We start from the raw sequence: 121,896 nt of genomic DNA on the forward strand, positions 1-121,896 counted from the left end.
CGCTCACGCCTGATGTGCGACGGATGGACACCCGAATTATAGGGACAGCGAGGGAAGCGCAGGGAAGGCAGCGCCTCAAGCCGCAGTGGGGTCGCAAGGGATCAGCAACAGCTCCGATAACATGCGAGTTGGCTCGCTGCAGGGCGCACTTTAACGTCGTTTGAACACCAGCTGCTGCTCGTGTTTTGCGATCGGCCGCGCCCGCACTTGCCTCCAGCCCCGGTTGAGGGCAGCTGGCCGGGCGGCCAGGTCGGGGCGCAGGGGCTGCGCTGGGCTGGCGGCTCGGAAGCGGGAGAAGGGAGGACGGGGAAGGCGAGCTGCAGCGGCCGAGCGGGAGGCTGGCTGGGGAGGGACGGGCGCGGGTGGGAGACAGGACACGGTGAGTCCTTCCCGGCCGCCGCAGCGAGGCGCGAACAGCAATCGGGCTGCTCCGAGCCGCGGTGGCTGCAGGGGGCCTCCAGCAGCCCGGGGAGGTGCCTCTGCAGGCGCCGCCCCCTCGCCCGCAGTCACTAGGCGATGGTGCGGCCAAGATGGCGGCGGCAGCGTGAGCGGAGGCGGCTCCGCTCGCTCATCGCGGGGGGAGGCGGCGCGGGGATGAGCCGCGCTCCCGGGCCCTTTGGGTTCCCGTGAGGCTCGCCGGGAGGGAGCAGGCGGGCGGCGCCGGCCATGGCGGGGCTGATCAAGAAGCAGATCCTCAAGCACCTCTCCAGGTGAGGGCGGGGCAGGGGGCGCTCCCCTCCCGCGGGATCCGGGGCGTGCGAGGCCCGCCGGGCCCCCCGCTTCGCTGGGACCAGCAGTTCCTGCTGGCGGTGGGGCCCCGTCAGCGGCCGCGCGGGGCTGGCGGCTCTCGCGTAGGGCCGTGTCGGAAGTTCGGGTGTAAGCAGAACCCCCTGGGTTGGTGCCAAGCTGCGGGCTGCTCGGAAAGCCCCGGGAGCCGCCAGATCCGTCCGCCCCGAGGGGCAGAGGGTCTCGCTTCGGCCGGCCGAGGAGAGTCGGGGATGAGTCACAGCGGCGGGGCTGGTTCCCCTGCAGCCACCCCCGGGTCCCTGAAGCGTGAGCGTCTCCCCTGAGTGCTGCCGGGTACGGAGCAGCCTGGCCACTGATGGGGCTGCGCTGTGGCAGAGGACAAAGCTCGGGCTGTGCCCCTCTGCTCCAGCCTCCGTGTGGAGTTGGAAAGGGAGGCAGTGGGTGAGGTAATCGCTTTAATTGGACCAACTTCTTGTGGTGACTGGTCGCAGGGAGTGAGCCTGGTTTCTGTCCCGCGGGGGCTCATCTCCCAGTAAATTGTTAGTCGTTAAAGCGTTACAGGACTGGGCTTTTCTTCTGGTTAGCTACCAGTGGACTGGGCAGTGACCTCAGTGTCCCAGTTAAGACAAGGTGGGGCAGATTGTTACGCACAGATAGTTATCGCTGTTGCAAGGGACTAGTCGAGGCGAAGGAGTTGGGAAGGTGACTGGCAGGAGTGAGAGAGGGAAAACTGAGTTAGTCACCGGCCAGAAGAAGAGGGAGCAGTTCGGGTGTTGTAAATCCTACTTGACACGTTGTATGTGGGAGGAGCAAGCAACAGCATGGCTGATGTCATCCAGCCCGGTGTCCACAGTCTTCGCTGCCTATTCCCAGAGTTGCAGCACGTTTGTCTGGGATGACAAGGAATCCAGGACAGTAGTGAAATTCAAGCAGGGGCAGCATTTTACGGGGCAACTGAGTAGTTTGGGATTAAAAAAAAAATCCATGACTGTTGACTGTAGTAGAGATCTGGTTGGGTGACCAAAAGTGTTTTGAAATCCCATGCAGTTATGATGCAGAACAGCGTTGCTCATCTGTTGAGACCCTTGACATACCAGAATCAAAGCAATACATGTGTAGCCCCATGTGGATGTGAAATGTGAATTCTTTTGCACATACGCACGGTGCTGGCAGATGTGAAACAGTTTGTGCTCTCTGCATCTGACAGTTAAAAGATTACAATTTGTGTCCCTCTCTGTGACACTTAATTCATATTAAAGGTCAACTCTATTGTAAATATGCACTCAGTCTTGGGTGTGAACATGCATATGCAAACAAATGTGTGAAACATTAAGAACTATAACTAGCAATTCTGGCTGTTACAGACTGTAGTGAGGTGACCTGATTAATGAAAGGGTTTTTAAAATTCAATTCAGTTGTTTGATTTCACTGTTTTAAAAGGAGGATCCAAGAAACCACTGAATAGTCAGAATTTGTGGTGACATCATGACATTGGCAACTTTTCAGAGTTTGTGTTTGTGATTAGTAAAACTGCTCTGGAAAGCTACCCCTATTACTCCTCTTGGCTGTTCTGTATGCATCTTTCAACTCATTTATGATTTACAGAATATGCTTTTACTGCTGCCAGTAGTAATAAATAACAAATAAAAAGATGACCAAATGTACATCTGTGATGTATGTCTGTACCCACGCTTCATCCAGTGCTGCAAACCATAATCACTTCAAGAGAATTCAGCAGAAAATCAAAGCAACTTCTAAATCCTACATGGGGGTGGGGAACACTTCACTATGTCCTCCTACAGTTCCTCTGAAGCGTTGTTGCTCGAGCCCTAAAGTAGTACAGTTTTCACTCAAGAAGGTGAAATTCTGCTTTTTTGGAAGGTGACAATTTAAAAATATGAATCTACAGAAGTATTGCTGTTTTGACATGTTAACATCTGCTGGGGCATTGCAGCTTTTAGCTCAGAGGTTTTTTTCATATTAGATTAACATTTGAACCGTGCAATGCACAATACTTAACACAGAATATTTATTTCTCCTGTGACTTTAACAGGCAACCTATAATTTGCCTTAACACTGGGGGCATTTTTTTTAAAGTAAAGCTGCGTTTATGTTTTATCTGTTTTGGGGGATGTTTTTGTTAAATTAAAATGAAGTTCTTTTAAAATTACCGCTGTTCTTGTGTGTTAATATGGAGACCTATAAAAGTTATCAGCAGTTAATAAAAATGGAATCATGTAAATTGTTAGAAATTCAGTGTTAGAAGATTTGGGTCCAATGCCTCACTTATCAAAGCAAAACTCTCACAGTAGCCATTAGTGGTGTACAATTGAGAACATCATCATAATACAAAAAGATCTGCTTTATTTTGGCAGAGTTCAGTATCATAGCTGTTGAAGATAGCTGAATTATCTTCTGCCGTGTACATCAACAACAGATTTGTTACCTAAAATCTGATGCAAAACCTTGGCTCTCTCTACTTGTTAGTTGTGATGTATGAAGCAGAAATGATACTTTTTTTCTGATTTTTACGCTTGCATTGATGATTGAGAAATTGTGTTATGACATGAAGATAGTAGAACACTTTGAGAACAAAATTGGAATATCATGATGCCATTTGCACAGAATTACTTTGTTAATCGTGAGCATACATGGAATTGCAGGGCTTCATTTAGGGCTTGAGCCTCTATGGTAGTTGTTTATTCAACTTCTGGTGAAGTCAGTGGGAGTTGGTGGAGTTCAATACATGGCAAGATCAACTACATAATTTCCTCAGAAAGTGGTCGTTCCATATCTAAAGACCAAGAAGTTTCTAGTTCAAAGGTTCTAAGTTCCTGCATACAGTAGAGGTGTATTCTTTTCATAACACAACTTTATATCTCCTGGTTAAGAAGTGTCTCAATAAACGGTAGGCACCATGAAAAGAGAGAGAACCACAATCTTTATATTTTACATTAAGGTTGCATTTGGTACATGGGCTGCCTAAACATCAGCTATGTACTCAGTAGTTGGTTTTATAATATACACCCACAGCTACATACGTTAGGTCAGAACTGAGGCCTGAGATTATTTTTTGCTGTTATAGTATGTTCACTTTAGGGATGTAAAATCCTGTTTAATGAGATAACCAGTTAAATGTTAGGTTTAACTGGTTAACCATTAAACAGGTTGGGTGGGGTTGGGGAGGAGGTAGGTGGGGGCATTCCATCCCATCCAGATAGCACCTGTCCACAGGGATGCTCCAGCCCATTTGGAACTGGCTGGGCTGGAACAGCCTCCCCAGTGGCCACCCCCCGCCCCCCAGGCCATTGCAGACAGAGGTTATGTGGGCCACGCTGAAGTGCCCCCCAACTGCAAAGGCCTTGTGGGTCTGGAGCAACCCCTGCCCATGCCATGTGAGGGGCTGCTCCAGACCCTACCCATTAACCGTAACTGGTTAAGCCTCATCCAGTGGATGAGGTTTACTGGTTAACCAGTTACTCATTAACCTCACTAGTTCACATCCATTCCAATCAGGTGTGCACATGCAGCATGCATGATCATTGGAGAGGTTTTCCCTTAGCAGCACCCTTTGGGTCAGCTGTGGAGCCCTGTGGAGTGGCATCTCCATAGTACTCAATAGATGACCCTGCTGACCTTTTCCCCTTCTGTTCCTGCCAGCTACCCCAACAGAGGAGAAGGAGGATTGGCATTGGAATGGATGTGAACAGCATCTCTTGAAGAAAAAAAAATTACTTGTCTTCTCATAACTGTTATTCTTCAAGTATTTGTTCAGGTTGATTCCAGTTGTGTAACTCCTAAGCTCTCCCCTGGAGGCGGTATTGGAGAAGGCATCTCCAGTAATTGGAGAACTGCTCTGCCAAAAGTAGCATTGTTGCTGGCATGCTGGATAATGGTGTAGTGGGAAGTGAATGAGTGCACTGATTATTAGGTTGCAGCTCTGCAAATTTCCTGAATTGGAATCTGATCTAGGAAGTCTGTTGAGGAGGCTTAGGCTGTTGTTGAATCTGCTGCAATTGTGGGAGTTCGGATCTTGGCCAGTTCACAGCATGTTTGGATGTAGTCCCTAATCCACGAGGAGATATGCTCAGAGGAGGCCTGGTGCCCTTTCAGCCTCTCTGCTGACCCAGGCCCCTTCTTTTTCTGTTATGTGGTCCTATTAGTGCTTGCAAGAGCCACACACCGTTCAGTGGAGTAAGTTTTAATTGAAAATAGAAGTTCTAGCATTTAAAAGTATGAAGGAAAAACTTTACAAATTTAAGTCAGTGCTGTTTTGTTCGAAGTAGCCCTGTATGTAGTGAACCCTCCCATTTATCATAATGCTTAACAATGGCAATTTAAAAATCACATTTCTATCTGAATCTTATCTGCTGCTTTTACAAATAACATCTAAGTGGGTTTACTGCTTCCCATAGCTAGCTTGACAAGCCATTTTCATCTTCTGGTGTCAAAAGCCCCATTTTTATATTAAATGACTTTCATAGAAATCTCCAGTTGTACCTTTCTCATTCTTGTCTATGACAAACAGCTGATAAAATGCATATATTGTTGATACAGAATTCTGTAGAATACTTAAAATGAAAAAAAAATTGGTGGCATAATTTGAAAAGCTTTCTGCATCAGATTTATAGTACATTTAATCGAACAAGTAGTACAGGTAATAAAATACTATTATCTTTTTTCATATTTATTTCAATAACTGCTTCTGTTTTAGAAATTGCTCACAGCTGATGGAGTGTCATTTGCTCCAGAAATCAGGGAGAATGTAGGCCAAGTTTATCAGAAAGGACGTGAGGCACTGATCTAATCCTGTTAAGTGTCCTACAGAAATACGTGAATTGCACATCACTGTGTTTTAATGCCAGTGAAGTATCTCTGTTGTGTGACATTCATCCCATCAAGTAGCTGGCCCATTAGAAGATACTATTTCACTCACCTGGGATCAATATGATTACAACAAAAGCCATTGCATACTTTGAAAGAGTTGAGATAACTCACTTGGGGAGTGCTTCAAGATTGCATGGATAGACAAGGATCACCTTGTAATTGCTTCTCTGGATTCTATGGGTGCTTTAGTTTAGTCGCATCCAATCTTTATTCTCAAGATCACTTATTTGATACTAAGGGCATTCTATCCTGCCTTTTCCCCAAAGCCCTCTCCTGATCACTCCAGTCCCCCGACCCCCATCACTCACTCTGCCCAGCCCTCACTCACTTTCACCAGGCTGTGGCAGGGGATTGGATTTCAGGACAGGTGCTGGCTCCGGGCTGAGGCTGAGGCTGAGGCAGAGTGTTGGGGTTCAGGAGGACATGTAAGGTGTTTGGGTATGAAGGGGTAGGGATCAGGGCTTGGACAGGTGTTTAGGGAGTAAGATGGGGCTTGGTGCTGCTGGCTTTGGCAGGAGGTTGGTGTGTGATCTGTTGTGGGGTACTCACAACTGGTGGTTCTTCTTCAAGTGGTCCCCGTGGGTGCTCCACCGTAGGTGTCGGGCTCGCCCTGGCGCCGCAGATCGGAAAATCTCCAGCAGTCTCTGTCAGGTTGCGCATGCGCCGATGCGCGTCGGTCGTTCGCGCACTTTCGGTTACGTGCACGATCCAGTCCCCGCCAGTTCCGTCTCAACTGCCAACGGCTGCAGACGGAATCCGCTCCGGCTCCAACACCTGAGACAGATAAACTCTGTTTTACTTATTGATAATAGTTATAGTTATAGTTAATTGTTATTTAGTTGTTATAGTAAGTTAGTTTTACCATGTACATAGTTTTTAAAGGAAAAGGGAGCGAGAAAAAGGACCGAGGCGGCTGCCTTCGGGCGGGCCCGCTGTCTGAAAGCCTTCAACATTGTTTATTTAACTGTTAACGGTTATCGGTTGCTGCTTTGATTCACTGCTAAGTGCCCTGTTAGCACTTAAGAACCTTAAAGACTTAAAGCTTAAACAATGTCCTCACCGGGCTTTAAAAAGTGTGAATCATGCCGGGAGGCCATGCCTGCCTCAGACGGGCACAGTAAATGTATTCGGTGCCTCGGGGAAGCCCATGTCCCCCAAAAGTGCCCTCATTGCTCTAAGCTAACAACTAGAGCTCGAAAGGACAGAGATGAGACTCAGAATGTTCCTTTTTGACAAGGCCCTTCAGCCTGCGACATCGGAAAAGCCCCATAAGGAGGGCTCTTCAGGTTTGCACAAGAGGAAGGCGGCCTCTCTGACCTCCTCTGTGCAGAAGAAGAAAAAGACTTCACCAACTCGATCCCTGCCAGTTACCTCTATGAGCGGGATGAGTGGAACACGGGGCCCGGGCCCGCTGGCCTCTTCTGCTGAGAAGGCCGCGGTGCACGTGTCCATGCAGGGGCCTCCAGCTCTTAAGGAGGCGGCACCGAGGGCTGTGCAGGCACCGGAAAGGTCAGCACTGGCTGCTGCGGCACCGAGCCTTGCGGCACCGGAGCAAGAGCACCCGGCACAGAGCCCAACGGTGCTGGACGAGACTTCCCGAGCGGCACCGAGGACAGTGGCACCGAGCGCGGCACCGGGGGCAATGGAACCCAGCACGGCACCGACTACGGTGCTGAGCCCCCCGGCACCGATCAGAACACCTGCGGCGCCCGAGCAGGGGAAAGCGAAAGCAAAGACCCGGCACCACAGCCCCTCCCCTGAGGTCATTACGTTGCCATTATCACCTCGCTCTCCCCCAAAGATTCAGCAGGCAGCAACTCCATCAGCCTGCCGCAGGCTTCCATCCCCATTTCTTCAACCTCCATCTCTTGGACTTGGACATTTTTCACCAACTTCAAGCAGGGATCCCTGTGAATACTATCACAGGGGATCCCTGCCTATGTCAGTGTCATCTCGACGGTCACGCGATTCTTCACATCACCTCTACGCTTTCAGGTCGTGGTCCAGGTCCCCATCACCGGGCCCTTGCCCTTGTTGCTATGGCCGTCATTACTATACAGGACATTGAGACAGGAGCTCTGGGTCTCGGCGTAGATCCCCGTCAACACCTTGTCAACATCACAGCACACAGCCTCAACCTGGGGGAACACCACAAGTTTCCCAGTCAGAGACTGGTTCAAAGGATCTGGAACCCCACCTGGAAACCTTAAAAGTGCAACCATGTGAACAGAGTCAGGAACCCGAGGACTTGGAGGAGATGTATCACAGCGATGCCTCCTCGTCCTCCCCAGACGAAGCTGTTGTTCATGGAGATATCTCTCCCCCAGATGACCTAAAGCAATTTCAAGAGCTGTTCAAAAGGGTGGCTCAATCACAAGACATTCAAGTGGCGGAGGTGCAGGAGAAACACCATAAGCTCCTCAAAAACCTCAGACCTCTGGCTTCATCTAAGACAGCCATACCACTGGATGATGCGATTATGGAGTCAGCCACTAACATATGGCAGACTCCAGCCTCCATCCCTCCTACTAACAAGAGGGTGGATAAGAAGTACTTTGTCCCTGCCAAGGGCATGGAATTTCTGTTCAGTCACCCACAGCCTAATTCACTAGTGGTTGAATCCTCGCAACACAGAGCCAAAACGTCCCAGTATAAATCCGGGGAATCAGACAAGGATATAAGGAAATTAGACCTCCTCGGCAGAAAGGTTTATTCATCATCTACCTTACTGCTACGGATGGCGAATTACGCCGCTCATTTGTCAAACCACAATTTCGACAACTATTCTAAACTTACCTCCCTCATGGACTTCCTCCCAGAGGATAAAAAGCCGGTCCTCAAAGCAATCGTCCAAGAAGGCTACGCAGCTTCACGAGCAGGAGTCCAGATTGCCTTGGACGTAGCGGACACAGTGGCTTGTTCCGCAGCCACTGCGGTGGTAATGCACAGGGAATTGTGGCTCCAGATGTCTGGCATTCCCAAGGATCTGCAAGTAAAAATCTCAGATCTTCCTTTTGACAGGCAGAAATTATTTGCGGAATCAACTGACTCAGTTCTACACTCTAGTAAGGACTCGAGAGCTACACGTAGGACCCTGGGTATATATACCCCGCCGTACAGGAGAAAGAAGTTCTACCCTCAGCAACGGCGTTATAGTTATCAACCACAGCGCACTCATTTTCAACGGGGGTATGATCAGGGGTGCCAACAACAGCCACAACAGTACAAGGCTCCTTGACGTCGGCCACAGCAGGGCCGCTCCCCCTCCGGACAAAACATAAGACAGCCGGTTTGACGGGTATGTTGGGGACTGCAAAACCAAGACTGTCTCCCAGTGCCAATCTCAACATATGTTTCACCATCGACTCAAGCCATTCTACTCTCAATGGCAAAGCATCACCACAGACAAATGGGTATTGGAGATTATAGGCATGGGGTACACAATCCCTTTTCAATCATTGCCACCACCGAATCCTCCCGCCAGGCCCCTTCTCAGGGATCCCTCTCACCACATAAAATTAAAACAGGAGGTGGACCACCTCTTGTTCATAGGGGCGGTGGAGAGAGTACCGGAACAATTCCAAGGCAAAGGTTTCTACTCCCGGTACTTCCTGACAGAGAAGACGACAGGAGGTTGGAGGCCCATCCTGGATTTACGGGCCCTCAACCGGTATCTGCGCAAACAGTGCTTCAAAATGACTACAATGGCTTCCATAATCACGGCACTGGACGATGGAGACTGGTTTGCAGCCCTCGACTTACAGGATGCATATTTCCATATCACAATTCATCTGGTGCACAGACGTTTTCTCCGGTTCACAGTAGGCAAAGAACATTTCCAGTACAGAGTCCTTCCATTCGGTCTCTCTTCGGCGCCCAGAGTTTTCACCAAAACCCTGGTGGTCGTGTCAGCGTACCTACACAGACAGGGCATCTTCATTTTTCCGTACTTGGACGACTGCCTGCTGAAAGAAACTTCCAAAGTGGAGGTCTTACAGATGATACGCATCACCACAAGCACATTTACCTCACTGGGCCTCATCATCAACCTCTCAAAGTCAAAAACTGAGCCCACACAAAATATAGAATTTATAGGAGCCCGAATAGACTCTGTTACATCAAGGGTATACTTGCCCGATGCCCATTTTCGCGCCATCGAATCTCTGGTACAAGTAATAACATACAGCCCCACTGTTCCAATCCTAACATGTCTACAATTGCTGGGGCACATGGCGACCACCACGTTTGTGGTACAAAACGCCAGACTACACATGCAAGGCTTGCAGCATTGGTTGGCGACCATGTACAAACCATCAGCCCATACCGTTCACAGGATGGTATCACCCACAATGGAGGTGCGAAGGTCACTGGCATGGTGGGCAAGCTCCAAGAACCTACTAGTAGGAGTACCTTTCCGCCAACCGCAAATTACTGTTTTTCTCACAACAGATGCATCCCATATGGGATGGGGGGCGCACAGGGACAACAAAGCCACTCAAGGTTTATGGTCCCCTGTGGAGAAGACACTGCATATAAACATACTAGAGCTCAGAGCAGTGTTCAATGCATGCAGACATTTTCGGAATTACCTGCATGGGAAAGTAGTCGGGATAAATACTGACAACACCTCCACCATGTTTTATATAAACCGACAAGGAGGGGCCAGATCTTGTGCACTCTGTGTGGAGGCTGTCTGGTTGTGGAACTGGTGCATTGCCAACAACATAACCCTAAGAGCCTCATACTTGCCCGGTGTCCACGATGTAAAGGCGGACCAACTCAGCAGACACTTTTGCACCCATGCATGAGTGGCAGATCCATTCCAACCTGCTCCACCGAGTGTTTCACAAATGGGGGTTTCCCCAAATTGATTTGTTCGCCACTCACAACAAGAAGAAATGTCTCCAGTACTGCTCCAGAGCGGGCATAGGACAGGGATCCTTGGGGGACGCCTTCATGATCCCATGGAAGGGCCCTCTACTCTATGCGTTCCCTCCCACAACACTCATACACGAGGTTTTGGAGAAAGCCAAAAGGGAGAGAGCACGCATGATACTCATAGTTCCAACCTGGGATCGACAACAATGGTTCCCACTGGTTCTACGCATGGCACGTCGCCGGCCGTTTCCCCTACCGGCAGTACTGGACCTTCTCACACAGGCTCGAGGGTCAATACTGCATCCGCACCCGCAGGGACTCCGCCTACAGGCATGGCTAATCCATGGCTCAGCGCCCTAGAGACTACATGTTCAGAGGGAGTGAAGCAAGTCCTGGAGTGTAGTTGGAGGACTTCCACCAGAAGGACTTACGAGCACAAGTGGACGCATTTTACCTCCTGGTGCTCTTCCAAGCAGTTGACACCTCTGGACGCCCCTATAACCACAATTCTGGACTACCTGCTAGAACTCAAACAAAAGGGGCTCTCTCTATCCTCGATAAAGGTTCATCTCGCGGCCATATCAGCTTTTCGACACGAAGAGGAGGGAGCAACCTTATTCGCCCATCCTGTTGTCACACGCTTCTTAAAGGGGTTGGCAAATCTGTATCCCCCTCGGAAACCGATACCGCCGTCATGGAGTTGGGACTTGGTCCTCCACATGCTTTCGGGACTGCCCTTTGAGCCGTTGGCTACAGTTCCCCTTCGGTTACTTACAATGAAGACAACCTTCCTTCTTGCAATTACATCAGCTCGCCGGGTGAGCGAGCTTGCAGCAATAATGGCCACACCGCCCTGCACAGTGTTCTCAAAGGAAGCGGTGGTCTTGCGATTACACCCAGCCTTCGTTCCAAAGGTCTCTTCAGACTTCCACATTAATGAATCGATATTACCCTCGTTTTATCCTAAGCCTCACAACTCAAGCAAAGAGGCACGGCTGCACTTATTAGATGTGAGAAGGGCGTTGGCCTTTTACATAGATAGAACTAAGCCTTTCCGGAAAACGGACAGACTCCTGGTGTCCCTCGCACCCAGGTCGAAAGGGGAAGGCCTGTCTTCACAGAGGATTTCAAACCACATTGTGTCATGCATAAGAGTGTGCCATGAGCTTCGCAAGACTCCTCTGCCAGTTCCGCCCAGGGCTCACTCCACTAGAGCGATGGCGGTGTCGATGGCCTTCTTCAAGGGAATCGCGCTGAGAGACATGTGCAGAGTGGCGACTTGGTCATCCTACAACACTTTTTTGCCAAGCACTACGCTATCCACCGGATGTTTGATGAGGATACACGCCTGTCGACAGCAGTCCTTTCAAGGGCAAGCTGCTCATAAATCGGGTACCCACCTCCTTTTTGGGGGGGGGGGGGGTTACTGCTGGGTAGTAACCTACGGTGGAGCACCCACGAGGACCACTCGAAGAAGAAAGAGAAGTTACTCACCTGTGTAGTAACGATGGTTCTTCGAGATGTGTCCCCATGGGTGCTCCACTACCCACCCATTCCTCCCCACTTCGGAGCTCTGTTTCATATTTTTCAGGGACATCCGGAGTGGTTGATCAGGAACTGGCGGGGACCGGATCGTGCACGTAACCGAAAGCGTGCGAAGGACCGACGTGCATCGGCGCATACGCGACCCAATGGAGACTGCTGGAGATTTTCTGATCTGCGGCGCCGGGGCGAGCCTGACACCTACGGTGGAGCACCCATGGGGACAGATCTCGAAGAACCATCGTTACTACACAGGTGAGTAACTTCTCTTTTCTGGTGGATGACACGGTGAGACTAAGGCAGGCTTCCAGCCTTCCCTGGACCCATGCCACTGCCAGATGGTGGCAACTTGCTCTTTGGGGTGAGGGACACATGGCTCTGTACTGCCTCTCTCTGCTGGTATTGCTCCCTCAGCTCCCATTAGCCACAGTTACCTGTTCCTACGCAATAGGAGCTGGTGTTCCATGCAGGCAGGAGCAGCATGCTGAGATCCCTGACTCCAAACATGCCCTTTCCTTGGGGACATGACCATGCTGTCCACTTCACAAAAAATCACAGAACTGGAAGGAACCTTGCGAGGTCACTGAGTCCAGTCCCCTGCCCTCTGTGCTGATACAGTAGTGCTAAGAATTATGATGTAAATATTTTTTCCATTGTTTACAGCCTAGTGATCACTGATGGGGCATGAGTACAGTAAACCCTGGAGTTACATGGGGGTTGTGTTCCTGCAACCCCCACATAACTCAGAGTTTTGTGCAAGTCAAGGGGAGATGAGAACCAGGCTGCAGCCTAGTGGTCTGGTCAGTTTCCTGGCTCCCTGAGTGGCGAGCTAAGAACTAGGGTACAGCTGGTTCCCATCTCCCTGCCACTTGCAGGATCTGGGAAACTGACCAGCCATGTGCTGGTCAGTTTCCTGGGTTTCGCAAACAGTGGGGAGATGGGAACCAGGCTGCCACTTGGTTCCCAGCCTCCCCCGCCCCGCTACTTAGGGGACAGGGGAAACTGACCAGCCATGAGCTGGTGAGTTTCCCAGGTTCCACAGGTGGCAGGGACTTGGTCAGTTTCCTGGCTCTAGCCAGTGGTTCCACAGGTGGCAGGGCCTTGATCAGTTTCCTGGCTCCAGCCAGTGGAGGGGAGCCGGGATCCAAGGACAGCCTGGCTCCCCTCCACTCCTTGGAAGCTGCTGCCTGGTTCCCAGCTCCATGCCACTCTGGAGACCAGGAAACCGCACCTGTCAGAAGCAGCAGTTGTCAGGCTGCTGCCCCTTACAGAGCAGTTTCCCGCTTCTGTCAGGGGTGGGAGTCACATTAACCCATATCTCAAGGGTTTACTGCAGTTTGTGTTAATGTCCACTAGTCCTTCAGCACATTAACAAGACTTCTAACATTGAAGATACATACATTTGTACCAAAAGCCATTGGGGTTAAGAGTAGTTCAATGAAAACTGTGATTAATCATAATTTTAAAGTCAAATTAACTCAAGTCTACTTTACCTAAGTCCTATTGTCCTTGAAATGGAGACCATGGGTACATCTAATTTCCCATATAACTCAAAGTCAGTGTTCACTTTGACTCTCATTTTCCCTATCTGTAATGGATTGTTTGTGTTCTCTTAGCTCATATTCTTGGATTGCCTTTGGTGAGCTCTGTAATGAGTTGAGCCAGGCCATTAAAGCAAATGGCATTTGCGTTGTGCTTCAGGTATTGTCTGCAAAGGGTATCTAGATCCATTTTCCCCATTCCAGAGTGTGTGTGCTGGAAATCCTCCTGTTACATTAACTCAGTGTGTGCTTGTGGTTACATCACAATGGCTATGTCTACACTAGCCCCAAATTGATGCGGCTCGTCCCGACAGGGCTCCTTTTCGAAAGGACCCCGCCTACTTCGAAGTCCCCTTATTCTCAATGAATAGGGTCCTTTCGAAAAGGAGCCCTGTTGGGACGAGCCACGCGGCGGCAAGCCGCGTCAATTTCGAAGTGCTGCGGCTGCCTGCATGCTAATGAAGCTCTGAATATGCATTTCAGCGCTTCATTAGTAAACTTCGAAATGGCCATTTGCGTGGCCATTTTGAAGTTTGGGGCTAGTGTAGACACGGCCAATAACTCAGTGAATTCATGATATTAATAAATTATTATAGGTAACTCCACATATGATGTAGTTCTCTATTTCTATCTTTTCGTTTTTTGTTCTTCACAACTGTATTTTTATTTGGAATTATTTCCTGTAAGTAAACCTAATATTAGATGATTTTGCAAGGAGTTTTAAAGGGTCTTTTATAAAATTACATTAAATTAGAGCTTTCTGTTTTTAATAACATTTGATGTTACTATGGGAGCTTGATGTGAAACCTGGATTTGCCAGTATTCCTTTATTTTGAAAGGAATGGAACTAAAATGGAAGGAGTTTGCTCCTCTGCTACTTTACATGTTAAATTTACCAGCTATATAATGTATGGTAAAATTCACCTGTTACAGTAAGGACTAAATCTCTGTACCTATGTAAGTTAAGATAATTGTGTATGATACTTCAGAATGTAAACTTATCGCCTGTGGAATGGAAGTCTATCCAGAAAGATTTCACCCTTCCATGACTTGTATTGAATTGTCTGTTTTCGTTTTTCTCAGATATAGGTAGAAGAGATGGCCTGGTTTGATTTGTCTTAAAAATTCTTTGTACTAAGTGCCTACCTCAGTTAATTTATTCACATAGGGAGAGGCCAGAAGGAGCCCAGGAACAATTTTGTTTTCCTCTCCTCTCTGTATTTATTACAATTAAAAATAGCTTCAATCAATTTTTACAGTATTTTATTAGGAGAAAAAATATCCTCAGCTGAAAAATTAAATTAATCGTACAGAGCCTTAATTACAACATTGTGGTTGTGTGATTCATATAGCCCAGTGGTGGTATTTTGCAGGTCATTGGGATTTTTAGAGGTACATAAAATCCAGAAATTCTGGTTGTAGAGAATTTGGGCTTTACTATAATTTGGTTTGGAAATATTTGGAGTTTTTTAATAGAATCTCAAGTTACAAATTCTTTGGAGATGGAGATTGTTTACAACTTTGAACAAAACATAACAGTTGTTTCAAAATTTTAAAGATGAGCAGTGACTTAATACAGTTTGGCTACGTCTACACGGGGATGCTACATCGAAATAGCTTATTTCGATGTAGCGAAATCGAAATAAGCTATTTTGATGAATAGCGTCTACACGTCCTCCAGGGCTGGTGCCGTTGACATTCAACGTCAATGTTGGGCAGCACCACATAGAAGTAGGCGCTGCAGGGGAGCGTCTACACACCAAAGCGGCCCACATCGAAATAAGGGTGCCAGGAACAGCTTCAGACAGGGTCACTGGGCGGACTAGCACTTCCGGGGCAACAGCAGTCCGCTCTCTTAAAGGGCCCTTCCCAGACACACGCAGCCTGCACAGCACGCGGTCTGCAGAGCCACAAGCACGCATACCCCGTGGAAGCAGCATGGACCCCCAGCAGCCAGAGGTCCACACAGCCGCCCCTGCAGGAGCAGTGCTTGCCCTGCTTAGTGCCATGCAGGAGGCAGCTGACCATCTTTTATTTGAGGAAGATGAGCTGCCCCCAGGGGATGAGGAAGCAGCCCCAGACCTTGCTGCCCTCCCAGGCCCCCCCCGCACATGCCACCGGCTGTGGAGCTACCCCACGAGCACGAACTGGTGGGAGCGGCTGGTGCTTGGTGAGTGGGACAACGACCGCTGCCTCCAGAATTTCCGGATGAGCCGGCAGACATTCCTGGAGCTCTGCCAGTGGCTCACCCCTGCCTTACGGCACCAGGACACCTCCATGTGACGTGCCCTCAGCGTCGAGAAACGGGTCGGCATTGCTGTCTGGAACCTGGCCACTTCAGACACCTACAGATCCATGGGGCAGCAGTTCGGCATGGGCAAGGCCACCGTTGGGGCTGTCCTCATGGAGGGGGGGGGAGCCCTTGGGGGGGGGCCAGGGGTGGAGGGCCAGACACACCCTGCACACCCCTCACCAGTGCTCTCTCATGTCCTACCCCTGCAGGTTGTCTGCGCAATCAATGCTTTGCTCCTCCACAGGCTCGTGCGGCTTGGGGACCCGGATGCTGCCATCGCGGGGTTTGCCAGCCTGGGCTTCCCAAATTGCTGTGGGACTCTGGATGGGACCCATATCCCCATCCGTGCCTCGGAGCACAACGGAGGACGCTTCCTCAATAGGAAGGGATACCATTTCGTGGTCCTCCAGGCCTTGGTGGACAGCTGAGGCCGCTTCCTGGACATTTATGTTGGCTGGCCTGCCAGCACCCACGACGCCCGTGTGTTCAGAAATTCGGGCCTGGGCCGCCGGCTGGAGGCGGGGACCTACATTCCCCAGCGGGAGATCCCTGTGGGGGACACCACCATGCCCCTCTGTGTCGTCGCAGAGGTGGCATACCCCCTGCGGCCCTGGCTCATGCACTCCTACACGGGCCATGTCACAGCCAGCTAGGAGCGGTTCAACACGCGCTTGAACCATGCGCACCAGGTGGTCGAGTGCACTTTTGGCCACCTCAAAGGGCGCTGGAGGTGTCTCCTCACCCCCCTGGATGCAGGCCTCACCAACATCCCCCAGGTTGTGGGCATGTGCAGCACACTCCACAACCTGGTGGAGAGCAAGGGAGAGGCCTTCTTCCAGGGCTGGGCTGTGCAGGCTGGCAGGGCTGACGTCCAGCCACCCGCTGCCCCCAGTCGCTAGGTCGACCCTGAGGGGATCCGGGTCTGGGAGGCCCTGTGGACCCATTTTGACCAGGCTGCGGGGTGAACGCTGGCAGGACCAGCTGCGGGTGAGCCACCCACTGCAACCCCCCATTCTCCACAACACTCCCTGCCCCCATGCCCACGCCACAGAGCGCCCGAGAGCACACCCCCGCAACTTTTCTTTGAAATAAATGGAAATGTTGTTTCAAACAAAACAGTGCAACCTTATTATTAACAGAAGAAAAGGGGGGGAACTATGTACATGGGGGGGCAGCTACTAAAACGGGTCCAACAAAAATTATTTACAAATGGGGGAATATGTACAAAGGGGAGGGGGGTGGCACGTGCTCGGCCCCGCACCCTAATGTCCAGCGCCCGGTGTTGGAGGGCGCGACCCACCTCTCGGCCGGAGCCCTGGTCGAGGCTGGGTGGGGACCAGGAGAACTGGCAAATACGGCCGGCCGGTGTCCTCAGGCCCATGGTCCCCCTTGGCGGCAGGCCCCAGGTCCCCCTTGGCGGCAGGCCCCAGGGTGGCAGACTGTGGAGGGACGGCGGGTGGCGCGGCGGGCAGAGTGGTGGTGGGGGGGGGCCAGGTGCTGCGCAATGCGGTCAAAAGTGCGCATGAAGGCCCCCCAAGCCTCCTGGCGCCAGGCCAGCGCTCGCTCCTGGAACTCTAGCCGCCGCTCCAACACCTCCAGCTGACGGCGGAGGGTCGCGAGCAGCTGGGGGTCCGTGGCTGTCCACGGGTGGCTCCTCCGTCGGCCTCGTCTTGGGGCTGGTCTGTGCTCTGCCGAGGGGCTGGCCTGCTGGGATGGCCCCAGTGGGCTCTCTGGGACCACGGACACCTCGCCGGCGCTCTCCGGGCCCTCCAATGGTGCAGCTGTGGAACACGGGGGAACAAGAGTGGAGACAGGCATTAGTGTGGGCCCTGACCCGTGGCCCTTGTCTCCCCACCCCTTTGCTGCTGGTTCCCCATCCCCATCCCCCAGAGATGCTGCTGCTGCTGCTGATGGGTGTCCCCCCGCTGGGGGACCCTAGGTTCCACTCCCCCCATCCCCAGGGATGGGGCATGGCACTGTCTTGCTGGGGGGCAGGGGCTGATGCACTCTTCTGAGGGACATGCCACTGCTGTCCTTGGGGCCATGGTCATCTGGGCGTGTGGAGGGCCCTGGTCATGTCTCTTGTCCCCGCCCCTTAACCCCGGGGGTGTGCACCTGGGGGGTACATTCCTGACGGTCCACTCCCACATTCGGGGGACACCCATTGGGCAGACGCCCTGCTGGAGCTGCGGGACGGGAGGGCGATGCGGAGCCCCCCGTTGCTGGAGGACTCCCCCCTTCCTCTTCCAGCGTCCTGAGGTGGGCTCCTGGGGGAGCCCCTGGGCTGCAGGGCTTGCCTCCGGGGTGGACTCCGTCTCTGGGGCCTGCTGGGGCTCGTCAGCTGAGATGTCAAGAGTGGCCGGGGGGGAGGAGGTGTACCGGGGTCCCAGGATGGTCCTGAGCTCCCTGTAAAAGGGGCAAGTGGCGGGGGCGGCCCCAGATCGGCTGGCCGTGTCCCGGGCCCCGGGAGTAACCCTGCCGCAGCTCCTTAACCTTACTCCTGATGTGGTCAGGAGTGCGGGCAGGGTGACTCCGGGCAGCCAGGCCCTCGGCCAGCCGAGCGAACACTTCCACGTTCCGCCTCTTGCTCCCCATTACCTGCAGCACCTCCTCCTCGCCCCAGAGCCCCAGCAGGTCCCGGATCTCGGCTTCCGTCCAGGAGGGGCCCTGCTGCCTCTTCCCTGGCTGGCTGCCAGCCTGGGAGCCCTGGCTCCCCTTGGGGGGAGTGCCCTGGGGGCGCTTGGGGGGCTGGTTGGCTGCCATGGGGTGCAGGATGGTGGCTTGGGACTGCAGAGAGACGTGCAGGCTGGGCACATAGCCGTGCTGCTGCCTGCACGAGCTCTCAGGTTCCTGCACAGGAAGTAAGGGGGTGGGGAGCTTTAAGGGGCTGCTGCACGCGGCGACCGTAGAGCTCAGGGGCTGGAGAGAGCATCTCTCAACCCCTCAGCTGATGGCCACCATGGAGGACACCGATATTTCGAGGTTGCGGGACGCGGATCGTCTACATGTTCCCTACTTCAACGTTCAACGTCGAAGTAGGGCGCTATTCCCATCTCCTGATGGGGATAGCGACTTTGACGTCTTGCCGCCTTACGTTGATTTCAACTTCAAAATAGCGCTAGCCATGTTTAGACGTGGCGGGCACTATTTCGAAGTTGGTATGGCTACTTCGAAGTAGCCGGCTCGTGTAGACGCGGCTTTTGTGTGTTTGCTAAGTGGGAGAAAACTTCTGCTTTTAATCATATAAATATAAATGAAGGAAGAACAGAAATTGTTTCCTTAATTTGCCAATTCTTTTTTTAGTCATTTACTTTTATAGTATTGTACTGTATTTGCTTCTTTTTTGTGTTTGCCTCTCTCTGGGCTTGTCTACACATTCCCCCAGCTTCGAAGGGAACATGTTAATCAGGGTGATGGGAGATTACTGATGAAGTGCTTCCATGACTATGCAGCACTTCATTAGGCTAATTCTCCCCTGCAGCAACTTCAAAGTAGCGCAGACACTTGGAAGTACCGGTGGCTACATGCATGCTGGCACTTCGAAGGTTGACATTTCAAAGTTGCTGTGAGTGAGAATTAGCCTGATGAAGTGCTGCATATTTATCACAGCACTTCATTAGTAATCTGCCATCACCCTGATTAACTTGTCTCCTGCAAAGCTGGAGGCAAGTGTAGACCCAGCTTCTGCTGTGTGCTTCTGGTTCTGAAGTAGGCATGTGGTGCAGTCAGTTTGTAATTCTGGTGTTCATAGCTCTGAATGCTATAACTCAATACTATAAATATATTGAGCAATTTACATATTTTCAGGCTATTATTGAAGTGAAATAGCAAGAATTATTCATTGGTAAAGGAATTCTTAACTAGTAACTACATTTCTAGTAGTAATTTTTAAACTAGCTATAGATATTTTTGTGTACTTAAAAGGGAAAAAGCTGTTCAATTTTTAAATGGTATTTTGATTGATTTAAAAAAAAAATCCTAGAAAGCAGCTAATGATTTCAGTTTGACATGTTACTTGTTACTTTTCTAATATAGTAATCCCTCTAAATATGCTATTTCAAGTTGCGCTTAACTCAAACATCCTGCTCCCCCCCGGCCCTGGCTTAACCCTCCCTTCCCAATTCCCCACAGCCGGGCTTACCACCCGCCCACTGCTCCGGCTCACTACCCAGCCCCAGTTGAAACACCCCCAGCCACCACCACCCTGGTTCAAACCCCTGCGCGCCATTCGAGCTCACCACCTCCGCCCCGTTTCATCCCCCCCCAGCCTGGCTCACTCCCCCCCCCATGGTTTCAGCTCAACTCCACCCCCTGCCCCCCCCCACAGCCCTAACCCACTGCCAGGCTTAAGCCCCCAGCCCCGCTCCTGCGGCCCCAACCTATTGTCAGGCTTAACCCTCCTCAACTGCCCCCCTCTTTCCCCAACCCTAGGACTTACCTTTCAAAAGGAGTTGCACATGCTCATGCTGCTTCCCTGGCTGCAGAACATGCATTCCGTTGGGGAAAAAAGCCACCCCTGACTTACGTGAAATTAGAGTTACGTGAGAATGAGTGGAACAGAACCCTCACGTAACTTAAGGGACTACTGTATTCTAAACCTGAGTACAAATTCTGCAAATGCTTAACCATGCACTTTTGCTCACGCAAGCAATGCCATTGAAGGTAATAGGATTACTCATACTTACGTTAACCATGGGCATAAATGGTTGCAGAATAATGGCCTGGATTGATGATACTCTTCTAGCTGTCTGATGATGCTGTCTTTGAAGCAATTCCTAGAGAAGTTGTAACAGTAATTGGAATAACTGCCAATGCTAGAAATCATATCATGTGCTATGTTTAAATCATTACATCTTTTTGGATTTTCATACAGCAGACTTTGTCAGCAAGTATACTAAAAAAGGAAGGGTTTTGACATTGTGTCCAACCCACACACATGCTTCTGTATTGCAAGGAAACATAGAATTGTATGTTGTATACCTAATTATAAAGGTATTCAGCATGCTTTTAATTTAAAACATTTTTATTTTAGTTTTAATTTGCAGATCCGGTGACACTCAGGACCATCCTGGATGTTTTGTCTTTCGCTCTAGTAGCCCAGCATGCTCTCAGCTGGTGGCATTACGTAAGCCACAGAACTTTACAGCAGCCCAAATGAATAAAGAATGTTCTAGGCCTGATTTCCATTTACATCTAAAGTGTACGTTTAAAGTGAGCATAAGTTATAAAACACTCGGATTAAGGTCCCTTCACGAGAACAGTGTGAAGTGGATTTTGTGTATATGAGAATCAGGCTCCTTTTGTACTGTTTTAAGGTTTGAAATAACTTTTAATATCCTGGTTGTATATCCTATACAATGGAAATGTCTAAAAAGTTGCAAATCTATGCAGCAGTACCAAAATTAATAACTTCCAGAATTTAGCTTTATCCTTTCCTATTTATGTACTCTTCAGGCTCTGGAGTATCACATGGACTGTTAAATATAAATGGATATACATCAGACATCAGGAATGGCAGCATACTTAAACCTGTAGGAGGGCACTTCAATCTCCTTGGATACTCAGTTACAGATTTAGAAGTAGCAGTCTTACAACAACAACAAAAAATTCAAAAATAAAATGGAGAGAGAAATCTCTGAGCTGCAATACATTTGCAAATTTGAGTCCATCAACCAAGGATTAAATAGAGGCTGGAGGTGGCTGGCCCCTTACAAAAGCAGTTTCTCTGTGCTGGAAGTTCACATCTCCACATTAGAATCTGACAATGGGCCACATTCTATTCCTCCCGCAACTGATCTGACTTGTTTTTTCTCCTCTCTTGATGTACACTACTGATAATAGGCCATTTTCACCCTGACTGAATAGACCAAGTCAACTCTGGCCCTCCCTTTTACTGAGACCTGCCTCTTTAAATAAAATACTCTTCTGAAACCCTCCTTCCCCCCCACTCATGTGTCTGATGAAGCGGGTCTTTGCCCATGAAAGCTGATGCTCCAAAATATCTGTTAGTCCATAAGGTGCCATAGGACTTCTTGATCTCGAAAATGTGAGCAACAGATTAACATTCTGACAAATGTCTAGATTGAGAACTTCCAGCTTTGCTGTTGCCATAATCCCAGGTGGAGATGATTCTTGAACAAGAGAAATGCTATAAAACAGGAAGCAAGTGACTCAGATTACCTCTTCCCTCTCATCTCTACTCACCAAATCAATACCAGTTAAAAGACAAAGGTGGCATCTTTGAACGGAAGTGGTTATGTATGACGCAGCCGGATTGCTGTAAGCACGTGGCAAGAGAAACCTTTTTGCTTTAAATTCATTTAACTTGTTAAGTTACCTTTTAATTTGTTTTACTTTTTACTTTCTGTAACCAATTCTGATTTTTCTGACTCTGTAGTTAATGGTAGGATTGCATTAACTATACTGAAAGATGAATCAACACTGGATCTGTTTATGTTGGTGGAGATTTGATGCAAAAAGTTAATTTTGTTAAATTTAAAGTCAAGTCTTAACGAAAAAGTGTAAATGTTTTGTTCAAGAGAATTCTTGCATTAACAAGTTAGCATCGATCAGATATCTATGTCATAGCTGGAGAGCCTGACTCTCCACTTCCTCCAAAAGACAACTTATTTGAAATTGTCATGCTTTAAAGACCTAAAGAGAATGTATAATGAAAACAATAGTGAAATCAATAGTTCTAGTTTCATTACAGTGGAAAAAATGGCACCAGTTTAGACAGAACACGGAGCCATACTCAAAATCATTCCTTTTATTTTTCAATCTAAAACACAAGAAACTAGAATTTTTCATGAATGAAAGAGAAGAAGAGATGTGTCTGGAACTCAGCTGGTCATTTATTTATTTACCCAAATAGTTCAATCATTGAAAAATGCAGCATTGGAGCCATCAAAACTATTTGTGAATTTGACACAAATTTGTTTCATATTTTCAGCACACGTCTCTTTTACCCCTCTATCCGCAACCAAATAAAACAAGGCTAGACTTATTACAAGTTTACATAGGTGCCTTCCTAAAAATTGGAGGAGGTGATGGTGCCCTAATATATCCTGGAAACCAAAGGTTATGTATTCAGGATGTGGGAGTCATGGGTTCCAGTCCACAACATGCCTGATTTAGATTAGGTTTTGGAGTTGGGTGAGGAGGGAGGTCCCATGTTGGTGGTGAATGCACTAATCACTGTGCTTTGGAGGGTTAGGGGTCTCTGTTCTGTTGAAGATGTTCCACTTTGTATAAATAAAATATGCATAGGAGTAGGGTTGGACACCAGGGGCCTCGTCTCCAGCTGAGTGCTAACTGCCAGACTACAGAGTCGTTTTTTTTCTGTCTGTCTCAATGTATGGTTATTTATACAGAATGGAACAGTTTTAGCCAGAGAGCTTGAGAGTGATTCTCTAGGATACCCTGTAGCCTAGTATTTGGGGCAGTGACCTACAACATGGGAGACTGTAACAGTTAGTCCTCCTCTCATCCTGGCATCACCTCTTTTTTCCATTTTCAGGACTCAGACTCCTCCATTCCTGAGTCCTTAAAATAATTTTCTTGGCCTAATTTATTTATATATAATTCAAAATAACACTCAGACCTAGAGCTTCTCTCTACAAAAATGCTCATCTCCCTTGGCTACTCCCAGGCCTCCCCACTTGGAGGCATTTGTCCCTTGTACTTCATAGTTAGTCCCGGAATACTTCCTCTTCTCCCTCGAGGTGATCTGAGCCTTCCAGCTTCACTTTTGATTCTCTCCTGCCTTTTGCAGGATGGTCTTAGCCCACCCCAGTGGTTCTGGAGCAGTTTTTAAAATGGAGTGCTGAGAGTCCTTGAACCGAATTCAACAAGATGTCCCGTGGCACCATATAGACTAACAGATATTTTGGAACGTAAGTTTTCGTGGGCAAAGATCTGGTTTTTCAGATGCATTGGATGAAGCAGGTCTTCGCCCCGAAAGCTAGTGGTCCAAAAATCTGTTAGTCTATAAGGTGCAACAGGACTTCTTGTTTTTGCAGATACAGACTAATATGGCTACCCCCTGACACTTGAACCAAAGTGTAAATCTTGTATATAATAGAAACCATTTCAATTTGGGGTGCTGCATCATCCTCCACATCGCTAGTTCCAGCACCTATGTCCCAACCTTGTTGGAGTCTCTTTGCTCTAGCATCTCAGATGCCCCTGCATCTTTCTGGCTTGCTGCAGCTTCACTCTGTGTACACCTGTGAGGCAAGACACAGCCCGTGGGCCAGATGCAGCCCACCAAGCCTTTTAATCTGGCCCATGGCAGCTCCTGTGGGAGTGGGGTGTGGGGGGAGACACAGCGTTGGATGCTGCCCCCTATCCTACCAAAATTTCTCAGCTCCCATTAGCCAGTTTCAAGTGCTGCCTGTGTCAGCAGCAAAATCTCTCGGGTCTTATTGGCTGGAAACTGGCTAATGGGAGCTGAGAGATTTTGCTGGGGGCAGGGCAGCTCATAAAGCTCTACCCCTCCCCAGCGCAGAGAACCACGTGGAATAGCTAGTGGGCTGGGGCTGCTGGCAGGAAGAGAAGCCTGCCTGAAAGTGCTGCTGGCCAGCATTTGCTTTGGTAAGCTCCTTCCAGACACAGCCTGCCTTTGACATTGCACACCAGCTCCCTCTCAGACCATGCACCCATTGAATCCCCTCTCCCCATGCCAGACTCCTCTCCTGCACCCATTCCACCCCACCAAGACTCTGTACCCCAATATCCTGCCGCAGGTCAATACCCCATCCCAAACCCTGCATCTCTTTATCCCTTCTCCAGGTCAGAATCCTCTCCTGCACCCATACCCACTCTTGGACCCTGCATTCCCTTCTGCACCTCAGTTCCCTGCTCCAGGTCACAAGCCCTCCTTCACCCAAACTCCCTTGCACAACCCACACCCCTTTGTGAAGCTTAGTCCCTTACCCGAACCTCTATTCTGCACCCAACCTCCATTCCAGACCTTCCACCTTCTCCATTAATATTATGAAAGAGTGCAGCCTTGACCACTTATCAAATTCTTAGTGTGGCTCCCCCACCAAAAATTATTTGCCCACTCCTGATTAATAGAGTACAGGCAGTGCACATGAGGTTTCATGCTGGAATGAAACACAGTTTCTATTATCAGAGAGGTAGCTGAGTTAGCCTGTATCTTCAAAAACAAGAAGTCCTGTAGCACCTTATAGATTAACAGATACTGTAGTGTGTAGGTAAAGGCCACAGTGAAAGTGTCCATCAGTGGGGAAAGGGTCAGGCGTCTTCTCCCTGTTGGAGCCTTTCATTATTGTGAGGAGAGACTCCAACATGGGGAGGCAACAAAATATTGTTTTGCCTAATGTTCTATAGTCATGGTGTTCATTACGTTCCTTAGCAGCAGGACTACTTTATTTCTAACAGCCCAGCTGGATTTGATAGTATCTCCAGAAGTTTCTGGGCTTTCATAAGTAAGTTGTGAAAAGACAATTGTAGGATAGGAAGGGGAATTAATATGTTTGTGCGAGGACTTTACATTAAACGAAACAGAAGAAGAATGAGCAGTGATTTATATTTTTTAAAAAATTAATGCCATTCTTGTAGTGCAAGTGCTTCATTCATGTGTAGGCATTGGCTGGTATTTTGGCAGATCTGCAATGTGACAGTTAGATTATAGCTATTGGCAACAGCAGCTGTTTTTACTCCATCTGTTTGTATCTCCAGGAAAATCAATATAGTTTTTCAAATACAAACCATTCTACAAATATTACATTGAGAAGTGGGATTTGTTGTAATGGGTGAATTCATACTTTTATTGAAGCTAATAGAAGCGAGAGGGAAGTCCGAGTGAATTAAGCCGTGGGGGCGGGGGGCAAGACTCCTAATGTGGTAGGCTATAATGTAAGGCTGAGGGCAGTTTGAATTAATTAGGTCTCCAGAAAGTAAGTTGAAGTAGGAATCCACATGGACGCTTGGTGCATGGTAATTGAAATGGGAGCAATTATTTGGAAGGGGTCAGATTTTTTGACTGTAGAATCCAAGGGTGAAAGCATGGTGCCATTAACATCTGTGTTTTACAACTGATTTCAGTTGGGACAGGTTTCATCCAGTGTGTGCAACACTGAAGCACAAGCTATTTTAAAGGAAAATCATGAAAGCATAATCCACTGGTTAGTTAGTGCATGTTAGGTATCCACCTGAGTGCCTGACTCAGCGAAGATATGGTTTTCTTATGGCTTTGAGATGGAAGGACACAGACTTAGCTTTGGAGGTGCCCAGTTCAGTCTCCAGCATGCCAGTCAGGACGGAAGCCATCAGAAGTGGGTCTAAACTAGAATTCAAATTGTTGTGGGTATTAGACTCTTGAGACAAGTTACTTCCTGTCCTCTCTAACCCCCTGGCAAGTGTGTGTTATTTGTGTATCTCTCTATCCAGTTCCCAAACTGTGTTTTTGTTACAGTAGTGATTGGCTCTGAGGAGTCTAAGTATCTTGAGTCAGCTTTCAACTCTAGAGGTCCTATGTTTAGTCCCTGGTGCTTAGCCAGGATGATGGCCATCTCAAAGCCATTTACTTATGTTTTCCTTCCATTGCCTGCAAACTTGCCGACTGTATGTGAATATGAGAACCAGTCTTATATCTAAATCATGTAAATGCGCAATGCATTGGTGGTAAACCAAGTACCCTGACACATGTGGTCACTCCTTGCCAACTTCCCTAATCAGTTTTCTGCCCTGATGCTGAACACTTCTTGCCTGGGTATGGCTCCCACATTGCTGGTTGGTGTTGCTGGGAGCCGTTTGCAGTTTTGCTGTCACCGAGTTTCTCTCACACACTTCTGTGACAGGAGGGCTGAAGAGGTCTCTTTGCATGGCTGCAGAACCAGTAGCACCCAGTCCTTGAAGGCACCCTGACTGATACTGATTGACATATTTTTTTTTAGACAAATTCAGTGTGTCAGTGTAACCCACACACCTAGGTGTGGTTCACTGTCCCATGTAGTGGCACCTTGACCATTTACACAGAGAACAAATGAATCTCCTCTACAGCCTTAGCTGAGAGCCGGCAGGCTTTTATCTCAAACTATGTAACTTAAAAGGTAACTGTCTAGACCACTGTACAGATTGCTCTGCATGGTCTCCAGCCTAACTCTAGAAGGGATTGAAAAACACATAGCAACTCTGAAAATTTAATCTGCCTCACTTATCTGAGGTTCCTTGCCCTACATGAGGCTCCCCATGCTTGGCTGGCAGCAATGGCTCTTTGGCTGTTGTCAGGATCAGGTCCTGGATCACTGCACAGCTGGACTCCCCCAGTTACTTGCTCCTCATCTGCCTTCTTTCCCTTGTTTACCACTTCCTCCTTGCTGTTGATGGCAGGGGCCAGTGACTTTGGCTCCTCAAGTGCTGTGGGTTGCAGGGATTGTGTCTGCCATGTATGGCATATAGTCCTTTGTAAAAGCAGCAAGTGTACGGCTTGGCACCAGATTGATTGATGGGCTCTCTGGTCTTTTGTAATGCTCTCCTTTAAATATTGTTGCAACCAATCTAGCTGTTGCTGAAGTAAAATTTGCAGTCTGTAATTCTCAGCATCACTCCATGCACCTTCTTGGATGAGAAATAAAACACCTTTCACCTTCCAGTCATCCTATATAGTGCTTAACTTTAATAAAAGATTGCATTCTTCTGTTTGCAGCTCATCTACTTTTTTCCTGAAGTCCTTCGCAATGCTTAAATTATTCTAATCTGGTCTGGGTGGCCTTTTACTATTCACTTCGTGCCAACGTTACTTCTGACATCTCAATTTCTGACTGTCTCAGTTTCATTACCTGAAAATAGTAGGCGTAGGATAGGTATCTCCTGTTGTCCCCTGTGGGTTAAGACTCCTGCAAAGAAGTCATTTAGCACTTCTGCAATGTTTTTGTCTTCCTTAATTGATCTCTTTGCTACTTGGCCATTCAGTTTTTTTTAATCCTGTAATCTGCACCTTTGCTCCTAGTTCCTCCTATCTGAGGTAACTGGGGATTTCAGACAGGCTCATTCAGACTGTGGTGATGGTGGATTCCTTCCCTCATGTCTAGAATCCTGAAAATATTAACTTTCTCAGAATCTCAGTTATAAGGTCTGTAATTTCTACTGAGTGCTTATCATGTTTCAGAAACTGAAAAAACTTCCCTTTAAATCTCTCAGCACACTGTAGTTATGTTTCATCATTTAAAAAGTGGAATTCTAGAGGCCATCTACTCAAGCAGGAAGGGAGAATTTGAAAAATAACCTTTTCCCACTTTTCCCAACTTTATTTTCACAAAGATGTGGTAGGTGGCTATTAGGATTTACTATAGTTTCCATCCCATGCTCCTGTTCATTTGAACCAGGATCTCTCCATAAAGGCTGTGGTGAGGGGACAGCTGTATTCTCTGTCTTGAAGTGGTTTCCCTCCACTTTCTCCAGAACCTCGCCCTTGACTTTTCTGCCATGTGTGACCTTAAGGGAGTACATGACTGCAGGTGTCATGATTCTCAGGGTCATTGAAACATGCAGGCCTCTCCACCACTGCAAGGTAGTGATCCATAGAGAGGAAATGTGAGTGTATGTATTTTACACACACACACACACACACACACACACGTGTATACTGTATAAAATGTTTGAAAAGTTCCAGTTGGTTATGTTACATTAGCACAGTGGTTTTCAACTTTTTTTAATTTGCAGACTCCTGTAAAATTTCTAATTGAGGTACAGACTCCTTGGGAAATCTTATACTCTAGATTCCCACAGACCACAGATCGAAATTCACTGATCTACAGTAGTGACAAACTTTTATGGATTCCTTAGATATAGTCTGTGAACCCGCAGGGGCCTGAGAACCACAGGTTGAAAACCACTGCATTAGCAGATCATGAAAATGTTTTTGCTGTATATGAAAATATTTGGTTGAGAAATAAATCAAATGCTTTAAAGTAATGTTCATGCCAATCAGCAACTTCTCTTACTAAAATTATTACCGCATTACACGTACAAGTTAAACTATAAATATAATGGTATAATAATAGTTAACGTTACATATACACAGGTTATGGTTGTGGTGTCTTGATTCTTGTGGGTTGAAGTTCTCAAATGTTGACAGATCTTTCTGAATTCAATTTAAAGAGACATTCTCAGCTGTGTGCATCTGATGAAGTGGGTCTTTGCCCATGAAAGCTTATGCTCCAAAATATTTGTTAGTCTATAAGGTGCCACAGGACTTCTTGTTGTTCTTGAAGATACAGACTAACACGGCTACCTCTCTGATAATTCTCAGCTATAGTAGTTCAAACCTAAAAAAGTAAGTTTTGAGGGATGGAGGGAGATTTTGCAAAAGCTAAAGCTTTCAGTAAATTGAAAATAAATGTAAACATTTTTGAGTTTGAATTCGCCTGCAGTAATAGTAAACCAAATATTTGCAACTTTTGATATTGCAAGAGGCAAGGGGCCATTGAAGACAGAGGTCAGAATTATCTTTTGGCCAAGTGGCTGCAGCAGATTTATTAAAACTTTAATATAACTAAATTTATATTATAAAGACAGCCTGCCCTCCCAGTAGAAAAAATGGGGAAGGCCTCACCTGGTCCAGCTAATTATCAACTTACTCAAATTTTCACGGGTAAAATGCCAAAGCTCATTACCAAATAAATAAAATTGTTAGTCTTTAAGGTGCTGCAGGACTGCTTGTTTTAGATGAAGCTACAGACTTAACATGGCTAGTCCTCTGAGACTATGCTTGTTGTCAGTATCTGTACTGACCACCACTGAGCTACAGTAGTGAAACCATCCTGGCTGATAATTTGACAATTACTTGTGCACAAATATTTGCAGGAGTCCTATTCTTTCTCTAGTTGATGTGAGATTTAGAAAGAGACTTTCAGGTGTACCGACAGTTTTTTGTTTGTTTTTTTTAAAAATGTGGAAATTGATGCTGAAGATAGAAGCTACATCTACACTACAGCGCTCTTTTGAAAGATGAGCTCCTGGAAGGTATCTACTGGAAGATGATCTTTTGAAAGAGAACACCTGCACACAGAAAGTGGGTGGATAGGATCTGCTCTTTCAAAAGACCTCTGCTCTTTTGAAAGAGAGCATCTACCCGGCTACAGGTGCTCTTTCAAAAGAACAGAGCAGAAAATGCCATTGATGGAGCCGCATGGCTGATAAGCCCTGCTGGGGCCCTCAGCCAGATGCTCCCTTAAAGGGCCTTTCCCAAACACCCTCACACCCTCGCCCCGCACCTGCTGAGGGCTGGCCAGCTGCTCCAAGCAAGCAGAGCCTGTGTCAGGGTTGGTCAGCAACGCCCAGTGGATCCCCATCAGCAACTCGTGGACTAGAGCTGGTCATCCTGAGTGCCATGGTCGGCCAGCTGGCCACAGTGCTTGCAGCTGCCCTCCACTTCCTCCTTGGGGTGAGCCCTTCCTGCTGCGGCCCAGGAGCCTTTCCACCCGAGATCCTGCTGGTGCTGCCCCTGAGTTGCCTGGCACCTTTGGAGCCACCCCAGCAACTGGAGGAATGGCTGGTGTTGGGGGAGTGGGATAATGCCAGATGGCTGCAGAATTTCTGAATGAGGAAGTGTACCTTCTTCCTCGAGTGTCCGCATGGGTGCTCCATGATAGGTGTCGGGCTCGCCCCGGCGCCGCAGGTCGGATCTTTCCAGCAGTTTCTGCCGGACTGCACATGCGCCGGCGCGCGCCACTCCCTTGCATGCTCCTGGCCACGTGCGCGATCCGGTCCCCACCAGTTCCTCTTTAACCGCCATCGGCTGCAGACGGAATCCGCTCAGGCTACGGCCAGAGTTAGCGTATTTAATGTTTTTTAAGTGTTTAGAGTTTCTTTTTCAGTCTTTTAGCTTAAGTTAGCTTGTTATTGTTTTAAAAAAAAAAAAAAAAAAGAGAGTAAAAAGTAAAGTTTTACAGCCTTAGTAGCAAGCGGAGCAGCGGAGGCCTGGGGACGTAAGGCCATTAGGCCTCCTGCCGCGGCAGGCTGAGTCCGAGAGGGGAACAGGCACAGAGAAGGTGCTAAGTACCCTATTAACAACTCAAAGACTCACCACAGTGTCCTCTTCAGGATTCAAAAAGTGTGTCATGTCGCGAAGCGATGCTGGCCTCCGATGGGCACCGTCAGTACATTAGGTGCCTCGGGGAATCTCATGTCACCCAGAAATGCTCCTTCTGCGCAAAGCTCACAGCCAGAGCAAGGAAGGACAGAGAGATGCGGCTGAATATGCTGCTCTTTGACAAGGCCCTCCAGCCAGATGTGCCGGAGCGGCCTCAGCAGGAGGGACCCGCAGGGGCCCATAAAAGGAAAGCTGCTTCCCAAACCCCATCAGCGCAAAAACGGAGGAAGCTTTCATCAACCCGATCCCTGCCGGCAGCCACAGCGAGCGGGATGGGTGGAGCGCATAGCCCCCAGCTGCAGTCACAGCTGAGCAGCGGCGGCGCGGAGACGCACGTGGCAGAGGCTGAGCCTCTGATAATCAAACAGCCGCCCCGCACCGCGGGCAGGGCGGCGGCCAGGCAAGCGCCAGAATCGGTGGCACCGCAGCTAGCGGCACCGACCCCTGGGGAACCGGCGGTGCAGAGCTCACAGGCACGCGGCCTGCAGGCATCGGGGGAGACCACCTGCGCGGCACCGCAGCGGAGCGTGCCGAGCGCGGCGCAGACAGCGGGGCCGAGATCCCCGACGCGGAAAGGGGTGGAGCCAGCCCCACAGGGGAGGGGAAAGGCAGCACGGAAAACCCGGCACCGCAGCCCTTCTCCAGACAGGGCTGCAGGGCTACTCGCTCTAAGCCCTCCACTTATGCTGCGGACTCCAACGAGGCGGCAGTTGTCACCTCCAGTATATCCTGAGCCCCCATCCCCATTCCTACAGCCAGCATCACCATGACTCGGACCACCGTGGCCCTTCCTGGGCTTTGAACCCCTGGAGTACTGCCACAAATCAGTCTCTCCATTATCTCAATCACCCAGACGATCTTGCTCCCCCAGACGCAGGGTGTATGCGCCTCCAGAGTGGTCCAGGGCTCCATCTCCGGAACAGTGCCCGTGTTGCCATGGTCGCCCCTATCACGCGGGGCATAGACACCATAGGCATACTCCCAGGGACAGATCCCCCCAGACGGTTCAATATCCCCGAGGGCAATCGCGGACGGGGACGGAAACGCAGATATCTCAGGGGGAGTTGATTTTGGAACCCCGAGATTTTCCTTCGCAAGTATCTAGCGAGAGGATGTATCACCGTCAACAGGACCCAGAGGGGTCCAGAGAGGCTTACCCTAGCGGTTCCTCGCTATCTTCCCCTGACGAGGCCATGGCCCCGGGGACGTCCATCCTCTGGGCGATCTCAAACAGTACCAAGAGCTATTTAAAAGGGTGGCCTCCACGCAAGGCATCCAAACAGCAAAGGTGCAGGAGAAACACCATAAGCTCCTTAAAACCTGAGACCTCCGGCCTCTTCCAAAATAGCTGTTCCTCTTGATGAAGCAATCATGGAGTCTGCCATCACAATATGGCAGACCCCTGCATCCACTCCGCCTATAAACAAGATAGCGGATAAGAAGTACTTCGTCCCGGCGAAGGGCATGGAGTTCCTGTTCAGCCACCCGCAACCAAATTCTCTGGTGGTGGAATCGTCTCAACAGAGGTTGAAAACTTCTCAGTACAAGACAGGGGGAACGGACAAAGATGCCAAGAAACTAGAGTTGTTTGGCAGAAAGGTCTACTCCTCCTCTACCCTACTATTGAGAATGGCGAATTACGCAGCGCATCTAGCGAACCATAATGTTGACATCTACTCCAGGCTGACTTCCCTCATGGACTCGCTTCCAGAAGACACGAAGCCGGTGCTCAAGGCCATCGTGCAGGAAGGCTACGCAGCCTCGAGGACAGGAGTTCATATCGCCCTAGACGTAGTGGATACGGCAGCACGCTCAACAGCTACCGCAGTGGTCATGCGCAGGGAGTCCTGGCTCCAGACATCAGGTATCCCAAGGGATCTGCAGGTGAAGATTGTTGATGTCCCCTTTAACACACAGAAGCTGTTTGCTGAATCAACTGACTCGGTCCTTCATTCCAGTAAAGACTCAAGAGCTACTCTCAGGACCTTGGGGATTTACACCCCTCCATACAGAAAGAAAAAGTATTACCCCCAACAAAGATGATACCAGTATCAACCACAGCATCCCCAGTACCACAGGGGCTACGAGCAAGGGCGACATCAACAGCACCAACAGTACAGAACTCCCAGGTGACGTTCTCAATAGAGCCGTGCATCCTCGGGGCAGGGCCAAAGGCCACAAGTTTGACACACAGATCGAGGGCTGCACTATCACTATCATCGCGCAATGTCATCCGAAGCTACTATTCCACCATCGCCTCTGACCATTCTACGACCAGTGGCAAAAGATCACCACAGACAAATGGGGTACTGGAGATCATAGCCACGGGTTACGCGATTCCCTTCCAGTCGCTCCCACCACCACGACCTCCACCCAGACCCCACCTAAAGGACACCTCCCACGAAGCGAGACTCAAGCAGGAGGTAGACCATCTTATGCTTATAGGGGCAGTGGAAAGAGTGCCGGAGCAACTCCGAGGGAAAGGGTTCTACTCAAGATACTTCCTCACGGAGAAAAAGACAGGAGGCTGGAGGCCCATCCTAGATCTTCGAGGCCTCAACCGGTACTTGCGCAAGCAACGCTTTCGGATGATCACAGTCGCCTCTATACTTACGGCACTGGACGATGGAGATTGGTTCGCAGCCCTCGACTTACAAGACACGTATTTCCACATAACTATTCACCCGGCTCACAGGCGTTTTCTCCGGTTTATGGTAGGCAAAGAACATTTTCAGTACAAGGTTCTGCCGTTCGGCCTCTCCTTGGCCCCCAGAGTCTTCACCAAGACCTTGGCAGTGGTGTCAGCCTACCTGCACAGACAGGGGGTGTTTATATTCCCATATCTGGATAACTGCCTACTGAAAGGGGCCTTAAAGGAGGAGGTACTTTGCATGATACGCATCACAGCAGACACGTTCTCTTCGCTGGGCCTGGTCATCAATCTGCCAAAATCAAAGATAGACCCCACACAGGACATAGAGTTCATAGGGGCACGTATAAATTCCATCACAGCAAGGGTTTATCTACCAGATGCCCGCTTTTGCACCATTGGTTCCCTTGTGCAAGTCATCACCTTCAGCCTTACGGTGCCGGTTCTGACATGCTTACAGCTGCTGGGCCACATGGCAGCAGCAACATTGGTGGTACAGAACGCCCGATTGCATATGCGCAGCATGCAGCACTGGCTGGCGAACGTCTACAAACCGGCAGCACACACTGTCCACAGGGTGGTGTCGCCCACGACAGAGGTGCGCAGATCCCTGCAATGGTGGGTGAACCCCAAGAACATGCTAACAGGGGTGCCCTTTCACCAACCACAGATATCTGTTTTTCTCACTACCGACGCCTCCCACATAGGGTGGGGAGCACACATGGGCGAAAAGGTGACGCAAGGACTGTGGTCCTCCACGGAACAGTCACTGCACATAAATATACTGGAGCTCAGAGCAGTGTTCAACGCCTGCAAACACTTTTGAGACCATATACAAGGCAAAGTAGTCGGGATCAATACAGACAATACCTCCACTATGTTTTATATAAATCAGCAAGGAGGAGCTCGGTCCCATGCCTTATGTGTGGAAGCAGTCCGATTGTGGAACTGGTGCATCGCCAACAATATAACCTTGAAAGCCCCTTATTTACCAGGCGCTCAGAATGTGAAGGCAGACCAGCTGAGCAGGCGCTTCGCACTCACACAGGAGTGGCAGATCCGTTCCGATCTGCTACGACCAATTTTTCACGCATGGGGCTTTCCCCAGATAGACCTGTTTGCCACTCAATACAACAAGAAGTGCCCACAATACTGCTCCAGGGCAGGACTGGGACGGGGGTTCCTGGGGGACGCATTCGCAATCCCGTGGAGGGGCCCCCTGCTCTACGCATTTCCTCCCACAGTGTTTATCCACAAAGTCTTGCAGAAAGCCAGGAGAGAGAGAGCCCGAATGATCCTAGTAGTCCCAACGTGGGATCGACAGCAATGGTTCCCTTTACTCCTGTGCATGTCGGACTGTCCACCGATGCCCCTTCCGGTGGCGCCAGATCTGCTCACGCAAGCCCAGGGGTCCATAGTGCATCCACACCCCCGAGGCCTGCGACTGCAAGCATGGTTAATCCATGGCTCAGCTCCCTAGAGAGCACGTGTACAGAGGGAGTGCAACAAGTTCTAGAAAGTAGCAGGAGCACTTCCACCAGGAAGCCCTATAAGCAAAAATGGACTTGATTCACTGCATGGTGTTCTACCAAGCAATTAGTCCCCCTTGCTGCGCCTATACCTGTAATATTAGAGTATTTACTGGACCTCAAGAGGCGGACTCTCCCTATCCTCGTTGAAGGTCCACCTTGCCGCTATATCGGTTTTCAGATATGAAGAGGAAGGGCACACGGTGTTTGCCCATCCCATGGTTACTAGGTTCTTCAAAGGGCTGGTAAACCTATACCCACCTCGGAAACCGCTTCCACCTTCGTGGAGCTTGGACCTGGTGCTTAATGCGCTAACGGGATCACCGTTTGAACCCTTAGCCACGGTTTCCCTCCGTCTCCTTACGATAAAGATGACCTTCCTTCTTGCAATCACGTCAGCTCGCAGGGTGAGCGAGCTTGCGGCGGTTATGGCAATGCCACCCTGCACAGTATTTTCCAAGGAGGCGGTAACCTTATGGCTGCATTCAGCCTTTGTTCCCAAAGTTTCTTCAGAGTTTCATATTAACGAACCTATCGTTTTACCCTCGTTTTATCCAAAGCCTCATAACTCCAACAAAGAGGTGCGCCTACACCTCCTGGACGTGAGGAGGGCGCTGGCTTCCTATATAGACAGGACTAAGTCCTTCCGGAAAACGGATAGACTCCTAGTCTCTCTCGCTCCCAAATCAAAAGAAGAAGGTCTCTCTTTGCAGAGAATCTTGAAGCACATTGTATCCCGCATAAAAATGTGCTACGAACTTAGAAAGACTCCTTTACTGGCCCCACCTAGGGTTCACTCCACTAGGGCGGTGGTGGCATCAACAGCCTTTTTCAAGGGCATTGCACTAAAAGACATTTGCACAGCGGCGACCTGGTCATCTTATGACACCTTCGCCAAGCATTATGCCCTTCACAGGGTATTCCAAGAGGATACCCGTCTCTTGGCAGCGGTCCTCTCAGGGACAAGCTGCACATAATCCGATTACCCATCCCCTATCTTGGGTACTGCTGGGTAGTCACCTTTCGTGGAGCACCCACGGGGACACTTGAGGAAGAAAGAGAAGTTACTCACTGTAGTAACGATGGTTCTTCGAGATGTGTCCCCGTGGGTGCTCCACCACCCCGCCCATCCTGCCCGCTTCGGATCTCTGTTTAGTATTTTTCAGGAGCATCCGAGGCGGTTGGTCAAGGAACTGGCGGGGACTGGATCGCGCACGTGGCCGGGAGCACGCAAGGGAGCGGCGCGCGCCTGCGCATGCGCGGTCTGGCAGAAACTTCTGGAAAGAGCCAACCTGCGGCGCCGGGGCGAGCCTGACACCTATCGTGGAGCACCCACGGGGACACATCTCGAAGAACCATCGTTACTATGGTGAGTAACTTCTCTTTCCAGGGGCTCTGCCCTTGTCTTGTCCCAGCACTCAGACACCAGGACACCCACATGTGGTCCTCCCTCCCCCTCTAAAAGCAGGTCGCCATCGCTGTCTGGAAGCTGGCCACCCCAGACAGCTACCGGTCTGTGGGGCAACAGTTCGGGGTGGGCAAGGCCACCATTGGGGCTGTCTTCATGGAGGTAAGGCATGCCCGGGTCACTCTCACACACCAGGGTGCGGAGGGAGGGGAAACCAGGACAAGGGGGACCCTTGATGGCTGGAGGCTTGGGAGAGGGGACGAGGAGGGAGAATGGGGAGGGGGCCAGACGCACCCTGTCATACCCTCATGAGAATGTACACCCTCCCTCCCATGCAGGTCAGCCGCACGATTGACTCCTTGCTGCTCCACAGAGTTGTCCATGTGGGGAGATGTGGATGTGGCTGTGACAGGATTTGTCGTTGTCAGCTTCCCAAATTGCATTGATGCCCTGGATGGGACTCACATTCTTATCTGTGCCCCGGAACACAGTGCTGGCAGCTACATAAACCACAAGGGCCAGAACTCAGTAGTGCTCCAGGCACTAATAGACTCCAAGGGCCAATTCATGGTCATCTGGGTGGGCAAGACACGTGAAGCCCCTGTGTTTCAGAACTCTAGGCTTACAAGTTTGCATCTTACTGAAGAGGAATTTTCACAACAGTCTGGAAAGAGAGGTTGCTGAACTCTCTTTTATATTCAAATTCGACACATTAACACATGGTTTGAACTGGGATGGGAATTTTCTGGGTCATTATAGGGGCTCTATTTCCATACTTGGCTTATTGTAATTCTTGACTCCCCCCACCCGTCTACTCTCTGATTTGCTCACCTTGATGTTTTTTCTTCTGATTTGTCAACCTTGATTACTGTTTTTGGTTCTCTATGCCTTAAATATTGAGTCTGTTCTGGTATGGCTATGGTCTGAAGAAGTGGGTCTGTCCCATGAAAGCTCATCACCTAATAAATTATTTTGTTAATCTTTAAAGTGCTACTTGACTGCTTTTTTGTTTTGAAGGTATGTGTAGATGTTCAACTTAGAAGTTTAACTTCGAAGTAAGTAACTTCGAAGTTATTTTTGTAGTGTAGACACAGCTTTAGAGTCCTTAGGCTTGCAGGTGGTGATGGTGTCTGAGGAGCCTGCAGCCTTGTAGTAATTGAATCAAAGACTGACGGGTGTCAAGGTAGTCAGCTAGGCCAGGGGTTGTTTCCATGGTAAATTCTCTTGAAGCCCACTTTTCAGAGGATTTTTGAGAGGATTTGATAGATTTTCTCTTCCTCAGTCTCCTCTGGGGACCAGTGTACAGCGGGGAGGGTCCAAGGGTTGGAGAAGAAAGCTGATCAGAGTGAACTCTGCGATGCCATATTTGGCTCCACTGTTATCCTCAATTCTAAACCTGCCTGAAGTCCCCCCTCCCTTTTGAAGGTATTTTATAGAATCCTAGAATCCTAGGACTGGAGGGGACCTCAGAAGGTCATTCTGCAGAGTCATTTAGAGTAGACCAGTGGTCCTCTGATCTTGGGAGCCACATTTGCATCCATCATTAACCAAAAGAGCCATGTGACTTCTGCATGCCCTGTGCGCCACCCAATCAAATGCACATGCAGAAAGATTAAATATGTAATTGTAAATATAACCAAATACGCCAACATTTTCAAATACATTTTTCAAAACAATGAAAACTAAGTTTAAGTAACATTCATTTCATCAGGGATTCAGAATGCAGACGGGGGCTCCAGGCTATGGCAGAGTGTTGGGATGCAGGAGGGGGTGAAGGCTCCAACTGGAGATGCAGACTCTAGGCTGGAGTTGGGATGAGGGCTCGGGGTCTCCAGGCTGGGGACAAGGGCTTTGGAGTGTGGGAAGTTGCTTAGGGCAGGAGATTGCGATGGGAGTGCAGGGTTTGGGCAGGGGTTAAGGTGGGGGGGGGCTTCAGGATGGGCAGAGAGTAGCGATGTAGGTGCTTAATTCAGGCAGCTCCCATTTGCTGGCACAGTGGGGCTGCCTGTTCTGCCCACTCCTCTCCCATTCCTGGAAGCAGCTGGTATGGAGGGGTGGGCAGAGGGGAGGTGGGCCGGAGGTTCTACCCACTGTCCTTGCCTATAGGCGTGGCCCTAGCACTTCCCACCGACCAGGAATCATGCCCATTTGAAGCTGAGGAGGCAGTAACTGCAAGGGAGGACAGCATCTGGAAAGAGCATCAGAGCTTCCCCTGGCTGCTGTGCAGCTCCAGCCCAGCAGAGGGGAACAGCAGCACGTGGAGCCACCTCCTTGCCAGCTGGATTAACTCAGGGGTTTTAGTGCCTGCAGTCCAGGGCCCTAAGCAAAGAGGTGGTCCTGCAAAAAAATCTGGACTTTTGGTGGCTTGGAGATCTCTTTGGATTGCCTGCTTTAGCCTTGAGACCTGGTTGCCTCCATTGGAGCCCCTGCATTAACCTAGCCCTGCTCTCTCCAGGAGTGCTGTGAATCAGTGTTCATGGCAATCCAGGAGGGTGGGAGAAGAGTGGGGAGATCTTCCTTTCCAGAATGCCAGTGAATCAGCTGTTTGTGTCACTCTGTGAGGGAGCTTTGAAGCTCAGGAGGCTTCATTTCAGAGAGCCACATGTAGCTTTCCAGCTGTGGACGGAGGATCACTGGAGTGCAGCATCCGCAGGGACATTACTCGAAGAATAGATTACCATATTTCCCTATGCTGAGTATGGGACCCTTGGTAAAAGGACTCATATTCAAGCAAGTCCAATGACACTTAATCTGAACTTTGCTGTACCAATATTCAAATTAAGATCATGTTGAATGAGTCTCAGTTAAAAATGAGCTCTGTGGTAGAGAAGGAACTGGGAGTAGTGTCTCCTCCAATGTTATAGCCACGGTGCAGAGCTTCTGATGGGCAGAGTGTATGCATGGGCCGAACAGACTCTACTTAAAATCTCTGCTCTAAAGCAGAGGGTTGTAAGATTGCATAGAAGGGAGTACCCATAAAGACACATCTCGAAGAAACAAACATTTTACAAGTAACTGCACAGCATGAATTACCCTTTCTTCATAACCTTGAAAATAATTACAGTCACCTTTACAGTAGTTCCAGATTTGCTCCAGTGTTTGTTTCTGAATGGTCATTGTTAAGTAACTGAGAAATAACAGAATTATATTTCAGTTAGAAAAAAAATTATGCAGGTTTATCTTCATTTTTAAAAATGATGTTGCTGGGTAATCACAGATTTAACATATTCAGGAAAGAGATCTCTAAACCATCTTTGAGGAATTAACACTCTTTCTATAAGAAGGGAGGGGAACTCACTTTTTTTTTTAACTACCTGGGTTTCAGACTGAGCACCGGAGAAGTTCTAGAAGGTTAGGAAAAAACCTGATGTTCCACTCTTAAAAAAGTGTAAACAGTATGACTAGCTTAACTGTCAGTTTGATATCCATACTAGCCAAAATAATGGGGTGGCTGATATTGTGTCTCAGTTACTAAAGAATTAAAGAAAAATAACATAATTAACTTAAATCAATGTTGGTTGATAGGAAATGAATACTGTCAGACTTGCTTTAAATTATTTTTCCTCTCTCTCTCTCTCTCTCTCCCTTTTTAAACCGTCAACTATTAAATGTGTGTTGGGCATTTTGGTTTTTAAGCAGCATAATGTGCTTATAAATTCTAATAGCCACGGAGCATGACGTTGCAACCAAACTGGGAAAGTTACTGCCAGATATTTTCAGCAGTAGTTGGAGACTGGTGGTGGGGAAAAAGCACACAAGAAGAAATCTGATAGCATTCAGATAGGAAATCTGAAAGTTGTCGTAGAAACTAGTTTCTCCCAATTCAGAGAAAACATATGAACTGCACCTGGCATGGACACTGCAGCAAAGTTGTGATTCCTGGAATATTTTCCCCTCCTTCTGCCTAACACTGACAACTGTTAATCTGCTGCAGAAAGGATCCAAAACACAGCTGGTGGATGTGGTGATAGTTTTTTCTTTTTTTCACTATGTGAAGCTGTAAAATGAGAATCCAAATTGTGAACCAAAACCAAGAAAGTTAGGCACTCAGGCCCTGATCCAAAGCAGATAAAATGTGATACCTGTGATATAAGAACTTAGGTAGATAGGCAAGCACCCCTTGACTTTGCTATGTACATCATGAGGCTATGCATTGATTGGAACAGTCACATGGGCAGTCATGTTGATTCAAGTATGGTGCCTTTGATAAAATCATTATGTGTATGATCTTTGATATTTCTTAGTTTTTCAGTATAAAAATATACAGAACATCTTGTAGTGTAGTCAGATCAAGACACTTCCGAGTATATTTAGACTAAAAAAGTATTTCTGGTCTGATTCACAGTCCTGTGTTTTGAATTGCCATGTTATACATACACCTGAATCCTATGTAATAAAACCATTTCTAGCACGTGTTCTCGATAAATTCTGCAATAAACCCCAATGAATATTCTAAGTATAATTTGTGCAAGATTTTGTCAATCTGAAAGTGCAAATAAAATCAGAAAAGCAGCTTTGTAAAAACAGTGGCTTCCTACTCAAAAAATCTGCCCCCGAGTGTGTTGGTAACCATATGTGTTTGTTTAAAGAAAAATATATTCTCACTGATTTTGTCTCCTGTTAAATCTAGAGGCTATGTATACAGTAGAGTGATCTGTTGATAGAAGTTTCTGTTGAAAGATATGTCGTGGCCAGACTGCCAATCAGATTGAATGAGTGATCTTCTCTGTCCACAGAGAACAGCCAGACTGCCTAGCCACTCTCTCAATAGACCAGCCAACCAGAAGCACAGGAGACAGGGCTCCCCAGTGTCCCAGAAGCCTGTCTGTCAACAGATAGCCCCTTAGAACGTCCAGACTGACTTTCTGGCAACAGAACCTGTCAACAGAGGCGTTCTTCCTTGTGGGGGTGTAACACATCGCTGTTGATAGAAGTGCCATGTTCTGTCATTTTACTGTCAACAGAACACCGTGGGAATATGGATACTCTGCGGGTACTTTCTAGTGTTGACGAAGCCACAGAATCCAAATATTTTCCGCAGAAATGAGCAAAATTCTGTTCCAACTCTCACAGCATCGAAAGAATTGTTAACTAAATTCTAAGTACAGAATGTTTATTTCTGATGACAGACAAGCCAGAAGGAACACATCTTAATTGTTAGAGTCCATTTATTTACTCATAAATGGAACAGATTTGATGTAGAACTCACTGAGGGACAAATAACCATTAAATCCCTCAGGGTCATTTTTAGGGTCAAACTATACTATGAAGCCTGTTCTTTTCAGATTCTTTTGTTGATTTATATAAATTATGAGATATGACGTGTAAATTGCTTTATGTAGCATCAATTTAAACTTTAGTGCATGTTATCTTTTAGGTTCACCAAAAACCTGTCACCTGACAAGATCAATCTGAGCACACTAAAGGGGGAAGGTCAGCTGACTAACTTAGAGCTCGATGAAGAGGTGCTTCAGAACATGCTAGATCTTCCCACATGGCTTGCTATAAACAAGGTCTTCTGCAATAAAGCAGCTATTAGGGTGAGTATTTGATTATGTTATAACAATAATTCAGAAAGGCTTTCTCCTGCTTATGTCTTTTCTGCCTTCTTAAAACTTATTTTCACAAAGTGTGAAAATTGGTAGTCCTGAATTTCATAATGTTAAAAGTTTGCTGTACAGTAGAATCTCAATGTTTGCGAACCCGTGGTTCGCGAATTCAATTATTCATGAGTGGCCGGAGCAGCTGCTTCCCCAGGGCCCCGAGCAGGACTGCCAGCAGCCGCCGCTTCTCGTGGGCCTCCAGGCAGAAGCGCCTATACCCAGGGGCTTCCATATTAGCGAAATTCAACATTCATGAGGTTTCCCAACATGGAACCCTCATGAATGTTGAGACACTACTGTATTTAACAGTTTCATAAAAAGAAGATGGGGGTATTAGATAGTAAACATTTTTCTTTATAGTTATCCCTTGGAAGACTAAGATAGAAGGAATGAAAAGAAAGTGATTTACTTTTTTCTATATCCAAGTAGAGTTTTCCTCATATGCACTTTGAAATGCAGCAAGGGATTGTATATTTTTGTGGAGAAAAATATTGGCATTTTGTTTGGGTATGTCAGAGCATCTTCTTTACTTATTCTTTGTTCTTTTGTGCGTAACCCTCAGTTACAAACACTTTGGGAATGGGGGTTCATAATATTGAAATGTTCATAACTGAACAAGATGTTATAATTGTTTTTTCAAAAGTTTACAACTGCATATTGACAATATAGCTTAGAAATTTTTCTATGCTAAAGAATAATGCTGTTTTTAACTATTTTAATTTAAATGAAACAAGCAGTTTATTTTGTAAAATCTGTTTTTAAACATTTCTTTATTTTTAATAGTTTATGACAGTACGAAGTTGTGTAGTATTCGCTTTTTATCGCATACTTTTGCTTTCAAATCAAACGTGTTGTTGACCAATTAGTTCGCAACTCTTATATTTGTAAATCTGAGATTCTGCCCTAATTTTTCTGCCAGTTTCGTTCATGTGTCATCACCTCTTTTTAATCCTTTCCTGTCCCTCAGAGGCCATACATTATGGACATATACTCTGCTTAAGAACTGGACATAACTCTCTCTGGAGCCAGTAGACAATGCTCCTTCATTCCTTCTTGCTAGAAAGTGATGTGATATGCAACCCTATTGCTCTCTTTTCTCTCAGACAGTGCTAGAATGGGCATTGAGAAGGCAACCTATCTGATTTATATCGTGATGTAGCAAATATGGGACTTCATTTTGTTTTTAAAGGAGGAGGGTGAAAAAACTGGTCAGACGTTTCTTATGTCTGGCAGCACAGAGACAGACAAATTAATTTTTCTGTCATTTTTTTCCTTTCTGCCACCAGTAGCTATGTAATACCTAAGCTATGTTTCCTCGTGACCATGACTTAATGGTTTATCTGATGTGTTTTCTCACACAAGATTATTTATTATATATATTAGCTTCAAAAGATCACATGTAAGTTGAGAATTTAAGTGTTTTATTTTTATCTAGAAAATAAAAATGATGAACACGTCTTGATTACTGCATATTTTCTTAAACTGTTTGATTTGCTGTAGTATAATGTTTTATCTTTCAGATACCATGGACAAAATTGAAAACTCATCCAATCTGTTTGGTAAGTTCTGAAATATACCCCAAAAATGTGTGTGTAAAATAAGTTTCCAGGAATTACATTATTTACGTCACTCTGAAACTTAAACTATCTGTTAAGTCATTGTGAAGTGATGGAACCAGCTACAGTCATACTTCTTCTGTTCAGCACAGCAGCAGTTTGAATCATTGCTGGAATTTGTGCTCCTTTTACTGTCCAGTTTTTAAGTGGTCAGCCGCATCCTTCTCACAACAGAACTCATACACAGATGAACACAGCTACCTACAGAACAACACAACGAACATGCACTAATACCTGAAACAACATTCTGTAGATTAGAATGTTCGTTGAGTAAGTGTGAAGTGATGGAAACAGCTACAAGCATAGCTAAGAACTTTTTGCTTAGAATATCACCAGTCATATATTATCCCCGGAATTTGGATCAGGAAGAGAAGATGGCGATGGATTGGAAATTATCTGGAAAACTAACCACCTACATTACAAGACAAGCCTTATGTTGGAACCCACAAGGAAAAAGGAAAAGAGGGAGCCCAAGAAACACCTGGCAGAGAGACCTGAAGGCAGACACTAAAAAGAGAGGATACACCTGGTCAGAACTGGAAAAGATCTCCCAGGACAGGGGACACTGGCAAGTGGTTGTCAATGGCGTATGCTCCAAGATGTCGGAGTGGAAGAGGCTTACTACCTGCTACTAAAATCCAGTTTTAGCTTTTCAGTCATTTTTGGCTTTTTAGATATGAATTTGCAGATAATGCCTGTTGTGTGGTTTACATATCTCAAAGGATTAACAGATGCAGCTGGACACTGCTGATTGGTGGCCTCACTGCAGTTGGAGGGGAATAAAAAGGGCCGGGAAGCAGAAGGGCAGGGCTGCTCAGAGTAGTGAACTGCAAGGAGAATGAAATTCCTGTCAACAAATTGCTATAGTCACCCAGAGACAACATCCCACCAAGGCATGAACACACCAACAGTTGAAGAGCCTGCAAAGTCCCAGGGGGAGGTAGGAAGGACTTCAGGGCACTGTCAGTCTGTGAACACTGAACCTGCTTGTTTGAGGGCCATGAGCTGAAACCCAGTGGAGTAGGTAGGCCTCAGTTCTCTTACCAACTTACTGATGGACCTGAGAGCAGAGTGTTTTCCAAATTCTGGAATAGGCAAAATAGACTGAAAGTCCTGCTGACGTGAGTGGAGCCATGCTTGCTTGGCTTTGGGGTGGGGTGGGGGGCACTGTTGTATTGACACACAATCGGATCGCATGGGTTTTCAGGTAGTAGTTGTAAACATTGTTATAAAAATTGATTTACATGTTCTCTGAGGTTATTTAGAAATAATTTAAAACTTAGCTGGCATGTGCAGTGTGTCCTTTAATTACCAAAAGATGAGAAACAAATATTCTGACGACTGTAGCCCTGTCCTATAAAAGAAGTGTTGAAGGTCTTTAGGCCATTGCTTGATTCCCATCGGAAAAACCATTTTTTAATGTTTTTTTAAATAATTTCAGCTTTACTTAGAAGATGGATATTTGTCTGCTAATCTCATTGCTAGTTCCTGCCTCCTTCTTCTCTGACTTCATTCTTTAAGGTTTTTTCCACAAGACTGTAACCTAGCCCTGGGACTCAGTGGGAGTATGGTTGTTTCCTGACCCACTAGCAACATAGTTAAAATATGTCAAAGAGTTTAGCTTGGTTTATAATTGTAGACTAGACCCAACAAAATTAGGAGATTCATTGTACTGGTTGGCTGCCATTTGTCAGTTTTCTCTCTCTTTTCTTATAAGTCCCTCAGGAGAGGTTATATAAGCCAAAAGTAGGTGAGCTGAAAGTTGCATGTTCTCATTATTCCGTTTCCATTCGAGTTTAACAATTACTTTTCATGTAATAGTCCCTGTGAGTATTCATGTGCTTTCTCTAGCATCCTGGTTATGACTTGCCAACTTGTGCCTTTTATCCTCCTTTTTTTTTGGTCAAAAGTTTGAAGTACTAGGATAGTAGTTGATTTATTATGTACTGCTCCCTGTGTCACTTCTCCCCTGGTATCACAGAAGTTAAAGTAATTCAGTCATGCTCTAATTCAACTCTGTGGCCATTAGGTGCATCTGCCATCTCAGAAAAGTAATTTAAGACATGCCATTCTTAAGGTTCACATGTTTAGGTGGCAATGCCTAGTTATTAGCTAAGGTAAGCTCACCATAAGCTAAACAATTGTTGTGTGCAGACAGTAATTCAAAAGGTTAGAGTTAGTTATGTGTAAATTGCCTGCACACAGGTGTAACAAATGGGAGCTGGTAGTAAAGTTTATAATTTAATGATGGAATGTATCAGGACCTCATTGGTTCTTCTAGAAAATAGTGAATGCATCGGGAATGGATACTTCAGTCTGTTGGCCTTCAGTAACATCATCACAATCACATTATCTCTGCTGTACATATGTAATTGAGAGCGAGTGTGATGGGTGCAGGTCCTGTCCTGCCTGCTCCCCTCAGAAACTGCACAGTTGTGGTTGTGCCTTCACTTGGTCCTTTTATTTTAAGTTCCTTCCACCCTTTCACACCAATCCCTGTGGAACAGTCTGTTTATAATGTTAACTTTGCTTGTCACCTCTCCACAAGGAGGAAAAGACACAGCTCTCCCTACACTTGCCTCTGTGTAGCTGGATTCAGCTAGCCTGTTCCTCTCTGTCCCATTTTGCACTTCTTCCCTGGACCTCTTCTTGTCAGTCTTGGCCTTACGGGGTAATTGGCTCAGCTGCCAGCCTATGGACCAATTATCCCATTAGCTTTCTCCAGGGGGGCTAATTAATATCTGTGGGATCAGAATGCAAACTCACCTGTTTTCATGCTGCACTGTTACAACAAGGTTTAGATTAAGTAGCAGTCATTTAGTTGGCATCCTCTATATGGTTTAAATAGCTTGAGTAGGTAGTTGTGCACTTCTTGCCAGAACTCAATTGTCTTTTGTTGAAAACAAAGGCTTCTAGGAAATCAGTCCTTTAACGTGATGGCAAATGTTTTAAGTGCCTTTACTCACAATTAAATAGTTGTTTTTTGTTTGTTCGTTTGTACTTGTTAAAATAATTTGAAAGAGGATGCTGGTATAGATTTTACATAGCAGTTTTCTGTACCAAAATAAAAAAGCTGCCCAGTGCTTTTAGTGGGTTAGGGTAAAAAACATCAGGTATCTATTTGAGACAGCTTTAAGTCAAGCCCTATTGTTTTTAGTACGAACAAAGTCGGGGACCCGTTGTGCTGCATACTGTACACCAGTAGGGGATGGGCTGTGTGTGTGGCCTTCCTTCATCTCAGTGGGCCACAGCAGCTCACAGTCCACTGGGGTCCCACCTGCAGCCCCATGGTACCCCTAATGGTCCTGCCTCCCCTACATGCCCCTCATGCTGTGGGGAACCTGACCGGGTCACTCTTCTGTGTAGTTTTAGTTGTACCTTTAGCCATTGTTATAAATTTAAACCATGACTGTTTTTAAGATCAGTGGGCAAAGAGTCTGCTTCTGTCTTCAGACAATCTCTCTTTTTTGGGAATACCACATTATTTTCTTTACTGTCATTTGTTTTATTATTTCACAAGATGCAGCTGTGCTATTCCGTTATGTCCTTCAGTATCAATGGGACTTGAGTGCCTCAGCCCTTATGGCTCCTTTTGAAAGGTTCAGCCTCCATAATGAAAAATAATGGCAAAGATGTTTGTTACTCTTAAATATTCTCTCTTAAAAACTACCGTTGTAGCCAATCTGTTGAAGATTCACCTCTACCAGTTTTCTTGTAGATAACAAAATGTTTTAAAAATATCAGCAAAATGACTGGCAGCCGCTCATAAATTTCAACAGTAGACCAGTTGCAAATATTTAGCTTTTCAAAAAGAAAAACACACTATACAGAAAATTCAAAGGACATAGAAGCTAATATTATGTAACATTCACACTAGCAGACTGTGTAGAGAACATCAAATTTTATACCCATTCAGAATTCAGCCTCTGAGTAGTATACTGCAGCATGGTGGGGAAAAAAAATTGACTAATTGTCAAGAAGTATATAAAATTTATATATGACTATGAAAGCCTAGTAGAGATGAAAGAAATGAAATCTGATATAAGAACTGTATAAACAAAAGTCTAAAAATGTACGTGATTATGTAGTTTACTAAATGTTTTCTAGGAAAACATGATACGGGCAAAGAATTTTACAAAAAATTTGTACTTAATTTTCTTACTACTGTTTAATTGTGCAATATCTTAGTATTCTCTTAATCTACTACAGTAAACTGAAATTTGTTCAATGTTTCTTTGTGTATTTTTCAAGTCCCTGGATAAAGTAATAATGGAAATGAGTACTTGTGAAGAACCACGTCCACCTAATGGACCATCACCTATAGCAACTGCATCAGGACAAAGGTCAGTTGTAGTTTTTTTTAAATACTGACATACGTTTGATACAAAACAGTTAAAATGATCAGATCAGCTCTCATGAAGTAGAGCAGCTTGAAGGATTTATGTACATCCAGAAGTGTGTTAGATCCATTAACCTCAAGGTAAAATATGATAACGTTTAAAAATAAAGCACCAGGGTCTGCTTACTCAGCGCCCCTGAAGTCAGGCCACTTATTTAGGTGTTCCAATATAGATTTAGGTGTACACTCATCCCTGGTTAGATGAGTACATTATTTACAAGTACTCACTTAAACGAAGGACACATTTACTGACCTCTTGTTCACTGGACAAGTGAACTCCCCCAGCTAATATAAGACTTACCCCTTCCCTGCAGCTCCAACCTGCCGCAGCCTGACCCCCCCTGCCAGCCCCACAGACCCAAACCGCAGCAACTTAAACCCCCTGCCGGCCCCCACATGCCCGAACCACCACAACTTAAATCCCCCACCAGCCCCTGTGCACCCAAACTGCTGAAACTTAAATCCCCCGCCGCCACATGCATCCAAACTGCTGCAGCCTAATGCTGCTGGCCCATCAGACCAAAACTGTCGAAGATTTAACCACCCACCAACTGCCGGCTTCACAGACCCAACCTGCAGCAGCCTGAACCCTGCCCCCACCGCACCCACCCACCCACCCGCTGTCTTTTAACCCTCCCTCTCGCTCATGTCCCCAAACTGCCCCCAGCCTTTAACCTCCCACAACCCCAGGTTCATTAACCTTTCAAAAGCAGCACCATCTGCTGCCACTCTGAGCACTTGGAACTAATCAGAGACTGTTACACATATCTTAATAGGAATTTAGTGTCCCCCTTACGAGTTTTCCCCTACGAGCAAAAAGTTGGGAACCAGTTGTGGTCAGACAGCGAGGGATGAGTGTATGGTGTTAGGCAAACAAGCTTGGGAATTTATCCTAAATACATATTGCATGTTCTAGTTCATGGGATTGTTTAATCCATGTACTGCATTGTAGGGTGCAAAAGAACATTATGTACTTATGAATGTTCATAGTTCTGTTTTCTTTAATGACTACATCAGCTGAATATGTCCTAAGAGGTTTGACATGGAACCCAATCTAACTGAAATATCCAATAATTGGTGCAAAGGGGGAGCCCCAAATGTGTAATCTCATGTTTTCTAAGGCTGCTGGTACACTACCACTTTCTCGTCAGAGGGGCCATGGTGATGAGGCAATTCAGAGCAGGCTAATGAGGTGCATATTCAGCATCTCATTAACATAATGGCAGCCACACCAATTTGTAAGTGCAGACTTCAAACTGCAGATTGACAGTGAAGATGGGGGTAAATTTGAACTAAGTGTCCTACTTCGACATTCCCTTACTCCGATCTAGTTCTGTGGGAGTATGGGAATGTCAAAGTAGGGGGCTTATTTTGAAGCTGCCCCCATCTTCAGTTAGTCTGCAATTCGAAGTCTGTTTGCATGGCCACCATTATGCTAATGAGGTGCTGAATATGCACATTAGTGCCTCATTAGCCTGCTTCGAATTACCTCATTATCATGACACTTCCAATGGAAGAGTGGTAGTGTAGCAGCAGCCTAAATGTGCCTGAAAGAGGAGACTGGAAGTATTCTTTGATAGTCTTTATGTTAATGTGGTACCATTAGAAGGTACGATCGAGATTGTAATGTTTGTGGTTACTAAGATGCATAGGCGTGAACCCAGGACCTCCTGGCTCCCAACACCCTGCTCTATCCACTAGGATATGCTACCACCCCTTCCGTGGGGGATAAATCCCAAGGGTGGGCAGAAAATTGCAGAAAATGTCTTAACTACACAAGGGATTAGTACATGATCTGATCTGAAAAATGTTCTTTTTAATTTGAAAAGGGTCAGCAGGGTGAAAGTGTTAGAAAATCAGTTAAGAATTGGGCTGGAGTACATTCAAATAAAAAAAATTGAATAATTGTCTGTGAACACAGCCTATTTTATTTGCACATTGAAGCTTCAATCCATGCAAAAAAGAAGAAATGCCTAATAACAGATGGACAGGAATTTAATTGTGAGTGTTCAACATCTGTGACAGAATCATTGCAACTGACAAGAAAAGAGACCTACATTTTGAGAGCAACAGAATATTAATTTACTACAACATGGGTCCCATTACTCAGTGTCACACCGATTAATTTTCAGGCCAGAAGGAGCCATTGTGTTCATCTGCTGTGATCTCCTATATCCCATATGGGGAAGATGAAAAAAGTCTTTCATATGGGAAAATGTGGAAACCAGACTTTTGTGTCTTAGTAACTTCATGAAATTTTAAAGGGGGAAACATCAGTGTTTTGGGACATCCCATTTGGCTTCCAATTTCCTCAGTAAATAGGGTATCATTGTCAGAAATCAGGATGTGAAGCAGAGTCAGTCTGCATCTACACTACAAGATAAAATCAAATTTGTTAATAACGATTTTGTAACTCTGGAATTTATAAATTCAAGTTTGACTATCCTCACCTCCCCACATGCTCCTCACACAATCAACTTATTGCTGCCACACTCAACTGGCAAACATCGACTGCTGCAGTAATGCATTGTGGGAATCTATCCCACAGTTTCCTCATCCCCGTAGCATTCTGGGAATGCTCGCTGGTCTTTGACATCATCTTCCCACATTGCATTTACCTCATTTCCCTCCCAGGTTAAGCAAATGTCCATTTTTCCAGTCAGAAGGAAGGAAAAGTAGGCTATCCACAGCCGTGGCAAAAAAGTTAACAGAAATGTCTTCTGTAACTGAATTCTTAACTGGCCATCCACTGACTGTCCCTGCTCCCATGATTGTATCCGATCCCTGAAGATACTACAAGGACCCTGAAAAGACTGAAGAAAAAGATGATGATAAAGTTTTTGAAAAAAGAGAGTTGCTGAGGGGAGAGTCTTTGGCTTTCCGGTGCACTGTAAGGCTTCTGTGCACAGGTAGTGTTCTTGACTGGCCATCCATTGACTGTTGCCCCTCTCGTGATTGCATCTGATCCCGGAAAATAATGCAGGGACAGACTATTCTCAGCTGGCCCTCCTCTCACTCTTCCCTGTGTGAAGGGGTGCAAAGTTTGAAGAAGGAGGATAGAGAAGTCTAGGAAAAAAGATTTTTGTTTTCCGTCATCACTACACAGAGATTGGGAACACGGGGGATGGCGGTGAAATCTCCTACACTGAACTTATAGTGGAAACAGGAATCTCAACTGGCCATCCACCCTGTGTTTTTGCAGGGGTGTGAGGGGTTCAAAGCATGAGAAAGGATAGGATATGTTAGGAAAAGGTTTTATAACAGAAATATCAAAGCAGCAGGTGTCTGCCGTGGGCAGCAAGCCCCAGCTGCAGAAACATTTGAAATGTTGAAGTAGTTCCCCTGAATATCTTAGTCGCTGGGGGAGACTTCCCCCTCCCCGTGGCAGCAAGCCCCTGAAAATCTTTTTTGTCCTTGGAGCCCTAACCACGCGCAAGCCAGGACGTGGTGCTGCCTGGCAGCATGGTCAGCACTGAACATCAGGCACATCCTTTTATTGGGTTGGGGGCTACCCACATGATGTGGCTGAGTGCAAGAAAAACCCCATCTGCATGGTGCCTGTGGGGGAGGGAGCGGGCTTCGTGCTCAAATGTAAACTGCTGAGAAGTTTCTTGGCCTCTTATGCAAGCACAACCTCCACAACAGTCTTGCTGCCACATGGTGCAGTGGGGCAGTGGCTGCCAGCAGGCAGCGCAGAGACAAATTCCAAGTGTGGAAACAGAACCACGAATTACCTGCAGGGGCTATTTGTAATGGGTAGATGTGCTCAGAGTGCTAATATCAAAGACAGACAGACATTTCTCAGGCACTTATACAAACATGACCCTACAGACACAAGCTTCCTGGTCCCAATTTGAAATTCATGGTTTTCTTGTTACCTAATTCCTGCGTACCTGGAGAGCAGCAGCCAGAGTGGAGCGCTGAGTGGCATTGTGGGTTACCTACAGGACACCTCTGGAGGTTAAGAAATTCAGTTTTAAGACATTGCACTTCCACACTGGTCTTTAATCAAACTTTTGAATTTGAGCTTGACGCTACACCTATCAGGTACCAAGGATGTTATGATATCAATATTAGTGCTCCCTAAATCAAGCTAATGGTATTTACAGTGAAGGGAGTCATGTGGTACTATCAAGCTAACTGCCTTAAATTTGAATTTATCTCATAGTGTAGACACAGCCTCAGTCTGCTAGCAGAGTCTACAGCAGAGGTGGGGAGCCCTGAGCTGTGCCATGAAGGTGTCCTCACTCCCATCCCATCCCTCTTGCCCTTTATAGTACCATCCAGACTTCACACCCCACTTCCAGCATGCTCCTGCATCCTCCCTCCTGCTCAGACCTCCTGTCCCCACCCTGCTCCTGCAGTTCCATTTCAGACCCACACCTCTACCTGTAGCCCACTCCTGCACCCCCTTCCAGATCCTACCTCCCACCCAGACCCTGCATCCCCAGTTCACTCTTACACCCTTCCTCCTGCCCAGACCCCCCCAACCCCAGCCCACTTCTTCACCCTATTTTCCACCAAGACCCTACACCCCAGCCCACTCCTGCACCCTACATCCCGTCCAGACCCTCCCAGCCTACTCCTGCACCCGCTTCCATGCCTTCCAACTCCTTCACCCCAAACTCTCTTCACCCTACTTCCTTCCATGGCCCCTTACTCCAACCCCAGCCCGTTCCCCAGCAGCCCCCTTCCATGCACAGAACCCCTCATTTTTGGCCCCACCCTAGAGCCTAGGGGACCTCCACAAACTGTACAAGCCCCAGTCTTCCTAGTTTCTAGGGTGGAGCTTGAGAGTAGTGAGGTGAATGACTTTTGTTTCTGCTTCTCAGTTGGAGGCCATATTTGTGAGGATGTTGCGTGTTTTTTGTTGTTGTTTTGCTTGTTGCTTGCATGTTGTTCCTGACTGCTTTTTCTGTGGGTCAGGAGCTCCCAACTCAAAAAAAGTTCTCCAACCTGTTGTATTCAGGCAATTTAATGAGAGCAGGTGGGCTGTAATAGGTTGCCTAACTGGCTGTAACTGCTCCTCACAAGGCCAATGTCCTCCTGCCCGACAAATTTAATGGTGATTGTGACAAATTTTGTGGGTTCCTAAATTGCCATCTGCTCCTATTTCTGCTGTACCTGTAGTCCTACATGACTTACCACAGTTCAAGATGTTTATCAACTTTCTTACCAAGACACAGGAAGGAAACGGACGTTATAGGTTACTGTCACAAACATGTTGCTTCTATGATCATCTGCACTGGACTCGGGGAGGGAGAGGGAAGACCCAACCACTGTCCCCAAAGAATCCATGGATACCCCCCAAGAAATGTCTCAGACGGCCTCTGGCAACAGCAGGGAAAACATGGTAGATGAGGAAGAAGAGGAGGAGGACAATGGTCAGCAGGCAAAGGGAGCAGATGATCTCACTGACATCCAGGAACGTCTTTAACTTTGGATCTCATCCCCTTCTCCCAGGACATTTCACAGCTGGACCCTGATGGTAAAGAGGGTACCTCTGGTGAGTTCTCATTTTCAGTCATGCTACAATACAGGTGGTTTAAAGCATTTTGGTGTGATACGTGGTAGGCGCTGTGCTTACACAGCCCAAGCCCCTGGAACAACTTGTTAACGTGTCTGGGGCTGGAGCACACCTCCTCCAGGCACATTCCTGTTTAGCTCTTTAACACATACGCTTTCGTCCTCTCGAGATTTCTGGGGAGGACTGCCTTATTCCAACCTCCATGACAGGACACCTTTCCAGGCCAAGCCAGCATTAAATAATCTGGCGTCATTGCAACACAGAGCAGTGCAGCATACCAACCAGCCTTCTGCCCACATTGAGTCAGCATCCTTTCCTTATCAGTTCTTATTCTAAGCACGTTAATCTCTCTTATTGTAACCTAGAGGGAGCAGGGGAAGGATAGTTAAACTACAGTAGCACGAACTGCTCCACCGTGTCTCCCTTCTCTGGAAATTTTCACTGTCCCAGCAGAGTGGGGAGGAGAAGCAGGCAGTGCCCATAAGAACCACACGCAGCCCAGAGAAGGAAAGCACAAGCCACACTGCTATGTCTTGTGCCCCCTCTCCCTGCAGGACTCCTGGGGGAAAGGAAACTTTTGCTATCCTAGCCCAGGTTGGTGGCAGCCCACGGTGATCATGAGCACCGCACAGCCCCAAAAACACAAACCGCACTGCCATGCCTGACACCCCCTTTCCCTGGGCTCCTGGGGGAAGGGAAACTCTGTGTCACAGCAAAGCTGGGAGGGAAAGCATACGGTGACAGTGACTGTCACAGCCCTAAAGGCTACACCCCTTTCCTCCCTCCATTTGCAGTGTGCACAGCTGCAGATACTGCTTTTGAAATAACCTTGAAAGCATGCTCCAATTTATGCTTTACCATGACTGGACCTGCTACGTAACACATCCCTATTGTGTGTCACAGAGGCTCTTTCATGAAGTTACGGTTGAACTCCATTCATCTGGCACCCTTGGGACCTGATGGGTGCTGAACGATAGAATTTGACAAAACCTCAGAAAGTCAGTATTGTCAAGCAGCATTACCAATACTTCCACTGCCTACTGAGCTCTTAGAAGCCATTTAAGGGTAAATTAGAACTAAACAACAACAGCACAGAACAAGGAGAGCCAGGACTGGTGGCTGTAAACAAACGTTCTGACACCACAGGAAACTTGGCCACACCCATGATTAGTGGATATCTGGCTAACTAAAACTATTCCAGGCTATGGATGATTCCAGATTAGAGAGGTCCAGTTTGTACCTTGTGTTGTAAAATTTACCTCGTCTACAGTGTATGCATCTCCCTAGTGTCTGACTTTCACTTACGTTAGTTACACAGTGCTCAACAGCAGGCTTTTCAATCACCACTCTCCACCACTCTCCAGCTGTTAGACTGGTATAGATCTGAAGGGGAAGATATGTTCCTAGATCACAAGGAAGCTTCCCACACGGACAGGGAAGAGCTAAATGCATTGAGGATAAACATGATGGTGGACAGGAGAGTGGATTGAGAGAAGAGGAGAGTGCTCAGAGAGTGTGAAGTCCACACCAAGGAGGAGATGTAGAAGCTGATAGTGCACCAAACAGAGCTCCTGAGATGCTTGGTAGAGAAGGGCAGAGACCCACTGCAGCCCATAATGAACCACATGCCCTTCTCATCATGATCCCTATCCTTTTCCATAGGCACCCCAGAATAAGGGGGTGGGCAGCCAAGGGCAGTCTTGCATTTCATTCGCTGGGACGCTTCTCAGAACAAAAGGCTGACATTCTCCCACTTGTGATGGCAAAATGCCTCTTACTCTTGCTTACCCACCTCTGAAGCCCCTGCCATGAACTCCTTTACTATGTGCTACTTTTTGTCCCCTAAATAAAAAAAGATTAAGCTTTCAATGGCAGTGTCTTTATTGATCTGTTGCATGGGGGGGTGGGGGGTTATAGGGTTACAGGCCAGCACACATCATATAGAGGGCTCGTCCTTAACAGCAACATACATAACTGTCATATTGCTGTCTGGTCATCCATAAAGCTGTTTGTTAAAGCTTCCCTGATTAGCAGTGTGCCTTTCTGTGCTGTCTTTATTGCCTGTGTTTCTGGGTGCTCATAATTATTGATCAGGTGATCTGCCTTGACCTGCTAACCTGGTATGAAAATTTTCCCCTTACTTTCACATAAGTTATGGAGCACACAACAGGCTGCCACTATTAGGGGGAATGTTGCTTTTGCTGAGGTCTAAGTCAGTCAGGAGGCTCCTGGACCTGGCTTTTAAATGGCCAAATGCACATTCTACTACCATTCTGCACTTGCTCCACCTGTAGTTTAGCTGCTCCTTACTGCAGTCCCAGCTGTCTGTGTATGGCTTCATGAGCCAAGGGAACAAGGGGTAAGCTGGATCTCCTGGGATCACTGTTGGCATCTTCACATCCCCGATGGTGATTTTCCAGTCTTGGAAGAATGTTCTATTCTGCAGCTTTCTGAACAGACCAGAGCTCCTAAAGATGCATGTGTCATGCACCTGTTATGGCTATCCTGTGTTGTTGGTGGATCACAAGGACCGTTTCACCAATGCCTGCAATACCACTGAGAAGTATCCATTGTGGCTTTTGTACTCTTTGGCAGCATAGTCTGGTGCCAAGATAGGGATGTGCATTATATCTGTCACCCCACTGCAGCTAGGGAACTTAGGCCGTGTCCACACTAGCCAAAAACTTCGAAATGGCCATGCAAATGGCCATTTTGAAGTTTACTAATGAAGCACTGAAATACATATTCAGCGCCTCATTAGCATGCGGGTGGCTGCGGCACTTCGAAATTGATGTGGCTCACCGTCGCATGGCTCGTCCAGATGGGGCTCCTTTTCGAAAGGACCGTGGCTACTTCGAAGTCCCCTTATTCCTATGAGCAGATGGGAATAAGGGGACTTCGAAGTAGCTGGGGTCCTTTCGAAAAGGAGCCCCATCTGGATAAACCGCGTGGGGGCGAGCCGCGTCGATTTCGAAGTGCCGCGGCTGCCCGCATGCTAATGAGGTGCTGAATATGTATTTCAGTGCTTCATTAGTAAACTTTGAAGTGGCCATTTTCATGGCAATTTCAAAGATTTTGGCTAGTGTAGATGTAGCCTTAGTTGCAGAAAAACCATCCACTATGTCCTGAACATTTCCCAGAGTAACTGTCTTTCATAGCAGAAGGGTATTGATTGCCACGGATACCTGGATGACAGCAGCCCCCTCTGTAGATTTGCCCACTCCAAATTGACTGCCCACTGACCGGTAGCCGTCTGACATAGTAAGTTTCCACAGCAATGTTGCCCCTCGCTTCTGAACTGTCAGAGCAGGTCTCATTCTGATCTTGCTTAGCTTCAGGGCAGAGGAAAGCACTTTGCAAGTTCCATGAAAATTGCCTTATGCATGCAGAAGTATTGTAGCCTTTGTTGATCATCCTATACCCCAGAACGATGCGGACTCACCAGTCTGAGCTTGTTTCATGGCACGAGAACTGATGCTCCACTGTGTACAAAGCATGAGTGCAGCCAGCATCTCCCTGACTTTTTTCCTCCAGTGTTTCACATTCATTCATGTCTGTGTCTCAGAATCTTCATTGCTCTGAGGGCTGCTTAGGCTTTGCATGTACCACAGCACAATGCATGAGGTGCCCATAATGCTAGCCACACCAGTCTGAAACTCAGTAGGGTGCATGCTGGCCTTGCAATACCGTCTGCATAGATAGCCAGTGGAAAAGAGGGCTCAAAAACACTTCTTGCCGTTGCTTTCCAAAGAGAAGGGGAGGAGATCAAGTGCACTTTGGGAGGCTGACAACACACTCACAGAACCACCCGGGGCACATTTTTGTCCTGTCAAACACTGGGAGCTTAACCCACATTTTAAGGGAGCAGCAGAAACTATGGGATGGGTATCCACAGTGCATTGTGGACAAAGTCAAAGTTGCCTACCCTAATGGGGACTCATGCCATCACCTTCGTGTGCCAGTGTGGACATACACCCACAACTCTGCGAACTCGGATGCTAAAAAATCAACCTTAACAAATTCGACCTAATCTTCTAATGTAGATGTATCCTTACCTGAGTGAAGGTTCTTTCCTATTTAAAGGGAAAATGGTGAAAAGTAAATTGGATTTTTAGTTTTTTAAAATTTTACGAACAGAAGGCATTATTAGTAACACAAATAAGAAAATGTCCATTAAAAACCTAGTTTTAACCCGTGTCCTTTAAATCTTAAAACCGAGCTGCTTCAGTATGTGCACTTTATTTTTATACCTTTTTAGCACAATTTCCCTGTTATTCTTCCCTCCCCACACACAAAAAGGTAAAAATAATTATCGCTCTAAGTTTTTTTTATACAGATAAATATTAGCTAATATGTTGTAATAGTGTAATAGTAATTAATTTGACATTAATTTGTCCTTAAATATACATAAATAGAATTAGGTCAGTGAATAAGGCTGTAATATTTGAAATGAAAAGTTGTGTGTGTTACACTTGATTGAAGTTCAACTGCATGAAAATTTTTGTCCTTAATTTTAGATTAGGATCACACAGTAGAGATGATGCAGGGTGGGGACAGGTTGATTGTGGAACCCCACAGCTTGAAGGGTGCACACCCAGCTCCTGGACAACAGCTATGGGACCCTGAGCTACCAGTCTGCATGCCTAGTCCCTGGCCAACAGCTGTGGGACCCCACAGCTGCCGGGCTATGCTCCTGGCCCCCAGCTGCAAGGCTCTGCAGCCACCCTGCCTCTCTCCCCTTGTTCCTACCCTCCTAACCCCCGCAAGCTAAATGGTTCAAATGAGTTACTTGATGTGTTCTGGAAGCTCTGAGAGGGTGACGGAGGTGTTGCTGAGCATGAGCATAGGGTCCCCAGCTATTCCCTGTGAGTGCTCTAGCCTTGCTGGACCATGGGTGTCGCTGGACAAGAAAAGTCTGGTTTATAGAGGTTTAACCTGTACTATATTTTTTACAGATTTTTCAGGGATAATTATAATTAAAATAATCAATAGGATCGGATGCACTAGAAATTTTGTGTGATGTGGTTTAGGTCTTATTGCTTAATAAATATCACTTTATGCACTAAAATTAGATCTGTAATTTAAATCTTGGCATTTTACTTTGCAGCGAATATGGCTTTGCTGAAAAAGTGGTCGAAGGAATTTCTGTTTCTGTGAACTCCATTATAATTCGGATTGGAGCAAAAGCATTTAATGCTTCATTTGAACTTTCCCAGTTGAGAATATATAGTGTAAATGCAAACTGGGAACATGGTGATCTAAAATTTACTCGAATACAAGAATCACAGCGTGGAGAGGTAAAGAATATCTTTCTATCAACTTTGTAGTAAGAGGTAATTAAACTGTGACCATAACATTTTAAATAATCAAAGCAACGTGCCCTGGGCGTAGATGGAGTGCTTGTGCACTCCAGCTTGTCTCAGCTGTGCCCTGATGCCTCCAGGGCTGTGGACAGCCAGTTATAAACTACAAGTGGCCTTGCGGGTTGTTTATAGAAGTGTGCAAACTGTCAGTGAATATGAGATGTAGGGGTCTGCCAAAGAAAAATATCTTAGGCTGTGTCTGCACTACCACTTTCTGACTTTAGGGTGTGCAAAAACTTTCTACACCCCTGAAAGCATCAAATTAAAATACTGTAATCATTGTTTTTGTTGCACGGGGGGCGGGGGGGGTGATCAAGCTTCCAGTGCTGTTTAGCTACAGCCCTCATAAAGGCAGTTTACATATTGTGCTGGCAGACCTCTTTCCCAGCCCTCCTGCCACGGCCATGCTTTCATTTTTGAAGGGCTACTGTGGCTGCATTTTAATTTTAAAGTGTTGACAAAAGCTTAAGTAGCCATTTCCTTGCTTTTAAGGATTTGCGTCGGTGAATGTTCTCCTTAAGCAACCTTAACTGATTATTAACCAAGTTACTTCTTTGTAGGACTTTGGTGGTATGCTGTACTCTTAATAGTCAAACCATTCCAGTATCCCCTGATTGGTTGTGCAAGTAGTAAGGTTATTACAATTTTTGAAAAATTATAACAACACGAGCTTAATGGATTCCCTTCGTTTATTTTCTACCTGCTATGCAAAATAATTTATGTGCAATTGAAGTCAGTGTTAGACTGAGTTTATATTGAAAAAATTATAATTTCCCTAACCTGTGTTTGGTTATAAGTCAGATAGACTTATTTTAAACTTTGACCAGATTGTTTTATTAGATTTGGTTACTCCCAGCCAAAATACCTTTGACCCAGAGTTAAAGTAACTGATGTCTATCATTAATGCAAGAGCAGAAACCCAATGAAAACATAGTAATGAACTTAAAAAATAAACACAGATATTATCTGAGAAGTTCAAAATTAGTCACCTGCAAACCTTAGCTCCCCTTTTTATTTTTTCTAAGGTACCTTGTGTAGTTTATATGTAAATTCACAACGTGAATGAGAGCTTGTTAAAAAATCCACATTACTTGCTTAAAATGTATGTGGAGCTGAGGAATTGTCCTGAACACAGTTACTTGTATTTAACCAATGAAAACGCTTATCTATTCAATAGCTTTAAGTCCATGATGTCCAGCCAGTTCTGAAGCAGTAATCGCTACAGTGGCTGCTGCTATAGAAAACTAGCCGCGTTATTCTGATAATACATTTATTATTTAGGCCAACTAGCCACGCTCAGCCAGCCAAAAAGCCACATGTGGCGAGTGGCTAGAGTGTTGGACACCACAGCTCTAAGTGGTCTTAAAGAAGGCAAGAGTAGATTTCTGCATCTTCATCTGACTCCTTGCCTGCCCTGTCCCCTCATTGGCTCAGAGTTGTACACTCAGTGGGATCCATAATATATGTAGCACAGTAGTCCCTCGAGGTATGCCACCCTTGTGTACCTTGCATTTCACTTAAGACGGGAAGGACTTGGGGGATGGGTTGGGGCTGTGGGAGGGGGCAGGGGGGTTAAGCCTGGCATGAGTTAGGGCTGTGTGGGGGATGGGAGAGTGCAGTTGAGCTGGGATGTTCAAGGGGTTGCATCTGGGACCGTGGGGGTGGTGGGTAGGGTGGCTGGAGCCCCGCATGTGCGCATGCTGGGGGTTGGGAGCCTCGGACACATGTTGAAGCTAGAGCCCCGTGTGCTGGGGGGTGTGAGCTGCGGCTGGAGGGAGTTGGGGGGGCTAGCTGAGGGGGTAGAGCCTCATGTGCCTGCAGCGTCTTGACAGCTGGAGCCCCCTTATGCTGGGAGCTGGGAGCTCAGTGCATGCTGGTGGTGGTGGGGGGGTTGAATGGGGGTGAACCAGGGCGGGGGTGGTTTGAGCTGGCAGGGGTGTTATAGTCTCTGCTGGGGTCACGAGGGTGGGGGAGTTGGGCGGGTTAAGCCAGCAGGATGTGTAATGGGAGTTGACTGGCTCAGCTGTCAAGCAGCACGGCTCTGGGAAGCAGGGGAAGGGGGTTTTAACCTGCCTGGTTGCTTGCAGGGGCAGGCAGCTAGGTGGGCCAAAAGCCTTTCCCCATAGCACTGCTCTGGGAAGGCATGGGGAAAGGGCTCTCGTCCTACATAGCTGCCTGGAGCTGCGGGAAGCTAGGCTGGCTGACAGCCCACAGCTTTGCATTGTACGAAAATCGCTTTAAAGCGAGTTTCACACACTGTGAAGCCACATAAAGTGAGGGGTTACTGCATGAATCAGCGGTCAGCCGCGTAAGAGGAGGGTTGCATACTCTGGATTCGCATACTCTGAGAACTTACTGTACAGTAAAGTATTTCATATTCATCATTCTATTAACCATAATTCTCAAATAACCAACATTTTGACCATCAGTAAATTTTAGTTATGTTTTCCATAAGTACAGTACAGTGAAAGTAAAATAAAAATTAAAGTTTACAGTGAATAATACTACTGTTGTTGGTAAATCAAGTACTCTGCGTACATTTTTGTTTGTTTCTTAATATCTAATCTTGTTTTTCTTTAGTGTTATGCATTGTTAGGTATACCTCTCTATTATCAAGAATAGTTGAATATCTGGCAGCCTCCCGGTCCGGGGAATGCCAGATATGAAAGATTTTACTGTAATTCTCTGGAGTGTAAAAAAAGTCTGCTATCACACCTTTCCCATTCCCTGAACTAACCAATGTCACTAGAATTGAACATTTTGAGACCACCTGAGAAGTCCAGTCCACAGAAGAAATAAGCGTAAGATCTAAATCCCATAGAAGACTTTATAACTAAATTCATTTTGAAAAATAATCCCTGATCATAGAAGTGGCTGTGTAAATGGGCAGGGTCCAACAGTTTTAGTCAGACTATGCAAATAGAAGATGCTTTTTGTGTTGCTGCTAAACTCCATGCAACTTTCTTATTCTTACTGGCAAACAAATTGCGTATGAAATTAACAGGTTTGTTTTCTTTTAGGTATTAACTTTTAAAGAAATCAATTGGCAAATGATCAGAATAGAAGCAGATGCAATCCAAAGTTCTCAGCATGAAATCCTGAGTGCTCCAGTTCGACTGATTACTAACCAATCAAAAATAAGGGTTACACTTAAAAGAAGGGTAAATTTTAAAACTTGTGAATCTGTGATATGGTTTTACATTATTTCATTTGTTTCTGTATTTGATGTTTATTTTTACAAAGCAACATGTATAGCTGTATAAGCACATGGCAGAGGTTCTGCACTCGAACTATATGGCAATGGGTAAATTTAAGATATTTCATCTTATATTTATTGTATTTCTGAGAAAGCATCATCAACAGAATAGTTTATCAATCTCTGTTAATAGGTAGACCTATGCAATGGACAAGAAATAGAGCAGGCGAAATGTGAAGACCATGGAGTTATACAGGTTTATTGAAAGGTCTAATTTGGCCTGTATTGCCCTCATTTCTGATGGTGTGTAATGAGAAAAGAACTTGGCTTTACTTTCTGGGGTTTAGGTTGAGTATGCAGGGTTGGTAGTTAGAAAACACCATCTATTTTGTAAATGTCAGTGTTAACTATTTAATTTTTAAAATTCATTTTCATTTATTCAACAGTTGAAAGATTGCAATGTAGTGGCATCAAAACTCGTTCTAATACTAGATGATTTGTTGTGGGTCTTAACTGATTCCCAACTGAAAGCTATGGTACAGTATGCCAAATCTCTTAGTGAAGCAATAGAGAAGTCAACTGAACAAAGAAAAAGTTTGGCTTCTGAACCCACACAGGTAAGCTAATTGGTTGTCATAGTAAAGCTTTAGTAAATACAGGTACTCTAAAACAGCATAATAAACAATTAGTTGGTTTACTTTATTTTGGAAACCTCTTTGGTTGTTCATTTTTGATCGAGAGTATCAGATTTTCCATCTTAAAGCACGTTAAAAGTTACTGTAAGATTTGTCATTTCTGAATGTTATGACAACAAGGAAGTAAATTCTACAGTAAACCCTTGATTTAACTGACTAATGGGGGCAGGGGTGTCCATAAAACCTGGAAGTCTGTTTAAATCAGGGAGTTTACTACAACCCACCCCCCGCCAGGCTCCACCAGCCCCTCCACCGCCTCGTCCAAAATGCACCCTACTCACTGACACAGGATGAGCTGCTGGAGTCCCCTGCTGCTACTGCGGGCCCCGCTGTGCACGGCAGCAAAGGTCCTGCGTGTGCAGCAGCAAAAGCTGTGCTGCTGGTGGGAGCCCACGCTGTGTGTGACAGCAAGGCTCCCACCTTGCACAGCACCAAAAGCCACGTCGCTGCTCGGGGTCTTGCCGCCACCTGGAAGAGCTGCCTCTGCTTCTGGAGCTGCCACATGCTCTTCCCACCAGTGGTGGGGTGTGTACGAATGCTGTCTGCCTACGTATGGCACTGCCCCCAGCACATGGCGGCTCTGAGGGAATAGGTGGCAGCTCTGGCTCTTCAGCGGTAAGTCCATGGGGGGAGTGGGTGAGGGGGTATTTGGAATTTTATGGGCCCCAATTAGACAGATTTTGGGAACAATGGGGTCCATTGTTCCTGAAGTCCGCTATATCAGGATCCATAAAATCGAGGGTTTACTATATTTATTAAATCACAAATATGAAATATTTAGAATTCTATCTGTAATATTTGACTAAATATGGTGTCATCTTCCTCTTCTGAGTTCCAAAATATATTTAAAGAGAGTCTTGCGCAGTAGAGGAAATTTTGAGAGAGAAGGAGAATACTTACACAAAATTTAAAAGTACTGGGACAATTCATTTCCCTTTATTGATACTGACAAATTATGTTTTAGTAAGAGCTTTTCCTGTACCAACCTAGCCTGTCTTATGTGAACTTGGAGTGAGATTGTAAGTCTGTATTTGGTATTGTAATCTGTTGCCATGGAAGTGATAATGGTGTCAGAAATAGAATATTGTATTATGCTGAAACCTTCCCTTCCTCTAATATACACAGAAGGATAGACTAGCTGGCCATTTGAGTCTTGTTTCATCCTTTTGCTGTCCATGAAGAAACAGATCTTCTCTAATGCTGCTACAGTGGTCTGAGGATGTTATAGCCAGAGTCCATCATGAAGAATAATGGCTAGTGAATCTGCATTCTCACAAATCCACTCCACACTCTTTCCTTTTTCCATGGACATGTAGCAGACTGGCAAAGGGATGAATTGGGGAACACTCTGGAAGCTGCATAAGTCACATATCCCCCTCTCTCACCATCATACAGCAGCAATACTGCTGTGTTGGGGGCCTTCCCAAAGATAGGGAAGGATTTGACTGATCAGATGTGACTTCAATATTAAGTGGTAGTAAAAGATGTGCTTGCTGTGAGGGAGTAAGTTTTCAAGCATAAGTAGCACAGATAACTGTAGATGTATAAGAAAAAAAGACCTAAAACAATGTTAATATGAAGGCTGATTAAATGAAGTTGCCACTGCTGAGTACCTGCAGGAAACACAGTGCCTTTATCAGTAATTGGGGGAAAATTTTCTAAGGCACATGTAACAGTTGAGCATCTCTCTCCCGTTGACTTTCAGTGGAATTTGGGAACTTAACTACTGCTTGTTCCTGTAAAAATCTTCTGGAATTGTTTTTACATTTCAGTCTTGGAATTTTGAAGTTCTCTAAAGTTATGTGACTTACTCTTTTCAGAGTTCCACTCCTGCACCCACCTCTCAGCAAGTGAAAGCACATCAGGCTTCAGCGGCAGCTGATCAAAATGATGCAATTGTAAAACTGTTCAGTGAATTTGATGTTAAGGAAACTTCTCATCACTTAGTAATTTCTCACTTGGACTTGCATATCTGTGATGATATTCACTCTAAAGAAAAAGGTAACAAAATATCTCTTTTCCAAAATTGTTTGTTTTTATATCTCCAAACTTACAGTAAATTAGAAGACACACTGAGAAGTCTGCTAAGGTTTGTATAGTTTCTCTTAAATGACTAGAATAAAAATATATACAAACGTACATCTGAAGTGCCTATTGACAATTGTTTTCTATTGTGTAGAAGGCTGCTCTATATTTAATGGTCATGAAAGAGATTAATAGTAGTTAAAGAACTGGGATTTTAAAAATATATTTCTTTGATAATAGTGCCAGAGTTACCAGCAATAAATTTATTGGCCTTACGTAGGCACTGGGAGTCCATCCTGGCCAGTTAGGCCAGGCTACATTACTGTAAGGTTATTCATGTGATACCTCATTTTTGATCAGGTACTTTTCTCTGTGGAGATGCACTTAATTGAAAAAGTGAAAATTCACTGGGGAAGGTCAGGTGTCTCTGTAGCTAAAGGTTGCCTTCTTTTACAGCATCAAACAGACGTATTACAGGAGGGGCTATGCAGATTTCTTTTAGCTATTTAACTGTGGACTACTATCCTTTTCACAAAGCAGGTATTTAATGAAATTTTTATTAATATATGTATTGTGTTTTGATATTAAAATTAGTCAAGTGTACAGAAGGCTTGGGCAACAGTATTTCTACATATAGATATTTGAAATACATACTTTTAAAGTCAGTTCAATGCATCTATATCTATTACATGTTGAATAAAAACACTGAGAAGTGAACTAAGATTCTATAAGCATTTCAGGCTAAATACTTTGAACATAAATACAATTGTGTTGAAAAGTTATAATCCATTTCATGTTGAGAAAGGACACCAGGTTGTCAATGTATTAATTTGAAATTTTACACAGAGCTAAGTACAAGATGAGCAGTTCTGAAACTTTTTGATTCTGCACGTGATTCTCTAAATGTGGTAGATTTCCTAGAATTGGTTTAGTGCACTTAAGTACAGAGACAGAATAAGCATGCCATGCAGCTATCATATTAAGTCATGGAAGAACTGATTGACACCAAAATGGAAGATTGACACATGGAAGTTTGGAATGTTAAATTTTGGCAAAAAAACTACTTACAAACTTGGGATTAGCTTCTAATGTGAACCAGGGCGAATAGTTCTTTTCTACTGTTTGGCTTGTAGGAGGAGAAGGTTTTGTCCAAGCTATGGTGTGTTAAAACAGAAATTTGGTATAAGGTGCCAGATAAGACTTGATATTGTTGCATTGGAAGGAGTTATTTGCTGCCATCAGTCACAGACCTGTTTATAGTCAATAGGTATTTGTTCAGCATCATTTGTTCAAGCTATGTTAAAGAATAATTAAATATCTCTTTGTGTATCAATAGCTGAAATAGTAGGAAGCAAGACCTTGGCCAATATGGCAAGATCTAAGTGGAAGCTAAGCCAAATGCTGGGGCAATTGATTGGTTGCAGCTATATGTCAGAAGTTGAAGGGGACCAGAAGCCAAGAGGAAGTGAACAGACGATGAGAGAAGCATTTGTATCCCTTAGAGGCAGCAGTGACAGATCTCCTTGATTCACGGGAGTTGCTAGAAAGGGAGGCTGGAAATTGTGAGCAAGGGCACAGCCTTCGATTATGATGAAGAAAGCAGAGCTTTGTGTACATTCTTTGTCAATTGCTCTAAAAAAACTTGACTCTCATTATCAATCTCTTCCCCTAACAGATACAGTCTAGCAAGGCCCTGAATATCGCCTGATTAATCAAGCCAAAGAGCAATTATATTTTTGAGGTCTTTGAGGAGATTGTCAAATAGTGCTACATTTTTTTTCAATCACTTAGAAATATATTTCTAATGGAAACTTTGTATTAGTTTTGGGCCACATGTGTGTCTTTCTTGTAGGTGACAATTGCAGTCACTGGATGCATTATAGTGATGCCACCAAAACCAGAATTGTGTGGGTCCAAGAATTGTTACATGAGTTCAAAAGCAATGTTGAGTTGCTAAAACAGGCTGTGAAGGATCATAATATAGATTCTCCTACTAAATCCCCACCTCATGGTTCTCCTCAAAACACACAAACAGGTACTTTGTCTTTGTTCACAAGTTGTTTTGCTTATATTTATATTCACTGGATGCCACAGTGTATCCTGTATATGAGGTTGTTCTTTTAAATTGCTTTGCTGTGCTTATTTCGTACAGGCAAGGAACACCAACCAAAGAGTAAACTCATGTCCAGTCCTGTTGTTGTTAGACTTGCAGATTTCAATATATACCAGGTATGATTCTTTTTTACAGTTTGTGACTTTGGCATCACTTTATCCATTGACTTCTATACTTCTGGTATGTACTGAGACGTAATTTTTAAGGGCTTGATTCAAAGTCCATTGATGTCATCAGGACTCTTTCCATTGACTAAGTTGGTTATTAGACTGGACTCTTGTGGCTTTCTCTGGCTTGAAATTAAAAGTTAATATCAGTGAAATTTTTATCATTAATTTGTCTTGAGAGTAAGATTTGGTTCTGCAAGGGAGCTGCTGTAATATAAAGACATCACCTACAGATGCTGTACTTTAGAATCTTATCCTTTCATTATGTCATGCAGAGCACTCATGGGATTCATTGTTTTAGCGTGCAATTTTAGAGTTCTTATTTTTAGCAGGCAGGTATGCAGGAACTTCTGTGGCAGGGTGTGGACCACAATTTGTTTTTAATATAAAGGAGTTCAAAATAGTTGTGCAGTAAGTGTGCATCAAAGAGGTTAATGAAAAATTTGAGTGGAAAATGATTGTTATAGTATAGGAAAAATTAATACAGTAATTGAGGTTTTACAGAAATTACCTTCTGGGATCTTGTTGTAATATTTTATATGAAAAACAATATTTCCTCGTCCCCCTCCCTTTCTTGTTGCTGGTGGCCAAGGACATTCTGGGAAATGTGCTCCCTTACCTGCTCCTGGTCAGGCTTTCTAGGAAGGGAGCTGGTCAAGGAACTACAGCTCCCAAAGCTCCTTGGTTTCTCCCGTCATGACCTGCAGGCTCCCGCTGCACGGTGTAGCAGGAAGGAAGGGAGAGAAACAAGACAGTACATGGTACAAATGCACCACCTTTTCTACCTCACTTATGAGCCGGTTTATGGTTTCATATTCCATATTGAAATATGTTCTGAATTTTATTTATTTCAGAGAAATGTTTAAACTGATTTAAGATGTCATTATTAATATTTTACTTTAAGCAATATTTTTAAATGGACTTTTTGACATTCATTCTTTTTCGTATTTGTTGCTGTTTTAATTACCTGATCTGGTCCAGATTCAGTTACACCAGCACAGGCAGGGAGCAGCTCTACTAAAGGAGTATTTGCCTGCAGGAGACAATGCCAATGCTATTGGGTAGTGCTTTGATGGGAAAGGCAGCTTTAAATTTCAGCTGAAGTCCCCATCGTATCTGCCAGCAGAGGATGCCTGAGAGATGTGTGCTCAGTGAATGCATCTTCCAGCTATCCTAATCTTGTGTCTGTCTCAGGCCTTTTGTGCTATGTCAGCTGTAGTCTCCTTGTGAGAGTGGAGATGGCATATTGCTACCAGAAGTTCTTTTATAAATTTAGAATTTTTTATATACTTCTGTAAGTCGATTGTTGTTTTATGAAATTTTTGTTTTGTAGTATGATAGAGGGTTTAAATTTAATTTACTTCTTTTCTGATGCTTTACTCTATCTTTTTGCTTTCTATTCCTGTTAGTCATTGTTTTTAAGTTGATGCTTTGTATTTGTAAAATTATATTTTGCCATCATATTTAAAATTATTAAACATATTAATACAGGCATATATGAAAACTAAGATATCTGACTTGAGTGGAAGAGGTTTATGCAATTTTATTTCCGTGTAATTTCAAACTCTACTTTGCAAAACTAATATAACAGAAACCAACAAAGATTTTTTGTTTAAAAGATGAGCTATTTTGAAGTTCAGAGCTGTCCTATAAAAACTCTGGATGAAAGCATTTTTTATTTGGCAGACATTTCTCAAATTATTCCACACTCAAAGAAATCTTAAGTGATCAGAAGAGTCAGATAAATTATGTACCAAAAGTAACCCTTTTTTATTGTTGCATAATCTACTTTGGAAGCAATTAATGTAATGTTTGAATAACTTATGTATTGTTAAAAGCATAAGTTAGAGAGATGTTCCACTAGGACTGGATTATTCCGCTCCCATGTGGACCTCAGGGTATCACTGAGCCCAAAAAACCTTGCATTAGTGTGCTGAGCACTCTGCAGCACAACATGTGATCCAAAGCTTATCCCTTGAGAGGTGGTGCACAAGCTGCAGTACACATGGTTCCAGATCAGTGCAGAAGCAGAACTTTGTTTGTAGGAGGACATTCAGTAAGGACAAATGCAAAGTGCTCCACAGGAACAGTCAGTTTCACACATACAAAATGGGAGGTGACTCCCTAAGATGGAATACTGCAGAAAGGGTTCTAATGGTCATAGTGGACCACAAGCTGAGTATGAGTCAACAGTGTGATGCTGTTGCAAAAACAAACAAACAAACAAAAAAAGTGAACACGAGTTTGGAATGTATAAACAGGAGTGTTGTCAGCAATACACAAGAAGTCTCTTACACTCTTACATCCTAGAATACTTAAGGAGCTGATAAAGGAGGTTTCTGAACCTTTAGTTATCTCTTTGAAAAGTCCTGGAAGTCGTGAGAGATTCCAGAAGACTGGAAAAGGGCAAACATAGTGCCCAGCTATAAAAAGGGAAAAAAGAAAAACCAAGGAAACTACAGACCAGTCAGTTTCACTTCTGTGCTGCAGAAGATAATGGAGCAAATAATTAAGGAATTTATCTGCAAACATCTGGAAGAAAATAAGGTGATAGTTACCAGCCAGCATGGTTTTGTAAAAAAACAAATCATGCCAGACCAATCTGACAGCGTTTTTTGACAGGGTAACAGGTCTTGTGGATAAAGGAGAGGCAGTGGGTGTGGTATACCTAGACTTTAGTAAGGCATTTGACATGATCGCTCATGATTTTTGTATCAATAAACTGAGCACATACAACTTAGATGGAGCTGCTATAAGGTGGGTGCATAACTAGCTGGATATCCAGTCTCAGAGAGTAGTTATTAATGGTTTGCAGTCACACTGGAAGGGCATAACAAGTGTGGTTCTGCGGGGATCTGTTTTGGGACCGGTTCTATTCAATATCTTCATCAACAATTTAGATTCGCATAGAGAGTATACTTATTAAGTTTGCAGATGATACCAAGCTGGGAGAGGTTGCAACTGCTTTGAAGGATAGGCTCATAATTCAAAATGATCTGGCCAAATTGGAGAAATGGTCTGAGGTAAACAGGGTGAAGTTTAATAAGGGGAAATGCAAAGTACTCCACTTAGAAAGAAACAATCAGCTTCATACATATAGAATACATTGTAGGGTAGAGATAGGATCCAGAGTGATCTGGATAAATTGGAGGATTGGGACAGAAGAAATCTGATGCTGTTCAACAAGGAGAAGTGTAGGGTCCTGCACCTGGGATGGAACAATCCCAAGCGTTGTCATGTGCTGGGGACCACCTGGCTAAGCAAAAGCACAGCAGAAAGGAACTTAGGGATTATAGTGGATGAAAGGCTGGATATGAGTAAACAGAGTGCCCTTGTAGCCAAGAAGGCCAATGGCATATTGGGGTGCATTAGGAGGAGCATTTTGAGCAGCTCTAGAGAGGTTGTTGTTTCCCTCTATTTGGCACTGCTGAGGCCACATCTGGAGTATTGTGTCCAGTTTTTGGCTCCCCAGTATAGAAAGGGTGTGAATGTGCTGGAGCAGGGTCAGTGGAGGGCAACAAAATGATTAAGGGGCTGGAGCACATGACCTATGAGGAGAGGCTGAGGGTTTTGGACATATTTAGTTTGCAGAAGAGAAGACTGAGGGATGATTTAACAGCAGCCTTCAATTTCCTGAAGGGGAGCTCTAAAGAGGAGGGTGAGAAATTGTTCTCAGTGGTGTCAGGTGGCGGAACAAGGAGTAAAGGTCTGAAGTTAAAGAGGGAGAGGTGTAGGTTGGATATTAGGAAAAACTACTTCACCAGGAGTGTGGTGAAGCACTGGAATGTGTTGCCTAGGGAGGTGGTGGAATCTCCATCCCTAGAGGTTTTTAAGTCGCAGCTTGACATAGTCCTAGCTGGGATGACTTAGTTGGTAATCCTGCTTGGGGCAGGGGGTTGGAGTTGATGACCTCTTGATATCCCTTCCAGCTCTGTGATTCAATGAATGAGAAGCGACTGTCTAGGAAGGACTACTGTGGAAAGGGATTTAGAGGTCATAGTAGATCACAAGCTAAATACGAGTCAACAGTGTGATGCTATTGCGAAAAAAGCAACCTTGATTCTGGGATGCATTAACAGGAGTGCTGAGAGCAAGACATGAGAAGTCATTCTTCCGCTCTACTCAGCGCTCTTTAGGCCTAAATTGGAGTAATGTGTCAAGTTCTGGGCACTACGTTTCAAGAAGGATGGGGAGAAATTGAAGAAGGTCCAGAGAAGAGCAACAAGAATGATTAAAGATCTAGAGAACATGAGCTGTGAGGGAAGACTGAAAGAACTGGGCTTGTTTAGTTTAGAGAAGAGAAGACTTAGAGGGGTCAAGATAGTGGTTTTCAAGCATCTCAAAGAGGGTTACAAGGAGGAGGGAGAAAAATTGTTCTCCTTGGCCTCTGAGGATAGGAAAAGGAGCAATGGGCTTAAACTGCAGCAAGGGAGGTTTACATTAGACATTAGGAAAAACTATCTAAATGTTAGGGTGGTTAAATACTAGTATAAGTTACCTAGGGAGGTTGTGGAATCTCCATCACTGGAGATATTTAAGAGCAGGTTAGACAGACACCTATTGGGGATGGTCTAGATGGTGTTTGGTCCTGCCGAGAGGTCAGGGGACTGGACTTGATGACCTCTTGAGGTCCCTTCCAGTTCTAGTGTTCTATGATTCTATATTTCATGCTGATTAAGCCTCAGCTGGAGTATTGTGTCCAGTTCTAGGCACCACATTTTAGGAAAGAGGTGGAGAAATTAGAGAGGGTCCAGAAAACAGCAACTAAAATGATTAAAAGTCTAGAAAATACGATTTATGAGAGAAGATTAAAAGAACTGGGTTTGTTTAGTTTGAAAAAAAGATGGCTGCGAAGGGGCACAATAGTAACTTTCAAGTACCGAAAAGGATGTTACAAGGAGGGAGAAAAAAATATTCTCTTTGTCCTCTGATGATAGGACAAGAAGCAACAGGATTAAATTGCAGCCAGAAATATAGGACATTAGGAAAAATTTCCTAATAGTCAGAGTGGGTAAGTACTGGAATAAATTGCCTCAGGTGGCTGTAGAATCTCCATCACTGGAGATATTTAAGAACAGGTTGGAGAAATATCTAACAGGAATGATATAGATGGTGCGTAGTCCTGCTGTGAGGGCAGGGGACTGGACTTGATGACCTCTTGAGGTCTCTTCCAGTTCTGTGATTCTGCAGTCACGTGGCTGAGCTGGGAATACCAGAGTCTGGCCGCTTTTCAGGTACACCCTTTCTTCTTCAGAGCTGCCTGATTTTGACTCCTGGTGTTCTTGTGCAGCTGCTAGGCCACTACAGATCCTTGCCTGGTTTTGGTCTATGTGGCTGTCCCCCAACACTTTCAAGTGGAAGGCAGAGGGGAATTTAGTGGAGGGAGGTATCTACTGCAGGCAGCTGCTTTTTCCCATAAGCACATGCACAGGGACTATAGTGTTGTGTGTTGGCTCCATCCATCACCATGCCCCCTTCTGTGCTCTGTGTAGTCCCTTGCAGGTAAGTTCATGCATACTGCCTCTACCCTATGACATTCATGTTTTGCTCTCTGCAATGGGTGCCATTGGGAGGCTACATCAGTGGGGTTGTCATGCCAGCTTGTTGCAGATTCCATCTGTGAGGTAGTGCTGTCCCTGGCATCACTGACATAATCAACTATTTTTAATGATTCATAATAACGTAGTTACGTATTGATAAAACTGAATATTTGTCTTTTGCAGGTCTCTACAGCAGACCAATGTCGTTCTTCCCCTAAAACTCTGATTTCTTGCAATAAAAAGTCACTTTATCTTCCACCTGAAATGTCAGCTATTCATATTGAATTCACTGAGTACTACTATCCAGATGGAAAAGATTATCCTAGTAAGGTTATTGTTCCGAAAAACCTTTGTTCTTGCATTATTTTTTCCTTTTGTGTAGCCTTATGGTAACTTGAAATCTGATGGAAATACTAATTCATATTTGACATTGAAAAATGGTGAAAAGGTTATTGCGCTGAATTAGTTGTAAAATTATTTTTATGCACATAACACTTCTCCATGTTCACTAGTGTTTGTGCATACCATTGATTTTTGTAAATATTACATTTAAAGCCCAAAAATATACATATTTTCACCAAGAAATAAAATACTGATTGTATAGTACACACACACACACACCAAGAAATAAAATACTGATTGTGCAGTGTACATACACACACACACACACACACACACTCTTTTTAATATTGGCACTCCTCTGCTGTACAAAAGAAATCAACCTATTGTGATACTACCAAAGCTGTAACAAAAGGCCTGCTGGAGTTATTTTAGTAACATGGGCGAGGGTTCAGCATTCTCTTATGAAAGAAAATCCTAGCAGGCATCCTGAGGATGATGCTCATGACAGAGGCTCTCCTCTGACCTTGTCGCTTTCTTTCAACTGTGGTGCCCGTCTCCTTTTATTCTATTTTAATTTAACATTTGATATGCAGTGAAGATGTGAGCATCAGAAAGAGAGAGTGGAGAGCGATACACTCGGCCTCCTGTTCCCCATGGCCCGTGGAGTGGGTTTTCTGTTTCTTCTGTGGCAGAAAGTGGAGGAGATATGGCTCTGCATTATTAAGCTAAAATAAATATTCTATGATTTAATTTTGTTTTGTATCTCCCTTAGTTCCATGTCCGAACCTTTATGTGCAGCTGAATGCTCTGCAGTTCACGCTGGATGAGAGGAGTATTCTTTGGCTAAATCAATTTGCATTGGATTTGAAACAAAGTCTCAGTCAGTTCATGGCCATGTATAAATTAAATGATAATTCAAAATCTGATGAGCATGTTGATGTTAGAGTTGATGGACTTATGTTAAAGGTACTGTATTTGGGGTTTTTTTTAGAGCAAAATACATATTTTTTTTCATCCCTGGAAAACCTTATTAATCAAATAATGAAAAAAGGATAATATGCTAACAGAGTCTGATGATCTAAGGAAAGATGTGACAGGAAAAACAGAGGATATGCTGTAGCAGCTCACCTTTTCTTCTAGACCGCCCCTTGATACTGAGTAGGTAGTAGGTTTGGCTAAAAGTCTCATTGGCAACAGGCCATCCTGGCATAGCTGAGAGTGGAAAATATGCTTGGATAGCATACTTACAGTTCAGGTCTCTGTGTGTACAGTTGTACCTCTAATATGCACAGAACAGTAGTAACTTGCCTTAATTTTTTAGCTATGAGATCTTAACAATTATGGGGGGTGTCATATGTAATAAAAGTATGGTCTTGACACCTGTCCGGTCATGCATTCTCCCTGCTCTTTGCTGAACTGCAGCTGTTAGGTTGTGATCCTTTAGTATTTGTGGATCTTGAGGGGAGAGTACAGCTTTTACTATGTACAGTGAGAATTTTTCTTCTTTTGTAGTAAGATACTACAGACTGCATTCCCTTTCATGTCATGAAGCTGGATAGGTCTTATGAAACTGATATACAAGAGAGCTGAACTGCTGAGATCTAAAGTCCTGATCAGTTATCAGTGTGATTGTGTGCTTTTGAAATTCATTTTAGTTTGGCTTTCAGCAGAGAAACAAGCAAGATTGCAAAATGCAATTCAGTTGGCATAATAATGGCACTGCTTAATAAGTTTATCGATCTGAACGGCAAGCAACGCGCAAAGAAGAGGGGAAACAGACTCCGCACCTACCATTTTTGCATATGTTGCAATATTTAATGCTTGTCTGTATGGGGTGGTAACACAGTTTATGGTGGTGTGATTTGTAAAGCATAGTAATATATTGCACATGAACTGGTCTGTGTACACCCTGCAAATGTACTTTAACATATTGCTGTCTGAAACAGTTCTACATTAAAGTATACTACAGAATCTTTAGTGCACGCTAGCAGAGGCTGCATGGAACAATTAATGTGCAACATCTTAATGAATTTTGGAAATCACATCGCTGTAAAACACCTAACCCAATCATCTAGACAGACACATAGCCCCTGTGTCTACGTGTGCCCCTGCCTTTCGAAAGGGGCATGTTAATGAGTGGGTTTGAAAGATGCTAATGAGGTGCTGCAATGAATATGCAACGCCTAATTAGCATAATGGCAGCCGGGCGATTTGAAAGTGCGGCTTTTTGAATAGCACGCCACCCTTGGAGACGGGACCTTCCGAAAGGACCCCATCAGTTTTCAAAAGCCCTTGTTCCGATCACCAGATAGGAATAAGGTCTTTCGAAAACTGGGGGGATCCTTTTGGAAGGTCCCGTCTCCAAGGGCGGCACGCTATTCAAAAAGCCGCACTTTCAAATCGCCCGGCCGCCATTATGCTAATGAGGCACTGCATATTCATTGCAGCACCTCATTAGCATATTTTGAACCTGCTCATTAACATTCCCCTTTTGAAAGGAAGGGACGTGTGTAGACCCAGCCAGCATGAAGATGTGATGCTCTAAATGAAACTTCTGAAGTGTGCATTTGACATCTATATATAATAATATAATTATACAAATAACGATAATGAAAATGTATTTGTCATATAATCACTGTTTACTTACAAATCTGGGACCTAACCCTGCATCTAATTAATTACATGAGTAATTTTACTCATATGAATAATTCCATTTAAGATAACAGGATAAAGTTGTTTGTATGCTCAGGTGTTTTCAGGATCAGAGTTTCCAACCCCTAACATTGCAAATGGATTCAGCCACAAAGATCCTTATACCTGGGTGGTATCCTATTGATTCCACTAGGATTATGTGTGGTGCAGGGTTCTGTGTTAGCAGATCCTGATACAAGATCAGGGTTTAAAATATTTTTAACACTTGGGCTAGGTCTACACTAGCTCAAATATTCGAAATGGCCGTGCAAATGGCCGTTTTGAAGATTATTAATGAGGTGCGGAAATACATATTCAGTGCCTCATTAGTATGCCGGCAGCCGTGGCACTTCGAAATTGCTGCACCTTGCTGCTGCGTGGCTCGTCCAGATGGGGCTCCTTTCCAAAAGGATCCTGGGAACTTTGAAGTCTACTTATTCCTATTTGCTGATAGGAATTTATTTATTTTCTGCTGAAAGGAATAAGGGGATTTCGAAGTTGGTGTGGTCCTTTCGAAAAAGAGCCCTGTCTGGATGAGTTGCGCGGCAGCAAGCCACGGTAATTTCGAAGTGCCACGGCTGCTGGAATGCTAATGAGGCGCTGAATATGTATTTCAGCACCTCATTAGTAATCTGCAAAATGGCCATTTGCATGTCCGTTTCGAAGATTTGGGCTTGTGTAGGCCCAACCTTCGAGGATAAAAATGTTCAGTTTAAGAGTAATCCAGCACACTGGACTACTTCAAGGTTTTAAGTACCCTAGTACATTTACTTTTATCAGAGCAAATGAAATTACTAGTGCAACATTAAGACAGATTTTACTCACACAGAAATTCAAATAGAAGATTCAGACACACAAACTTGCCAGCCAATATGGCAGATGAGTTTTCATTACACAATTAAATTACAAAACAAGTATCGTGAATTTTATAGCATTCTCTAAGACATATATTGTTGCATTTTTATTGGCTGTCTTAATAATTACATATATGCAGAAGCCATTATATTTCACAATGCTGAGCAAGCAGATGTAATGAAAGTTACTTTTATATGCATGTGGAAGCAGAGTTCAGATTACATATTCAGATAACTTCAAAACTATTGAACAGATTTTTCATTGAACTGTCTGCAAAGTCACTTCTGAGTTGACTTAAAGCATGAGAAATTTCAGTCCAGTGTAACCATCTTGCATTATTTCAGATAAGAAAAGCCATAAGCCCTGTTAGCTTTGCATGGACATTGAGATTCATGGCAATGATCTTATGAACGAGATTGTGTGTAGTGGCCTTGATCAAAATTTAGAGAGCCCAAATGAAAAGCTGCAGAACCAGGAGACTGGCCTATTCTGTTTTGTACAGCAGTGGCAACACTAGCAAGTTCTTTTGGAAAATCAGGCCCTTTTCTGAAAGAACACGCAGATTGTCCACACTCAAAATGTGCTCTTTTGATCCAAAATCGAAAGAATGCGGCTCTTCTTCTGGAACCTCTCTTCCACTCCCAGATCAGACAGAACACTTTCTTTTTGAAAGCTTATTTCAAAAAAAAAAAAAAAGCGTGTGTAGACGCTCAGTGGGCTCTTTTTTTAAAGAGCAGTCCTCATGGCGCTGGATTTTTTGATCCCTGGCCCATTCTTTCAAAAGACCAGGGGCTATGTGGACATTCTTTGTTGAAAGAAAGGATTGCTCTTTCAGTCTGCTTTTTTGTGTGTGGACGTGCTCATTTGAAAGGAGATCTTTAGGAAGACATTTTTTGAAAGATTGCTGTAGTGTAGACTCGGCCTTTTAGTGTATATATCATCCTATGAAACTTCAATTTCTTTCATTCGCTCATTTTACTTCGCATGATTATTGTTTTCTTTAAAACGATGTATGCCTTTTAAATTTATTTTTAACTATATTAATGTATTTTTCTATTGCAGTTTATCATTCCAGCTGAAAAGAAGCCTGAAATCCATAAAGATCAGCCACATGCAATTTCTATTCAGAGTTCTGAAATGATTGCTACAAATGCAAGGCACTCACCAAACTGTAGACATTCTGACCTGGAAGCCTTGTTCCAGAGCTTCAAAGATTGTGAATTTTTCAGTCGTACGTTCACCAACTTTCCCAAATCCCCAGACAATTTTAATCTTCTGCATCCAATCTTCCAGAGACACGCTCATGAACAAGATACTAAGATGCATGATGTTTATAAAGGCTATGTCATCCCAAAGCTAAATAAATATGCACTAAAAACATCTGCTGCCACTGATGTCTGGGCTGTGCATTTTTCCCAATTTTGGATAGATTTTGAAGGAATGAAAAGTGGAAAAGGTCGACCAATAAACTTTGTGGACTCATTTCCACTATCCCTTTGGGTTTGCCAGCCAACGAGTTTTATACAGTCCCAAAAGGAACTCTTTTCTTATTATGAGACAGCTTTTAACATTCCAAGAAGTGACTCTAGTGACCTGGCTAATAGACTTCAGCGCAAAAAGCTTTTGAAGGAATATTATAGTACTGAGACAGAGCTCTTGACCAATGGCATTCAAAGGCTTCATCCCTCAGACAGTACTTCAGGAGTTCTGTCTGCAAGTTCCTCCTCTGATGCAGATGTACATGTTCTTGTTCATATTCACAAGCATGTTAGCATGCAGATCAATCATTACCAGTACCATTTCTTATTGGTGCTCCATGACTCACTTGAATTGCTCTTGGAAAATTTAAGGAAAGATGTAGAAGCAGTAACAGGCAAACCTGCGCGAGAGACGGATGCCTGCATTGGGATCTTACTTGAAAGTGCAGAAGTAGCTCTATTGCTCCATCCAGTGGCTCAAGCAAAACCCTGTAAGTCTCCAGTTGTTGAAGAAGAAAGTATAATGGCAGAAGCTCCTTCTCCCTTGGAAAATGAGGGCATTCTTGCATCAGAGAGTAAACTAATAACCAATGACATAATGCAGACTGTGGATATTAATTATGCAACTGAGTGTACAGCTGAGAGCACTGAGGTTAACAAAGTCATTTTGATGGATCCCCTTCTTTTTAAATCAGACAGTGATATGGATTTTCAGATGGGAATAGCATTTTCAGATGATACATCAGATAAATGTTTGGGAAAAACAAGCGAAGACACCTGTAGTGGCCTTTTTATTAGAAGTGAGTCAGAAGAAGTTTGTGTGGCATTAAGTGACAAAAGTAGCTTGAATTCTAGGGATTTGGTGAATATTTTAAATAACCAGGAAGATTCTGTTGAGTTATTCACTGATAAAGAGGATGATAAAAGTAGTTTTTCAAACAAGTTAACTGATCAGAAAAGTGGACCTGAAGGCTCTCCTGTTAAAGTTGCAGACTTAGATCCAGAAACAACCTTACAATGTGAAGAGCTTGAAATGAACAAGGAAGAAGTATCTACAGTTAAAATGCTTGCATCTCAGTCTACTTTAAGGTATAAAAGATTTTATATCTCAGTTACTATGCTCTTATTGCCAAGGAAAAAGTTAATTGAAAAATTAAATAAAGTCAAATAAAATTCAGAATTGACATAGATAATGGAACTGAAAATTTAGTAGTTCAAAACATACTATTTTAAGCATTAAGAAATTATGTAGACATTCAGTGACAGTGGAATCTCACAATAAATAAGGTTCAAAAGTTGATCAAATTGTTAACAGAATATTAATTTTTCATATTCTAGACTAAATAGTTGTAAAAACACAAAATAATTGATGCGTGTCTACAGTGTAATTTACAGATTTTAATGAATGCATGCTGTACTTGGTTTACCTCTTTTTTTCCCCTAAAAATGACAAAATTATTTTATGTTACATACCAGTGTTTCTTTGATTTTGTTCCTGGATCTGGAGGCTTTTGATTTTGTTTCCTAGAATCCCTTTCATTTTAAGTAATAATTTCCTAATATCTTTATATTAAAAAGTGGAAAGCCTAAGGAACGCTGCCAGTCCAACCTTCCTGCATTCTCTGTTTCTTACAAGAACATGAAGAGAAGTCCATCACAAGTTTCTTTGGATACCATTTCTATTGAGAGTATGATGTTAGAAGAACATTTGGTAGAGAGTGATGGAAGTGACAGCCAAATCTTTATGGAGAAAGGTAAACAAATTCAACAAAGTGATTACATGCAATATATGAAAGCATTGTCTAATAATGTGCTAAAAGTACATAGTGTGCTGAATCCTGTTTCGATTACTTAAGCAGCTCTATTTACTGCACCAGTTGGTGGCACCAAATGTTTTCCTATCTAGGTGAAAGATAAAATTTAAAAAATAAACTGACAGTTGAGTCAGTTATTACCTCTTTCAAGGGTGATGGATGTGTGGGGATTTTTGTTTTTTTTTTTCTTTTTTGAGGAGGAGGAACCAAATTATAATGTAATTTTAGGACCAGGAATACTGGAAGTACTCCTTTTAGCGGACCATAGCCAGCTGTACATGTTCGCAGGGTTGGCCTCTAAATTATACTGTTGTTTTACCATTGTAAATAATAATTCTTCTTTGAGGGTCCCCATGGGTGTTCCACCTTTGGGTGTGTCAGAGCTGCTTCACCCACCGGCCACAGGCTTCTGTGTACCAGTGTTGTTCTCCCCTGCTCCCCCCGCCTGCCTGTGTGCACAGGGCACAGGCATGAGATGCCTGTGGCCCTTACTGCACATGCACAGGCAGCAGGTCCCTCAGTTCTTGTCCAGTTGCTGCTGGCTTTGGTCAAAAGCAACTTCTCCCCTCAGTCACCTGAAATTAATAATAATTATATAAATAAGAAAAAAGAAATCTAAGGCAAAACAGCTATTTAAAACAAGGAACAAGTGGACAACAAGGGAAAGCCGTAGAGGCAGCTTTCCCGAGCAGCTCTGCTCCATAGCACAACCAGGCCAGTCAGTTTCACTCATGCCCGGCTTGCCAGTTTTTAGAAAGTGCTCTACTTTGGCCTTTCAGTTTCAGTTTCTGATGGCCACTCTCTTTGCATGGTGTCTGGGTCAGCACCACGACACAAACAGCCGCCCACACTAAGTGGTCCAGGAGGGCGAGACAGCAACAGCTCCGGATGTGGCAGACTGAGAGGGCTTTCTCACCAATGGATTGCAACGACTCCCTCCTCAGGCATAGCTCACAGGGGGTGAAGATCTCTGAGAGGGCTTTGACAAGGACAAGCCCTAGAGATAAGGGCAGATTCCCTGGAGCTAGGAAAAGGTCTCACACCTCCGCAAGGTCTGTCTCCTCAGCTGTGAAATTGACAAGCTTCAAGCCCGGTGCTGCCGCCCTCCCTCAGGTTGAGCGGGCAGCTTTGAGTCCTTCACTGAAAAGGCAGAAGAAGGAGAGGGCTCACCCCTCCTCATACAAGATGTTGTGGCTTTTTGACACAGCCAGCATCCCAAGCGTGGAAGGAAAAAGAAAAAGCAATAGATCAATGCGGGCAACCGCTGAAACATCAAACCGGCACCGGCAAAGTGTGTGAAAGGGCTTAGCATGGCTATAGCTGTTCCCAACCGCTCAGTATTGGCATTGCAAGGGGTCCCGGTAGTGATGCATCCTCCACCTTTTATGCCACAGTATACCACCATAGGGGACCTCTCTGTTACTTTGGTGCCTGGTACCTGCCTGCTTAGTGAAGGCTTCTTACAGGGCTGCAGGTTTTTTACATTTGCCCACTGAGGCTTTGAATTCAGGGTCCTCTGACCCAGATGATGAAAGTTCTCCTCAGACAACAGCAGAGAAATCTTCTAAGCCAGTACAGTTACAACACTGGCAGCAGAAATGCATGCCCCCATGCATGCCACCTAGCTGGCCTTACTGGGATCTGTGGGCAGCTTTTCAACACCAGCCCATTACCCAGCCACTACCTCAACCTGTGCCTATGACCAGACCTCGACCCCCAAGTGTTCAGTTATTGGATAGGTCAGAGTTTTCAGAGGCCGATGACTATGGGACTTACACTGGGGGAGATGGCAGATCAACTTCTCTGCTCCCGTCACAGTTTTCTCCCTCATTGTCCTCCACAATCTTGATGATGCAACCACCCACTGCCCACTTGGGTGATGACTTCAGGACCTTTCAAGACCTCTTCAGGAGGGTCTCAGACAGGTTCAAGATATCCCTCTGAGCCCTGAAGTATACACATCACAAGCTGGCTAATATTTTACGTTCATCCACTCAGAACAGAATGGCAATACTAATCAGTGAAACCCTTCTGCATCCAGCCAGGCTTCTCTGGAGCACTCCAGCCTCCGATCCACCCACGTCAAAGTGGCTGGACCGAAAGTACTACATAGCCTCAAAGTGGGCTGAATTCCTCTTCTCCCATCCACCCTCTGACCCACTGACAGTAGAGTCTGTGAATCAGAGGGGTAGACAGCAGAATACCAGGTGCATCCCAGGATGCAAAGAGTAGAAGAAGCTGGATGCGATGGGAAGAAAGGCTTACTCATCAGCCAGCCTGCAGTTTTGCATTGCCAGTTATATGGCACTACTTGCGAAATACATGCACCATGTCTTTGACCAACTTCACACCTTTATTGAAACAATTCCAGATAACAAAAGAGACCAATACAAAGCCCTCATGGGAGAGGGCTTCCTCATTTCAAGGACAGCTTTACAATCAGCTCTGGACACAGTGGATACTGCTGCCAGGTCCCTAGCATCAGTGGAGGCCATGTGGTGAGTGTCCTGGTTACAATTGTCTGGGTTTCCTAGGGAGGTCCAAACTACCATCGAGGATCTTTCCTTCAAAATGACTCAACTCTTTGCTGAGAGCATTAGGATCCACAGGTCACATTACGTACCCTTGTCATCAAAACGGTTGCTAAAAACGTAAACAAAACAGACAGTTTAGTTATAAGTACAAACCATTTCAAGACCAGTCTCTGACCTAGCAGGTACCAGCCCACCAGTCATTTTGAAGATTTGGTTGAGAGTCAGATGGTCCCATAGCGAGGGGCTTCCAATCGAGCCACACCGCATGTTTGGCTCAAGACTAGCAGCATTCGACCCTTCATGGTGAGCGATAACCACTGACAACTGGGTCTTAGAGATTATACATCATTCCATTCATCTCCAAACCCCAGTCCTCGTACCTGTCTCTTTTCAGAGACCCCTCTCATGAGACTGTGCTCTTGCAAAAGGTACAACATCTTCTACAGCTGGGAGCCATAGGAGAGGTACCCACTGAACACAGGGGAAGAGGGTTCTACTCATGGTACTTCCTCACACGGAAGAAAACGGGGTGGGTTGGAGACCCTTATGAGACCTCAGAAGTCTAAAGCGGTATGTGCTTTGTCAAAGATTTGAGACGGTAACGTTAGCCACAATCATCCCTGCACTGCAGAAAGGGGATTGACTGTCCACTCTCAACCTCCAGCATGCTTATTTTCATGTGGCCAATGCACCCATCACACAGGCGATTTCTCAGATTCATGATAGCAAAACAACACTTCCAATACAGGGAGCTACTCTTCGGCCTTCGCACAGCACCAAGTGTCTTCTCAAAGGTCCTAGCAGTGGGTACTGCATATCTAAGAACAAAGGGGATAACCATTTTTTCCTACCTAGATGTTTGCCTAATAGGGGGGCACTCCCTAGCTCAGAATCAATGGGCAACAGCTTTGACCGGAATGTATAACCCTCACAAAGTGCACCCTGGGACCAACTCACATGCTCGAGTTCATTGAGGCAATCTTGGATCGCCAAACAGCCATAGCCTTCCTGTCTCAACTAAGATTACAATCAATCCAAGACCACATTCTCATGCTACAGGTCAGTCCCAGCATAACTGCCAGGTAATGTCTATGTCTCCTCAGCCACATGGTGGCAGTGATCTCAGTCATGTCTCATGCACGCTGCCGGATGAGACCAATGAAGGCCTGTTCAGAGCATGCCCATCTGCTGTACAGAACACTGAGCATCCCAGCTACAGTCAGGGACTCCCTCAGTTGGTGGATGCAGCCTCAGAATGTATGAATAGGGTTTCCCTTTCAGATGCCCTCTCCAACTGTCATGACAGATGCTTCCATACTAGTTTGGGATGCACACCTAGGCTGCGTCTACACGTGCACGCTACTTCGAAGTAGCGGCAGTAACTTCGAAATAGCGCCCGTCACGTCTACACGTGTTGGGCGCTATTTCGAAGTTGAAATCGACGTTAGGCGGCGAGACGTCGAAGTCGCTAACCCCATGAGCGGATGGGAATAGCGCCCTACTTCGACGTTCAACATCGAAGTAGGGACGTGTAGACGATCCGCGTCCCGCAACATCGAAATAGCGGGGTCCTCCATGGCGGCCATCAGCTGGGGGGTTGAGAGATACTCTCTCTCCAGCCCTTGCGGGGCTCTGTGGTCACCGTGGGCAGCAGCCCTTAGCCCAGGGCTTCTGGCTGCTGCTGCTGCAGCTGGGGGTCCGTGCTGCATATACAGGGTCTGCAACTAGTTGTTGGCTCTGTGTATCTTGCACTGTTTAATGAAAGTGTGTCTGGGAGGGGCCCTTTAAGGGAGCGGCTTGCTGTGGAGTCCGCCCCGTGACCCTGTCTGCAGCTGTGCCTGGATCCCTTATTTCGATGTGTGCTACTTTGCTGTGTAGACGTTCCCTCGCTGCGCCTATTTCGATGTTGGGCTGAGCAACGTCGAAGTTGAACATCGACGTTGCCGGCCCTGGAGGACGTGTAGACGTTATTCATCGAAATAGACTATTTCGATGTCGCAACATCGAAATAAGCTATTTCGATGTTGGGTGCACGTGTAGACGTAGCCCTAGGGTAGCAAGTGGTCCAGGGCACATAGTCAGCAAACGATTGGCTCCAGCACATCAACTGGTTAGAAAGGAGAGCAGTTCATTATGCCTGCTTGCACTTCTCCATGTGGATCTCCAACATCACAGTCAATATAACGATGGATAATATAGCAATGATGCACTATGTCAACAAAGAGCGGAGAATGATTGAAACACCTCTGCCAGGAATTAATGCAGCTGTGGGAGTGGTGTACTCCTTGACAAATCCACTTGATAGTGTCCTACATACCAGGCAAAAACAATCTGCCACATCTTCTGCAAATGAAGGTTCCCAGTTGTGGATTTGTTTGCTACAGCTGGCAATAGGTGATGCCTCGTCTATTGCTCCAGACATGGATTAGGTTGCAACTCACTGAGGGATGCATTCAGTATCACACGGAATGGACCTTTACTATATTCTCCCTGATCCCTCTGATTCAGAGGGTTGTGGTCAAGATAAAGTGGGATCATCATCATCAATAACTGTGGGCTCAGCGCCTGTTGGTGTTTGATGCCTCTCTCACTGTTTCCTTCCATCTTTCCCTGTCCAGTGCAGAGTGGCTTAATTTCTGTAGGCTAGCTCTGCACCAGTCTACTATAGCATCTCTCCATTCTCTGTTGGGTCTGCCTCTCCTATTCGAACCGTCAATTATGCTGAATACTAGGGTCTTGATTTTTCGTTTGTCGTTCATTCTGCAAATATGTCCAAATAGTTGTAGCTTTCATTCTATAAGCTTCTGCAGCAAGTTCTATTTTGGCTGTATCTTCCTGTATGATTCCTCACTGGTGACCTTCTGCATCCATCCTAATCTCAGACTCTTTCTATAACAACTCCTTTCGAATGCCAATAATCTTTTTGAATCTTTCGTTATCACCCATGTCTCACATACGTACAACATGCTGCTGAATACACACGTTTTCAAGATGCTCATCTTCATTCTTAAGCTAATTGCTTTGCTTTTCCAGATCTTATCCATCGCTTTCAAACTCGCTTTTGGTTTCGCTATTCTAGTCACTGTTTCCTTCTTACAGTCTCGATCATACGTTATGTTGTTCCCCAGATATGTGAACTTCTCTTCGTTTTCTAATTCAATACCATTGACACTGACCTTTCTTCCTATTTCCTTATCTCCAAATACCATTGTTTTTGTTTTATTGATGTTCATAATAAGTCTGTACTGCTTCCATTCTTCATTTAACACCTGCACCATTTTTGCTAGCTACTCCTCATCTCAGCGTACATAGAGTCGTTGTGGAACATAGTATATAGTTATGGTATCCTGCAATGCTACATCAACACCTTCCAAAATGTCTACCTAAACTCCAGTTGCTGTGTGAGGACTGATAGTGGTATGACCGATTTCTTCAGTATTGACTCTGGTGTGCAGCAAGGGTGTGTTCTATCACCGTTCTTGTTCCTTTTGGCTGTGGACTTCATTGTGACGAAAGCAATGTGCAGGACGAATTTTGGTATCTCTTGGGAAAACGAGTGCCGGCTCACGGATCTGGACTTTGCCGACGATATCGCGCTGCTTGCAGAAACGGGCGAATGCTTGCAGGACATGACAACAAGCTTAGAAAAAGAAGCAGATAAAGTTGGGTTGATGATAAACAGTAATAAAACAAAGGTGATGTGGATCGGAAAAGCTCAGGCGAACATGCAAATAGTGGTCGAAAGTCAGTCCTTAGAAGATGTCTGGCGGTTCACCTGTCTTGGCAGCAGTCTGTCCAATGATGGGGATGTCGAGGCAGATGTCAACTGTAGAATCGGGAAAGCCTCAGCAGTGTTCCAAAGACTATGCCCAATTTGGTCTGCATCAACAATTGGCCTTGCTACAAAGCTTCGACTCTATAGCACTGTTGTCACGTCCACTGCAATCCATGCCAGTGAAACATGGAAAAACACTGCAAGAATATCACAGAAGCTGAATGTGTTCCACCAACGATGGCTGCGTAAGATCCTTGGTGTTACCTACATCGATCACATTACTAATGAAGAGATTCTTCGAAGATGTGGTCTGTGGAGACTGCAGGATGTTGTGGCAGAGTGTAGATTGCATCTTGCTGGACACATCCTGCATCTTTCAGATAATCTTCATCCAAAGGTAGCAATGTGATGGACACCAGCTAAAGGAAGGAGAAAGAGGGCAAGACCACTGAAAACGTGGCAAAGCACGGCTAAAGAAGACTTTAAGAACATTGGTATAACATGGGAAGAGGCGGAAACAGTGGCATCAGACTGAAATCTCTGGAGAACACTTGTTGCCCAATGTGCCCAGACGCACAGGCGGACCTAAGTCTAAGTCTAAGACTCGTCATCTTCCTCAATGATAACTATATCATCTGCAAACCTTAAGTTGTTAATTCTTTTCCCATGCACAGATATCCATTCTACCTCTTCCTTGATCTTGTCCATCGCTCTCTCCAGATGTGCAATGAAGATATTTGGTGATATTGGACCTCCTTGTCTCGTACCTCTACTTGTTTTAAACCAACTTCCCAATCTGATGCCAGTACAACTAAATGTTAAAAGTGGGATCAGGCTGGGGTTATACTGCTAGCACCCAGATGACCCACACAGACCTGGTTCTTAGAATTTCTACAACTGTCCAAACATCCCTCATGTTGTCTTTTGCCCATCTCCTCACTCCTAATGCAGCAGAACTGGTCCATTCACCACCCAGCCACTGACCACCTTCACCTGCACACTTGGTTCCTGGTTGGCTGACGGATGCAGAGTTGCATTGTCCACTTCAGGTCCAAACGATCCTAGAAAACGGCAGGCATCCTGCAACAAGGAAGACCTACTTACAAAAAAGGCAATGCTTCATAGCCTGATGCCTCTCCCATTTAGGCAATCCCATACAAATGGGGATCCCATACATGCTCACTTACGTACTTCTCCTTCAGCAAACAAATCTATTTTCCAGCATGATTAGGGTCCACCTGGAAACCGTATCTGCCTTCCAACCACCTATAAAAGATGACTCTGTCTTCACCCATCCATCTGTCAAGTGTGTTCTTAAAGGCCTCCATAACACCTTCCTGCCGATCAGAGTCGACGCCTTCATGGGGCTTCAGTTTGGTCCTCAGGGCCCTAACCAGCAAACTGTTCAAACCGATAGCCACCTGCTCTTTGCTGTACATGTCCATGAAAGTAGCTTTCCTTGTGGCAATCACTTGGCATGATAGATGGGGGAGATCAGTGCACTGATGTCTGAACCACCATACATGACTTTTTACAAAGGCAAAGTGGTCCTCCGCACCCACCATAAATTCCTCTCTAAAGTACTTACCTCTCTCCGCTGCATCAAACCAGTGTACTTTCCCGTCTTCTTTCCTAAGCTGCATAACGATGATAGGGATAGAGCAATGCATACCCTCAATGTCTACCAGGCTTTGGCCTTCTACCTGCAGAGATCGCAGCCATTTCAGAAAACAACCCAGCTCATCATCTCCTCAGCCAAAAGATCACGTGGCATGCCTGTCTCTAAGCAGAGGCTGTCCAAATGGATCTCGAGCTGCATAAGACTTGCCTACAATAAGTCTAACAAAGACCTTCTGGTGGCATTTGTGCCCGTTCCACACGGGCACTGGCTGCCTCTGCAGCCTTCCTCTGAGGCATGTCCACTGATGACATTTGCAGAGCAGCGACGTGGGCATCTCTTTACACTTTCACTCAGCATTACTCCATACAAACCTGTGCTGATTTACAGACTGTGTTCAGACGATCACAGGATCACAGGGCTGGAAGGGACCTCAGGAGGTCATCTAGTCCAGCCCCCTGCTTCAAGCAGGATCAACGCCCACTAAGTCATCCCAGCCAGGACCTTGTCCAGCTGGGACTTAAAAACCTCAAGGGATGGAGAATCCACCACCTCTCTAGGCAACACATTCCAATGCTTCACCACCTGCCTGGTGAAGAAGTTTTTCCTAATATCTAACCTATACCTTTCCCTCTTCAGCTTCAGACCATTACTCCTTGTTCTGCCATCTGACACCACTGAGAACATTTTCTCACCCTCCTTTTTAGAGCTCCCCTTCAGGAAGTTGAATGCTGCTATTAAAGTTGAATGCTGCTATTAATATGATTTGTTAATCTGTATTATCAGCCAATCTACACCGTCCAAAGGACCCACCTCCAAGCCATGACATTGCTTTGTAGTCACCTGAAGGTGGAACACCCATGGGGCCCTTGAAGAAGGAGGAAAGGTTGCTCGCCCTGTGCAGTCACTTGAGTTCTTCAAGATGTTGTCCCTGTTGGTGCTCCACCATCCTCCCTCCTCCCCTCTGCTTTGGACGCCTGCTTTGGCTTCTGGATCAGAGAAGAACTGTGGGGCCAGCTGCCTGCGCATGCACAGTTAACATCACGGGCGTCTTATGCCTGTGCCCTGCGCATGCAGGCAGTCAGTGTGGGGAGATGAATGCTGCTATACAGAAGTCTGCAGCCTGTGGGTGCAGCGGCACTGGCGCACCTGAAGGTGGAGCCCCCACGGGGACAACATCACAAAGAACCCCAGTTACTGCACAGGGGGAGTAACCTGTTCTTTTGAGTTTTAAAATGTGGGGCTAGATAAGAGGCTTCCTTTGGCATTAGCACCAGCAGTGTGACTAATCGGACAGACTTGACTCTCTTTGCTCAGGGTGCTGTTTGTACTTATTGGCTGAATTCTGTTATCAGGTGCACGTCCAACTTCTGATTATTTCACTGGTGCCATCTGAATATATCTGAGGGAGAAATCTGGCCTGACATCGAATATCTGTTAGTTTTAGATAAGCTGTAGTACTGTGGTGTTCTGTAAATTATGAATTTCTAAGAGAAGGCTGATGAAATAATGTTAAAGAGTAACAAGCGCAGTAGCAAGAGTCTGAAAAGGTCAATTTCCTCTGTACTCCTATCTGCCAGCTGAATAGAAAAGTATCTCAGCCCATATGTTTGTATAGTGTAACAAAGTAAGGTAGCCTGACTGAATATTTCTGTAAACAGAAGAACTGTAGCCACTTACACTAGCGGCTTTGAAATATATCAATGCATATTTGGCAGATAAGTGACTCTAACCAACTCCTCACAGAATGAAATTTACTACTTTTATGGAAGACAAGAGCAGGGCCCTTCTCACATCTCTAAGGGCATGTCTCCCCACAAACTTATTTTGAAAGAACTTTGAGTGTCTACACAATGCAACCAGTATTTTGAAATAATTTTGAAATAGCGGGCACCTTATTTTGAATTTGGTAAACCTTCTTCTAGGAGGGATGGCACCTATTTTGAAATAGGAGCAGTGTAGCGGGGGCATAGGCGCTATTTCAAATTGTTTGTTTTGAAATAAAGCTGCTGTGTAAACATAGTATTTACGAATGGAGCCCTGGGAAGCGCTGCTTCCAGGGAATCTAATCTGAAATAGGCTCTGTTGTGTGTGGATACACTATTTTGGAATAAGTTTTGCTTATTTTAGGGCTTCCCTGTAGTGTAGATAAATTATTCTGGAATATCTTGTTTTGGAATAATAACTCCAGAATAAAATATGCTGGAATAACTCTGTAGTGTAGATATACCTTCTCAAAATCTGTGAAATGGCTTCATTAGGGTGCTTGTGCATCTGTCTGCCCTGTAAAATATCTCTATGGTAGCCCATGTATACTGTCATGGAAGCCCCAGTGAACTGATTGTGTTAGGCAGGAAAGGGCCACATGTTTATGTGGAATCCAGTATCTTGTATGAAAGAGATGGAAGAGCTGCAGGTGTTAGTCCACCTTACAGGCTACTATACCAAGCACTCAACACCATGGCTGCATGGCTTGAAGGGGTAGATTTCATCTGCCTAGTTGCTCGACCGTCATGCAATCTGAGTACTTGGGCTCTGTGTGGTTTGAGTGGATTTTGTCCAAAGAGAATGTTTGTGTGAGAGGTTATATGCATAGATAGAACAACAAGAACATAGGCAAATTAAGAAATTTGCTTTTGTGTTGTCAGTGCTACGTAAAAGTTTGCCACCTTATTTCAGTGGCATGAAAAAAATCATTATGCCTGTTATTTGGGTTATTTATTTAATTAACTGTAGAGGTTTATTTTTTAATATTTTATCCAAATAAAAATTCTTAATGGTTTTATATAAGTTATTATACATAATGTTTTAATATTAATACACAAACAATTCAGATTACATTATATTGTCTTTTTGTATTTTTTGACAATACATATACAGAAGCTATCACAGCCATGGATTGCCAAAGGCCAGCAGAAAACGTGCAAAATGAAGTCTCAGGAGTTGAGAATTGTGGTGGATCATCTCCAGATGCCATCAGTGCAGCTTCAGAAAGTGCCCAAGAGACTAATGAAGAAATGGTAATGTTATTAAAATTCATTAAAGGAGCAAGTTTAGAATAAAACAGTAACTCACATTCAAGTGGTGCTAAAATACTTAAATATTTTTTGTATAAAGATAACTTGAAAATATTATTTAAAATTCATTAGCTATGTCGAGTTATATTCTGAATGCTCCAATAACAAGTAAAAGTGACTTTAAATACATAATTGATTTTAGATTTATGTTCTTTTTAGGATCTCTGATGTTGAAGATTAACTACTTCTGCTTCAAAATAATGCTCAGTATATACTATGCTGATGACATTACCTCCACTTCGGAGACTTGCCGGAGCATGGAGGTGTCTTCTTATAAGGTCAGTTAAGTGGCTGTTCTTTTTTTAAATATATGGCATGGTTTTGTGAAGGTTTTTTAAATATATATATATAAAAAACCCAATGTGCAAAGCATAGTATATACTGTAATCTTTGTGTTGCCATGCCCTGTAGTTAAAAGAAAAAGCCATTCTTCTGACCATCTCCCTTCCCAAGGCAATCTCCATGCACTGGTAGAGTTCCATAGTGGTTGCATCTCCTCTTTCTATATCGTTGTTCATTTATACCACGCTCATCGCTATGGTAATCTGAGTTTCTTGTATAGTAAATTATGCTCATAATTCAGAGTAGTAATCTGAGGGTACTAGACACCTAACCCTCCACTCCTATGCTTTTGAAATCAGTTACATTCAGACTGCCCTTCTGTACTCCCTGCTGGAGACATTCAGCATATAACTCTACAGTTGCTGAGGCTTTAAAAAACATATGCAAATTACCTTTTTAAAGAACACTTTGCTTAAGAAATCATTCGATATATACACTTTTGAGTAAGTATCTGTTTGGGTCAGTTTCCAGTAACAGTCTCTACATTTGTGCATGTAAGTAATAAATGTGTAAAAACAGAATCTGTGTTGCAAATTAAGTGTGTGCAAATTACATTTTAACTTGTGGTTTTCTATTTTTAGAAGATGAGTTAAGGTCCCTTATAAAACTTGACTAATAATAATAACAAAAATAATGATAATAATAAATCATTAGTTTATATTTCTAAAAGTGGCACCAACATTTGGAATTTTGAAGCTCTTGACTATGTTGTTGCCTGACAACAAGGTATTGAAATTCAATAAAATAAGAGGAAATGGCGGACTAGCAGAAGCATAGGCTGTGGCCACACTAGCCCCTCCTTTTGCAGGGGCTATGGTAATATGGCACTTTGGAATATGCTAAGGAGATGCTGCCATGGATATAGTGAATTGGCATGCAAAGTCCCCAAGTTTGAGTCTCTAGCCAGGATTTCTCTCTGATTCAGCACTCAAATGTAAACTGCTCACATGCTCAATATAAAACACATGCTTAAGATACTATAGTTATGAATAAGGCAGCATATCTCATGTTGTTATGGTCCTTTTTGCCATTTCCAAATCAGTATTGTTGGGCTATAAAGGGAATTGCACCTGCTTTTCATTGTGCATAGATTAATTCATTATCAGGTTGAGGATGAGGACATAAAAAGAAAAATAACTATTCCTTGTGTCTCTGAGTACCTCTATGGTAAGTGGGTGAATAAGGAGCTTCAGTTCCAAAATGCTTGTTTGAATGTTTGTTTCATACAAATTTCCTCTTGTACTGAATTTTATTGTTGATATTTGCACACTAATAATTGAAAGTTGTAGTTTTTAAAAAATAATTTATAATTGCAGTTGTATCTTGTTGATAGATGTCTGTTGTGGTTTTTAAAATCTTTGGCATTAATGGCGAAATAGACATCAAAGGTGAAGACACAAAAGTATGCCTTCAGGTGAATCAGGTGATACCAAGTCAGTTGGGAAATATCAGTATTCGACATTATCTTTGCAACAGAACTGTGGGTAAGAATTAACAAGAGATTTAATTTCCACTATTGCTATTGAATTTGAGTTGGGAAAACACTTGTTTGTACTACAAAAGAGTTAGGGATTTTTTTTTGGTTGCCTTCCCTTAAATACATAATTGCAATTTATCTGTATTACTCTCAAATTTAAAATTCCAAAGAAGCCTTCTGATTCTATTTATATTAGGAAACATTTTATCATTTAGAATCACTATTCCAATTACCTTTTTTCGTAATTATCAAGCAATCAGCAGGAGGGAAATAAAAATAGAACTAGTCATGATGGCGAAAAAAGTGGAAGAGGGGGAACCAAATAAATTACATTGAATTCTGCTGATTCACTTGTGTTTTAATTAAATATCTCACATTAGATTGTTGATATTTTATAAAAGATGTAACTTCATTATTATCACATTCTTAACTTTTCTTAATTTGAATATTTCTTGATCTGATGATCCTTCAGTGACAGCAGATCATTCTATACTTCAAAATAACTTTAAAAATTCTAAACTATGGAAATACATCTCAACACCCACACCTCATGTTAATTTTAAATTTCTTATTTAAGGGAGGTTACTGTCTAGCTCTGTACCCAGAGGGGTGAAGTGCAATTATAATTTTTTAAATGCTTGATAAGATTATGATGCTTAAATGTTGCAGCTGTGAATGATTATTATACCATTACACTGCCAGTTAACAGAACATTAATCATGCTTTTGCAATTACTATGTCCACCTGGTCCAGAATAACTTCTGCAGTTGATCCAAATATTTTGCTATATCCGGAGCTCTGTACGTGAAAAGAAACAGAACGCTGTCATGTTGTGTGTCTCTTGAATGTATCTTGTGATCATCATTGGAATCTTATTTCAATTAAATTCATTGCCTCTGTCCATGAATCAGATGCACAACTCCCTTGAGATTGCTAGTTCTGTAGAGCATGGCTTCTCTTCTTTAGAGACATCCTAAGTATGTTGCAATAAAGGAAAATCCCATGGAGCTCAGGATGCATGTGAGGGTGTAAACCCTGCAAAGCAAGTGTAGCAGTTTGACCTGAAAAACATTTAGAAAGTAACTTTTTTGGCAAATTCAGAGACCCGTAGAAATCCATGGATGTCTGCTTTATATGAGCGGGTATCTGTATCCACAGATATGCATGCAGATATCCATGGCTCATTTTTGCAGATGCACATGGAGATACAAATTTTGTATCTAGAACCCTGCAGACATGTGGATATCCACTTTATATCCTCAGGTGTCTGGATCTGTGGATCATTTTTGTGGCTATCAAGGCAGATATAAATTTCCTATCTGTGCAGGGTTCTACAGATGCATAGTTATGTATACTTGGGGAGAGTAAGGGAAAGAAATGAAAATAGAAATAGGAAAGTATTATTCAAAATCTAGATTCTGGTTAGTCATACGAGAATCACTTTAAATGTATCTGTAATGGTTTCCCGTTTCTCATTTTGAAACTGCTGGGCTACGTCTACATGAGCATTTTCTCTTGGAAGTGATTCCCCAGCGAAACCTCTCTCGAAAAATTGCATCTGCACGTACAGGCGGATTGATATTTCAGTCTGTTCTGTTGACAGAAAGTGGACACGTGCTCCAGTTGCTCTGTCAACAGAAGCGGCCCGGAGACTTGGAAGTGAAGCTTGCATGGAGGGCAAGCCCTTCCAGGACTGCTGGTCCTGCATGCCCTTAAAGCCCTGGCTCTTCCTCTGATTTTGATTGGTGTGTTCCACCGCATGTGGGGGGACAACCCCAACAGGCATGTCACAGAGCATGCCCATGGAGCCCTGCCCACCCTCTTGGGAGCTCAGGCAGGTCTGGCGGAACCCCACTAGCTCCTATTGGTGGGACCGGCTGGTCATGGGGCAGCCAGCAGTGGATACAGAACTTCAGGATGTGCAAGGAGACCTTCCTTGAACTGTGCACCTGGCTCACCCCTGCCTTCCAATGACAGGACACCAACATACAGCCTGCCTTTACCTTTGAGAAGTGGGTCACCATCGGTTTGTGGAAGCTAATCACCCCTGAATGCTATCGCTCTGTGGGCCACCAATTCGGCCTCAGGAGGTCCACCGTAGTGGCTGTACTTGTGCAGGTTAGGCACCCTCGGGCTGCAGGCCCTGCATGGGGAGAGAGGAGGGAGTGAAGAGGGGTTGCAGCAAGGGGAGCGGGGGGTAAAGGAGGAGCAAGGAGGGGCTGTGGAGCTCGCAGGACCCAGGTACGGTATCTCCCTAGTCTTTCACAGAGGTGTCTGGTCTTCCCTCTTCATAGATGGTGCAGACCATCAACACAATCCCGCTTCAGAGGCTTGTCCACATCCAATGTGCACACCCTCTTGGCCAGCTTCAACGTCCTTGGCTTCCCCAATTATTTCAGGGTACTGGATGGGACCCATATCCCCTTCTGGGCCCCAGAACACAGCGCTGCATGCTACATCAATAGGAAGGGCTATCACTCTGTGTTTATACAAGCCCTGGTGGACCACTGCAGACAATTCCTGGATACTTATGTCGGGTGGTTGGGTTGGACTCTCAAAGCCAGTGTGTTCCAGAATGCCACCTGTTCCAGAGGATGGAGGTGGGCATCTGCCTCACCTGTTGGGAGCTGGCCATCAGGGACACACAAATGCCTTTGTGCATGGTGGGGGATGCAGCCTACCCACTCCTGTCATGGCTGATGAGGCCCTACCCTGGGCATCTGGACCCCACGCAGGAATTGTTCAACGCCCGCCTCACCTGGGCAAGGAACCCAGTGGAGTGTGCCTTCGGGTGCTTAAAAGGGAGGTTCCATTGTCTCCTAACCCAGTTGGAGGTGGGTGGAGTAGAATGTCCCCTATGTCGTGACTGCCCATTGTGTCCTCCACAACTTAGTGGAGTGGAAGTGGGAGGACTTCCTCCAGGGGTGGGTGGTGGAGGCCCCTAGCCCCAACAAACCGCCAGGCATGGCCCCCAGCCAACAAGTGCATGGGGATGGGGTGCACATCCATGAGGCCCTGGGGGGGAGCTTTGCCAGTGCCCCCCAGTGACCTTCCTAAGGGCACCCTGGGGACAGTGCTCTAGGCCCACACCCCTCCCCACTACCACCCTTCCTTTTGCCCACCCAACATCCATCCAACAGGGAGGGACTCGGGAGTGGTGATTTAAAAAACCTTTTACAAAACAAAATAGAACTTGGTAAAAAATAAACATTTGTGACAGAAATATGTACAACATGCAATGTGCCTGACCATATGGATGGATGAGTGGAGGGTTGGGATGTGGGGGCCCCTCAACTGGGGGTGGGGCAATCTCAACTGGGAAGAGGGGGCCTTACTCCAAGGAGGAGATAGAGGGCTGTGAACTATGTCAACCGCAAGATCCCCCCCCCGCCCTACTGTCAGGGTCCTCCTCGGGGCTGGGATCACAGGGAGGGGTGGAGATGGGGGTGCTGCTGTATGTTTGGGTTTTGTGGGGGGGGGTTCTGGGGCAGGGGGCTTGGAGGGCAGGAAGGTCTTGGGGAAGAGGGGTAAGCCGGGGGGAGGGGCACAGGGTGCCAGCCATGTCCATTGCCCACTGCAGGGCCTGGAGGAGGACATGAGGGTGACAGGGAGCACCAGCAGTAATAGGAAGGGGAGCGGCAGGAGCTGCAGATGTGGCAGTTGGGGCCAACCACGCTTCCACAAGGTCTAGGAGGAGGTCAGCCTGGGCTAGCCACTGTTCCAAGGCCTGCACCCACCCCACTGTCACTCCTCTTCCTGCTGCAGCTGCTGCTCAGTCAGCTCATTTTGCTGCCTTTGTAGGCATGGAGGCTGTCGTCCTCTGGGTGGCGACAGCCCCTCTGTCTATGGGCACACCCTGCTGGTGGTGGGCTGCCATCTCTCAGGGCACTGCTCCCGGTTCCGCCGGTTCTGGCTCCTCCCTGGGGCTGCCCGGATGCATGGGTGAGCTGGCCCAGCCCTCAGATAATGCAGCGAGAAGGGGAGACAGTGAGTCCTTCCTGCAATACACCCCGGGAAGCCCCATTCCCTGCAAGCAGCAGACCTCACCCCTGGGCTGTGAGATGGGGCTGTCCTGGGTGCGTATGCCTGTGTCCTCTGTATGGCAGGCCCTGCCATAAGGGGACCCTGCGGTATCACGGGGACTGGCCAGACCGCAGCCACCCCTCCCACCATGGCCCAGGGGACTAGCGGTCCCCACATGGATGGTAGGTGAGCTGGGTGCAGCCCACCCCTCCCTGGAGCTCCACCACGTGTGTGTGGCTTGCAGCACTGTCCAGGAGGAGTGCTGCCTGTGACCGTGGGTGAGAGCTACAGTCCCCGGTGGTGTGTTTGGGGTTGGGCTGTCACCCATGAGGCTGTCTTGCTCCCAGCTTTCTCAGGGGCAGGCTGGCCCCCCATCCCCCAGGGCCCTGGGGCTTGTGCCCAGGTGCTGCTTGCTGGGTCTGTGTGGGATGCACTGCTGTGTACATGTGTGCACGTGCTGGGCCCGCGGTGTGGGTTCCTGCCTGAGCCATCCTGGCAAGCCCCAGGGCATGCCCCGCCTCACCCCCAGCCCAGGGGTGTGCGAACCATGGGGTACTCAGTGGCCAGTGCCATGAAGATGCCTGTGCCAATTGCTGTGGCACTGGAGGGGCCCGAGTCCAGGGTTATGATGAGGGTCCCCTGGCTGGACTCAGAGCTGGAGGGCGGGTCCAGGGCCGGATCCGCTGGGGTTCCCCAGTCCCGCGGCACCATTTCTGTTGGTGGGGGGAGAGGCTCCTCCCCAGTATCCACTATCTCCTGGTGGGGTACACCATCATCACCCCTGAGGAGGTGGTTGAGCTTGTTGAAATAGGGGCAGGAGGCCGTCCCTGCCCCCGACCTCTGTCGTGCGTCCTGGGCACGCACATAGCCCTGGCGGAGCTCTTTCGCCTTCTCCTGCACTTGCTTGAGGGGGCAGGTTGGGTGGCCGTGCTTCGCCAGGGTTCCGGCGGTGCACATGTAGCCCAGGGCACTGTGGCGCTTTGCACTCCAGTCCAAGTGGACTGGCTCATCAGCCCAGAGGGCTAACAGGTCCCTGAGCTCAGGGCCAGACCAGGGTGGCTCCTGAAATCCCTCTCCAGTGTCCTGGGAGGGGCCAGGGGGGTCTTGGGCAGCTTGTGCCATTTTTTTAAAGTGCAGGGAGTGGCTGCTGGGGCGTGATGTTGAGCACATGCTGCCGGCTTGCAGCCACGCCTCCAGCTTCCTGCAGGGGCCTTACAGGGCTCCCCGTGCCTTTAAACGCAGCTGTGGGAACAGACTGTAGAGCTGTGCCTGTGGTGGGGAGGGCTGATGACAAAAGGGGCCCAAGAGCGTTTATACAGCTCTTTTCTCAACAGAATATTGTCTAGAGAGGAATTATAGCTCAACGGGGAGAGGTACAACAATGCAGGCAGATGTGCCGGGTTTTTTCGGAAACCTCCCAACAGAGCACATTTTGCGTGTAGAAGCTCCACCGTTTTTTCCAACAAAAGCCTGGTTTTGCCGGAAGAACCCTCTCATGTAGACGTAGCCTTGGAGTGTGCCTAGAGAACTGGAGAAGTTCAACGGAAAATATTTTAATTAATAGTCTGAGAGGAGTAGCTGCTTTAGTCTATAGCCTCACGAGTAAGTAGTTCTGAGTCACTGTAGAGGCTAACAAGTGTATTAAGTCATGAGCTTTCATGGTAAAACCCACTTCTTCAGATGAAAAAGAAGTGGGTTTTACCCATGAAAGCTCATGATCTAAATTAATGTGAAAAATAATCCCTCTGTTGTGAAAAGGATGAATTTGAAATAAGGATCAGAATCTGAGCATGGTTCAGCTGACAAGTGCAAGCAAGTTGTTGGTATCTAATAATCAGTAGAGGCTGAGTCAAAAGGATTTTAAAACTATTCTTTTTGGTACTAATTATTTTTAGTGTGCTTAGCCTAAAGAGAGAAGTATGCAAATGATCTGTTTCTTTTCCAAGTAAATGGATAAATATTGAAATTTTATCTAACATTTCTGGTCGTTTTCATATTATAAATACTCAATTCAGTGTTTGTTTCCCACTATTGGCTAGAGATAAAGTAACAGTGAGACTAGTACTCAGAAACTGCTCCTCTGCTTTATTAATACACACTCCTGTTCCCATCAAAGTTATGGGGGCAGAAATTAGCCCTTTATTCTAGCTATTAAATTGCTTCAGTTTTCTCAGTACTGGTTACTTTCTTTATTATACATTAAGGCTTTGATTCAGGATGGCACCTTCAGGTTTGCCCTGCACACATTGATCAGGTTCATGATATTGGTGGTCACCTAGTTAAGGAGAAAGGGGATTTGTGTCTTCCTTACTTACCTAGGTGATGTGTTAGTGGAAGGCAGATCCAAGCACTAGGTTCTCTGTCACATCCAACTTATTGTTGTCTTTTTCCCTCATCTGAGACGCACGCTGAAGTAGAAGTCCATGTTAATTTCCACACACACACACACAAGTTAACTGGGCCCTATTCAGTTCTACATATTCAACTTTTCTTGCACAGGACAGGTTTTAGGTTATGCATCTCTGTCCAGTTACACCCACGGTACCCCCTCTCCCAACACACCTCTTGGGCACCACAGCACTGTAGTCTTGCTCTTCCTTCTCCTCTTCTCCCTCCCAGCACTTTTGGAGTGCCACGAATCACCTGATTTGTGCTCTGTCCCTGCTCTTCCTCCTCTCTCCCAGATCTAGCACGCAGGGAATCAGATTCTGGGACTATTCAAGCTCTGGGAGGGAGGAAGAGGAGCAGAGATGGAGCGCACATCAGATGATTCTTGGCACTCTGAAAATGCTGGGAGGGGGGGCAAAAGTGAAAAGTGCACAGCCCTGGTGCCATGGTGTGCTGGAGGTGCAGGGGGAGAGGGGAAACTGGTGATCTGTGGGCTAGAGCTGGAGCCCCAGTGGGATGCATGTGGCCCGCAGGGGGCTGCAGGTTGTCCACCACTGGTACAGAGTTACTAGGCCACAGGGACTCATATACTTAAGAGGCCCTACATGCTTGTTCAGCCTCCAGGGATGTCTAAAGTCATTCATCTCATTGAACAGATACCCCTTGAACAAGTTGATTTGTGTTTCTCCCATGTTCCCAAGAATGGCAGATGGATAGGAGAAATATGTAGGTAAAGGTGTGGTATTGACTTGCTGCTTCCTGATGAAGACATTCATTACCAATGCCTCTTGGATAAGGAGAGGTGCATTCATAAGTGGGTTTAGAACCCAAATTTTGTGAATGCTTTTGAGGATATTCCTTGACATGCTTTTGTCCCTCAGACCACAGGCTCATTGCTCCAGAAATTCATTGACAATACAATGGCAGTGTTCTGTTTGCACAATTAGAACAGCTTTGTCAAAAAGTGATGAAATTCTGGCACTTTTATGTAAAAAAAGTTCCCATTGGTGTTCATTTACCTGGCTCATGAAATTAATTGGCTGACCATCTCAGCTGGACAGTCTCTTGGAGTTGCAATAGGTCTCTCAAGAACAGTAGCCTGGGAGCATTTTCAAAGCTGGACTATCCCCTGACCTATACATAGTGAAAGACAATAAGGAATGTCACCAGTCTTGCCCTCCTGTGGGTAAGCTTCAGGCTCTGAGAGCCTGTGTTTTTTTTTCTAAGAAAAAAGTAGGCTTGTGGCCTCATTCTGTGTTTTTTCAAAGTAGTTCCAGGTGTCCCTGGCAACCAAACATTTTTTTGCCCCTGAAGTTGCCCTCAAGTAGCGAGGAAGAGTACTGCGTACTTTGGACATAAGGCAAGCACTTGCCTTCTGTCTGGACAGTACCATTCCTTTTAGATTATCTGCTTGAATCTGTGTCTCATTTGCTGACACTAGGAAAGGTCAGGCAGTTTCAGCACAGATTCCACCTGGATTACTTCCAGGATGGCATATGTGGTTACATTAAACCAGTGGTTCTCAAAGGATGGTTCACTTTGCAGGTGGGCCTCAGGCTCGGGGTTCATCCTCTCATAGTAGCAGGGAGCCTGTGTTGGCACTACAGTGCCATGGCCACACACGCATACCCATGAGGCTGGAGTGCCAGCACCGGGTTTCCACTGCAGAGGGAAGCTCCGAGCCTTGTGGGCCAGATCCAGCTGGTGGGCTGACAGAGTGGCTCCGCACACTGCCACTCCCTATCCTCGCGGTTGGGGGAATGGCAGTGCAGGACAGTGCTCACCAGGAGGTTTTCCCTGCTGCTCCCATGGCTGGAATGTGGCCAATGGGAGCAGCATAGGGTGGTGCCTGGGAGCAGTGTAGGGCAAGGAGCTGGGCAAGTGATTCCTGTCCCCCTCATACCCAGACCTATGTTGTCCTCATGCACCCCCCTCCCGCTGCTACACCTCCCCATTCTGAAGTGCCCCTTCCTCCCTCCCAGATCCCTCACCCCCTTTATGCTCCCGCATCCTCCCTCCAGGCCCTGCTCCCCAGTAGTTCCATTCTGCACACTGAATCCCTTGTTTTTGCCCCACTTCCAAGCCTAGGGCAGCCCCCAAAATTTACTAGTTCCAGGCCCTCAGAGCTAATCTGGTCTATGGGAGGCCCTGAATCTTGTTCATTCCTCCCTCACTCCATAGGTACCTTAGTTGAGGGCGCATCAGTGAGGATAGGTCTTTTGTTTTTTTCTTTTTCTTCTTGCTTTTGTATGGCCCCCAATTGACTTTTCTATGCATCAGTGGCACCCAACTCAAAAAAGGTTCCCCACCCCTTCCATAAATAAAGACAATCCTGAAACCTTTTGTTTTGAACCTAAATCCAGTAGCCTAATATGGATAATTTAGTATTAAGGTATTCTGAGATAAGTGAATGCATTTTGTCATCATGGGTGGTTGGCTAGTGTTCCACAGAAAGGGTTGTGGTGAGCAGGATGGACCTCGGGCCAAAGAGTTCAAGAACAACTCCATTAAACATTCCTTTTCTGGAGAGGTGTTTGTCCAAACCCTCACTGAATGGGTCATCTCAGCAACCCTGCAAATGTCCAGCCATAAGAAATACTACCATTTGGTCCCTCAGTGCATACCTCCATGCATCATTATGCCATCAGGACTGCTTCAGGATCTGGTGCAAACTTTAGGGAAGCAATTGTGCCATCAAGTAGGCTCTGAAACCCACATTGTAATAGCGTTCTTTGTGAGTCATCTGAGTGAAATAGGTGTCTGTTGCAGTAGAAGAAAAGGCTACTTAGCTTCACTGTGACTTCTTTAACATGTGGTTTACACACATATTCGACAACTGACCTCTCTCCCTCTGCATTGGAGTCCTGTGCCCACATACTCTGATGCAAATGATTTGAGGAGATTGGGATGATGCTTCCCTTATGTAGGATCTGGGGGGGGGCCGCAAGGAGACGTAGGGTACTTTTGCTGCCTCAACAGTACTGCTATAGAGAGCTGTCAGTCTCCAGTTTGCTGGATGTGCACAGGCCTAAATGGAATGCATATGTGAGCCACATATCCTAGAACAACAGTTACAATACAGGCAAGTAACTCTTTGTTCAGGAGAACACTTAATGTGTTCTGAAATACTCTCTTGAACATTGTTAGACTTCAGTGCTTTCCTGAATCATAGTCTTAAGTAATTAAAAAAAAATAATAGAGCTTGCCAGGGCCTGGTTTTGAATTTCCTGTGCAGGCAGATCTACCACTCAGGAAGAGACAAGTTTTGCATGCAGAAGGAATGTGGGTTCTTACATATGCATGTATACTTTCGTAGTCTCAGTTATAAGCTACTTTGTGTGTCTAGTTTATTGCTCCTTGTACTACTTTTAAATTCTAAATTAAGAGATGAAAACTTTGAATGACAATGTGATAGAAAATTGCTTGCATTACTTATGAATATGCATTATGCTAATTCTGATTTATGCTAAGTATGAGATTTTCTGAATAAAAGAGATAAATTGATTAATTTCTTGGAAAACTAGTTGTTTCTACCCCTGTCTTGTGGTTATAGAACCACAAGACACGTTGATATAATTTCAGTAAAGAGTGATTATTTCAGTGTCTTTTGTGTGCTCAAAAATTTTATTAATCCTACTATTTTCTTCTTCTACACTAGGTTCAGATCATAGATCTGTGGCTGGACCAATTAAGTCATCATCGGAAATTAATCTGAGATGGGAAAGTGGGCCAAGTGCTGCAGTACACTCTCTGCTGGCTGCAAAAAATGGCTTTCTGCAGTGCCATATAGAAAATTTTACTGCTGAATTCCTAACATCTTCCCTCACAAATATTCAGCATTTCCTAGAAGATGAAACTGCTGCAGCAGTAATGCCTATGAAGATAAAAGTCTCTAATACAAGTATTAATTTAAAAGTATGTTCACTAGTAGCCATTTTACTTCTCTTAGCTGTTTAGATTGTGTATTCTTGTTTCTTTGCTGATAAATTAGTAATCTGGTTATAGTTAATTTCAAAGAAACTCATATATAGTCTTTAAAGTCTTATCTGGATATTTAGGATTAGCTAACACTAAAACATGTAAAAAATCCATAAACTGTGTTAACTCAGTGACCTGCCTAGAGGCAAATTTGGTACATTACCAAATTGATTATGAATTAATGTTTTGTACTTTGTGGCTATTTTTCCTTTACCATGTCCCTGGAATAGCAGCTGCTGGGAATATGATAGATAAGGTATTCTAAGATCCCAAGGACAGAGTGAGCCTTTTGTTGCTTTGCAGTAACACCTGCTTTCCAATCATAATTAACATCAACAGAGCAGTACCGCAAAGGCTCATCATCCCTCTTTCTTCATGGATAGCTATGATGATGAGAGCTTTGCACAGAGCCAAGACGGAGGTTATGAGGACTCAAACTCAATCTAGCTTGCCTACTAACGAGAGCTCTGATTTTTTTCTGCCCTACCTAGAAACAGTTACTAAATAATACAAGCCTTTCACGCAAGTATGTCTTAAAATAGCAACATTAAGAGGACTCTGCAGTGCAGTCTCCTAGTTTATCCCTTAAAACACTTACAGCAGACAATACTTTCACTGACAGGCAACTAGAAGAGCTGTTGGAAGTGCAAGGAAGTTTATTTTTCTAGAGATTTAGCATTATAAAATCACTGCTGCCAAAAATTTAAAAAAAAAAAAGAGAGGAAAAAGAGAGAGAGGAAAAAAGAAGAAACAAACAACTTTGGAAAATTTCAAAACAGAGAGATACAAGAGACCCAGTGTCCTTATTTGGTACCAAGGATAGGAAGTGCCTACCTCTGCCTTTAGGCCATGATCATTCTTAAATTTAAGGCTTTTTTAAGTTGCACAAGCTAGGTAGTTTCCAGCAGAATTTTCATTCTCTTACTCCTATACTGGTTTCTTGTATGTTGACTTTACATTATAGCTATGTCTACACTAGCAAGTACATTAAAATAATCTGGCCTTCTTTTGAAAGAGTGTGTGGAGAGTCTACGCACAAAACTCGCTCTTTTGAAAGAAAATAGAAGGAATGTGGCACAGCTTTCGAAAGCACTCCTCCAAGCCCATATGAGGAAGAGCGCCTCCTTTTGAAATACTCTTTCGAAAGAGAACATGTGTAGACGCTCCATGGTTTGCTCTTTCTACAGAGGAGTCCTCCACGGCGCCAGTCATGGAGGACTGCAGAGACACCCTGCCCATCGGCAGTGTGGCTCTATGGTATGTGTGTGTTCAGATGTGTTTAAAGCCTCGTGGTCCCAGAAAACTCTTTGCAAGAAGCTGAGAGCGTGCTTGCAGCAGCTGAAATGTGAGGTCCTGCATCATGCCTCATAGCCATCTCCAGAGGAGTGATCTGCAGCCATGGCCAGCAGCCAGCCTCTGCAGTAGTCCCAGGTACACCCCCAGAGTCATCACAGGGCTTGCAGGACCCTGGCCAGTCTCCGAAAAAAAAGGACACCTTCCTGGAATGAGCCCAAGCTGAGGGACTTCTTGGGATCTGAAAGGAAGAGGGAGCTGCTAAAGGAGGTGGGGGATGGGGGGCAAGAGGTGAAATGTGCCTGCCTTTACCCACCTGTCAAAAGGCCTGGTAACCTAAGGCCGCCCTGCCCTCATCCCCAACCAGGTGTGCGGTAAGGAGTTCTGGCAGGGCTACGCCCAGATCAGGGACTCTGCCACCTGCTCAGGGGCAGGTTCTGTGACCTGCCCCTACTATAGGGATCTCTACTGCCTCCTGGGGCTCAGGGACAACTTTACCCCCACCATCTCTTCTGGACACCATGATGGAGGAGCTGCACCCCAAGGCCAAGGAGGAGCCCGGCGCGGCAAACCACCCCCCAAAGATGGAACTGGCCACCGAGGTCTTCAGTGATGACGGAGACCTCATAATCGACATCCTATCTCAATCGTCGAGCTGGGAGAAAGCCAGCTGGGCATCGTCGGACCTTGTAGAGGGCCCCTCTGGTAAGTACATGGTGGGGTGCACATGGGGTGGGGTGGGAGCGCCACAGCCACCAGCGGGCTACCTACACTCCCAGTGTACCCGGGCCAGACACAGCACAGGTAGTCGTGGCTCCCATTATGCCGCAATGGCTGCCGGCAACATCCAGCACCAGGTCCCAAGGACAATGCCATAAGCCGCACACATGGGGAAGGTGTGGGCAGGGCTGGACCACGAACTGGGAACGGCCCACATAGCCAGGGTCCCTGCAGCACACAATACACCAGGGTCGCCTGCTGCTGGAGGGGGGCTGGTGCCTGCAGGTGTGGGGGGAAATGGGCCCAGCCCTTGTGCCATAACAAGGGACTGACTGTGTCTTCCTGTACATCCTTGCATCTGTGCTGCAGGAGGGCTGGGAGAGCCCCAACCCCTCTGTGCTGCAGAACACCCAGGAGAAGTAGGAGGAATGTTCTCCACCCCCAGCAGCAGCACAGGGGGCCCGGAGGAGGAGGGCACGACAGTGGGCTGACGCAATCGAAGGAACCTGTTGCCTGGTGGAGGTTGCGGAGCGGCACCTCCAAATTGACCATGGGCACTATGCATGGCAGAGGGAGGCGTGGGCTGACCTGGTGGGCCCCCTGAGGGATGTCACGGCAGTCTTGAGGGAGCACTCGGGGCTCCTGAACGCCACACCTGCTGCAACGCACAACCCCCCTCCCGCCACACACTCTCCTGAGCATGCCCCCTCCTCTGCCCACCCCACTGCCTCCCCACTGAGCCTGCTCCTGCTGGATCCTCCCCACAGACCTACCTCCCCGTGCTGCCTAGACCCAATGGGGCTCGCAGACATCCACCCCAGCCCCAGAGTAGCGTTCCCACCCTCCCCATTTCCTAGTTGAGGTCTCCCCCGCCACTACCGGTTAAGTGTCGTGTGTCGTTTTCCCCCCGCCCACCCACCAGTTAAGGTCACCCCTCCCCCTCCCATAACAGTTCCTGCCCAGTGAAGGTCCCAAATGTCCCCTGTCCCAGTTGAGATCTCCCCCTCCACACTACCAGTTAATTCCCCACTTGGTTGAGGTCCACCCCTGATTTCATGCCCTGCCCCTGCCACCTAGGCCACCGTTGTACATAGTTTGCCTCTTTTCTCCACTACGGTTACCTTTTTTGTAATTGTAAATGAGACAGTTTTCATTAATCCATAAACCTTTATTTTTGCACCATCCCTATGTCCCGTGCTGTTGATTGGGTGATGGTGGGGGGTGGGTGTATGTGTGTATGGTAGGGGGTTGGTGAGTGGCACATATGCCTGTGTGTGGTGACTGTGAGTGGTGGTCACCATTGCCCAAGTGTAAATCTATCCCAAAGGGCCCCCCAAATGCAGACCCCGTGCTGTTGTGCCTGGTGGCTTGAGGTGGGGACCAGCTATTCGAGGCTGTGGCTGTACTTGGCCGCCCTCCCCGGGGGGAACATTTCACCCTTTCCCTCCACAATGTTGCGGAGGATGCAACAGGCACCCACCACCTGGGGGATGTTCCATAGCCCAACCTCCAGGTGCATGGAGGCCCACTCCACCACATTTCAGGCCTGGTTGAAGCAAGTGTTAAATGCCTCCTGGATGGGGTCAGGGTGGCCGGTGTGGGGCCGCGTCAGCCAAGGCAGCAAGGGGGTAAGCGGCATCCACCACCGGGCACAGGGGCATGGTCATATCCCTGACCCTAATCTCCCAAAAGGGGACATATGTCCCAGCCTCCATGCAGCGGCAAAGCCCTGAATTATGGAACACATGGGCGTCATGCATCTGTCCCACCCAGCCCACATAAATGTCCATGAAATGGCCCTTGTTGTCCCCCAGCGCCTGGAGCACTACCAAGTGGTAGCCTTTTCTATTGACGTACGTTCTGGCGCTGTGTTCCGTGGTGCAGATGGGGATGTGCATCCTGTCCAAGGCACCAAAGCAGTTTGGGAAGCCGAGCACAGTGAACCCTGTGACGGCCTCATCCACATCCCCATGTGGATAACCCTATTTAGCAGCATCGCACTGATGGTGCACACAACCTGCATGGGAGGGAGGGTGTGCGGTCTCATGAGGGCATGATAGAGCGTGCCCAGGTCATGTCCCCCCTACCCCCTTTTGGCCCACAGCCCCCCTGCTCCTTCCCCCAACACCTCCCGGCCACTTTTCCCCTGCCCCTTCCCAGCCATGGCCCTCCTGCCCCCTCCCAGCCTCACCCATTCCTGCACCTTTCCCCCTGTTCCCTCCACCCAGACCCCTATCCACCAAGGGTCCCCCTTGCCCAGGATCTGCCTCACCTCTCCCATGACCCGAGCATGCCTTACCCCTGTTACAACAGACCCGATAGTGCCCTTGCCCATGCCAAACTGGTGCACCACAGACCAGTAGCTGTCCAGGGTGGCCAGGTTCCAGATGGTAATCACAACCCATTTTTCAAGGGGTAGGGCAGGCCTGAGGCTGGTGTCCTGGCGCCTCAGGGCAGGGGCGAGCTGGTGACAGAGCTCCTGGAACATCTGCTTGCTCATTCAGAAATTCTGTAGCATTCGAGCATTGTCCCAGTCCCCCAGCACCAGTCGCTCCCACCAGTTGCAGCTGCTGAGGTGGCTCCAGAGGCAGCAGGGCACAGAAGGGGGTGCACCGGCACCATCCCAAGTCAGGGAGCTCCAGGGCCCCGGGAGGGGCAATCACCCACATGAGGAGTTGGAGGGTGGCACTGAGCACTGTGGCCTGGTGGCCGGCCATGGCGTGGAGGATGGCTAGCTTAACGACAAGGAGCTGCTATTGGCGGTCCATCAGGACAGGCTTCCAGGCACAGTCAGGTCTGTGCAGGGGCTCTACAGGGCTTGTGACAGGTCTGTGGGCCTGAGTGAGTGCAGGCCAGGGGTGTCTGGGAGGGGCCCTGTAAGGGAGCAGCTGGCTGCAGGCCCCAGAAGGACTTGTCATCCATGCCACCCCGTCCGCAGCGTTTCCTGCTTTGCTCTTTTGAAAGAGTGCTTGTGGATGTGTGGACGCTCCCTTTTGAAAGAGTTGAGCATTCTTTCAAAAGAGCGGATCACTTTTGTGTATAGAGGCGCTCTTTCAAAAGGCAGTCTTTCAAATGGTGCCTTTCGAAAGATCTCTATAGTGTAGACGTAGCTTATTTGAGGATTTCTTGTGCCAGGGAAATTGTCAACTGCTTGCTTAGGCACTTACGTGTCATTTGCACCTTTGGGGTTGAACTAAGAATGCTTAGTAACAGAGAGGTTGCCCTGTTAGTTTGTATTCTAAGAAACCAAACCAGCAGTCATGTAGCGCTTTTATTTTGTTAGTCTTTAAAAACACTTAGGCTGTGTCTACGCTAGAAGGGAGGATGGTAAGCAGGATGTTGGGAGTTTATTAATGAAGTGCTGCGCTGCATATGCAGCACTTCATTAAGCAAATCACCCCCGCCCCGCAGCAACTTTGAAGTATTAAATTTTGAAGTGCCGGCTCGCGTCTAGCTGTGGCTAACCTGCCGGTACTTTGAAGTGCTTCAGCAACTTCGAAGTCCCTTTACTCCTCAAAATTTTAACACTTTGAAGTTGCCGTGGGGGGAGGGGAGAATTTGCTTAATGAAGTGCTGCATATGCAGCCATTAATAAACTCCCAACACCCTACTTACCATCCTCCCTTCGAAGTACGGAGGTCTTGTAGACACAGGCTTAGTGAAGGCATTTGCTGCTCAAATTGTCTCTTAGATACCAAGTTGAGTGACCGAATTCAGATAGGAATGTTTCAATATATATTCCCCTAATTCTAAAAACTGAATTTCTATATCTTCTTGGTTGGAGGACAGGGGCAGACCCAGGAAAAGTTGGGTTTGTTTGTTTGTTTTGATTTGATTTGACAAAATATTCAATTTTATAGGTAAAGAGTATATATTATTAATCTGGTACTAATAAGGGGTTAATGGCAGTGAAGAATTCACTGTATGTGCATGCCTCATCAAGTCACCATGAAGTCAATCAGTCTTCACTGTGTGGAGGATTGCCCTTTTAGTGGGAGATGTTTTTTGTACTGAAGCTGGCACAGTTTTTTGAGTGAGCTTTGAGGATTGTTTTTTTTCATACCACAGTGTTTGCTCTTTGAAGAAGTTTTGTGTGTCAAATTTTAACAATTTGTGTTTGTTACTTATCTGCTGATGCTAATAATGCTGTTGATGTGTTTTCTTCCTGCTCACATTAGACACATTGCTCTGCCTGACAGGAACAGTGAGCTATAATTGAAGAGAAACCACCATAAGCAGATTATTAGGTTTCTTTTGCCTTTGGCCACAGTGATATCCCTGAGCTATGACTGCTGTTTTCCCAATGTAAAGTCTTAAATATAAAACCCTTCCCCAAAGTATGGCAGGTTCCACTCTACTGTCTTTAAATAGTTCAAAGGAAAATCAGATTAGAGGTGGTGTAGCACTGGTTTCTTAACTGCATTTCTGGTGAGGGCCCCGGTAATAAAGAATGTCTTGCTTTGCACTGTGCTCACTGACATAGTCAAGTCAAACGATATATGCTGCCTTCAGTGAGCTTTTATCATAGATAGATTGGGCCCTTTGTTTTGCTGTAGAGCATACTAATTTTAGTGGCACTGAAGTTTTGCAGATATCTGATTCTAAAATCCTGTCTGAATGTCCTTCAAATAACAGGGGATTTGGGATTTTATTAAGTCTGTTCAGCCATATTTAATTGAAGTTTTGAATTAGCTGTTTTGATTCCCAACCACCAATAAAGACAGACAACATTTAACATCCTGTTTTTATTATTTTATTCTGTAGGATGACAGCCCACGTGATAATCTCTCAGCGCCTGAACCAGCCCCCGTAACGCTTCATATTGACCTACTTTTGGTAGAGAGGAGTGACGATGGTTCTTTTCACATCAGAGGTGTGTATTGATACATTCTCCCCCAAAATATAATATCTTAACAATTGAAAGTACACACTGCTATAATTTGTTATTTTGGACATATAGCTAGTAATCAAAAAGTGAGTTACTCCACAGAATTGCAAACCATACTGTGATTATGTCCACACTATGAACTAGGCTTGTGATTCCCAGTTATGTGCACATAATTGTACTAGCTCAGAGCTAGTGTGAATATAGGAGGAGTATAAAAGTATAGTAGCTCACAGCATAAACATTGCCACAGTGTACATTGTACACTAAAACTGAAACTCAAATATAGTCAAACTAGGGAAAACAATCCCTCGTAGCAGTGTTTTGACTGGGGCCCTGCCCCTGCAGTCAAACCAAGGGATGCATAGTGATTCATATCACTTCATAATATATGTATTCAAGACTCTTTTACAGATGACTAAACACAATTTATCTGTTTAAATATTGCAAAGAAGTGGCAACTTGTTATCTTAGCTATTTCTTAAACATAATAGTACAGGTAACTACATAATGAACAACTACTTACTATTATTTATTATGATTTATTGCATTGCAGTAGAACCTAGACTCCACAGCCCCATTTTGTCAGATTCTGAGTACATGTAATAAGAAAATAACTTACAGCATTACATGATAGACTACTGAATCAGAACTCTCATCTCTGATTAAGGAGTTGGGGAGAGTGGGGGATGATTGATTAAAGAGGAGCATTCCTGATTACCAAATCATTTGAGGTTGCAAAATAATTAGCCCATTAACAAGGAAACTGGATAAAAGAACACAGGAGGGACGTGGGAGGGGGAGAGAGGCAAAAAGACAGAGAGGGAGGCTAGTAAGCTCTCACAAAATAGAGTGGGAGTACTTTTCCTCTCCTCTGGAGAAAGGACAGTAAAACTAGGTGGCATTGTAAATGCTGTGACTACTTGAATGTGGAAAGCACTAGAGAGAAACACTGTAAATAAACTACATGGTTTTATCTGTATGAGGGAAGACTTCTGAGCATCTTTGTGAAGCAAAGAGGACAGGAGCCGTAGATATCTTATCACATGTAATTTAAAAGTAAAAATTTTTCTGGTTAGGACAAGCATCTGTTTGTGGTTCTGAGTATTATGGAGGTACTATACCAGCTCCAGAGAAAAGACTGGAAATTTACATTGAAATTTACATCTAAAACTGGTATTTAACCTCTTTGTTTCTTATAAAGGACAACTGGTACATTAGAATTTTGCTTCTTGTTCACCTTAGATGCCTCAAAATTGGGTGTCTGTGTTCAAATACATAAAAAACCATTTACCTGTCTTTTATAACTGTTGTTCTTTGAGATGTGTTATTCATGTCCATTCCGAGTAGGTGTATGCATGTGGAGCGCACAGTCAGAAGGTTTTCCCCTTTGCAGTACCCATCAGTTGGCTGTGGAGCCCCCTGGAATGGCACCTTCATGGTGCTGTGTATAGTCTGCCAATTCTTCTGCCTGCTCAGTTCTTCCTTACTGGAAGACTCGGCCAGAAAGGACAGGGGTAGGTCTTTGAATGACAGGAACAACACATCTTGAAGAGTAATAGTTACGAGAGGTAAGTAGCCATTTTTCTTATGTGAAAGATTGTTTTCATGTTGATTACAAGTAGGTGACTCCCAAGCAATTATCTGAGGGAGGGGTCAGAGATCACTGAATTGCAGACTGAAGTACTGCTCCCCAAATGCAGAGTCATCTCCAGCATGCTGCTGCTGAATAATGTAGTGAGACGTAAGTGTATGGACCAAAGATCACGTTGCTACTGTGCAAATATCTTGGGTAGGTAAAAGAACCAGGAATGCAGTGGACAACGTGTGCACTTCTCTGAACTGTAAAGTTAGTGGTAGAGCTGAGATTTTGGTGAGATCATAGCAGGCCCTCATGTAAGTTGTGATCCAAGAGGAAATCCTCTTGGAGGTGACCAGGAGGCCCTTCATAATGTCAGCAATGGCAAATAACAGTTCAGTAGATTTCCTGAAAGGTTTAATATGCTCCAGACAGGAAGTGAGGGCAGGCCTGACATCCAGAGAGTGAAGTGAGTGCTCTTTGTCAGACATATGTGGCTTTGGAGAAAAATGTCCTGGTTGGTGTGAAAAGGTGAAACCACCTTGGCAACAAAGCTAAGAGCGGTCGAAGTTGAATCTAAAATATCATACAAAGTGGTTCTGAAGTCAAAACCTTTACATTCAGATGCCCTTCTGGACTATGTGATAGCCGATAGATTCTCCACCTTCCAAGGAGCAGGTCACTAGAGGATTGAAGGATGATCCCATTAATTTAGACAGTACGAGGGTGAGGTCCCACTGGGGAATCAGCTGTCTCACATGAGGTTAAAGTCTGTCCAAGAAATGGCCTACCACCAGATCAGCAAACAAAGAGCCTGAGATAGCTGCCAAGTGTATCTTTACTGAAGTCACTGCCAAACCTAGTTTTAAATGAAAAATGTAATCCAGAATAACAGGAACAGAGACTTGCATCTGCTGAGTACCTCTTTGCGGAAACCAGATGGAAAATCTCTTTTACTTAATGAGATATGTAGCTGGAGCGGAAGACTCCTTGTTGCCCAGAAGGACTTCTCTGATTGCTGATGAGCATGCAAACTCCAACTGGTTCAACTATGGAACATCCAAGCTATGTGGTATGGTGACTTCAGGCTGGGATTTTAGAGGCAACCATGGTTGTGAGTGAGTGGGTCCCGTGCCAGAGGAAGAGGCAGTGGCATATCCACCAGCAGGTTTAGTAATGTGGTGAACCAGTTGTTGCCTGGGCCACATTGGAGATGCCAAGATGACCATTGCCATGTCCTGACGTAATTTGAGCAGGACCTTGTGGATGAGGGTTAACAGTGGAAATGGATATAGCAGGTTGGCTTTCCATAGGATGAGGAAGGTGTCTGCCAGAGACCCCAGACCATGACTGAGAAAGGAACAAAAACTCTTGCATGTCTCGTTCTGGTGTGTTGCAAAGAGGTGTATTGGGGGAGACCCCCACATCTGGAAAATGTAGCTGGTGACATCAGGGTGAAGGAATCACTTGTGGCAGCAAAAAGATTGGCTGATTTCATTGGCTAACTCGTTCTGAGCACCAGGCAGATTTGAGGCCTCCAGGTGTATTTTGTGCATGATTCAGAAGTCCCACAGCTTGAGGGCTTCATGACACTGGGGAGAGGAGTGAGCATCACCCTGTTCGTTTATATAAAATATCGTTGTGGTGTTATCTGTGAGAACTGAAATACATTTGCCCTGGAGGTGGGTGCAGAACGTCCTACAGGCAAGATGCACTGCCTGCGGTTCCTTGATGTTGATGTGCATGGGACTCTGTGGGTAACCGAGATCACCTAAATGAGCCCCCCAGCCCATCGCTGATGTGTCTGTGACCAGAATGCACATTGGTTGAAGTTCAGAAAAGGGAACCCTTGTGCAGTCAGTTTGCAGGTTGAGCCCCTACAGGAAGGAGGCAAAGACTTGAGTGTGAGAGTGTTCACCGCATCCAGCTGATCATGACTCAGCCTGTATACCTGGCCAGTCACACCTTCAGAGGCCACACATGAAGCATGACATACTGCACTACATAAGTGTGGGCTGACGTGTGACTGTGGAGCTTGAGAAAGTTCCTGGCTTTAGTGGTGGGAAAAGCTGTAAGGTCTTGTATTAGTGTGCCCATGGTGAGCAACTGAGGTGGATGGAAGGAAGCCCTCTCCTGGGTGGAGTCTAGCTGAGCACCTATGAACTGTGTCCTCCGAGATGGAATTAGAGTTGACTTTGCCACATTTAGAACTAGGCCCAGTCTGGTGTGTCATCTGATGGTCTAGTATCGCACGAAGCTTGACCTGAGCCCGTGATGTGTTGTTTATCAGCCAGTCATCCAAGTAGTGGTACACTCATGCCTGTAAGGTCTGGAGGGACCTCATCCTCTGCCCCTGACTGCAGGAGTGATGGCAATTCCTATAGCAGAAGTTGCTCGTGAGAGGGGTACTAAAGAAGGACAGGGAGGGAAGGTGGAAGGATGGAAAAGAGACAGCAGACAAAGCTCTAGTAACGCTAGATCTTTTTGGCCCTTGAGTTCTTGAGTGACTTCCATTGTAGGGAGTTACTAGTTTACCACCCAGTCATCTGCACTGCTAGGTACTGTGGTGCTGGGCTCAGTGCTGGTAGTGGCGCAGGGACTAAATGTGGTGCCAGGTTGCATCTTGATCAGCATATAGGACTGGGCATCAATATAGGACTGGACATCAGGTTGGGTGCCAACCACAGTACTGGGCTGAACACCAACATATTGTTTGGAGCCCCTCGGGTGTTCCCTGGACAAGGAAGATGATGGCAGGCCTCTCCTGTCCAGCGCCACAGATGAAAGGAAACAGGGGCCCTGGGCTTGGTGATTATGTCCAGGGCATCCAGAAAGGCCACTACATCAGTGCCTGCCACTGAGGAGTCCAAGGCAGCACTAAGGGTTGGCTTGGTCAGTCGCAATGAGAACACCTCAAATGGTGCTGGCTCCTCCTAAAGACATAGGAGTCCAGTTTTGAATCAGAGTTGAGCGTGACCTTGAAGACCATTGGGACACCGTTCCAGATGGCTCGGGAGTGGTGCCATGGAGAATGGTCCCAGGAGGGGCAGTGCTGAGGCAAAGGGGACCACTGTTTGATAATGGCAGGTTTGCCTCTTGACAGTGCTGTGGCACCCCTAGAGGCCGGCCCAGGCTGCTCCAGATGCGTCACCCTTGGAGACAGAGAACATTGTCATCATTTCAATGAGTTAGATGACATATCTCCCATCTGGTGCTTCCACACCAGGGAGTCCAAAGGCATTGGTTTTACAGATCTTCCTGCAGTGCCCGGAGTCAGTGGTGCTGGCTGGCACCATGGAGTATTCCAATGCAGGACACAATGTTTTGACCTTATTGGTCTTGGTCATAGGTGACCTTTCCCTCTTTGGACATTTCTGTGCTCTCTAGGCCCTGGAGAGTGTTGGTGCTGGTGTGTTTGGAAGCTGAGTCCTTTGGTGGCACTGTGCAGTCCTGCAATGAGGATGGTGCACTAAGCCCCAAGGAGGCCTGTTTCAGAGCTGGCCCCGGCTACACCAGCTGAGGGTGCAGGGCTAACTCCATCGAATGTAATTGAATTCAAAGTCCCTCTTTGTTCATGCAAGGGCAGAAACATCTAAGATTTTACACTTGTGTGTTTGATGAGCTTCACTCAGGCACTTGAGGCAAGAGTCGTGGTGGGGGGGGTGTCCCGTGGGCATGGAATTCTGACCTGAAGCTCACAGTGTAAAGCCCTTGGACCAAGGCATGTCCCTAGTTCTCAGGGGAGGAGGGGAACTAACTATTCCCCACTAAACAAAGAGAAAAATACTTACACTATCTAATTAACACTTAATTAAAGCACCAATCAAGTGTCTAACTATTCCCAGAGAGTAGTTGTTAATGGTTCATAGTCAAGCCAGAAGGGCTTAACAAATGGGATTCTGAGGGGATCTGTTTTGAGACTAATTCAGTTTAGTGTCTTAATCAACAGTTTAAACAATGGCATAGAAAATGCAATTATAACCAACCTGGGAGGAGCTGGAAGTGCTTTGGAAATTAGGATTATAATTCAAAATGACCTGGACAAATTGGAGAAATGGTCTGAGGTAAGTAGGATGAAATTGAGTAATAACAAATTCAAATTAGTCCACTTAGGAAGGAATGATCAGTTTCACACATACAAAATGGAAAATGACTGTCTAGGAAGGAGTACTGTGGAAAGGGATCCAGAGATCATAGTGGACCAATGGAATGTAAGTCAGCAGTGTAAAACTGTTGCAAAAAAGCAAATATTCTAGGATACATTAACAGGAGTGGTGCAAACAAGACACAAGAAGGAATTCTTCTGCTCTACTCTGTGTTGATTTAGCCTCACCTGGGGTATTGTGTCCAGTTCTGGGTGCCATATTTCAGTAAAGATGTGGAAAAATTGCAGAAGGTCCAGAGAAGAGCAACAAAAATGACTGAAGATCTAGGAAAATATGACCTATGAGGAAAAATGGAAAGAGTTGTGTTATTGGCTAGTGCAGAAGAGAGAAGACAGGAGCAGGTGGCACGATAGCAGCTTTTAAAAGGTGGTTACAAGGAGGAGGGAAAAAAATTGCTCTCCTTACCCACTGAGGATGGAACAAGAAGCAATGGGCTTAAACTACAACAAGGAGGTTTAGGCTGGACATTAGGAAAAACTTCCTAATTATCAGGGTGGTTAAACACTGGAATAAACTGCATAGGGAGGTTGTGGAATCTCCATGTGGTAAGAAGGAACTGAGTTGGGGGAGGGTTGCAGTGGATTATATACAGCAGCACCATGACAGCGCCACTCTGGGGCCCACAGTCAATTGATGGGTACTGCCAGGGGAAAAACCTTGCAACTACTGTGCCCTTGGCACACACACACCTACTTGGAATCAACATGAGCAGTCACTCAAAGAAGAGTTACAAGGTCTTGTTCAGTCATTTGTATTCTCTCCATTGGGTAAAATGTATCTGTTACAAAGTTCTCAAATGTTTTCCTATTCCTTTAGTGTAGACACCTCAGGTGCAGTGGAAGCCATTATGGAGATCAAGTATGAAGAGATATGTGTATCTGTGCACATGGTCACGAACCTGAATATATTTTTAATACAATGACAAATTCCTGTACTTCAGGGAGAAAAGTTTAAAAAGCTTTAGGAAGATTTATACTAGTAAAAAACCTGCACCTCTCATTTTGCCCTACCTGAAAGTATATTAAACACAAGTGCATCTTTAATATTTAAATAATACTAAATAGAAGAAAGTTTATTTAGTGTTAAATTTGGAAATATTTAAAATTATCTGAAGCACTGGGTCCAGAAGGCTTTTCCCACCATATCTACATAAGTAAATTCAGGCCTGATCCTGACAGCTTAGAGTATGTCTATGCTTCAGTTAAAAACCCATGGCTGTTTTGGGTTTATGGGGCAGGAGCTGTTCTGATGCAATGTAGACACTCAGGTTGGAGCCTGAGCTTTGGGGCATCGCAAGACAGGAGACTCTCATGCTATGTCTAGATTGAAGAGATCTGTTGGCAAAAGATACACAAATTATGCAATGCATTTGCTTATCTCCTGCCGACAGTTCTGTTGGGAGAGGCTTTCCTGACATTTGGCTCATCTGCATGGGCCAGATGTTGGGAAAACCCCCTCTGCTGACACCTCCCTTATTCGTTGTAGAATGAGGATGATAGGGATGTTGGCAGAAGGCTCCTGGAGCAGCAGACTTCTGTCAGGAGACCTCAGGATTTTAGCCCAAGCCTGACTCTCTATACCACAACTGTACAGCCATATATAGCCCAAGCCTTCATGAGCCCAAGTCAGCTGACAGAGGCCAGTGGTGGGTGTTTTAATGCAGCGTAGACATACTCTTATGCACTACTGCAATCTATATATTAGTACTAGTAGTAACACATAAAACTCCCGTTCAGTACTGGTTGCATGCATGTGAGAATCCCAGACTAAAATGTTTAGATACACTTTTGGAATATTTAGTGTTCATATTACCGTTATCTAATTAGTTATTTAAAATAGTTTTTCAATTATGATGATTTTCAAAGTAGTTAATATTTATTATTTTTGAAACTCTCTCACCCCACCCCCCCACACCTTCAGTTTCCCTTCTAAAGGTGAGAAAAGGTTGAACTGAACAAAAGAATTCCCGCCTTTGGCAAAAGGGAAATAAGAGGGTCAGGGGTGGGGACCAAACAATAGTAATTTCAGCAAGAAGAAGTAGGTACACTAATGCTTAATGTTAAAATCATACTGGTTGGCGGTTTTAATTCAGTATTAACAAGATTTGTAAAAGAGAGCCGTGCTAGTCTATATACTATGAAAACAAAAAAGCAGTCAAGTAGCACTTTAAAGACTAACAAAATAATTTTAGGTGAGCTTTCATGGGACAGACCCACTTCTTCAGACCATAGCCATGCCAGAACAGACTCAATACCAGAACCAAAACCAATTTTTTTCTGATCTGTCAACCTTGATTACTGTTTTTGGTTCTCTGTGCTGTAAATATTGAGTCTGTTCTGGTATGGCTATGGTCTGAAGAAGTGGCTCTGTCCCAGGAAAGCTCATCTAATAAATTATTTTGTTAGTCTTTTGAAGTGCTACTTGACTGCTTTTTTTGTTAAGATTTGTAAAAATTAAACATTTCAAACTTTCTGCTATGTGTGCGAAACAGATAATCAAACATTAAGCAATGATGTGTTAAACTACAAGAAATCAAGTGCTGCAGTGCAGGAAGCGAGTGGAGTTACCAGACACAAAACACAGGATTATGTGTCTCAAGCCACACAGACATCTCCAGAAATCCCCAGAACTTCAACATCAAGATGGGCTACAGACGACTTCCTTAGAGAGAAGGTAACAGTAATCCTAAATTTAAATTTTATTAATTTGCATTTTAGTAGTAATAAGCAGTCAAAACTGCTTGATATAGATTATATATTTTGACTGTTAGGCTATCATTTGTGTTGAGAAACTTGTTTCTGGATGCATATAGAAATGTCAAGGAATAAACACTACAACGTGGTTAAATGCAGAGGATGTGACTTTGTTTAAACTATTCTTTAATTAGGGTATACACCCCAACATAGCCATGAGCTCTTCCAGTGTACACTAAACAATTTCATATCTGGCATTCTATCATCTGGAACTCTCAAATAACCAGTCTTTTAACCATAAGTAAATTTTGTTTATATTTTCCATAAGTACAGTACAGTGAAAGTAAATACAAACAAATACAGCAAATACCATAGAAGCTTACAGTCTACATTGCTACTGTTGTTACTACATAAAGGACTCTACGTATACTTTTGTTTGATTCTTAATATCTAATCTTGTTTTTCTTTAGTGTCACGCATTGTCAGGTCTACCTCTCTGTTATCCATATATTTCAATATCCAGCAACCTCCCAGTCCTTGGGCTGCTATATATAAAAGAGTTTACTGTAGATCTCAGTTGGTAACACTGACCCCAATGTACTACAACCCTTGGGGCAGGGGAGGAAAAGGCCATGTCCCCTCTATAACCTCAAACCTGTTCAGAGATCCTTCCCTCTCACGTCCTTCACACTAGAGGTAGGAGGGTTAAAATGAGATTGAACCATCAACTGCATGAGACACAGTGGCATTTTGCCTCGCCATGCAATGTGTGCACCCAGCACTAATGCTTAGTTACACCCTTTTTAACCCAGCAGAACCTGTCAAAGTTGAAATTATGATTTTAACTTCCCAAACCAAAACTCTCGAATACTGGATGGCAGGTGAAAACCTACACGGCAGCTTTCAATATTGTAAAAATCTCATTAGACCCCAAAACCAATGATCAGTCTAGCCCATGGAATTACCAGAGATCTAACTACTAAGGTAAAGGTGGAACTGACAAAAGGAGCTCACAGTAGCCACGGTCTTGGCAGCAAACTGTTGAATCAGTGCCCTTCGTTCTGCACTGTCACCAGCAATGAGCCAGTTATCCATCTCCAGAACATATCTCCAACATGTCTTACCCCATCACAGCTCCATCCCACCTAGTAGGGTGAACATCTGGGCCCAGCATTTGTAAATGTTTTTCTGAGAGGAGAAAGTTGGCAATACACAAAATACTAACACCTTTCTTTTTCAACTTAATCATTTCAGCTTATTGAAGAAAATGAATGTCTTAAACAGGAACTAGCCAAAGCTAAAATGGCTTTGGCTGAGGTCCACATGGAAAAAGACAATCTGCTTCATCGTATAAAGAGGATGACTATTGAACATCCACAGTAGTGGATAATGTGTTTCAAAGATTGCACTGGAGTAAGAAGGGCTGTATTTAAACACGGTTTGTGAATTAGTGGAAATCAGTCTTTTAACATGAGCATTAGAACAACATGTTTATAGAATAAAAGCTATTCTGAGAATTTATGAAAGATTAGGCTTAGAAACTGCAATTGTTTTTTCTCTGTTTAGCCCTGTTTAAATTGCAGTGATGCAGGAAAAATCAACTTAAACTATACTTTACCAATTTTCCAACAAAAAGGATATGAGCCTCTAATTTTAATAATATCAGAAGAAATGTTATCTGTGAACCAGATCTGATAATGCCATAGTTCAGGTGGCCAGGGAAGATGTTTACATGAGTAATTTAAGTACCATGCATCATTGATATATGGTATCTTTATTCGCTAAGATTAAATGAGTTTACTGATAATTATTTTAAAGATTACATTTGCACTATAAGGGGAATGAGTCCCATATCTGGCCATTAAAAGTTAACAGAATTGGTTTCAAACTGGCCCAAAGCAGGATCACTATGTTTAAAAATAATCCTCCTGTGGCTTAGAGACTTACACTTCTCTTCTAATGCTGATATACCTATGTAAAGAATTGGGACCTTAGGACAAGAATCGTAGCATTGGACATCTCTGCCAGGCCAGCCTTTGGCTTTATTGTGAGTATTGCAGCCTGGTGCAATTCAGATCATCCCTTACAATATTCTACACCAAGCAGAGAGACGAGCTGTGCAAATAGAAAGCAATGGGATTGGGATATGTGTAGAGATGAGCTTTTAGCCATTTTTACACACACCCCTGACCCACATGCTGCATGGATCAGCCATGCTTAATGTATTTAAATATGTAACTGTTCATTTGTTCATAAAAAAGTTAATAGGATTCATAAATTATATACTTCTGTGTTTGAAAAAAAATCTTGAGAATCATTAATTACCCTTTTGAAATTTTGAAGTTACATGAAAGTGTACTCACACAGTTTAAACTGTGGGTGATTTGTAAAAATCGAACTATAATATTCAGTTAAAAGAACTGATGCAAATGTATAAATAAAAAGCACAAAATTCAGACTTTGCGAGTGTGTTTCTATTCAATTTTAACAACAAATGAAAACGTGTATGCCCTTGAGACCTTGTTTTTGCTAGAAGAAACTCACTGAATAATTTAACTAGTGACCTTATTGCATCTGGCAACTGAAGACATTTTAATTGAGATTACACTTGTTTCTGCATCATAGAGGGCACTTTTATTTGAAGATATGCAAACAAATCAAAGTTTTTAAAATTCTGTGGTTTGACTTTGCATATTCGGATTATCAAACTGTTTAAAATGTTATGTGGGACATCTTGGGTCACTGTGGATAGTTCCCTGAAAACATCTGCTCAGTGTGCAGGGGCTGTGAGAAAGCCAGCAAATGTTCAGAACTGTTAGGAAAGAGATAGATAAGAAAGCAGATATGCCATGTATAAATCCATGGTATGCCCACATTTTGAATACTGCAGTTTTGGTCACCCAATCTCAAAAAAAAATATTAGAATTGAAAAAGGTGCAGAGAGGCAATAAAAATTATTAGAGTTACTAGACAGTTTCCATATGAGGAGAAATTAAGGATTAGGATTGTTTATCTTGGAAAAGAGACAGTGAAAGTGAGACATGATAGATGTCTATCAAATTCTGAATGGTGTGGAGAAGGGGAATAAGGAAGTTTTATTAAGCTTGGGCCCAATCCTTTCCCCTGTTTAATCTTAGATGTTTCCAGCAAATATCTGAGGTGACAAGTGGAGGGTCTCCTGGCATCTGGTGACTGCTCCTGTTGTTTATTTTTCCCCCTTATTTTTCTTTTGCCTTAAGTGAGAATTCTTTGTGTTTAGTTTAGACTTTTCCCATGTTGAAGGAAAAGTATAAGATCCAAACTGGATTTCAGAATTAGTTGGCCT

General features: G+C 45.3%; 1 protein-coding gene across 3 annotated transcripts; it reads left to right on the forward strand.

Annotated features, from left to right (window-relative positions):
* The first annotated feature begins 532 nt into the window (after window positions 1–532).
* On the forward strand, window positions 533–121,028 carry BLTP3B (bridge-like lipid transfer protein family member 3B). 3 transcript variants are annotated; one of them, XM_075011302.1, is made up of 21 exons: window positions 533–710; window positions 41,977–42,139; window positions 43,723–43,761; window positions 48,070–48,161; window positions 58,852–59,041; window positions 62,128–62,268; window positions 62,750–62,920; window positions 64,819–64,999; window positions 65,480–65,563; window positions 66,876–67,058; window positions 67,176–67,252; window positions 73,027–73,168; window positions 73,958–74,151; window positions 77,794–79,298; window positions 79,788–79,963; window positions 90,831–90,970; window positions 92,703–92,853; window positions 102,916–103,172; window positions 110,013–110,121; window positions 118,370–118,551; window positions 119,826–121,028. In XM_075011302.1, exons 1-21 carry the CDS (start codon window positions 667–669, stop codon window positions 119,952–119,954), a joined length of 4,350 nt encoding a protein of 1,449 aa, XP_074867403.1. In that variant the 5' UTR covers window positions 533–666; the 3' UTR covers window positions 119,955–121,028. The 3 variants fall into 3 exon arrangements, with proteins under 3 accessions (XP_074867403.1, XP_074867409.1, XP_074867410.1); XM_075011308.1 differs by lacking the exon at window positions 533–710 and adding an exon at window positions 12,216–12,309; XM_075011309.1 differs by lacking the exon at window positions 533–710 and having other exon boundaries at window positions 42,052–42,139; window positions 43,703–43,761.
* Window positions 121,029–121,896: the final 868 nt, after the last annotated feature.

This window comes from Carettochelys insculpta, chromosome 1 (assembly GCF_033958435.1).
Source record: "Carettochelys insculpta isolate YL-2023 chromosome 1, ASM3395843v1, whole genome shotgun sequence".
NCBI lineage: Eukaryota > Metazoa > Chordata > Testudines > Carettochelyidae > Carettochelys > Carettochelys insculpta.

Coding starts and splice junctions, on each gene's coding strand:
- BLTP3B (XM_075011302.1), top strand. CDS start 667: ATGGCGGGGCTGATCAAGAAGCAGATCCTCAAGCACCTCTCCAG. Junction 48,162..58,851: donor GCAACTGCATCAGGACAAAG/GTCAGTTGTAGT, acceptor TTTACTTTGCAG/CGAATATGGCTTTGCTGAAA. Junction 92,854..102,915: donor TCTTTGCAACAGAACTGTGG/GTAAGAATTAAC, acceptor CTTCTACACTAG/GTTCAGATCATAGATCTGTG.